We start from the raw sequence: 137719 nt of genomic DNA, 5'->3' as shown, positions 1-137719 counted from the left end.
TGACGTATGATGTGAAGCATCCTTTCATATGCTTACTTGCAATGTATATCTTCTTTGGTAAGGATAAGGTCTTTGGTCCTTTTTTCTTTGTTTGGGTTTCTTTCATATTGTTGTGTTTTAAGACTTCTTTGTATTTTTGAGATAATTGTCCTTTACCAGATGTGTCTATTGCAAATATTTCTCCCAGTCGTGCCTTGTCATTACCTTGTCATTGCCTTCTGCAGAGCAGACATTTTACATTTTAATGAAGCCTAGCCTATCAATTCTTTCTTTCATGGATTGTGCCTTTGGTGTTGTATCTAGAAAGTCATTGCCATACCCAAGGACATCTAAGTTTTCTCCTTTGTTAACTTTTAGTTTTTTGGTCTGTCTTTTAAATTTATGTCTCTGATCCATTTTTAGTACATTTTTGTGAAGGGTGTAGGATCTGTGTCTAGATTTTTTTTTTTTTGCATGTGGATGTCCAATTGTTCCAACATCATTTGTTGAAGACATTCTCTTTGCTCTATTGTATTGCTTTTGCTCCTTTATTAGACATCAGTTAAATATATTTATGGGGTCTATTTCTGGGCTCTCTATTCTGCTCCATTGATCTATTTGTCATTTTTTTTTTCACCAATACCACACAGACTTGATTATTGTAGCCTTATTGTAAGTCTTGAAGTTGGGTATGTCGGTTCTCCAATTTGCTTTTCTCCTTTCATACTATGTTGGTTATTCTAGGACTTTTGCCTCCTCATATAGACATCAGAGTAAGTTTGTCAGGACTCTCCGAATAATTTATTGAGATTGTGTTGAATCTGTAGATCTTGAAAATGTTAAGTCTTCCTATCCATGAACATGGAATTTTTCTTCATTTATTTAGTTCTTTAATTTCAGTCATCATAGTTTTGTGTTTATCCTTATATAGATATTGTACAGGTTTTGTTAGGTTTAAACATAAGTATTTCATTTTGGGGGCTACTAATGTAAATGGTATTGTGTTTTTAATTTCAAGTTCCACTTAATTATTATTGGAAAGCAATTGATTTTTGTATATTTACCTTGTTATAATCACTTATTAATTTCAGGAGTCTTATCACTTCTTTCAGATTTTCTCCATAGACAATCATGTCATCTGTGAACATAGACAATTTTATGTCTCTCTTCCCTTTTATTTCCTTTTTTTGTTCGTTTTATTGTATTAGCAAGGATTTCCAGAATGAGGTTGAAAAGAAGTGGTAAGGAGGGAACATTCTTGTCTTGTAGCTGATATTACTGGGAAAGCTTTGTTTCTCACCGTTAAGTATGTTGTTAGCTGTAGTTTCTTTGTAGACAGTCTTTATCAGGTTGAGAAAAAGTTCCCTATATTTCTAGTTTACTGAGAGGTTTTTTTTTATCATGAATGGAAGTTGGATTTTGTCAAATACTTTTTACATTTAATGATACCGTCATATGTGATTTTTCTTTTTTAGTCTGTTGATGGTTTACATTAGTCTGATTTTTGAATGCTGAACCAACCTTACATACCTGGGAAAAATCTCATTTGGTTGTGGTGTATAATTCTGTTTATACATTGTGGTTTTGTTGGCTAATTTTTTCTGAGAAATCTTACATCTAGATTCATGAGAGAAATTGGTCTGTAGTCTTTTTTTTTGTCCTTATAATGCCTTTGGTTTTGGTATTAACATGATGCCAGCTAGCCTCCTGCTGTTGAATGAGTTAGGAAGTATTCCCTCTGCTTCTATGCTGTAAAAAGATGGTAGAGAGTTGGTATATTTCATCCTTAGCTGTTTGGCAGAATTCACCAGCAAACTTATCTGGGCTAGTGTTTTCTGTTCTGGAAGGTTTAGGTTATTGATTCAATTTGTTAACGTATAGGCCTGTTCATCACCTGTTTCCTCTTATGTGAGTTTTTTTCATATTGTGCCTTTCAAGGAATTGGTTCATTTCACTAGTTTATTAAATTTTGACTTACAGTTGTTCATAGTAATCTTTTATTATCCTTTAAATTTCCATCGGCTCTATAGTGATGTCTCCTCTTTCAATTCTGATATCAGTAATTTGTGTTTGCTTTCTTTTTTTGCTTGATTACTCTGGCTAGAAGTTTATCAATTTTATTAATCTTTTCAAAGAACTAGCTTAAGTTGTGTTAATTTTCTCTCTTGATTTCCCACTTCCAATTTTATTGATTTCTGTTCTAATTCTTACCGTTTATTTTCTTCTACCCATTTTGGATTTAATTTGTTCTTCTTTTTCTAATTCTCTAAGGAGAGAAGTTAGATTGTTAATTTTAGATCTTTCTTTTCTAATACATTATTCAGTGCTATTAATTTCCCTCCAAGCACTGCTTTTTGCTGCATATCACAAATTTGATAAGTTGTGTTTTCAGTTTCTTTAGTTTAAAATATTTTTAAATTTCTCTTGATATTTCTTCTTTGACCCATGTGTTATTGAGAAATGTACTGTTTAATCTCCATGTTTTTTTGGATTTTTCTGTTACTTTTCTGCTACTGATTTCTGATTTAATTCTGTTGTATTCTAATAGCATGTGTTGAATAGTTTTTATTATTTAAAATTTGTTAAGATCTTTTCTATGGCCCAGTTGTGTTCTATCTTGGTGAATGCTCCATGTGAGTTTGAGAAGAATGTGAAAAAAATACTTAAGTATCATAATAAAAGACGTATTTTGGGTCAGATGTGTGAATAGATGAGTGCTTATTATTGTGGAAAGTGATATGAAGATATAAACCTTAAAAAATGAGTAAGAGTTATCCAAATGAGTAGGAAGAGTGTAAAAAGAACAAGTATACACAGTAATATCATTCTCATTCTAGAATTGAAAGACAGCATGATATGTTTAGGTCGAAAAACTACTAATAATGAAAATAGTTTTTATTCATTGCAAACCTGTGTGTCAGGTATTGTTTTAAATATTTTGCATTCATTATCTCTATTACATTATATCTATTACAAAACTTTGAGGTAGATACTGTTCAGATAAAAAAACACCCGAGGCTTTGAGTGACCAAATGATTTGCCCAAGAATGCAAAACTAACACATGCTTAATCCAGGATTTAATCTTAAATTGTTCCAAACCCAGAATTCACACTTTAAATATTTAATCCATGAATTCTACATTGAAAAATTTGGAAACTGACACATGAAAAGCATTCAACAGGTATCTGAGTATTGCCTCAAGTTAGATACCACTTGGGGTAGACCTGGCTGTCAATAGGAGCCTTATTTTATGACTACAGAGAAACATGAACCCATAAAAATGGGAAGTTGAGTGTTTGGTTAATGACAAATTAAAATGAATGTTTACAGGTGTAAAGAATCATTAGTAATAAATTCTTGATATTGTTCTTTTTACACATGCTTAGTAAATGGTTTTCCAGGATGCAACCAGAATGTAGAAAAAAATTTTACCTCAGGCAAATTTAAATAAAATAATTCTGGCCCCTCTCTTTGTAATTCTTTATCAATTCTCTTTGCTTTTATATGCATTAACTCAAAGTTGGATGATAACTGTGAATTTTATGTCACTTTCTGTCCCCATCTCTTATTCAGATTTTAGAATTAAATTTTTGTTTTCTTTTCTATTCCTGAAATGTCAGTTTGGCAAGGATTATTCTTACTCTTATCTTATGGCTGGACCTGGATCTTTACAATTGAAGAGATTTAATATAAAAGTAATGTAATGTAACTTAATGCAAAAGTCATAACAGGTTCTAAAATATTAATTTATGTCATTTGTTCCTTAGCTTATTCAAGAATATTTAAACAATTTACGAATTGAAGAAAGTATAATAAGGAATTAATACTAGCTTATAAATTACCTTAACTAATACAACTGATTAATATAAACTAATCATCTCCACAAGAGAAGTACTAGTGTGGTGTTCATTTTTCATAGAGCATCTTTCTGCATTGGTTGGGAAGTTGTTTAGCTAATTAATAAAATCCTGGCCACTTTGAAAGGCTATTTATTATTATGGGTTTTACTTTTCTCCAACATTTTATCATGTTTCTCAAGTAGCCAAATTGCCTTGGTGACTGATCAGCTTGTAAACTTAAAATTTAAAGAACCTAGACTGATACTGTCTTGTCACCAACTTTTCAACACAATTGAATGTCTCTCCTTCACTATTTTAGACTCAGCCTCCCATTCACCATGTGATATATCATAAATCTGCCAAAGCCACCATGTTTCTACCATTTGAGACCCATAGCCCGTGTCGTAAGAACTGACTACATCTGGTCATAGCACTACTTTGTGTTCCTTCTCTTCTGCTACGTCTCTTCTTTTTCCTTTCTACTTCGAGTCCTATTCTTTCATTTCTTGAAATATTGCAATGCAGCCTTCAGTGTGATACTGATACTTTGCTTATTTTGTTTCCTTTAATCTTTGCAAAACCTTGTAAAATTAATGATACTACCATCCATTGTACAGTTAAGAGATCTAAAGCTTTTCTCACAGCTACAGTGGAGCCTCAGGTCCTTACTATAAACCCTGATCTATTTAATGGCATGCTCATTCTTTAAACTGCTATGCTATGCTGTCTTCACGGTTTCTGTAGATTATTTTATGCCCACACATCCCCTAAAATACTGTCCATTTCTTCATGTTTTAATCATCATTGGGGTTGGTCTCTTGTCATTTTAAACTGGTCTCTCCAGCATGATACCACTCTGTTTGGACCGAACACTCATCTTACATCTTCATAGAGTATACACTTAGATTGGACAGTTTTCATTGCTTCTTTTGTGACCTCAAGGTTTTGCTAGTAGCCAGACCACACCATTGTGCAACTGATACGTATTCCTCCATGGACTCCTTCTAAGCCACCCACTCGGACATCCTGTATTGCCTACCTTTCCTGTCTTTTTTTTTTTCTTCTTGATCAAAGGCCAAATATAGAGCATGCTGTCCATTCCAGCTGGCATTGTAACTTAGTACCATTAGAATGATCAAAGAGTAAAGGAAAGATTGTGGCCATATTCACAGACCAAGTGTCTTCATAGGTTTCTTTAGCTTTCTGCAACGCCCAGTAGACGTAGAGTTTGATGGCACAGACCCTTGTATACGTGAAGTGCAGCTGTCTTCCTATGTGACCTCACTGCTTTTGACCATATTATCTCTTCAGCCTTTTATTTAACCTCAGTGCCTTCCATTCTAGGAGGCATGATGAAGTATAAAGAATAGATATGCTGGGATCTGAAAAGACTGGGTTTGTGTTCCACTTAGCACAGATGTTTATGTCGATGTGAACTTGAAATGTTACCTCCTTTTATGTCATTTTCCTCTTGTATTAAAAGAGGCAGTGAAAGTCATCTCACAATGTTACCTGGAAGGTCAGATTAGATATCTGCGTGGAAAGTTATGGAATGGAGCTTGACACGTCCTAGACCCTGGTATTTACTTCTTTTCTCTCCTTTCTTTCTCTCACCTTCCAAGTCTAAACACAAATGTCTTACTCCCAATTCAAAACTCTTCATCAGAGAATTCAGGATGTTCTCCCAAACCTCCACTATTGCCATAAATGCACCAGTCCTAGTCTTTGAAGCATACTTACATATACCTTCTACATCAAGCGAATCCATTGATTTATCTGAGTTTACTCAACCAGCTTGTAACTATGCCTAAAGAGTGAGTGTCTTTTATTTCTGTCTCCTCAGAGTCTAGCATTTTGTTCAGTAGATCACTAGGCACTCACTCTTAGATGGTTATTGATTGACACACCAGCACCGTGTGCCTCAACGTATCCCTTAATCATATTTGAGGTCCTCACTTACTCAGGCCCCTTTCATGATTAATGATAACTGTAACAGCAGCAACAACAACAACAATAATAATGATAATAATAATCATCATCGCACCTGAATTGGTAAACTGATTTTCAGTGTGTGGAGCTACTTTTCAGTCTGTTATTCCAGTAAATCTTATTTTGTAATTAACAGGCACAAACTTTTATATCAGATATTTCGCTTTTTACAATTATTATTGACTCTGCCGTGTTTGCTTTTTGTTAAGGGTGTTGACAAACCACTTAAATTCTCTGGGTGGTAAGGTTCACAAGCTGTCAAGTAGGGGGCTGGTAATACAATCTAGATTTTCTAAGGTTGAACTCAGTTCTGTTTCTAATAGTTGTTGCACCTTTTGAACTTCCAACCCTCTGGGGGTTCAAATTTGAACACTTTGGGACATAAATTTGCATCTTCCTTGTTAGAGAGCCTAGATTCCCTCAGTGGCTACCCCTACTAAGAATAGCATGTAATTACCACCAGTGGCTTCACTGTATTACATATGTTGATTATTTTTAATTGACTGATAAACCATTACTATATTCCTTTACTCTGATGCATTAACTTTAATTCAACAGTTTTGAGGTACTATTTCTTTACTTGCCTTTCTATGGCTACTGAACTTCATTGCCCAGCACATTCTGAGACTACAACCTGGATCATTTTATGGATTCTGTTGCTGCTATCCTAAGAGATATATACTGTTGTTCTTAGTCCATTCATCTTCCCTGGGGGCTAATTCATTATGAAGTCTTCATTTATACAGGAATAAATAAATTTAATAAATTACGAGTTTCTTAGTAATTTGAATATCTAAAAAATCAAGACCCCCCAAAGACAAAGAATCTCACCTTCCTTGACTAATTTTATCTGCATTTTAATTTTCAACATAAGTACATTAGTATAACTCTATTCTATATGAGAAAACTAAGATTCAACATAATCAAAAGAGACTTTTTTCATTGAAAAGATCGTGTTAAGGACCTGCATTTTCTAACTCATAACTGAATATTTCTATTTTTAGCTAGAAGCCATATGATACATACAAACACACCAGAAGCATCTATTACCTGGTAGAATGAAGGTCACATAACACAGAAAATGAAGGAGATAATAAAAGATCTTCATTCTGTAGAAAGAAGCTGCTGAAAGATTTGGTAACAACTAGAAAACTTTCCAAAAAGCCAAGAGACATTTCCTATTTATATAGTTTTCTAATGGAAGAAAGACTCTATCCGGAAATTGTTTCAATTTTGTGTACTTATCTCTGCTCCATTGACTAGGGTTGTGGGCAGGATTACCCAAATTGAAAACGCTTGAAATTAATTGATCTTTAGGGAGGAATCTCTATTTAGAAGATAGTTGTAAACATGACATCCATGTATCAATGGTGATTAAACATCAACACAAAGGAACATGGATGGAGTGAGCTTAGGAGAGATGTTTTCCATTTTAGATGTCAGACAACTGAACGTTACTATGTCAGTGAAAATTCTGATTACTTTTCAAAATATATTCCAATCACTCATCTGGTATACAGATTGATCAATGTGTTCATGTATCCAAAATTCTGTCTCATATCCAGTTTTATCTTAGCTTCCCCAAATTATTCATTTACCAAAGTCCAGATATTACGTCTCTGATTTTTATTACATTTTTTTCAGATATGACATGAATATTTATGGAGCTATTCTTTTTCCTAGGAAAGCCCAACTAGTGTCCACTTATTTTCAAATTTTTTTTATCATAGTAATATATGCACACAGTAAATACTGCGAAAAGAACTTGCAATGAATATAAATAATTTCCTACCTCAATTTCCCTAGTTTCATGTCTTCTGGTTACTATTAACATAAGCATTTGTCCTTGCTTGGCAACCACAGAGTGTATCTTTTGGTTTCCACTAAAAAAAAAAAAAATGAGTATTTAGGCCACTTACAGTTTCTCCTGTGTTGTTGTTTTCCACAGATATATGAAAGTTATATTAATTTTTAAAAACCTCTGTAGATTATCTTTAGACATTTAAATACTTTATCTTTTCCTCATCACTTTTAGTTCCAACATTAACCCTTGTTTTTTTGAAATAAAGATACTAGCCCCTTTACCAATCACACCTTCATTCCTTCTACATCTCATTCACTGCTGTTGCACATTTCTTTTATATGGTCCAGAATAATACTGGAACTCTGTGTATAGCCAGACTCGAGACACTTATATTACAAAGTTTGTAATATAAGCATTATGAATGATATTGCTGTTTTAAAATCTGTACAATATGACAACACTTGTGCTAATCAAAAACAAATGTTCTTGGTTTCAGAGTCAGGTAGATTGTTACTATTATTTTACTATTATTATTTTATTATTATTTCCTTCTTTTCTTTCTCCTTTTTTTCATTTTTTAAATTGAAGTATAGTTGACAAGCAATGTTCATTTCAGGTATACAACATAGTGGTTTGACATTTATATACACTATGAATAAGTCTCGTAACCACCTGTCACTACACAGAGTTATGGTAATATTGTTGACAATATTCACTCTGCTGTACATACACCCCCGTGACTTACTCATCCGATGACTAGAAGTTTGTACTTCTTAATCCCTTTCGTTCTGCCACCCATCCCTCTGGCAAGCACCAGTTTGTTCTCTGCATCTATGAGTCTGTTTCTGCTTTATTTCTTTTTGTTCATTTGTTTTGCTTTTTAGGTTTCTCATATAAGTAAAATCACGTGTATTTGTCTTTCTCTGTCTGACTTCACTTCAGATAATACCCTCTAGATCCATTCATGCTTTTGCAAATGAAAAGATTTGGTTCTCTTTATGGCTGAGTAATGTTCCATTTTACATATACATACACACACACACGCGCACATATTTCATGGACACTTAGATTTCTTCCATTGTTTGACTATTTGTACATAGTACTGCGATGAACAAGGGGTGCATATGTCTCTTTGAATTACTGTTTTAGTTTTCTTTGAATAGATACTGAGGTGTGAGATTGCTGGAGTGCATAATAATTCTGTTTTTAATTTTTTGAGGAAACTCCACACATATTACTATAGTGGCTACACCAGATTACCTTCCCAACAGCAGTACCCAAGGGCTTTCTTTTTCTCCACAACCTCACCAACATGTGTGATTTGTTGTCTTTTTGAAAATAGTCATTCTGACAGGTGTGAGGTGATATCCTATTGTGCCTTTAGTTTGCATTCCCTGATAATTAATGATACTAAGCATCTCTTCATGACTGCTGACCGTCTCTATGTGTTCTTTGGAGAAATATCTCTGCAGGTTCTCTATCCATTTCTTATTCAGATTACTTGTTTTTAGGATATTAACTCGTATGGGTTCTTTGCATATTGTGAATATTAAACCCTTATCAGATACATCATTTGCAATAACTTTTCTCAGTCAGCAGGTTGATCATAGAGGAAATGCATTCAGTTCAGTCTTTGACCATAATAATGATGTTACTTCTAGGTGTTTCATAAATCCCTTTTTTCATGTTGAAAAGGTTTCTTCATTTTCTGGTTGCCAAATTTTTTATCATGAATGGGCACTATACTGATCTTAAAGATCTGTTTGCATCAATTGAAGTCATCATGCATTTGCTTTTTTCTTTTATAATATGAGGAATTATGCTGATTGATTTCTGAATGTGAAGCTAAATTTGCATTTTATATGATAATACTTTATTCATAATTTCTGCATCTATGTTCATAAGAAATACTAGTCTGTAGTTTCCTTGCAGTTTCTTTTTTGAGTTTTGGTATGGGACGGCGCTGGCCTCCCAATGTGGGAAATCTTCCTTTGTACAGAAGTATTTGTGTATAGTGGGTAAGATTTCATTGTTAAGTATTTCGAAGATTTCAGCAATGAAGCCATCTGTCCCTGGCATTTTTCTATGTAGGAAGATTTGTGAATATGTATTATTTATAAGGTAGATATAGAATTATTCAAGTTGTAAAAATTTGAGTGAATTTTGGTAGTCTACATCCTTTGATGATTTTCTTTTCATGAGAATTATCAAAATATGGGTATAATTTATTTATTATATTTATTATTATTATCCTACCATTCTTTTAATATCTGCCATCTTGTATTTATTTTCTATTTCTTCTCTCTTTGTTCACTTTTCTGTCCCTCTTATCCCTGTATTTTTTATGATTACACTTTATCTGCTTCATTGGCTACATATATATTTTTGTCCTTTCCTTAGGGTTTATAATATAGGTCTTTAACAATCATGTGTAATGTAAGAGCCTTACAATTCTCTACTTCTGTTTTCCTTTCCCTTGACTTAGGTTATCACGGTCATTCATTCCTTTCTACAGTGCTATAAACTGCACAGTATGTTATTACTTTTGCTTTAAGCAATAAATTATCTTTTATAGAGAATACAAATTGAGGGAAATGATATTTACATTTACCTACACAGTTACAAATTCCAATTCAATTTATTCCTGTCTGCAAGTCCAATTTTTTATCTTGTATACTTTTCTTTTCTGCTGGAAGGATTTTGTATATTTGTCAAAGAAAGATCTGCTGGAAATGCATTATTTCAGGGTTTGCTTGCTTGAAGATGTCTTTATTTCACTTTCACTTTTGATACTTTTTTTTATTGAGTAGAGTTGTAGATAGACTTTTTTTTTTCAGTATTTGAAATTGTGATATATTGTCTTCTGGCTTGTATAGTTTCTGACAGAAAGTTTGCCTTTATTCTTTTTTATTCCATAATACGATTATTGAGATTTAATTCATGTACCAATTTATCCACTTAATTTGTACAGTGGTGTTTGGCACATTCACGGAGTTGTGTAACCATCACCACAGTCAATTTTTGTGTCCAAGGCCCAAGTCCGTTTTTGCTGAAACTGTGGAAAGGAAGCAAAACCATGATTGATGGTTGGTACCTGAAAGATCAAATGAAAATAACTAGGCAACTGTACAGGGCAAATAAATAGGCCAGAGAGAAATGGAAGTATTAAGGATGAAGGATGTTTGCCATGCAGATGGAGGAGAACTTCAGCTAGTCTAATGAAGAGGCCACCACTCTTCTTTATTTCTCTTGTACAAGCTAGCATTGAACTCACCAGCCGCCATGATGTAGTTGCATTATCCAGAAGGGTAGAGGATATGTGGAAATAGATGTATAGAAAGTAGAAAGTCCTTTATTAGTAGTAATATTGTTACAAGGTAGTGTTATTTAGTGGAATTGTCGTTTACACCTGTAGTGTTATGTAGTATGTTATAATTTACAGTTGCATTAGGTAGTACAGTAGAATTGTTATTTACACTTGCATGAGTTAACATGGTCGAAGTGGTTGAAGTGCTTCTCATTGGCTTTATGTATTCCCGAACGACGCAGCAGGGCTCCACGCCACAGTAATTAAATACATATTCCCAGATGTTGCATGAGGCCTTGCAAGTACCACGGACAAGGTAACATTGTCCTCTTCTTTCTTCAATTTCTCTTGTTTTTTCTCTTGTCTTCCTCTGTAAAACTAGGAAAAAGTGGCTGTGAGCATGAATCCAGGTTTAATCCCTTTATGTAGGTAGATGGATAAATAGGTAGGCAGGTAGATAAGTAAATAAAGTTTAAAGTAGAGAGTTAGGGGTGGGAGGCGAATAGTTCAAGTGGTAGAGCACATGTTTAGCACGCACAGGGTCCTGGGTTCAATCCCCAGTGTCCTACATTCAATCCCCAGTACTGCCTCCAAAAATGAATGAATAAATACATACATACATAAATAAACCTAATTACCCCCTCCCCACCAAAGAAGTGTGAATACATTTCAAAACAGTAGCTGCCTGAATAAAACTGAATTTCTGAAAAAAAAAATTCAAGTATAAAGTTAAACCACTTTGTGTCTGAAATCATGACCAGGCTATTGTATTAAAGACTTAAGATTTTATTCCCTATAAATAGGTACAATATAAGTACTTATTTATCCAATGGTATTTCTTTTGCCACTACCTCTTTTTGTCATTGTCCTAAGTAGAATATTCTTAAATATCTGACCTGTGCATGCTTCCTCAAGAGCAAAGAGAAAAGGATATGGAAAAAATAATCTACATATTTTGTATGTATTTCTACAGAAATCATACATATTTTGTAATTCTAAATAGCCATCCACTCCAGCATCCCTCTCCCTTAGCACAAATTATCAGGCCAGTTGTAGAAAGCTTAATTTTGACACCAGCTATAGCATCAGTTCATTAAATTACATTTAAAAAAAGAAGGCAGTAGGAAGCATGTAAGGGGCCATAACCTTATCAAACAAAATAACAGGTTTAATTCTACCATGATGGTAATTTTTTCCTATTATACTATCAATTATCAGTTCCTTCCATGCAGAATACTTAGTGACTTGCATTATGAGTTCATATGGAGTCAACAATAATTTTTGTTTTATTTCCCAGAGTAAAGCATTTTTATATAAAAAAAATTCCCTCCTTTTCCATATTAGCAAATATTACCTGATGGACCACAAGACACAGTGAAGAAAAAGGTAAGGAAAATACAAAATATCTTCATTGCCGACGGAGTTCCTTGAGTGAAATCGAGGCAGAGCTCAAAATGACAGAGTTGTGCTATTCTTTAACAAAAGGAAAATGAGCTCTTGTTTTTATAGCCTTCTCAGGGCAATTACTATGCTGATGAATGCTGCTGCCTTTCAAGATTGAGCAGATATCCGTGTAAGTGTTGTGAAACAGCCACGAGCAGGGTAGAGGACTTCGTTCTGTTAGGACCTTGAGCCAAGTGTGATGTGCTTGTCAGTTATACAGGCAAATAATGGGGTTCAAGTCCTCTTCATTCTTGAATTGAAGGCACAGATTCGGCATCATCAACATTTTCAGCCACGTGCCTCTTCGAGTATCTGTTGTGTGCCAGGCAGGGTTCTAGGCACTTCATAGGGATTAATTAGCTGAATCCTTGCAACAGTTTTTATGACATAGAAACTTCTTACTTTCCAGCTGAGGAAACAGTGGCACAGAGGGATTATGTAATCGCCTCAAACCACAGGTGCAGGGATTGGTAGAGTGGAGATGGACTCATAAGTAATGTGATGCTGGAAGGAGTCCACACTTTGAAACTCCACCTTCACTGTCATAACTCAACAGCAACTGTTCGTCCTGTGAAGCTATTCTCTGTACATGTGGCCTGAGCTCGATACTCTTTCTGGAATTCAATTTTTCTACAAACAGAAAATCTTTCTAGAACACAGTTTTAGTACTGTCACATTAAAAGTGATCAGTGATACTTTAAGGATAATCTGTGTAATTCTTTGTACACCATGTAATGACTCAGTCATAGGATGACATTCATGCGCAGGGGAAAACAATGTATTAAACATTGAAAGGGCACTTAGTTTAGATAAAGAAAACTAACCCTAAGATCTGGCTCTTCTGTTTACTAGCTTTATATTTGGGATAAATGTTCACCTGCTGAGCCTCAAGATTCTCTATTTGAAGGCAGGATTGGTAGGACCAGTACTTAAACATTTACAGTAAACATTACATAGATAACATATGTGAAAATATTATCTATTATATTTAAATATAAACCATGTGGCTGGATGTGAAAGCCAAAAGGATGTATGCTTACAACTGAATGATTTATGGTCTAACTTCCTTGGTCACTGAGGAAAAATAAGTTACCGGCATATTCTATAATCTGAATTTTAAAAGCAGTAATCTAGCCTTCTTGTTATTCTGTGCTCCATTCCTTACCTGAAAGTTGCCTGTGTATTTATAGCCAAATCATGAAAAATCTATTTTCTCAATATCGTCTTTCTAAAATACCAAAAAGAACCCTTTAAACAGCTGGAAATTTGACAAGACCTGCTGTATGTTAGCAGAGCAAAATGGTAAGTACGAAAAACACAAGAGAAGATGAAAAGGCCAGGCAGCATGGTGATGGCATGGACGAGAAGAGGACCTAGGGCCAAATGGAGCGTTTTTGCTTCAGTGCAGCTGTATCCATTTCGGCTGTACAAAATAAGCCAGTCCTCTCAAATGGGAGCATCAGCTAAACTCATCAGTTGCATGGCCTTTTCTCTCTTTGCTTTAATATGAGGTTAGGACCAGTGACGTCTGAATCACACAGAAGAAAGATAAGGATTTGAGTGGCTCTCACCTCAGTTCTCCCAACAAAGTGACATAAGTAGAACCAAACTGGATACTCGGGAGAGAAGTGAATTTCTTGATTTATTGCTTAAAATGGGTACCTTACGGCTTCATTTGGGAGAGATCCAGATTCTAAATTCCTATTTAAAACTTTTGTTTAGAGGGAAAGGCAGGAAGAAAGGGTGGAAAAGGGGACAAGAATGAGATTGCAAGTAGTGATTAAGGAAAAAAAAAGAAGATAGAGAGGAATTTTTTTAAAGAGTGGGGGTCTGACCTGAAGTGTATGAACCAAATATTAAGATGAGTAAGCCTCCCTGTTTCTACTTATTTGAGTCAGGATTTTGGAGTTTTAGATGAAGAAGACTTTTAACTTTCTTCTTATGAAGTTAGATGATCATAGGATTTATCTAAGTTATTCATTTCCAACAGTTACATCTGCCAGTGTATAGGAAGATGTCTACACTCACACTTTCCAATTTGTCCTTAAGCTCAGGGCTACAGTTATGGGGTGTCAATGAAGGGTGGGTGATAGGAAAGAGGAAGGAAAGGTAAAGGAGAGAAGTGTTGAAATCCATAGATTAATGAATAGTGAGAGAAATATAAAAGAAAGCCATAGTTAAGTTCACAGGACCCATTACTGTATTACCTTTTTATACAATGCTAGAGAAATTTTCATCTGAAACTCTCTCCAGTAACCATTGTTTAGTAAATGTTTAAGCAGTACTTAGTTAATGAAAAATATATGTTGTTACGGATGTCTCCTCCTAGTATCTTTGTTGGCTTGACCATCACTTAAGTTGGTGGTTCAAAGAAGGATGGAATTCTGTAACTATCAAAATGCATTGATTACTTTTTGGTATTATGGACTGGTGAGCTCTCTTAAGCTAAGGAAGTTAATGTGGTGATCAAAGCATTGCATTTTAATTTTGAAAACAGGGTATTATTGATTGTGGCACAAGGTTTTATTTGCCTCCTCTCCTTATGTCTAAGTGGATTTTTAGTTATAGATTATAAATTCACAGTCGTCATTAATCATTCATGCGTATTTTGCATATGATCCATTTCTGTGTGTCAGTGCGAATTTTACTCAGATGAGGATTCATTTTCTCACTGAACATGTGTTGCTTTACCCCTCACCCAACTGCAGTCTTCCCATTTCTTCAGAAGGATTTTGGCTGTGTGTGTGTGTGTGTGTGTGTGTGAAAGAGAGAGAGAGGGGGAGAGATGTGATATTTAGGCCTCGTTAACAGGCAATCTTGGTCGTAGTCCCCTGGTTCTTTTACCCAGAATCGCAGTTAATTGTTTTCTCATTCGGTCTCTGCAACTCAGGTGCCATCTTATCAGAGAAGAATTGGAAGGCTTTTTAGGTAACTCTTCTAGTAGTAAGCCTTGCTTCGTAGAAACTAATTTTTGGTGTTCTTTAGTTGTCTTTGTCTGCAATTAGTTTGATTCATGATTGGCTTTTGTCTGTCTGAAATTATTTATTCATTCGGTTTGGTATTATTATTATTACCACTGTTATTATGATTCACTGCCCCGTCTCATTACAATGCAGATTCCATGAGGGAGGGATTTTGACAGTTTTGCAGAGGAGCCTAGGACAGAATCGGTATTTAACGCAGACTTGCCGAAAGGGGATTGGGATAAAGTTACAGTAGCGGTTGTGGGATCTGTCATTTATCCACCCAGAACATTTTAGGAAGTGGCACTTCTGAGAAAGTGAATGTCAGATTCATAATTCAGTTTCTCATCGTAAGAGAACAGAGACCAATTTATAAAGAGTTGTGATCCATTTCTCTCCCTTTTCTTGGTTGTGGAAGATGATTGGGGGAGCCAATGCTCTGTCTTCCTAAGCTCAACCAAGTAATTATGATTCATCAGCCTAAATATGGCTTGTGCAGAGGAGAGTGATGAGGATGTGTCCTGCAAAAGTACATGGATTGTCCGATCGATGTTCTTTACAACTCCACTTTCTATTATTTTTTTATTTTTAGCAAAAGGCTTGGTTCTTACTAGATGCCCTGTAAGTAATAGTGAGTATTTATTGGGTATTTACTAAATATCAATTACTACCTGAACATGTTACCTGCATTATCTCAATTAAACATGGCAAACAAGCTTCTGAAGTCAATGCTACCATCATCGTTGGGCAGTGTTTTACCGTCACCATTTCTTACTGAGGTAAATGAGGATTCGCAGATCCTTTAGTAACTTGTGCAAAGTCACTGTACTAGTAATTACCGTTGCTGACGTTACACCCCAAAGCAGTCTGGTTCTTGAACCCATGTTCTCATCCACTACACCTGAGTCAGTGAACTTGTGAATGTACAAATTTCTGAAAGGCAATAATGAGTTCCTCTAATTGCTTCCTGTTGTTAACAGAGCACTAAAAGCTGTTTAAGCTTTGGTAAGTGGTGAACGACTGACCGGCTCTAAAAGCAAAAGGCAAATTCATGCTCAGAAACAGCAGAAGGATTAGCTGAATCAGTGGTTCTCTGAACGTCATAATTTCTGGAATCGATTGGGATGATTAAAAAAAAAATTCTCCTGGGAGCCACCTGTGAATTGTCTCACTCTGTGATTCAGGGGTAGGGTTCAGAAAATTGCAGTTTTAAATAAATGCCCACTAAATCTTTCCGTTGCTTATCCAGGTCTGATGCCACTGGTTTAGTCACCCTCTGTGTGTTTGTCAGGCATGAATTCATCTTTATCATTTCTTCCATTTGTACGATCAGATTCCTCACTTCTCTTGCTCTGATTCAGGGATGCCTGAAATGCAGGATGAAGCACAGTTGTCTCCCCAGGAGGCCCAGGAGAGCAGCAGCACCCGGGCAGTTATGTCCGAGCCCTGTACTAAGGCAGTGGGTGGAGCAGTGTGGACAGACTGAACTGACCATGGGTGCCACTCTACTTCCTTCTGGCTGTGTTGCCCTTGGGCAAAGCACGTTTCCCTCCCGAGTCTCACCTTTCCTGGGAGTGGTGGGAACACAGTCAGTCACCTTGCATAGATGATGTGGAGATTAAATGGTGCAAGATGAGTACTTAATGACCTAAACTCATGTTTTTTCCCTTTAGTTTCCTATCCCCTGCATTTTCCTGTGCTCAGGATTCATACGCTGGTGTTCTGCTGGGAATTTCATCCACCTGTGGAGGAAAAAATATTTTACAAATACATATATTTGTGTGTGAGTATATATATATATATATAGGTAGACACACATAGTGTACTGAGAAATGGAAAGAAAACATAGTGGGAAGAAAACAACTGAAAGAATTAAATAAAATCTGCAAATATTTCTAGTTCCCATCATCCTTACTGAAGTAAGTCCCTCAGTGATGTCACAAGGGAAGCCCACTTCTCCCCCCCACTTCTCCATCAGGCAGAGAGCTTACTGCAGAGTCCCTATTTTGTTAAAAGTTACTAAAACTCGTAATACATTTGAGAAAAATTGCTTCTCATGTGAGATAACACAAGTAAGAATGTATTTTAGAAACTGAAACCAGACTAAAGAGTGCAGAGAGCTGTCAAGTGCACGCTTCTGTCACTTTGAAAGTTTCCCTCGGAGTCTCAGGACTGAAGAGACAAGGTTTATGACGTGTTTCCAAAGTCCATTTGATACAGTTCCCAACTGCTGAGCATTCATACCCTGAACAGATCGCCTCCACCAGGGCCCCCCTGACCAGGTGACTGATTTCAGGATGCAGAATGGACCTGTTCTTTGACATTAGAAAACCCTGGAGTTGACCCTTAGGCTTGCTCTTACTGAGTGACCCTTGTGAGGTTCGATTTCCTTATTGATAAAACTGTGATTTTAATATCAGACTTACTGAGTTGTGCTGTAGCGCAGATGAGATCATGTGTGACTCTGACAAAGAAATCACTCATTCCTCACTTTAAAAATTACTGAGCTCCCCCTGGGGGTTGGTACAACTCAAGACTCTAGGAGTGAGCAGTAGGCAAGGTGTGCACGGTCACCGCCACGCTTGGAGCTCACTTCTCAGGTATGAATTGCTCTTTGTAAAATTCCACCGAGTGTTAGGAAGGGGAGCGCCTCTCAAGAGAAGTATTGTGTTACGTGATCCCGAAGATGACTTGCACCATCCTGAGAGGGGGTGGCCCACAAAGGGTGGCTCGTGCTGCATAAGCCAAAGTTAAATATTCCTGAGAGTGTAATGTATGTGCGGAGCAAATAGCAGATGAGAGGCTGATACTTGGCAAGCAGTGGACAAATGGTGGGAGCGGGGGTGGTCAGGGAGCGGCAGCGTCTCCATCTCTCCTGGGCTTCTCAGGCCATGGGGAAGTGGTGGATTTTCTTATATGTTTGTTGGAAGGCGTTTTAAGAGTTTATGAATTCACGCTGGCATATGGTGGGAAAACCTTTGGAAGGGAGTACTAGCAGAGTCAGGGAGGGAGGTGTTCTTGGAGAACACTGCAGTGGTTGATAAGGGAGAAGATGGTAGCTTAGACAAGGTGTCTCTCTGAGCTGCCAGTCCATTGTTCCCCTGGGTCTTGACTCTCCCCATGGTTTCATTCAGTTCTTCTCTCCTTGAACCTGCTTAAACTCCTACCACTCAGGTCCACCACAAGTAAGGAGAGCGTGTCCCTCAGTCTGACCTATTGTTAGATCATTGATATGTATCTGCCTCGCCTACCCCACTTCCAGTCAGCCCTGAGTTAGATTTTGTACTTCGTTAAGGAACAATCCAATAATACGACCTACTGACCCATGTGGGAGTTCATGGCAGGGTCTTTCCCTGTTATCTCACAATACATGTGTACTTTAGGGGACATTCACATCCCCCAACAGGGTCTAACACACAGACAAAACCAGAAACTCCCACAGGGGACATTTCAGGTTAATTTAGAGATTAAAATAAGCACTTTAGAAGGGAAAGGGCGAGAAGAAAAGAAATGAAGAGGGAGGGGAGAAGGAAGATAAGAGATTGATTTGTAGATGGATGTGGCTCTGATGCGTTGCTAAGACAGTTGAACTCTAAGTTGTATGTGAATCCCTGGGTGCTGGTTAAAATGCAGATTCTGGTTCAACAAGACAGAGATGCTCCATTGCTCACTAGCTCTCCTGTGATGTAAATGCTCTTGGTCTGTAGAGCACACTTTGAGTATCAACGCCCGGAGCACATCCGTTAAAGAGGCACTCACCCCGTCAGAGTTAATGTTCTTAGTCGCAAGTTTAACCATGTCTTACTGAATTAATCCTGAACTATTTATCAGCACCCCTTGGCTAGCTCTGTATTTACTTGACTCATACATAGTAATCTGGGCAGAACTTTGAGAATGTCCTTCTCTAGTTTTCAAGAAAAAATTCCAATAAATGCATGACTTTTATTGAAGGAACATGTGCCAGAAAGAAGGAAAACATTACAAATAACAAATTCCTATGGCTGGTGAAGTTTCTTAAAGCAAGAAACAATGGTGATGTTATATACATGAAACTCACTACAGTTGGAGATGAGAGACATCTGTATTTATGGTTGACTTGTGTGGCTCATAGTTTAGTTCTACGTCTTAGAAGATCATTGAGTCTGTGGCTCAGTAAGCAGGACTATAGTTGAAAAACGTCACCAATTTACCTCCAGAAAGAAAACATGCATGCTGTCATCCAAGACTTAGTAGTTTTCAAGGATGTTAAGTTTGTTAATGATGCCTGGGCAGTCTACTGGGTAATGGCTTTAAATTTTTGATCTCCAAATCTCCAGTTTTCATTTAGAAAACTTTATTACCCTTGTTTTTAAACTAACTCCCCAGCTCCCATGGTTTTCTGTGGAAACATAATAAAACCATGTGGGCAAAAGTTCTTGAACAATTTGTCCCTGAGCTACGGACATTCTACTTTGAAACTTGCAGCCTCCAGGTCTCTTGTGTTCCCTGCAGGGTCCTGCTGTGGCTTCTGTGTTCTGCTTGATGGTTAATATGTTCTCCTTTGAAGTGGCTGGTCTGTCTTCACCACCTTCTGAGTTTACTTACAGCTCTGCGGTTTGTTCATGGCTCTGATTCTCATTGCTGTTTTAATGATACTGCTCTTCTCATCTTCCTATGGGGGGGGGTGAGGGTGAATTCCCCCCCAAGCTTCTATTGCTGCTCCAGCTGAAGTCTGCTCTCCTCTTTTCTGACCGATTTAGTGACTCACTTTTTCAGGGTCCCCAGATGAGATACCAGTACACTCATTTTTTAATGATTTTTTTCTCTTTTTTCTTTTTGGGGGGTAGGTAATTGGGTTTATTTATTTATATTTGGAGGAAGTACTGGGGATTGAACCCAGGACCTTGTGCATGCTAAGCATGCACTCTACCGCTTGAGCTGTACCCTCCCCCACAATATACTCGTTTTTTACTTCTTACTTTTTATTGAAGTGTGGTCAATTTACAATGTTAGTTTCAGATGTACAGCAAAATGAGTCAGTTATACATATACATACGTACATATTTATTTTTCAGCTTCTTTTCTGTTATGGCTCATTACAAGAAATTGAATATAGCTCCCTGTGTTATACAGTAGGTCCTTCATGATGTCTGTTTTACATATAGTGATTTAGTAATTATATAGAAATTAATACATTCTTAATTTCCTATATGTCCCTCATGTGACGGCAGTGTTTCATGTCATTCTCATAAACAGTGTTCATTCCAGTTACCTGCCTAGCGTAGAATTAAGACTATGACTCTCACAGCCCAGGTATAAAACCTCAAGACTCGCTGGGTTTGTTGTAGCTTCGCTACCCCCACCCCACGCTGGGCTGCCTCCCTGCTTGCTTTTATCACTCTGGCTTTTGATTTCTTCTTTGGTCTAGTATGTAAAGCTACCTCATTCTAGTGAATATAAGTAGGTAATTAATAAGTTAAAATTGCACGTATCTAAAAGCGCTGACTGTTTGTAGCAATAAAGGTTCTGAATTACATCTCTCTGTCACATTATCAGAACCAGAAATCTCTGAGCTTGGCTTTTTGTATGTGTTCTTGTTTTTCTCTCTCTCTCTCTCTCTCTTTTTTTTTTTTTTTTTTTTTTGACTCTAACCTGTCAGAGAGTCGGGGAGTGAGGAGGGTTATTTGGTTGAATCACCATGGTCAGGAGTCAAACTTTTAATGTTCCTGTAGTAAGAAAGAAAGATTTGTAAGAAAATGTTGACCCCTAATTAAATCCTGAGATGAGAATTATGGGAAAAATCCCCCCCAAGGGGGAGTATAACATGGCATGGCACCAGAGAACTTGTTATAAACGAACCACATAAATAAATTTGTGTTTATCTCAAATAGGAAGTCTTCCTCAGCCTCATCTTACACACGAGGGAAAGAGATCAAATGCTAATGTGCCTTTCTGTTTTGAGAAACCTTTCCTGCTTTTGTGTTACTTTCCATCATTTCTTAAGAATCCTTCCACTTACCCCGTAATTTGCTTGTGAGCAGAGAGAAGTAGAATGTATGTGGCCCAAATGAGATTATAAGCACAATGCGAGTTTGTTCCATTGCTTCACTGATACGTTCATCCATCTGAAATACAAACAAGTGAGCAAAGAATAGACAGACTAGAGACAGTAAATTGTTTTTATTGATGTAAACAGTAGCATTTAAGATTTAAAAGTACGTGTTTCCATTAAACATTGCGGGCATTTTCCTGTTACCTACTCTTGGGCCAGTCAGATGCATCTCTCTTCCGCGCCGGGATGCCCAGCGGTGCTTCTGATTTCCAGGATTTATATGCAGCACCTGTTTCTCCATCTAATGCAGTATCCGTAGTCATACTCAACATCGTCACAGAATGTTTTGCATGTGCCTTTCACTGCTTGGCATCTCTCAAATCTGTACTTTGGTTCAAGCTCACTTCTGGCTGCAATCAAGAAAGACATCTGAAGTCATCAGCCTGACTTTTCCTATGGGGGGCGGGTGGCTTTGTACCAAAGGGAAATAAACCTGGTCTAGTCATGAGACCATGGGTGGGGGAGGTGGAGCACATGTCAGGATGTCTTACAGCACAAACTGTCAGCTGTTTCAGAAAGAGACCCAGATACAAACATTTCACTTGCACGAAATGTGTCACGTCCTCAGCTTGCAGCTCACATCAGTGTTAAGCTTCCACTGGCTCCTAGGGGCTCTGCTCCCCTGTCTTTTTTTTCTTACTTTATTAAGATCAGATTGACTTTCCCAAGCTTTCATTAAGATGGTGTTTATAGGTCTTTAAAAACTTGTAATTTTCATTTTCTCAATTTTTTAAACCTACTCATTGCCGCTTCACAGTATCATTAGTTCAGTACTTCTCCCTTCCACGTTACACTGTTAATTGAATTTTTTTAATATACATATATTATATAATATACATAATATATATAATAGAGCAAACGTTCCTTTCAGCACTCTGCATAACATACTGTAGCACTTAATTATATATATATGTTCTTAAACATTTGTTATGGTAGCTTATTCTTGTAGCCAAAATATAAACCCTTATGTGACAGTTATGATTTCTTCTGATTCTTTGTTACCTCCTACCCAATACAGCTGGATATTGTAACACAGTAGGCACGAAAATACTTACTGATAGAGTAATTTATTAAAAACTAAACCACTTTAGATATGCACATGGAAACACAGTTTGGTTGTACGTTAAATGTTTAGTAGAGAGTGGAGCCCCATGGGGATACTGAGCAATGTAGGTAGACATTTTCGGTTTTCACAACTGGTGGAAAGGGTGCTATTAGCACCTGGTGGGTAAAGGCTAGGAATGGGGAAGAAGCATCTTGCTTGCTAAAGATACAGTGCACAGGAGAGCTGTTACAACAGAGAACTGCCTGGACTGAAGTATCAGTAATGCTGAGGTTGAGAAACTGTTTCCATGAATATTGTCAACATACTTTTGAAGGCATTTACACTGCAAGGCAACACGCTGGACCATCAAAGTCTATTTTAAGTTTTTCAAATGTGAAAGATCATGCATGCAAGGCTCCAATATATGCCTAGGAAGTAATTGTTTCTTAATGGGAACTCGTATGCTACTATTAAGATAAAACTAAAACTGAAACCATCCCTTGTGATGGAAATATATCCAGAAGCTTTATCTTAATAGGGAAAATTTATTTCCTCATACATTTTGCTGGGGTCTCATCTGCATTTGGAACATGGGATGAGACACCAGAATAAAAATGTCAAGGATGTAGCAGGGGCCTGGAAATCCTTGTATCTTTCTGAGTCCGAGTCTGGCCTACAGGTATCCACTCAATAAATCCCCTTTTCCTTCAGTTAAATGACCAAAAGATGACTTCATTTTATTTTGGGAGGAAGAGAATTTCCTAATTGTTTGATTACTATGTTGTGGTATTGATGATACTTTTTTTAAAAAGAATTCTGAATGAATGCAAATGAGGAAACTGTATTCCTGAACTCATAAAAGAAGCAGAGTTTGCATTTTTGAGTAGAAAATGCATGATCCAGAAGTGCTGATGAGAGCATTGTTGGGGGAAACTACAGTGGCCTTCAGAGGAGGCAGGTGGAGAGGAGCTGAAGGGGGGAGAGACCCCGCCTTCTCCCTCTGCCGTGTGTGTGACCCCCGAGCCATGGTCATCTCTCAGGACCGAGGAGCTGAGTTCTGCTGCCAGTCCTAGTTGCTGGCTTCCTAGGTCAAAATAATAAAGGCAGTCTCTTCTCTATGAAATTATTTCCTTCCCTTTTCACTCCCTCTTCAATTTCCTGACACACATTTTTCTCCACCACATACGAAATGCGGAGAGAAACTGGAGCTGATTGTGTGTTTCCTCTGTTCCTCCGTTCTGACACCGTGTCCTTCTCTCACTCCAGCCCGGTGCTTTCACGAGAAGGATCTGTGCTCTAGTCTCACGGGACCAGTGGGTTTATATTTTTTTTCCTATGGGATAATCTGTACACAGTGTTTAATAAGAAAGTAACAGCACGTTGCTCCTGGAGGCTTGATCTGATCTCAGAAGTCAAATCAGTCAGTACCTGTGACCTGGGTTTCTTATGTCAGCGAGCACAGGGCCCATAGAAATGGGAACTGTTCTTGAAGAACTTGCGTAAAATAAAAATATGCTTCCTTCCGGTACCGAGACGTCCAGAGAAAATGCAAGGTAAAGGCACCAGATGCGTGTATGACATAGAACCACCTCTGAATGGTTCACTGCTACATTTTATTCCATTCTTTGTATGTGACAGTGATACACAGGCCTGGAAGGCTGTGCTGAAAGCACGTGAAGGAATACTGAGTAACACTGGTCCCTCTTCTCGGAGCATGTGTCTCTCTTGTCTTCTGCCACCGTTACTTCTGCAAGCAGCAGTGAGTTGAAGGTCTCATGCAGTAAGCAATCCTAATTTCACTTTCACGGCACTGAAGTTTACATCGACCATTGCCCTTTCTGCACTCTCTCCTCAAATCCAAGCTACCATAGTGAGGATATCTCCTTCTGGCTGTAAGAAGGAAAGAATGGCTGAAATTAGCACTCTAGCTATGACATGCCCTTATTTTAAAAGGAGAGAAGCAAGAGATCGTGGAGTAGGGCAAGAGAAAAAGTCCCCTTCTAATTTATGATGGGGAAATCTTCCTGAGCAAAGTGTAAGTGAATGTACTGTCCTTTGATGCAAAGTAAATCCTGGAAATTAGAAAGTGTCTGGGACCTAAGTGAAGTATGCCAGCTTCCTTCCTTACAAGTGACTGGAGAGCAACTGGGAGATCATTTCCAAAGTCAACACTAAAAGAAGTCCACGTAATTCACCTCCTGCTCTCACAAACATTACTTAGATTGAATGTTGTGCTTAGTGAGTTCTCCTTCAAGAGATTTCTACTGCAGCTTGATTTTACTTTTCTTTAATGTCAGGAGAGGCACTGTTAGGCAATTCGTCTGAATTCTTCCAATTCCCCTGTATATTTTGAGATTTATTTTCCCCAAGAAATGAACTAACTTAGTTGTGTATCTGATGACAGCATTGATTTTTTTTAAAAGGGAATGACTACAAGATCGGGCCATTTTGGACCATTGCATGATTTCTAAAATTACCAGTGCTCCCAGCTCCATGTTTTGCCTTGTAGTTTGGAGACTGCCTCTCACTAAAGCTGATCATTTAGGGTAGTTGGAGATCCCTGGGGAACTGGGAGATGTTGGACTGATAGACTGTAAGATCCATTCTAAGCCAAATCTCTTTTAATTGCATATTTCACTTGATGCGTTGACCTATGTACTTTGAGAAGCCCTTTTTGTTTTGGGGGTCTTTTTAAATATACAAATCACTTTTGATAAGTACTTACCTTAAGATGCTGTGAGATTAAAGAGAACTGGTGTGGGAGAACTCTGAATTTTGCCAATGGCTGACCACAGGGCAGACTCAAATATTTTTTATATATTCATGGTATGAAAGCAAATGAATCCTACCACTAGTTTCTACTATTCATTAAGGTTTGGTATCAAATAGTTCCTCTATAGGCCAGGCCTTTCTGCCTGGATATTGTGTCTACATTTCCAGTTGGTGGTGAGTGATGGTACTTAGTCATGGGTCTCTAGACTCAGAATGACATCTTCCATATTGTTGGTACAAACAGCTAATATGAAACTTAGTTCTTCTGTTAAAATTAGCTGTCTTCTCACTATAACTCAAGCAATGCTGAATATGATACAAGATACAGCCAAAAATATGCATGGTTACTCTGAGCAGTTTAAATGTAAACTTCTAAATATCATTATTTACTCTGCAGTTTCTGGGGAAATTACTATTATCAAGCCTATGTATGATTCGCCAGTGATAGAAACCTGAATTATACTCATTTCAGACAAGAGTTCTGTCACATGTGACACTACACTGTTGTCCAATATTCCACCCTAAACTGACCTCACCCCCTTTCTATCCCTTCTTTGTCTAATTTCATTTTTCTGAAAATATTATTGTCTTCTTTCTCCTCATTCTGACCTCTAAATAGGAGTCTTCCCCTCGTGTCCTTGGACCACTGACACTCATCTTTGCAAGCACCCATCCACTCATTCAACTCTTTGGTGCACTTCTTGTCACACTCCATGACCGTCCCCAGGGCAGGCTTCCTCACCCCAGGCACTGTTGACCTTTTGGGTTGGACTGTTCTTTTGTGGGATGTTATCCTATTCAGTGAAGAGTGTTTAGCAACATCCCAGGGCTCTACCCATTAGATGCCAGTAGTGCCCGTTGTGACAACCTAAAAGGTCTCCAGACATCACATCATATCTCCTTGCCCTCACTGAAAACCTCTGTGCTGTGATGAGCCAAACATGTATTGCCTCTGCCCACAGATCCATTGTTCAGATACTGTCTTCTCTCTGAAGTCTCTGTTGATCACTTTCAAGAAAATAATGTCTCCGTTGCTCTCACAAAGCACTTGATAATATCATTCACATTATGCCTATAACATTTTCACATGTTCGGGGATTTCTTTAAACCCATATGTAAAACTCTACTTAATATATAACCTAAAAATGGGCACAATAGCTCCTCAAGTATCTTTAAAAAATTATTTTAAAAAATAATTTCCTTTTATTTTCACTTACTTGCTATTTTATGCCTTAGACTGTCTTTAACTTTCTTGGAAACCTGGGGTGGGGGAAGTCATGACTACCTTCTGAACGCAGAACTATACTCTCCTATCCACAGTCCATGTCAGGCTTAAAGAAAAGTGATTATTGGCAATAATGCAGTTTTCAGTTTGGCAGATAGAGTAAGACAGTAGATGAGAGTGAAACAAGACTTCATTTCTAGACATTCGGTGCCTTTATGTAACTTGAGAAAATGAGGAGGGAAAACGAAGTGACTTCAGTGGAAATTTGCCTGCGTAGAAAATGTAAGGACCTTTAATCTAGACATCTTTTCATCTGTAACAGTCTGAGTGGAAAAGGATGAGTTTTTGTACCTCAATTTTGAGTCAGAACTTCCACCATCTGAAGGTGAAATATAAAAAAACAACTGAGGGACTCTAAGAGTTGTATATAAGACATTTAATTTTATCCAGTTTAGTTCAACCACCATATGTTGGTGAGCTATAAGATGAAAGACAGCATTCTTACCACTGTATTATTGTCTAAGTGTCTCTATTCCATAGACACCTCTTCTGATTTTGTGAAGAAAATCTATATCTTGACATATTTCTTTTACTTTTTTTTTTAATCACTAATGGTAGCAGTTCTCTAAAAGTTTGGTACACATGTGGTTAACAAGAACAATGGCCTCACTTTGAAAAGATAAGAGAAAATATACAAAAAGTTAATCACATCAGTGTTTTAATCTATGCCACTGTATCCTCCAAGAGATTTATAATTTCTAAGTCTCAGAACACATAATTATAAATTCATTCATAAATGCATAAATAGCATTAGTCATTACCAGGGGCACTGTTATAAGGGAAAAAAATAAGCTAACACAACATAAAAACACTTGGCATAGTGATCTAGTCATGTTGGCTATTGTTGAAATTAAAAAAAAAAAAGAAATTTAAAAAGACTTATCACATGTTATAAGCTGTATGAATCTGTGTAGAATTTCCTTTCGGCCCTTCCTAGAGCTGGAAAAAATCCAGAGACCCTTTTGTGACAATTTTTGAATGGAGGGAGAGGAAGTTACTTTCTTAGTTAAATTAACAATGAACTGTATTACTTTGTTACTTCATTGATGTTTGGCCCCTATATAGAAGAATTTATTCCACTTGCAACTTTTAAGTGATAATTTCTCAGTTTATTATGTGAAAAGTGTTAGATTGTCATGATGGACTTTATAATATTCACAGTGAAATAATAAGTTAATTCATTCTCCTGGGTACTATTGTGATTTCCATTTATCCTAAAGATGTCGGCCAGGTTCTACAAAAGAACATTTTTCTGAAAGTTAGTGAATTGAGCATAATTTCAGGGCCGTTATTATAAACTGGGAAGACTGAACTCACTCTTCTACCGTAAGCTTTTTAAGAAGAAGGGAGGAGATTCAATGGTCTCTCCATCTCCAAACCTTACTCTTTCATTTCTGTACAATTCATACTTACATATTAGTTCAGAAGAAGGGAATCTGGTTACACACCTGGTGTGAAGAGATAATCCTCAAAGGGGAAGAAAATCTCATGAAAAATATCACCCATGTACGAGTACCCTAAACATTCACGTGATCTGCAGCACTCAGAGACAGGAGGGTAGCAACCAGAAATATTTAAAGAAAGGCCAACAAGGGACATGGTTTGCCTGTAGTACCAAGGACAGAATATTAGGAAAGTCTTCCTAGACTGGAAGTAGTATCCTGGCGGAGGTTAAAAAGAAGAAAAAGAAAAATAGAGCTCTATTCTAAACTGAACTGTCTACCATGTACCCATTGGTGATGCTAACGAATATTTTTTTCCAGCAAGCATCGATTCTGACTAACTGTTTCAGGATGAGGATGATGAAGCAAGATGAGATCTTGCAGGTCTTTTACACTTTCCATTTTGAAATCATCTTAGAGTTACAGAAGAGTTGCAAAGATCATAGGGGCCAGCTTCCCCTTATGGTAACGTCGCACTTAACCACGGTACATTTATCAAGACTAAAAAATTAATATCACTATAGTACTGTTAACTAAACTACAGACTTTATTCACATTTCACCAGTTTTCCCACTATTGGTTTTTTTTTTTCTGTTCCAGGGTTCACTCTAGAGTACCACATTGCATTTAGCATAAAAACCATTTAATCTCTATGTTAATACAATACTTTTAACAAGGAAAAATGGACGCCTCCTCAAATTCATTAACAGAAGTATACCCATAAACATTTTCATGTTACCTTGTAAAATTGTGACCCAAAAGAGCAGAATAAAGAAAAAGAGATGGATCTTCATGGTAGAGAGTTTCCTTAGGGGGCAAAAAAAAGAGCCAACAGATCTTCTTTTTCAAGTCAGCTATTTTCAAATAAGGAAACAGAGAACCCTTTTATTTATAGATTCTCCTGGGAAGTAGTTTTAACTACTGAGGCTTATCAATGGCAAGAACATTTGTATGCTTGGTTGAATAGCGCTATGTTCAAAGAACAGGGTCACAAAAATTATTATTATATTTTTTTCCATAAAAGTAAAACCTGCTTGTGTCACCTTAAATAGACTCTCATAAAAACACAATCTTTAAGGGACTTTAAAGGGATATGTGTCTGGATTGCTAAAACATCAGGGTGAAAATGTTGCAATAATACAAATCCTCTATTACATGTTACATATAGTACTAAATATTCTGATGCTCCTAGTGTTAAGTTATTGAATATTGGAACCATAGGATTTTAGAAAGCTAGAAGTTTCCATTGATATTTCGTCTGCTTACAAAGAACTAGGGGGTGGGAGTTTGAATGATTTATTTCAGTTCACATAATGTGTAATTATTTAAATGAACATGATCATTCTGGAGTCACTAATGAGTATGGGGAATTACACAATAGGTTTTTAAGTATGACTTATGAATTTCTTATACCATCTGATTTCACAGTTCTAGGACCAATGTTTTTAATTCTGTTTATGGAACCAGAAGTGATTTCTGATCCAATTTGCATGCTGTCCAAGACTATTATTTCAGGTGGAGGGAGAGCTGCAGGTTTTACACAGTACCCAGAACAGTTAATTGACTCTCTCCTACCACAAAGTCAGGAGAGTTTCTAGGATAATCATTGTTAAACTTCAGCTACAGCACAATCCCCTAGAGGGCTTGCTAAGAGCAGATTGCAAGACCCCACCTCAGCACTTCTGATTTAGTAGGTCTAGAATGGAGCCTGACAAATACATTTCTAACAAGGTCCTGGTATGCTAACACTGCTGAAAGTCTCCACATATTACTCTAGAAAACCGGATTCAAAACTCGGAAGAATGAATCACAGAGTCATAAAATCTGTGCCATCAATTAGTAAAGAACGTGGAGCTTCTTGAAGATTCTCATCAAATCCTTTCATGATATAGGCGAGGAAAGTGAGATCAAGAGAGATTAATCTACTTGCCTAACAATGATTATCCTTAACGCCTTATTTTTTTCTCAAAAGACTGGCTATGCTCTTGAATTATTTTTACTGTAAGAATTCTATCAATAAGCAGAGGAAAAGTGTAACTAAGATGAAAAAGTTATAAGGACTCCGTAATACTTCAAAACTCTTGTAACCATTTTCACTAGCTCAGGGATAACACATACCTTCCGTCTCTTAAAACCTCTCTCTCCATTCTTGACTCTTCTCGAAGAATGCTTGCTTTACATCACCAATCATTTACAACGTGCTTTTCACACATAGAATTGTCCCCAGAACCTCATTGAACACAGTAGTTCCATCAGGGACTTCTCTCCTATCTGCTGCTATTCCCAAGTTCAAAGCTCTCCTCTGTATTCTAACTCTTTCTTCCAAGCAGACACAATGTTCATGAATGATTCAGGCTGAAATATATTTTATTTAATTCTTTATTTATTAGAGACATATATGAACGGAAATACTAGGCTGTGGATGAAGTAATCTAAGTAATGAAGTAATGAGAAGGCGCTTCGTGCTGGTCTTCTTTCTGCGAATGGGACTCTTCAATACGTCCTAGGGTCACACTCTCTCATGCAGCAAATAGTCGTCGGTCTTTTACAGTCTATCATCCTAAATTCTTTTTCACTGCATGTAGTTTTGCATTGACCGCCAAGCATTGTACATGCGAGACTCCGATTAAGGGGGACATAGTGCCTTTTACTTTTGTCTGAAAGAAAGTGAGACGATGGGATTAATAATCCCAGTGAGAAATGCCTAGATTTAAAAGACAAACACAGAGGCACAGACCACAGAGGGGAGACGAAGGAAAGGGAGCATCTCATTTTTTCCTTGGAATCTTTCCTCTCTGACTGTATCAGAGAGCTAATCAATAAAATGAGCAAAACATCCAGTTCCTAAGGTACGTGTCCCACCTCCACACCTTTCAGGTGATTAGGCAATGAGTCCACGAGAGATACCTGGAGAGCTTGTGATGTATTACTACCTCCTCTGTCTGTCTTGCTCATCCTCTAGAGCCACTGAATATGAGTGGTCCAAGCTCCATCTTCTTCATACGTTATTCATGCTTGTTTCTGTTATATGGTGACTGCTTTCCTCTTCCATAAGATTTCATTGTTCATTGTAACCTGACTTCAGCAGTTCTAAAATACTGAAAAATACTGCTTTATTCTTATTAAGTATCTCAATTCCTCTTGGATCTGCACCCCACCCTCAACTCCAAGAGAAGTTCCAGTTAAAAACGGACGCTTTGGGAGATGAATATAATGTATAGAAATGAACAGAGGGATGAGTATAATAAACGCTTCAGCGATGCTCTTAATTTTTCAGTGCTACTTTCCTTTTTTTTCTCTTTCACGCTAAGGTTTCTGAAGCTATAGAAACTTAAAAATTTTTTTGCCCAGTCTCATTTTGCACTATTATTTATCTGATTTTGTAACTTCAAAAATCACGGGGAATGAGTAAGGATATGGGTATCAGAAGGTTTTCATTCATTTCCTGTGTCCCGAAAGAACAAAACAACAAATAAACGGTGCAGATCAATGCAAAGCTAGGTCTGGGTTCAACGCAATAAAGATCTTCTTAACATTTAAAACTTTTGTAAAGATCATGAAAGATATGAAAGATACTGTCTTAGGAAATACGTATCTACCACCCTGGGCAAATATAATCAGGTCCTATTGGACATATTTAGAAGGTGGGACAGAATGAGTGAACCACTGCCACAGATGTCTGTAAACATGCTTTCATTCTCAAAGACCTTTTAACTCCGTAATTAATCAAACCCTTGTCCATCTTTTTTTGGTAAAATATTTTGTAGAGACTTAAACATACATGTCATTTTAAATAAAGTAGGAATATTATTAATCTATTTTGCAAGTATTTTAAGTAAAGAAGATTTTGAGGCTACACTACACTGAATATCCTTTTATCATCCTCTGGATTTGGAGAGTGATGTGAATTTTGGCATTAAGTGATATCATATGGTATTTTTCTTTCTCTTTCTGGCTTACTTCACTTAGAATGACATTCTCTGGGTCCATCCATGTTGCTGCAAATGGCATTATTGTATTATTTTTATGGCTGAGTAGTATTCCATTGTATAAATATACCACAGCTTCTTATCCAGTCATCTGTTGATGGACATTTAGGTTGTTTCCATGTCTTGGCTTTTGTAAATAGTGCTGCTATGAACATTGGGGTGCATGTGTCTTTTTGAATTAAGGTTCCCTCTGGATATATGCCCAGGAGTGGGATTGCTGGATCATATGGTAAGTCTATTTTTAGTTTTTTGCGGAATCTACATACTGTTTTCCATAACGGCTGCACCAAACTATATTCCCACCAACAGTGTGGAGGGTTTCCTTATCTCCACACCCTCTCCAGCATTTATCATTTGTGGACTTTTTAATGATGGCCACTCTGACTGGTGTGAGGTGATACCTCACTGTAGTTTTAATTTGCATTTCTCTAATAATTAGCGATATTGAGCATTTTTTTCATGTGACTATTGTCCATTTGTATGTCTTTATTGGAGAATTGCTTGTTTGGGTCTTCTGCTCATTTTTGACTGGGTTTTTCTTTTTTATTAAGTTGTATGAGCTGTTTATATAATCTGGAGATTAAGCCTTGGTCAGTCTCACCTTTTGCAAATATTTTCTCCCATACCTTAGGTTGTCTTTTTGTTTTGCTTATAGTTTCTTTTGCTGTGCAAAAGCTTATAAGTTTAATTAGTTCCCCTTTATTTATTTTTGCTTTTATTTCTATTGCTCAGGTAGATTGCCCTAGGAGAACAATGCTAAGATTTATGTTGGATAATATTTTGCCTGTGTTTTCTTCTAAGAGGTTTGTAGTGTCTTGTCCTTAAGTGTTTAAGCCACTTTGAGTTTATTTTTGTGTGTGATGTGAGGGAGTATTCTAACTTCACTGATTTACATGCAGCTGTCCAGTTTTCCCCACACCATTTGCTGAAGAGACTCTTTACTCCATTGTATGTTCTTGCCTCCTTTGTCAAAGATTCATTTACTGAAAGTTTATGGGTTTATTTCTGGGCTCTCTCTTCTATTCCATTGATCCATATGTCTGTTTTTGTACCAATACCATGCTGTTTTGATTACTGTAGCTCTGTAGTGTTGTCTGGTCTGGGAGGGTTATTCCTCCAGCTTCACTGTTTTTCTTCAGTAATGCTTTGACAATTCTGGGTCTTTTGTGATTCCATATAAATTTTAGGATTATTTGTTTTAATTCTATGAAAAGTGCCCTGGGTAATTTGACAGGGATCACATTAAATATGTAGATTGCTTTGGGTAGTATGGCCATTTTAACAGTATTAATTCTTCCAATCCAAGAACATGAGATATCTTTCCATTTATTTAAGTCATCTTTAATTTCTTTAGTCAATATTTTGTAGTTCTCCACATATGTCTTTCACTTCCTTGGTCAGATTTACTCATAAGTATTTTATTTTATTTTTTGGATGCAATTTTAAAAGGGATTCTTTACTTTCCTTTTCTGATATTTCATTGTTAGTGTAAAGAAATGCCTAGAAAGTAAAAGACAAGAAGAGCTATGTAAATGGGGACTGGGCTGGAGACCATACTTAGAACATTTCCTTCATTTCATTTGACAGACAGTAATTAAAATGGGCAAGATATAATGCCATTTGTTTTATATTTACCTCTGTTGTCTTTCTCTGTGCCATACTGTATGTTTTCAAATCTTGTGGAAGAATCACGTGTCTCTGAGTATAGTTTCTCTAACTTCCGTCGACATTTGATTTTTGATAATGACATAGAATTGCCAACAGGCTGGTCAGAGCCCTCTATAAAAGAAAAAAATTATTTCAGAAGTTAAAGACAAAAATGTCTTCCAAAATGAAGACACTGACCTACTTACCTTTACTTCATGGTCCTATATACTAGAAAAGGTTTTAGAAAATGATAAACAAATAGTGCACATTTCTTTGAAATTGGGTTGAATAAGTAAATGATTGGGCCATTCCTAAGATTACCTCACCTGGCTATCATAAAGAGTAATAAATTAATGTGGGTAAAAGGCAGAACAGATGCTAGGTATTGAAAATCATTATTACTAGGAAGAAAAGGCAGCAGTGTTTACTGAAATTTATATAATTCTGCATAATATCTTGGAAAATTTCTAGAAGTAGAGGGATTTTAGTAAGCATATTCCAATGAATTTTTATGAAGTTGATGAAGGAAAAATTAATCTTACTGAAATTAACTGCAATCCTTGAGTACATGGGTTACATTATCAATTAAAGTCTGTTTACTTGTCTGCTTTTGGTAAGAAATTGTAAGCTAAGAAGTTATTTATGTGTGAGTGTCAGAACAGAGTAGCAGTGAGAGAATAGGATTTATTTTTTATTTAGATTTATTTTTGGGTGATCTCCAATTTCAGGAATGACAGATATCTTGGTGATTCAGGGAAAGCAGCAAGATAAAGATTTCAACTGGAAATGAGTAGATGTGCACTAGTCTCATTTATGAATATAATAAAACTTGTAGCATGCCATTTAACCTCACTTAACTTCTGCTATCAATACTATAAATGTGGGATGAATGATTTCCAAACATAAATTCATTCCACTTCAATTTCTTTCAGATATGTTAGTACATTAAATTTAGCAGAATTTGAGTCTTAAATAAGCATACTTTTCAGAGATCGAGGCAATCATGATAGCACTATTTTCTTCCAACAACAGACAAACTTAGTGAATTCCAGCCCTTACTAGAGTATGTCCTTAAAAAATTACTCAAATATTTTCTTATCTAGGGACTGTAAATAAATATAGTGTGGTCCTGCTAATATAATATAATGATTCTAGAATGTGAATGATAGTCACTTAAAAAAATCCTGACACTCTGCTCATTTGGTGCTTACCCCTCTGGCAATAATATTCATGTTACCTGGTGGAACGAAGACACCAAAGAACAAAATAGAGAAAAAGAGAAGGATCTTCATTGCAGATGATCTCTTAGGAGAAAACAGTCCACAGATCTTCTGTCTTAACTTGTGTTGTTGAAATAAGGAAGAAAAGATTCCTTGATTACTGAGGCTTATTAAGAGTAAGAACATTTCTATGCTTGGTTGAATAGTACCATGTTCAAAGATATTGTTACTAGTAAAAGCTAATGCCTTGTCATACAAAAATGCCATCTAAGGGTTCCTCCCGAGGTCAGTTTCTTAAAAAAAAAAACAAAAACTTTTAACAGTTATAGGATTATGGGATAAATTGCTAAGTGACCAAGTTTGAAAGTCATACTGCAGTAATTGCATGATATTCCAGAAGTATGTGTTTTATATAATCACATGTACTGTTTTAATGTCTACAATGTGAAAAATGCGTCTCAATGTAATGGCAAATTCAAAACAAAATTTTAGACTGAAATTACCAATGAGAATATTTAGTTTCTTACACATAAAAGTATTGAGTTCCAGAGCGGTCAGGTGCTTTCATGATCCATATATTATTTAAAATATATACAAACAGTAATAATGACAGTATAATAACATGCTCAGAAATTACCTTATCTAGCTTATTTGTGCCTTGAAGGAAAGAAAAGCCATTCTCCTCAAGTAGGATTCATAAATTTCAATGTATATACATCCCAGGTTAAAAAGTCAGATTGCATTTCTCCCTCTCTCTCTCTCTCTCTGTCTCTCTCTCTGTCTCTCTCTTCTGTGTAGCTTAGAGTTATCTCTGAATTCATCCACAAGTTTTCCATGGTCTGTTATAGTAGATATTGGAGAAAAGCAGCTGAAATTGTTCCCTAGATCTCATAAGCAAACATTAGGAGCATCTCTTTCTACACCCAAAGAGGACACTAAGAATCAGTGTATGAAAGGGTCCTGGTCAGCATTAGTCATCCTTGTTCTATAGCAACAGAGGTTTTTGCTATTAAATCGAGTATAGATATTGAGAATCTTGGCCAAGCTTCCAGAACAAAGTAATAATGAGATATATCGCAGAATTGTTTCCTTCTAAAACTGATGTCTTCACTCCATGGAATATGAATTAAAAATGAAGAACTTCTTTTGAAAGCTAAGAACTTCTTAGAAAGCCCAAGATTGAGAATTTCGCCAACATCTGATATAGAATAAGATCATTTAAACTTAAATCTGTGTAAGTTTAATTCAGCAGAAATTAATCACACACCTACCACGTGCCTGTTATTACTCTAGTTCCTGTGGTATAACTGTGAAGAAGGTAGGGTGCTTGAGTGTTAGGGATGAGGGTAAATACTAGCTGAGTCACTGAAAAGGAAATTCAAATCCTATTAAAATAGTTGATTGGGTACCTTGTCTGTTATCAGAACTCCCGTGAATAAACAGAAGAAAAGAGCAGAAAAGAAAGGTCTCTCATTGATTTTCTATTCTATTCCTTTCCAAAGATATGACACAATATGTAACATTCTTACCTTCCTCCAAGGACCGAAGCCAATTAGAATTTTATTTTGGGTAATTTTTTTAGTAAATCTGGAGGGGAAAAAAAGAAACCCCAGCAAATTAAAAACATAACTGCTGATTCACTTAGGATAGTTTGTAACCCAGATCTAATCCCATGGAGATCATGGAAACCACTCCTTGTTTTGAACAGGGAAGCATCATTTAAGCCTTTCACTCTGGCTGTCCAACACGTTAAACACATTGTGTAGAATCTGTAGAATTAAACTATCCTTTTCAACATTTGTTGTTTGGATATGAGACTATATATCACTGAATTTTTTGTTTGTTTGTTTTACAAATGTAAAGAATGTTAAATCCTAGACAACAGGATACTTTAGGAATGTTTGGATTCATTGGCAACATTCTATGATCAGCTCATAGTTATTCCAGATATTTTAAGAAACAGATGAAAAGACCTTGTTACTTCCGTGAGAAACTCAAGTTATTTTAGAAAATATATGCAAAGAAATATACGTCAATGCAATAGGGAAAATGCCGTAACAGTTACAGGAAAATAGTTCTTACATGTCTTCCGAGTGTATTTTCTCTCCTGGAGCACAAAGGTCAACTTTGAAGATTGCATTTCACAGTGTTTCTGGACCAGGGATTTTATGGATCTAATAAGAAAAGCCTAAATGGTGGGAATTAAGGCAAAAACTAGGACCCTGAGCACATTAAGAAAGTTATTTCATTGTTCTTCATTTTCTCTTCGCTTCCTATTTCTCCTTATTAAATTATAGAGAAGCAAATTATTACTACAATTAGTGGCTTGGGGTCCACAATATTTAGATTTATCAAAAACCATGCCACCTTGGATATAAAAATGCCACAAAATATGTTTGCTCTCTACTAGTCAAGAAACAAAGAGAACAGCTTCCCTTTGGACCCTGAGGATGTCCTCTTCAGGAGCTAAGTCTCCCTCAGGTGAGTTGCCCTTAGTCCTAAACTGCTTTGTCATTTTTAATCACCATAAAAATGAATTTTCAATTTTTCCAAATATTTTATGGGAAAGAAGAGAATAGCAAATCCAAACTGAGAAATCAACTCTGAAATGGTAGCTATAAGGAGAGACATGGAAGATCTCAAATTTCAACAAACTGTGTCTTGTCGAACTCTGGGGCCCAACCTACTCCATTACCTCTATCCAAAATCGAGATGCCATCCAAGAAAAAGTATTTCCCGCCACTGCACGTGGATTTAAAATTGGCAGCAGAAATAAAAAGAGTAAACTGTCCTTATCAACCTTTCCTTTCACAGCCTTTGCCTTGCAGCTGTCAGCTGTGGCTCTTTTTTCGTCCCCCACAATTCCAAGAGTCTGGTATCCACTTCTGATTTTGAGTTTACATTTCAGTAAACTTGTTCAACTTGCTCAAAAGCTTGTTAAAAAATGATGGCAAGGATCGAAGAAGCCGTGTTTACAGACAACAAAGTAAAGATCAGAACCTATTGAGTCTATTATTTTTTCAATCTTTTTGTCTTATAGAATGAAAACTGAGTTCACTTCATCCTTATAAGGTAGCAACTTGTACATCATAATTGCTCTTTTCTTAAAAGGTTCATAATACGGCTAGTTTAATCTTGTTTTGTTACATACTAAACCACACTCTGGTAATGTTATTGCTTGTTTTTATCTTTTTCTGGAGTGTGAAAACTTCAAATACCCAATCTCTGCTTCCCCGTGTTTCTCAGAGCATCAAGAATTTGCAAAATAATGACTCTCAACAAACCAGTGTAAAACAGACGAATGAAAGAATATGAAAGGAAATGGTAGAGATGTGAGCCATTATAGACCGTGATCTTACCTGGAGCTCACGCGCCTCCTGAGTGTGAGAGTATGTGTGAGTGAGTGAGAGAGTGTGTGAGTGTGTGTGTGTGTGTGTGTGAGAGAGAGAGAGAAAGTGCACTCATTGAAAATCACAGATTTTTTTTGAAATGGAATGGTGTATATATAACCTTGATTTCTAAAAGTCAGGCTTTAGGATGAGAAGGAAAACTAGATCTTGAAATCTTCCCATCCCTGCAGTGGTCTGGAAACAGTTTTGAAATAATCTTGGCTCCTATAGAAAACTCATTTTGAAAACTAGGGGAAGGTATAGCTCAAGTGGTAGAGCACATGCTTAGCATGTATGAGGTCCTGAGTTCAATCCCCAGTACCTCCTCCAAGGATAAATAAATAAACCTAATTACCTCCCCAATCAAAACAGAAAAAGAAGGAAAGAAAACTACTAGATGACAGGCCCTTTGGGGGACCATCCAAATCCCTTCCACACATCCCCTCTACACTTCCCCTTAAAAGTCTGTTTTTACCAAAGACATTTATGAATTAGGAAAGGATTTCATAGTGAACAATTTCACAAATGAGCACCATCAGACTGCAGAGAGGACACAATGGAATAAAGATCTTTTCTATGCTGGTGACTCGGCAGATGGTTCAGAGACTACAAACACTCCTTATCTGAGGACATTATTTAGACCCCCCAAGAGACAAAAAGACATATCGTATCAGATTTACTTTTGGCGCAGCGAACAGAGAGACACTTGATCAGAACAACAGTGTTTCCCTCATCTTGGCTAAACTGTAGATCGGTTACTTCCTGACCTCCCCCTTTCTAAAGCATTTACTTGAGAAAACTTGCAATTACAAATTCTTTCTCTTTGAGAAGTAAATATTCTCCCAGTCTCTTCCCAATTTGACAACCCAAGAATGCCTTTCTCAAAGACCTTCTCAGGCAACAGATGATAGAGCCAAGGTCTGCTAGCCTCTTAGGTTGACGGCAGAAAAATAGTAGAAAAATAAATATGGCCCAGATTTTGAGACTGGGACAGAAAAGAGTGTTTTCAAGGAAATAGAAAATAAAGACTACAATATGTGTGTTCAGTGATAGCAGGAACAGGTTTCAGATGATAAGAAGATACTCATGACTTCTGTATAATTTCAGAGAACTTGCAAACGGAGGAGAAAAAACTCTTTTTTTGGTTAAATGCTTGAACAGATACAGTGTCATTTGGAGAAAAGAAAGGGAGATTTTGCAATAGTAAGATAAGTCAGGGGAAGAGTAACCACACAACCAGACGGGAAATAAATTCAAAGTGAGGGAAACTGCTTAGAATCGCTGTAGCAGATAGAGGTATAATTTAGGGGACCTTAAAGTAATAATGCTTTTCTGTGATCTCCAAACTGGAAACTATGTTCATGCCACTGTAAGGTGAAATCTCGAAGTCTGAACCCCCAGGAACACTCTGTAAACATAGATAACAAAATTAACTAAGGAGGGAAAGTTCTTACTGAACAACCTGTAACACTTCAACTCAAAACCACATGGCTATTTCAGAATGAACTGTTCACTGAAATGCCACATTCCCTTTGATCCAGATCGACACTCTGCTGATATTCTAAGTAGTGACAGTCATCAGATTAGTGATAAAATTTTATTACATAGTGGGAATAGTGACAGTTCTGTCTTTGTGTGAGATAAAGGGAGACAAAAAGGAAAATCAAAGCAATCAAGTCACAAAAATGTGGAGGAAGATAAAAAATTTGACTTGGCTTGAAACTCTTGGTCATTAAACATTTCCTGACTTACAAAATTCATTAATATTTATGCTAAGTGTGAAAAGAAATTGGCTGCAGAACAGAGCAGTGTTGGAACATTTCTGTGTGCAGTTCGTATTGATCTGAGAATCCTCTGTGTTCCTTCAATCACTGATGCAACTCCTCTTAGCTCATGGTCACAAAAGCACGTGCAGTGGAGCCGTCCACCTGTGTGACGCCCCAGAGTGTTCAGAGAAGAAGAGCTGTAACGTGGCCACAGTCTTTTCTCCTTCCATTAATTATGTCACTTGCGGTTCAAGAAATGACTTTTCCATACTTATGAAAGGCAGGTGCTTGTCCAAACCTTATATTTTTTCACTTAATATAGAGTGCTTTCAGGGGGTAATGAAAAGCCTCAGTGAAAATTTTATTTCCTTTTCAGTTATAGCACAAATTAACATTCACATTCTTATTGAAAAACGGGGTCCCCAGAACACAAAAATATTAAAGTATATTAGTCCTTTATACATCTCAATATTCTCCACAAAAGTGGGAGAATTAGCTAGAAAGAATCTCATACCTCTTCCAGGCTCAAAAAATTCCTAAAAGAAAAGGAAAAAGCGTTTACTGTGCTTCACCATGCTGAGTATTACACCGGACACCTCCCATGTGGTCTGCATCTCGTGACTTTGTGAGGCGGTTACTGCTATTTTCATGTAAAGAGAAGGGAAACAGATGCAGAGAAGGCACATCCTTTAAGTTATGCCAAATGCTGTAACAGAGGAACCCAGACATGGAGAATGCCTCAAACGTGATACAAGTTTCATTCTTTCCCATTTAATGGCAAAATGAGTAACACGGGTCTGTAGGGTTCTCTCTTCAAAGCATTGATCAAGGATCCGGGTCCTGCTCCATCTTATGATTCTGTCACTTTCAACACGTGGGTTTCAAGGTGACTGAGGAAAGGGAAGAGAAATAGATTCTGGTACGGGGTTATTTTGTGAACCAGTTCTCAAACTGGTCCAGAACTCAGTCAGGTGAGCACTCTTAACTCTCAGGTGGACTGGAAAATGTGACTTGTGATCTCAGAAGGAAGAGAAAATGGGTCTGGGAACAGCTAACCAGTCTCAAGCACAGTTAACTTTTCTGGTCACCAAATATCCATTCAAGTGTTTCTCCCACACGTTGAGCAACCTCCTTCCCTCCCCAAAGGAGAAAACTCAAAATCTCATTCCAACAAACCATCTGTCTAAGAACCCAGGATCCTCTAGTGGTGCAGTCTTTCCTCTCAGGTCTAGCTTGATATAACATATTAAAATATAGTTTATTTTTCAGGAGTTAGATATAAGAATAATCACAACAATATCACTTGTAGTCACATATCATTGGAAATGCATTTCATGGGGGAGGATGAATAAATTGTGATATATTCAAAATGGCTAACAAATGAAGAGAATGAACTCCAGTGACGTCCAAAAACATACATGAATTATAGAAACCTAATATATATGACTTGTATACAATTCCAACACATTTGTGTTACAATATGTTGTATAAAATATGCTAATACTGTATTAGCAGGTGGTAAAATAACTCTCCGGAAAAACATCCTGTTATATTGAACACCTTCTTTGAAAAGTTTACGTTGGGCAGAAATGAATTTTCTAAGCACAAATGTAAATGGAAGCATCTGCACAAGAAAGCAGAAATCATTTGTTGCCCTGGGAACTGAGGTGTGGAAAGCCAGGATACAGGTAGGAGGATGCACACGCCCCAGCATGAACCCGCCCCAGGACTCCGAAATCTCTCATTTATGGCACCTAAGCAGTATTTAAATTGAAATGGAGATTTTGGAGTAACCAAAGAAGGAAGTCAGATTTCACCCTCAATTAAAGGCAGAGGTGCAGACCAAGGAGAGCAAAGGCAGGGAGGGGCAGGAGATGCCAACTGTAGAAAGCCTCATACGTCAGGAGAGGGGCTCCGGACTCTCCCCGACACGGAGGGCGAGTTCAGACTGAATTTAATCAGGCCCTGGTAGGAAAAGTGGATTCCAGTGAGTGTGTGGAGTGTCCGGATTGCCTGGCTCTTACACTCACAGTAGATCCGAAGCCATGAAGTAACTGCACACAAGAACATTCGAGGGTGACAGTCCCCATATTTTACAACATGTATGGAACAGGCAGTGATCAGCAGACAGGACGTCGGCTGTGATGTTGGAGAGGGTCCTGGAGGCTCCCTCATATGCCGGACATTGCCCCTTATATGACTGACCCCCGGGGAAGTCTGGATGCCCCAGGAGAAGGGTGAGAGTAGCCCAGGTGGCAGTGAGGGCACTTGGAGAACCAGAACTGTGGCTATTTACCAAGAAGTCAAAAAAGCATTTCAGTATTTGAGCTATGATCACTATGATTGTATCCACGTCTGCCTGTGGGCTATAAGCACTAGGCGCTTTGACACTGCAGGAAGTTACAGATGAGAGGCTGAAAATAAAGAAATTAAGGAAATAACTTTCATTCTCTTTCCTTAAGAATAAATCATATTCTCCTTCCTTGCAATCAGTTTACCATTATAACACCTGGGAGTGAGTACAGTGTCTTCCACCTAAGGGAGGAGAAAAAGATAATATACAGAAGTGTCCCATCAAGGAAGCAGGAAAATAGGCAGGCCAGTTCCCTCTAGCCCTGGAGAAATGTGGAAAGAAATTGAACAAAAGAAGGAAAGTGAGAGGAGAAATGCCTGTAGCACAGACTTCTCTTCAGAGCTTCTAACACGGAAGCAAGATAAACCGATGAGATGATCAGCAGCGTCGAAGTTTTACCCCCACTGAAACACTTAAGGAGGAGATTCCACTAAGGCTATTCTTGTACCAACCTGGAGGTAACCATAATCAGAGCAAAAAAAAAAAAAAAAAGCCACATACACTAGTTAGGAGGAGGAGGAACTTGACATGGCTTTCCCCAAGCATCTCAGCTTCCATGCCCATCTCAGCTGTGCTGAGACTCAGACTTTTCCGTTTGCCCTTGGGAGTGCGGGGAGGGACACACGCTAGCTAGCTGAGAGTCTTGACTGATATGGCCAGAAACGTGGTTTCTAGGAGCAAACTGATTTTGAAATCAAGAACTTGCCAGAGCAAACTGATTTTGAAATCAAGGACTTGCCAGAGCCTGACTGAATGGAAGTGGCCATTATTTCTCAGAGGGTCTGCAATGCCAGTGAGACCTCAGATGGGTCCAGGTAAGTGGGAAGAACTGCTGGACCCCAATTGAGCTGAGAAGGAATAAACCACAAGTTGAACAGTAGTAAAATTAAGATGCAAAATCCAGGACAGCACATGGGCGAGGTGGGCAGAGGACATTGCTCTGGAGACCAGAGGGATGGGAGGATAGGACTGTGAATCTCAAGACCATCCCTTCCCTAACACACAAGGTCATCCATACACTGGGATGCGATCTTGGAGTTGAGCAGGGGAGATGAGTGTTACTCTGAAAGACTGCTCATTTATGTAGAGGGACATCCTAAATTATTGTCTGGGGTCAAGTGACCCAAATGGATTGATAGCGAATGGGGTTCCCTGTCGTCCAGGAGGAATGACAGTCATGAGATTTATGATGTGAAATATAAGGAGAGTATTATTTCTGTACATCTCAGTGTAATGTGAGTGGATGTGTGACTTCATAAGAAATAACAAGCAAATCATCGAACTCTCAAAGCTCAGCAGTTTGGAAACTTTCTGAAAAGTGGTTTATAACCACATGCAGCCCCAAAAGTCTGTTAAGTTTCCACTTGTTAGACTTCACTATGATTATTTTACTAAAAACATATGTAACAAATTAAAAGATAAATATGCAAAGTCTACCATATTCCAATAAATAAAATTAAAAAAAATAAGTCAACTATATTTCAATGAATTTTTTAAAATGAAATAAAATATGCTTCCCTGTCTAATAATATAGGCATTGTATAATTTATTGGATATTTTTATATCCAAATTGATTAAAATATATAATAGTTTATTTTTGAAGTGAAAAGTCCAAGCTAAAGAAAACATCTTCTTCAACTCAGGTTTTTGTAAAACCATTTCATATCATACTTATTGTTGGATGGGAATCCGTGATGCTTAAATCACTTATTTTTATTTCATATTCAATATTATTGTTTTTGAGTGTTTTAACCTAAGTTTTTTTTTACTATTTTCAATATTTGCCATCAGATTTTGCCTTCAACAGTCATCTCTCTCTTTCTTGTATCTTTAATACCACTTTCTCCTTTCAGCATACCCTATTTTCTTCAAAGTAAGAAAAAGAGAAAATAATTTACTTAGTGACTATTCTATGTAAGGTTCTGTTCAAAGTAAAGAAGTATTATTAAAAAAAAGGGGGGGGGAGGTAGAGCTTTGAGATTCAGATCATAAAAACCTAGGCCAAACTGTAAGTTACCTAAACTGCTGATGTTAACAAAGATTTGTCAGTATATTTTATAACAATTCAGAGAAACACTTCATCAATATTCAAGAAAAAGTGTGAGATTCTGAAACCAGAAGGACTGAATTTCATCAGTGGTTGCATGAAACGATTTCTTATTTCCCATACTTAAGAAACTGGAAAGGAAGTCTTCTCCAAATGTCTGCCTCATCATTTACAAATGAACATTGTAAGTGGTGAGACCGGAGCGTACATTTTACACAAAGTATAGGATGGTCTTATGAAGCGATTAGGAGTGAGGGAGCACGAGTTTTGGACTAATTGTCCACTCAAACCCGGATGGACTAAGCAAAGCCCTCTTTCAATTGTTTTGACTCAAAGAAATCCACTCAATGACAAGTAAATTGTTTTCCCTTTTTCATAGGGGTATTGTGTTAATAACGGCGTATGAACCGAAAACAATCTGCTGAAGACAGTTTTAAATACCTAGAGACATGTAATTGTGACCTGAAATGAGAGCAAAGCCGTGTTTGCCCTTCATTTGGCAGAAAGGTCAAGTATCTCAGAGCATTTCATTTAAAAAAAAACAAAGTGCACAAAACACAACCCTGTTTCTCCAGTTGAAATGGCTCTGGATTCTTCCATCAACTTCAGGAATTAGTTTCCAAGTGTTGCCGGCTTTCACTCAGCCTGCAGCCTGCGTGGAGCAGACCACCTGCTGGGAAGTAAGAGTGTAGCGACCCACAGTTATTACAGCAGTAGCCATAAGTTTATTGCTTATTGGTACTAAACTTAAATCTTAGTAATTTTGAATTACTGAGTTAGCTTAGATTTATGGAGATGCACAGTCATTTAGAGTGGCATTCATTCCAGAAGGGTATATTATCTAAACCAATTTTCTTACAGTGATACAATTGCAATACTATCGTTAGGATTGTGTCAGCATTTCCATTACAAAGTCCTATTTCCAGGCTTTTATAATTTGACCATAAATATTCTCTCCTTGTTGAAACTTGGCAAACAAGGTCTGAGGCATAGAACTCAGTTTTTTTTGTTTTCCTTAAATGAAATTAAAAAAAAAAAAACCATACACACGTTTGATTTCTTCAGCCATTTTAGGCATTGAGTTTGCAAACAACAACAAAAATACACCAACTAAATCTAGACAGACGGAAAGAATTGGAGGAAAGAAAAATTACCCAAAACACCGCAGTGGTGGAAATGGTCAATTTATGTCAGCTACACAGTAAGTTTCTGTGAGGGCAAGATGACCGATGATTTGGAAGAGGTGTGCAGATGCAAGTGAACATTTCGCCAGTGCTAACAGCCCCCCAGTGACTGGGGCAGATCACTTCACCTCAAGTACCAGATCCCTCATCCACAAGGCAGAGAGAATTACACCTCCCATATAAAGGTGTGAGAATCCAGGAGAAACAAAGATCGTGAAATTCTAAACGTGTCCTCTATAAGCATGCAATATTATTTCTTTGGCTGACAGTAGTTTCTTCGAAGCTTATAAATCTTGTTTTTTATACTTTTTTACACTATTTAGACTTATTACACATGCATAGCTCTCCCCAGATATATTGCAAACTCCTGGTAGACTACCTCTGCTTTAATCTCCAATGTGACACAGAAAAATTATTTGTTGAATTCACGATGAATTAGATTGATTTTACACTGAAAGTGGTTGCTGACTTGACTTTGCATAGAGTCAGTCAGCATTTCTGGTTGGAATTAATCCACCCTAAAAATCTGATGGTTGCCCTCTAGTGATCAATGGAGAATGTGCACATGGTGGACCGTGGAAAGACTATGAGACAGATCCATGGGAATTTACTTGTATGTGTGTGTGTGTGTGTGTGTGTGTGTGTGTGTGTGTGTTTTAATTGAAACTTAGTTGACTTACAGAGTTTGTAAACAAATCATAGGTCCTTAAATCCAAGTTATTCAGTATAAAAGAGGGAGGGTGTTTCTCAGTGTTGTATTCAGTCAAGAACACAGGCTCTGATGATAGACTGCTCAGTTCAGTCTTGGCTCTGCCACCTGCTGGCTTTATACATTAGCAAGGTTCCTAGTAACTCTGAGACCCCATTTCCCATCTGTGAAACTGGGGATAAATGTGCCAAGGTAGTAGCATTTGATTGTTTTGATTTAAAGTTACTTGAGAAACCGTCTGCACAGAAACACTCTGATCCGCCTTTGTTCCCTTGGAATCAGGAAGACAGCTCCTATGGGAAGGCGTCCTCCCTACTTGAGGACGGGAGAGGGCATCTGTTATCACAAGAGACAGGGAATGTGAGGGAGGCCTGGAAAGCTGTATCAACAATCTTTGTTACCTCTTCTTCACTCATTTGCTACCCCAAGCAAAAACCCCTTTGATTGCAAACACAGTCATTGTCTCCAACTCCAGTGGTGCAAACTGTTTCTGGGCATAAGCAGCGGATTTTAAAAAAATAAAAACACTGTTTTAGTACAGTCATTGTAAAGATGAAGAAACAGAACTTAAGTTACTGTAATTCCATCATTCTGTGAGACCGTTTGACGTTTTAATTTAAGAGTGAGAATCGTGCAACAGTGCAAACTCTAAGGCGTTTTGTATGTATATAAATCTGCATGATTAAATTGCATTTAAAAGGTGAAGTATTTCCCTGAATTACTTGATCCAAGTATGCAGGAGTGCTGCCAGAGAAAAGAAGGTTTCTCGAGCAGAAGGAACAGCAGAGGTGAATTTACAGAGCCAAGAGGCTGTGGTACGTTGATGAGAAGGCTGCAAGGATTCCCGTGTGAATCAGGGATCGCAAGGGAGTGGAGACGGAAGAGTTGGGCCCTTGCAGAGTCAGGCAGAAGCCTGAGAGCGATGTTTTGAAATTTGAACTTGAACTCATGGGCCATTGGGAGCCACTGAAGAGTTCCAAGAGGGGGATTCGCATGATGGTTTGCACTTCCAGAGAGAGTTAGGACTACGTGGTAAGAATGGGTAATGAGGATGCTGTCGAGCGGAAGATAACCAGTTACGTGACCGCTGCCATTTCAATGAGAGAAATGGTGCTCTGAATTAAGGCAGTGGGTCTAAGATTAGACAAGAACACAGGTGGGGAGAGAGGCATTCTGATGCTGCTAGGATTTTGGCTTGGCTAGCTGACTGGGTGGCGTGCCCATCACGGAGCTGGAGATTCAGGAGAAAGGATCCTTTTAGCCATAGGTTGCATGATTTTCCACTGGGACACAGAAGTGGAGGTGTCTTGGAGGCACCTGGATATTCTACACAGAGGCTGCAGACAGACGTAGAAATACAGATAGATTTGAGAATCTGAGGATAGAGAGGTCTGGTTAGTAAGAGCCCTTGGGGCATGTGCTCTCACTAGATGTTCTGTGAGGTGACCTGGTCCCTCGTGCTGCACCTGCTATCTCTACACGCACACCCTCTGTCACCATCCTTTACTAAATCTGTGTCCTTACTGGGTTCAATCATCTGGAACCTAGTCCTTACCATACATTAGGGGAAGGACATATTTTGAGAGTTCTTAAAATGTTTGTCCACATTTAAAAAAAATTCCTAACTGCCTCATAGACAGTTATTTTCCCAATCAGAAAGTCTTTCTTTGGATTTAGATTGTTGGTTTCCCCAAGAATCCTATTTAAAATAAGATTTCCTTGACATGTTATTAATCAATATAACAATTAACAGTTAATAATCAAATGGCGCTCACTATGTACTAGACACTGCCGTAAACAACTTGCATACTTTAATTTGTTCAGTCCCTTCGAAGCCTGTGAGGTAGATAACTATTTTTATTACCCATTTTACAGATGAGAAACTGAGGAAAGGCAAGTTAGGAAACTTGGTCCAGGTCCCACAGCTGGTGGTGGGATTTGAACCCAGACAGCCTAGCTCTGGAGGCTGTGCTCTTTACCTCTAATCTATGTTACTGTTAATGTGTCTCGTGGGAGAAACTGTTGTTGAAGAATGACTTTAGTCAGGTCAGAATGCCTGATAAGTGCAGTGCCTTATAGAATAAAGTTTCTCTAGAGTGAGATCCCGGGCGGGTGAACTTTAGTAGGGAGAAGTAAAGATGCTGTCCTCTTTAGTGCTGGCTCAGGCACCGTGCTCGTCCCCCTGCACGTCGAGCGGTAGAGGTGGACGTGGTGTCTAGTGGAAGAGATACAAACAGAGGCAAGATGGTCACAGAAGAAAGAGGAATCCATCAAAGACGTCTCCAAATACTTTGCACTGACAGCACCTGTCTGCCCCCAGTCTTTCCACACAATCACATTTACCCAGTGTTTCTGCAGGAAAGTTACCTGCAGGATGAGGTACCAAATTTTGGATCAGTTTGATGGAAGGTGAGAGAGTCTTTGGGGACAAAGAATCTGTAGAGCATTTCAAACATGTGATAACACTTTCCCCTGCCTGCCTCCATTTGTTTTCATTTCGCTCATTTTATCTTGGTTCTGTTGTAACAGATGCCGATAGAGTTTTTGACACTGAGGATGCCAGATCTATCATTAATGTGTTGCCAAACTGGGGAAGATTTACTAACAATATGTTTTGCCTGCATCAGTTCGCTTCTTTTAATAGAGAGACTCATTTGAATAACATCTGAATCAGGGAGTTAATAATAGTAGCCTAGAAGTGAAAGCCAGATTGGATTAATGAGCAACTGACCCGAATCTTCACCCTGAATGAAAATTGAATGGCATTAGAATAATTTTGGAGGCACACAATGTTCTGTCAATTCTAACCCCCCTTTCCACCCTTTCCCTGCTTCTCCTCCTGCCACCGTATTTTAGCACAGTGCTCACCTTTGCCCTTTCTGGCTTTACCTGGGAGTGAAGAAAGGACATATTGGATTGACATTAAAATCATTTTATAGCATCAGCAAAAAATATTATTCTGGAATTGGTAACAAATTTTAATTCTTCAAAAATGATGTGTCAAGCCGTTCATGCTGATATATACATAAAATGGCTAAAGACTGGTAAGGGGTATTAAGAAAACAGTTTTCTTCTTTTAAAATTCAAATATCTAAGAATGTTACAATGTTGTATTCAGTTTATGTGTTTGTGAGAGAGAGGAGGTGGAGGGAGATTGAAAGAGAGAAGGAAGGAGAGAGAATTATTGGTGGCCAGGCTTTTAGACCCATCTATTTGTAATATGAGTACCACTTTGCTCTAAGAAATTACTGTCTCATGTGAGTAATGTAACATGAGTGGGTGCCTATCTAAATGCGATGAAATATACAAAAGGTAGAGGGGTCAAGGAAAGATATGCATGTGTGAGGTATTTGAATGAGCTATTTTATTTTACAGTTAATTTATTAGAAGTGAATATCTAGGTTTTGTTGTTGGCGGTGGTGGTGGTGATAATCTTTCCGAAGTATTAGGATTTATCCTAAGTGTACTTTGTGATAAATACACCCATATAACTATTTTGATCTGATCAAAAATAGATCAAAAATAGAAAATTGCCAGCATCCCAGTCATTACCTGTTCCTCCCCTAAAAAAGTAACTGCTAGTTGACTTCAGTTTCCATGGCTTCTCTTTGTCGTTTTGTATTTTATTTCAGAAAAATCAGACAGTTTACAATTTTGGAGTCCAGTGTCTTTCATCCTGTTTGTGAGATTCAACCATGTTGGTGTGTAGAGTAATAGTCATTCATTCCCCTTCTCATGTGAATAACTAGACCACCATTTATTTATCCATTTTATTGATGAAAAAAGTTGTTTCCAGTGTATAGCTATTATAAATAGTGCTGCTATGGAAAGTGTGTGTGTGTCATTTTTAGTCAACATGTGAATTTTGTTAGGTACATAAAAAAAAATTCCCATAAACTTAAGAAAACACTGAAGCTTCAGTAATCAAAAGAGTATGGTACCGTCACAGAAACAGACATATGGATCAATGGAACAGGTAGAAAGACCAGAAATAAACCCATGTACTTAAGGTCAATTAAACTAAGACAATGAGGGAAGGATATACAAGAAAAGACAGTCTCTTCAATATGTGGTGCTGGGAAAACTGGACAGCTACATGTAAAAGAGTGGAATTAGAACATTCTCTAACACCATATACAAAAACAAACTCAAGTGGATTGAAGACTGAAATGTAAGACTAGATACTATAAAATTCCTAGAAGAAGACATAGGCAAAATACTTTCTGACATAAATTACAGCGATTTTTTTTTGGAAACGTCTCCTACAGTAATGGAAATAAAAACAGAAATGAACTAATGGGACTTAATTAAACTTAAAAGCTTTTGCACAGTGAAGGAAACCACAAACAAAATGAAAAGACAACCTATCAACTGGGAGAAAATATTTTCACCTGACGGGACTAACACGAGATTAATTTCCCAAATATATAGATACCTCATATAGCTCAATATCAAAACAAAAACAAAAACAAAAACAAAAACAAAAAAACCCGATCAAAAAATGGGAAGAAGATCTAAATAGACATCTCTCCAAAGAAGACATACAGATGGCCAACAGGCACATGAAAGTACGTTCAGTGTTGCTAATTATTAGAGAAATGCAAATCAGAACTACCATGAGGTATCATCTCACACCAATCAGAATGGCCATCATCAAAAAGACTAAATGCTGAAGAGGATACAGAGAAAAGGGAACCTTCCTACACTGTTGGCGGGAATGTAAATTGGTGCAGCCACTATGGAGAAAAATATGGAGGTTTCTTAAAAAACTGAAAATAGAGTTACTATATGATCCAGCGATCCCTCTCCTGGGCATATATCCAGAAGAATCAAAAACTCTAATTCGGAAAGATACATGCATCCTAAAGTTCATAGCGGCACTATTTACAATAGCCAAGGCATGGAAGCAACTGAAATGTCCATCAACAAATGATTGAATAAAGAAGATGTTGTATATTTATACAGTGGAATACTACTCAGCCATAAAAATGAAATAATGCCATTTGCAGCCACATGGATGGACCTAGAGATTATCATACTAAGCTAAGTAAGTCAGGCAAAGACAAATATATGGTATCACTTATATGTGGAATCTAAAAAAATGATACAAATGAACTTATTTACAAAAGAGAAATAGACTTACAGACTTAGAAAACAAATTTATGGTTACCAAAGGTGAAAGGTGGGGGAGGGATAAATTAGAAGTTTGAGGTTAACATATACACACTACTTTATGTAAAACAGATAAACAATAAGGACCTACTGTATAGGGAACTGTGCAGGGAACTATACTCAATATCTTGTAATAACCTGTAACAGAGAAGAATCTGGAAAAGAATATGAATCACTTTGCTGAACCCCTGAAACTAACACAGCATTGTAAATCTATACTTGAATTAAAAAAAAAATGCCAATTGTTCCTAGACCTCTGTTGGCTGGGAAATGCGAGGCGCTGCTCATAAACACACACTTTGTGCCGAACTGTCTCACATTTTTGTTTGTCACGAATGTCTCTGTGTTAAAAATCTCGAAGTCTTCCTGGAAGCACTTTGGCTTTCTGCATTAAGCTGCACTGTTTTCCAAATTCCTGTACTTTCCTTGAATAGTGGCAAAAAACAGTTTTTACTTAGTATAAAGTGGTCATTCAGTGAAATTTCTGACATGTCAAAATCAACAAGTCAATATGTTCAAGGGCAGTTGGAGGAAAATTAAGAGACAAAACAACAAATAGTCACTTTCTTGACTTGCTCTACTTAGAAATCAAAACAATACGTCACTCTAAGGTAGTCTCTCTAAAAGACTTTGTAATCTTCAGAAATCTACCCTTCTTGCCTTGATCTCTTTCCATTAAGCTTTACCTGACCTAAATGAGCTATTCTTTCTTCAAGGTTTTCTTAAAGATGTAAGAAAGCTACCCTGTAAAATCATTAGAACAAAAGTCCAACCTATAGAATTTAAATTAAAACCCTTGATTAGAGACAAGGTAAGGGCTATGATTAAGGTGCTAAGCTTCAGGAATATAGGGCAAAAAATGCTGCAGTGTTCAGGATTTTGGGACATACTTATCCTTTATTACAGATCTGCACCAAGTAGCTCAATTAATCATTAGCCTGTTGATGGAGAAAATACTCAAAAGCAACAGACTACAAAAGAGAAAATTTAAATAGCACAGCTATGAATTTTATTAAATAAAATACTGGAAGTACACTATATAAGGCAATTTCAGAAGTCTCTCTTGAAGAGAAGATTGAATACAGTTTCAAATTATAAATTAAATTAAGATGAAACATAGACTTCAGGAAACATTCAGATAGGATTCTGCGGTAGACTCAACTGCTGATATGAGGAGAACCTTATCCTTTGTTCTTGTAAATAAATTCAAGCCCATTTAACCAGAAAAAGCAATTAAAATGTGAAATTGTCAGAAAATATTCAATCTGTGGTTAGAAATTTCTAAATAATCTAAGAAAGTAAATAGGCTGGAAAGGAATACAACTTACGCTCTTTAAATAAAACAATCAAAAAAGCCAATGATCTCTATAAATTAGGGGTCTGGAGGTAAGAAAATGTATCGATATTACAAGTAAAAGGGCCATTAAAAGAACAAATACCCTACATTAGCAGAATTAAGAAGGATAAATATTGAAAATCTATCCAGTGATTCACCTCCAAGGGAGCTATCAGCACTCCAGTAGTCCCTCCTCTACTCTCCCTACAAGAGTTGTTTATAACTGTAGATGGACAATAACATAGCTTTCTTATTTTTATGAATATTGCTGCATATACATCTAATCCCACTACTATAGAATACGAGACACTTCAGAGGAAAAAAAATGTAATTGTCTGAAAAGCAAAAAAAAAAAAAAAAGAAAGAAAAGAATAGAAAAAAATGACTTTTAAGATTGAAAAATAACGGCAAAAGGAATTTAATATTAAAGTAGAAATGACTGGTTAGGCCAGACTATGGAAGAAAAATAATAAAAGACAAATACGAGGATATACAGTAAGCCATAAAAGCCTTGAGGGGAAATAAACTTTACCGTAGTTTCATCAAACCGCTCAAGAACTAAAAATACCTGCGTACCAACCTTTGACCCACATTTTGAGGTCATTATCAGAAGAAAATGTTGTATTCTTGGTGGTACAACTCCTACCAGTGTAATAGGATTCAGTCCTAGGTGAGAGGTACTGCATCTGTGACATGTGGTCAGATCGTGGCGGGTCTGGACACCAGGATGCCTACACCGTGTCCCGTTCAGCAAATTACCAAAGAAATACAATGATGGCAGCATCCCCATGGGCAAAGACCCCGCAGCATAGATTAACTGCAGTACAAGGTGTAAGGGTTTATACTGAGGCTTCCTATAATGTATATATATATTTTTTACCAATAGGCATGTGTTAGGCTCTGCTCTACCTGCATTAATTCAACACCATGGCGCACGTGGAAGAACAGCTATCAGTTAAAGCCCGTCTCCTAGTTCAGCAGCTGATGCTTAGCTACCCAACTTGGCAACGGCAACGTAAGCTAAAACAGCGGGTGGGTCCCCGGTTTTAAATACTTCTTAGTAACATTTGAAGGGTAGTCTTTTAATTCAGGACTTTCATGCGTTTGTTGAATTTTCAGTTGCAAGTGATGATAAAATCTGTATTTAGCAATGTTTTCTATGCAAGGCATGTGATATTAAGCATTAATGTGTATAAAAACACTCTTAAAAATATGTTTGAGCCTGTACATAGAGTTACCAACAATTACAGTGAGGTACTGGGTTGTGTACCAGTCCTTTGGAGTTCCATGTTTCTTGGGTTTTCAATAACACCCTTATGAGAAAAGGCTGGATGTTAACCTCTGACATCTCTGTGATACAGATTCATGCTTTGCACCAGCTCTTTGGTTCTTGTGAGATCTGCACACATCAGATGGAGATACTGGAATTATGGTATTCGATGCTTTCCATTCAAATTTGACAGTGCCTATAAATATACACAGTAAAATACCCGTATGTTATCTTTTGACTATTTTTAAAATGTAGCAACAGGTGGACCTTAATCTTCCTAGATTTAAAAGGAAAATTTATCTTTATTAAAATGCTTATTTTACAGATATGGTAGCAGAGGGTTTTGGACCATCCCTACATTTATATGTGAAACAAACAAAAAAACAAGGCAAAAACCTCCCTAAATGAGCAATATTTATAAGAAGCTCTTATTATTCAGGATGTTTGGTTGCTTGTTTGTAGTTCATTCATGCATCCATCATGCATTTATTTATTTATCAAAACTTAGTCACGAATATAGCCATATTTTCAGTGTAAGAGAAGTGATGGTAAATGTGGGTCCTGTCATGCAAGAACCCTTTACTCTCGTCACGAAATTTCCTGAAATAATTGGAATTCAGAATGGTTGATCTCTGTCCCATTAGGTGTCACTGTTTCACAGCTTTATGCCTAATCCAGACCCCAAAGTTTCTTCGTCATGTAAAAACAAAGTAAATAATAAAAGACATGATTCTTGCCCTAAAATTGCTTAAAATATCTTTAATTTTGGGATGAAAGGGCTCTGAGTGAAGCCTTATTGAAAAGTAAAAATTAAGGCATTACTACAACTGTGTGTTAAAAGCACCAGGGAAAAATGCCCCACCTTAGGGCATTTCTTCCATTTTGATGTGATCATTCATTCAGCAAATGCATTAAGTTCAAACTGTGGTCTAAAGGATGTGCTATGCCGAGGGGGCACAGAAATATATGAAAATCGGCTTTTTTTCTTTCTGTACGGCAGGTTACGTAGATAAGCTATCAGATAATCATTCTGTAATCTTATAAACATCTTTATGATCAAATGTTTGAAATTTTAGAAGGAAAAAAATGAATTCTATCTGAGCTATTTGGTACGATGTAATATAGGAGATTTTGAAGGACAAACAGCATGGCCAGGACTGGGGAGGAATGACCAAGGTGTTTTCCGTGAGTGCAGAATTTAAGGTAATGCCAAGTAATTCAGTAATCAAGATAAATACTGCTTTAACAAAATATTTTAAAAAATCAAGTTGGCAAACTATGGTTTGTAGACTGACTACCTGTTTTTGTTAATAAAGTTTTATTGGGTTCTCAACAAGTAAGAATGAGAGGTGGGGTTATTGGAGGAAGAGAAAATAGCATAAGGAAACACTAGGAGATTTGGGGACGGCACCTGAGACGTTTAAGAGTGGTAACTAGCCTTGTGAGGTTAAGAGTGTCTGCACAGAAGTGGTTGTTTTTTTGGTTTGTTTGTTTTAATGTGAAATTCTGGATAAGTAGAGTCATTTCACCTTCTTTTAAAGTTTCCATCCTGCAGGAAGCAATGAATTAGATTAATTGACCTTGAACTATTTGTGATTTATTTGAAGATACGATGGACTTTAAATAATATTTGCTGAATTGAATAGTTTCCCTACTAATTGAAGAAACCTAGAAGGAACGGGAGGAGATAGGGGAGGAGTGGAGGTTTTGGAAAGGGGCACAGAAAAGGGGTGGTAGGTGCTTAGAAGACACACTTCGCTTACGATGAAAATTTGCTGGCCTGCCGTGCATGAAACAAACATAGTATGTGTAAATAGGGGAAAGATTTGTATAAACCGTATATGTAAAGAGCACTAAGCACTAATATGTAATAAGACTAAAGGTAGATGGAACATACTACCTGTTTTTATTACCAACATGATGAGCACAGTCGAGCTAATTAACACATCCATCACCTCACTATAACTACTTCCCTCCCATGGTAAGAACACAAGACAAACTCCCTTAGCAAATTTCAAGTCTACAATACAGTATTAGTAACTACCATCACCATGCTGTACTTTACATCCCCAGAACTTATAAGAATCATTTTATAACTGAAAGTCGGTACCCTTTGATCAGCATCTCCCCTTCCCTCAGCCCCCAGCCCCTGGCAACTGCCATTCTCCTCTCTGGTTCTATGGGGTCATAAACAGGAAAAAAAAAAAAAGTATTGTAGGACCTCATGTATATGTGGAATCCAAAAAGTATGTATCTATTTTGAAGGGAAAAAATACCTATGATACTACAGGTGGATTGCTGTGGGAGAAGAGAATGTCGAAAACAGTAAGTAAGTCGAAGCGCATACAGAACATAAAGAAAAACAGACACAGTAATGCTTGAAGGAATGAAGGTTATCCAAGTAGGATGCGTGGTTCTGCCCCATATGAAGATGAAGGGCACAATGATAGGTTTTTAAATTTTATGTAAATGACATCATATATATGTATATACTTGAACTGCTTGGGCATCTCGATATAATTACATCTTATCTGATTTTTAGATTATTATTAGTTCTTTCATAAAGCTCACCAATATACTCAAAGGTCAACAATGAATTAATTTGCAACGTGGAAAATTTCTGTACTCGGGGAGAAACCTTTAAAAAAAAAGTAGGGGCACCACAACCTCAAAGTCTGGCCGTGTCACCACTTAATAACTTCGTACTGAAGAACTCTTCCGAGGGTGTAAACTTTCCTTCTAACAACCTGGGGCCCAGACTCGGTATTGAAATTAGAGCAGGGCGTGCATCTCACGTTACCTAGTGTGTGGCCGTTCGTCTGTGGCTGATACGGCTCTTGTTAAAACCAGAATAATGCTTCCAACAGACTTCAAAAAATGTCAAAGACACTGAGGAATACTGTTACCACCAAGCCCCATTCTGTGCTTCTCCACTCGCAGGAATTTACAATGAAAAAATAAGTTGTCACCAAGTATAGCATCAAAAACATAAACTTCAGCCGTATCTAGATAGCCTCCCCTTTTTCCAGGTTCAGCATTCTTCTTAGGCATAGCCTTGACTGAGCAACCACTCAGTGTGAACCACCAACATGAGAAGGCTAAACAACAAAGTGAAAGGCGCCTACGGCAATAAGCAGATTGTACTTCTTTTTAAAATAGCATCCATCTCTCTGGTGTCTGTTTGTGATGGCTGTTTTAAGAGAAGACCTCAAAAAAATCCAGCAACCTAACTATATACCATTCAGTACACAGGCACGTTGCCCATGACCTTGGCAGGGCCTTCCTTACTGAGAGCGTGGAAGATTGCTTAGAAACTTGGCCCCCCGGGTCCCTGGGACCGAGCGGTCACCGCGGTGGTGTCTCACTGTACTGTTCGCCTGTTTGTTTCCCCTTTCATGTAGATGGAAGCTATTTACCTTGGCTCTTCATTTTTAGAGCCTGAGTCTCCATATACACACGTATTTTTGAAACCGTGATTATGACACTGTTCCTTTAGCAGTTTATATTTTCCATATTCAATTATATTTATTACCTTCTGCCATGACAGCCTTATGATATAAGGGAGTTATCCACTCTGATGACTGCAGACAGACACGTCCAAATTGAGAGGAAAAATAAATAAATATTGTACATCATTAGCAGGAAGTGAAAAACTTTCAGGTTCTAAACACGGTTCTGGCCAAATCATATTCAGCCAGCAATGACTTGTCTGTAGGCTGCTGCTCACCCTGTCTCTCGTTGTCTCTGGACTTCATCCATCTCCCCCTCAATGACGTTCCTCTCTTAAGACTTACAAATGGTGTCACTGTTTACTTCTTTATTTTAGTTTGTTCCTTCTTCAGTCAGCTTCCCAAAAGTGTCTGTGCTGGTCTTTCGTACCCCACCTTTTTGCTGCTTCTTTCCAACTCTCCCCTCAGCTTGGACCAAATCAAACTGATGGAGGCTATTCGTGGGCAGAGTTTCTTATTTTAGGAATCTCTTCTTGACCTACTGTGTTCCCTTATGAATTCTGTATCCAGGTATTAATAGAACTCCTGTCACTTTCTTGGGTTTATCATGCAGTCTCGTGTCAGCCTGAGTATCTGTCAGAGAATGTGAAAAGCCGTGAGCCTGCTGAGACCTGCATTTAAAACGTTACGTAATGCAGATGGCACCTGAGTCAGGCTCTAACCTGGACAAAATGTCCACTTCAGGAGAAGTCCCGGGGACTAGAGGCATCACAGTTCATATTATTTATTCTTGACGAATCATTCATTCATTCTTTCATCCATCTGTTCATTTTTAACTTACTTGGATTGGTTATTGTTTCTCTAGGTCTTTTCATCTCTCTCTTTTATCAACTAGAGACTCAGAGTGAATGCTCTGTGAACTATTTCTCCCGAGCTACAGGAAAGACATTTAGTAGTAAGGCTCTTTGTCCCAAGGGTGAACAAAATTAAATTTATGCTGCACTTTTATCCATGGGAGGTTGAAGTGAGGGGAATAAAAGCAAAGAGTCTGCTGAATCTGGGTTCAGAGAATCTGACACCAATTAAGGTAATAACTCATTTACCCAGGGGTCATTTTCATGTAAACGCAAGTAAACTGAATCGAACAAGGGCCTAGAAGAAAGCAAATACAAGTAAACACAGAACTGCACTTGTGTGAAAGGGACGCCACGAGCTGTCCGCGTAAAATCAAACTTCATTTGGAGGATTCTTTCAAAGACTCTTAAAAGTTTTTTTGTTCCATAAAATATATAATTACTACAAGGCTGGATTATGTCCCACATTAAAAAAACACTTTAGAGGGTGGGTATAGCTCAGGGATAGAGTGCACGCTTAGCATGTACGAGGTTCCTGGGCTCAATCCCTGATACATCCATTTTTTTAAAAAAATGTAAAAATGTAATTTAGAAGTGTGGGAAAGATTCGGCCTCTGGAGAGAGCCCCCTGACCTCACACCAGCTCTGGTAAAGACAAAGAACAGATAGTCTACAGAACAGCGCCAAGAATTCAAACTCATGTAGAGGTTTTGCCCCTTTTCAGTTGAGATAAGCGACCAAACTATCACTGCAAGCTCTCAGGATATCCTTGTATTTGAATTTATCTATTAGCTTTTGTTGCATTAAAAAAACACCCCAAAACATAGTTGCTTAAAATAACCACCTAATCGCTTACTTAGCTCACAGTTCTACCTGGCGGTTCTTCTGGTCTGGCCAGACGTGCCTGATCTTGACTGGGTCAGTTCACGCATCTGTAGGTACCTGGTGAGCTTCAGGCCTCGCTCACACGTGTGCTGGACGGTGGGCCATCGCCTGGGGCAGCAGGGGTGAGCCGGCCACAGGGCTTTCACCATCCAGTTGGCTAACATGGACTTACTCACATGGTGGCAGTTTTCCCAAGAGCAGCAAGAAAGGAAGGTGCAAAGCCTCTTGAGGTCTGAGTTTAGAACCGGCGCGATCTCACTATTCCCAGTGTCTGTTGGTTAAAACAAGTCTTAGGGTTCCCCTAGATTCAGAGAGTGACGAAACAGATTCCACCTCTTTTGGGAAGAGCTGTAAAGGATTGTGGAGGCCATATTTTTTTCCAGTCTACCACATAGAGGATAGTAAAATCATAGATGTTCAAAATGGTATTCTAGAGCCAAAAAGAAAAAAAAATCTATTTGTGAAGCTATTTACCAATATTTTAAAGATTTATAATATACAATTTTGTGGCTTAAAGAGTAGCTTGGTGAGTGTAGCAATTCTTACTAAAGTGATGAAGTATTTACTAACTGCAAAATGGTCTTATTATCTAAAAATGCCACTCATGCCGCACAGTTCCTTCCACGGCAATACTAAATCAATGAATACTAAATCATCTGTGCGTGTCCAGCATATGCAGTGTTCTGGGCTTGATGTCAAGTCTAAAATGGTAAATACAACCGTTCCAGGTGTCCATCCCCATGGACCACACAGTCTGGTGGGTGAGACAGATGATCAAAGAAATAAACCACATATCTACCATCAGTGAAGACTGGTAGCATGAAAACAGTGTTATTTTGGTGTAGAAAATGAAGGGAAGGGGGTGATACCTGCTTTATGTGACGCATCCCAGATGCCATGTCCAAAGAAATCACAGGGTAGCCGAGAATTAGGAAAGAATTAAGAATATTGTATTAACTCTACTTTAAAATGGGGTGTTCATTTGAATATTAGAGTTATAGGTGATCACTGAAATGATCTAGTCAACTTCTTTACTTTCTAGATGAAAAACACTTGGAATCTAGACTGGAGAAATAATTTGCTCAAATGTCCTCAGTAGTTGGGGGTGATATGGGACCAGGTCTAAGTCAGGATGTGCCTTTTCACCACTGTGCCCTCTTTCCTTTATTTGCAAACACAGTTTTGCAAGCCCTTTGTTACCCACTGGTGAGTTGAATAAATCCCAGCACAACGGTAAAGAACATTGATTTCAGGGACTTTGTAGCTGGTGTTCCTCTTGGAGCAAGGGCAGGCTGATGGAGGAGTTGCAGGAAAGCACAGTATTTAAAAAAGACTTTTGTCTAGAAGACATTCTGACCTGGTTAAATACAGCTCTGCCACTTAGTACCGTATGTTCTCAGGCCTGTTTGTGCCTTGGTTTCTTCATCTGAGAAATGGGGATGAAACCACTGATGCTTAATTCATAGGATTGGTGTGAGGATTGAATGAGTTAAAAGCTGCAAAGCATTTAGAACAGTGCATGATACTTAGTACACTTCCAATAAGTGTCATTGATTATTTGTCTAATGTTTATTCATGAGGCCAAAGATTGGACCCCAGCCACATTTTCCTAAGTCTAACTGGGAGAAAAGAAATGAATGAACTAATGCAGGGACTAGACTGGAGAAAGTTCTGACATCTCAAATAACAGCATGGAAGCAAACTGCCAAATATTTTCTCTTCGATTTTCAGAGACAGTGAGTGTAATTAACAATAACAAAATAATAATACCAAATATATTTTTGTTTCATAACTTCCTAGTAGAAATTTCAGGAGTCAGAGGCACAACTAAGGGTGATGAAGATGTTTCCTAATCCCACTTCTGGGTATATATCTGGAGGGAACGCTGAGTTGAAAAGACACCTGCACCCCGATGTTCACAGCAGCACTATTTACAAGAGCCAAGACATGGAAACAGCCTAAATGTCCATCAACAGATGACTGGATAAAGAAGATGTATATTTATATAATGGAATACTACTCTGCCATAAAAAGGAATAAAATAATGCCATTTGCAGCAACAGGGATGGAACTGGAGATCATCATTCTAAGTGAAGTAAGCCAGAAAGAGAAAGAAAAATACCATATGAGATCACTCATATATGGTATCTGAAAAAAAAAAGGACACTATAAACTCATTTACAAAACAGAAACAGACTCACAGACTTAATAAACAACCTTACGGTTACTGGGGAAAGCAGATGGGAGGGGATAAATTTGGAAGTTTGAGATTTACAAATGTTAGCCACTATATATAAAAATAGATTTTTTAAAAGTTTCTTTTATATAGCACAGGGAACTATGTTCAATATCTTGTAATAACCTTTAATGGAAAAAAAAAAGAAAATGAATATATGTATGTATATGCATGACTGGGACACTGTGCTGTACACCAGAGAAAGACACATTAAAAATGGAGATAAAGTTGAATCATTTCATTAAACTCTTGACTTGCTAATAGTTGACTGGACCAATTCCTTTATAAAATCAGGTGCCAGTAGAGATTTTGGAAGATTAAAAAAACAAAAAGAGATTTCCTGTATTTTCCTTTCCCCAGCATCCACCCTGTCTACTCCCCTGACTCCTGCAGGACACTCAGCAAAGGGAGAATGATTATATAGATAACTGCCAGCAGCCCATTGTTCCCAAGCTCTGCAAGAACTGACGTGAGTGATTGATGCCTGTCACTATTCATATCCGGATCACCAGGAGGATGTTTTGGCAGCCAGATGGAGTGTGGGTGGAGGTCAGCATCCCCTTTGCACCGCACACACACTCAAAAGCTGCAAATGCCCTTCCTGGATGTGAATGTTTGGGAGCTGTCACAAGTACACGCTCAGATGTTCGAATATTTTAGATTTATGTTAATATGTCACAGGGTTAGCGTGAGAAGTCAGCAAGTGTCATTCATTCGTGACTCTGGTTAACGACTTCTATCACCCCGCCACACGTCTTGGCACGTTCCATGCTGTTCTGGAAGCAAGGGGCTTATGTTACCACCTGATTTGAACACTCCAAATTATCATCAGATCCCTCTTCAAGAGTCCCCCGACATTCCTTAATTTCTGAGTCGTGCAGTCCACGTCTGGTTAATCATAACATGTATCTTCAGGAGCCTCCAGTCAATTTTGATTACCATCTGCTGCACATTGGAAAGTCACTCCTGTCATGGAGTGGCCAGGCCGACATGTGTTAAACCCAAGGCTTCGTGTCAAAGTGGAGAAGCTCGTTCTGAGAAACTTAAATTGAGAGGCATTCTTTTAAAGGGACATTGCCCTTGGCGACATAGATGCAGCATTTTAATTAGTTACTCTCTTTATTCTTTTTATTAGTTTTTATCCCTTTCTCAGCACTCTCGGATCGACCGAGTTTTCTTTATAAAATTTCTAGAGACAAAGGGAAGACCCGCAGAAGCAGAATAAATGGTGCTCTGTTACCCCTGGGAAGATGCTCAGACAGAGCCACGCGGAGAGCTTGAAAGGGACGGAATCTCCAAGTTCAAAGAAGGCACCGGGCCTTTCTGGACTTACCTATCTCTTCCTACAAAGAGAAATTAAAAAGTCCAGTCATTTAGTTAGTAGTTATTGCACGGGGTGGGTGGAGGAGATCCGTTTTCCATCCAAATTAGTCTCCTCTTAAACACCTCTCTGAATGGTTAGCATGTCCACAGTAAAACGATGAATGGTTATCAGTCATTTGTGCCCTTGGTCCCGGTCTGTCATCTCTGTCCTTATCACCCTCTTCAGCATCAGCCTGGCAAACAGAAAGCACTCACACTCAGCTCTTGGGCTCACTGCCCCAGTCTGTTCAGGTTGCTCTAAAATACCGCAGACTAGGGGGCTTCTAACCCACTCACAGAAATTTATTTCTCGCAGATTTGGAGGCCAGAAGTCCAAGATCCGGGTGCCTGCATGGCCAGGTGAGGGCTCTTCTTAGGACCACCATCTCCTTGTCGTGACCTCGCATGGCAGAAGAGGCCAGGGAGCTCTGCGGGGTCTCTGCCATCAGACCTCTAATCCCACTTACGAGGGCTCCATCCTCATGACCTAAGCACCTCCCGCAGGCCCCACGTCCTCACAGCATCCTACGGAGCACTAGGATTTCAACATTCAGCCACAGCAATCATCCTCTAAGTTTCCTTTAGACCCTGCCGTCTATGGGGCATTGTTATAAGTCGGCGGGATCATATAGAAGGGTATACAATAATGCCTGTCCTTAACGAAGCCCTAATCCTAATGTAAAGGGGAGAACCAGTTCAAACTAATCAGTACTACCAACAACCAAAGCTGCCTAATGAACGTTCAAACAGAAAATATCTTCACGGAGCAAGGAACCTCCTCTTGCAACTCACTGTAATGGACTTTGAAGATGTTCTTTTGGGGTCTTTCATTCTCTTCCTAGTTCACGTGGACTGATGTAACATCTCTGACGTGCCAGACGCTGTGCAGAGTTCCAGCCCTTCCCACCTCTGACCGATACTTTCCCGGCTGTAGAGTCACTGAGAGCCTTGAGGACGCTGCAGTCCTCTAATGAAGGGAAAATTAAGAAAATGCACACTCTGTAATGAAGAGGCAGCTCTGGGGGATATTTATGTGGTGAATGGCGTGGAGAAGTGGCCTATGAAGGCTGTAAGGGACTCTCATTTTCTGTGAAGTCCAAACAGTTGACCTCAAATTATAATGTCCTCCGTTTCAGCAGACATTCTGCTTCTGTAAGACTAGAATCTAGTGGGGGCAGGGATAGAAGGCAATGCGTTTTTACAAACCTCTTCCGTTGATGGGATTTCCCGTTGGCTTTCTGGATGTCCCTGCAGAGGCAGCTCCTCCAAGTCTTCAAAGCAGGAGTTGTGTGTTTAAGGGATAAACTGACAATTTAGAACCTCCACTTTTATTGCAAAAACAACAATGTTGACTTTCTGCTGCAACTCTCATTTGAAGCGAGATAGAGAAACATTGTTGGTTTGTGCCCATTTCGGTGGCCTTCTGCCAGCCGATAAAACTGTGACACGAACTTTTTATTTTGTCTTCCCCACCAGGAATGGAAAGTTGAGGTCCAACTCACTGAGAGATGGGGGTTAATTCAGTTGAACATAAGAGGAAAATTTAACTTAATTTACTTGATACTAAGAGGAAGGATTCAATAATGGTGTCCTATATTTTAAATATTTTAAATTCTCCTGTCTCTTGGGGGAGGAGAGAACTCAACACCTAGAATCTTCACAGTGTATTTAAATGTGTGTGTAGCTATTTGCAAAATAGTAGAACAAAATTTATGTTATCACCATTCATGGTTAAAGAGATCAAATAAAGAAGCCAAATCAAATATTTTTTGGAGTAAGGAAGGATGCATGTTAAAAATGAGTAAACATCTAAATGTCAGTCAAGTACACATTTTAAGAGCAAAAGGGAAGCAGGACTTATGCAGAAATGTGATGCTTTGGTGGGGAGGGGAGGGTATAGCTTGGTGACAGAGCACATGCCTAGCATGCACAAGGTCCTGGGTTCAATCCCCAGTCCCTCCATTAAAGTAGATCAGTAAATAAGCCTAATTACCTTCCCCCACTAAAAAAGAGAAATGTGATGTACAAATTGCTGGGCAATTTTAAAATAAGCCCTAGGAAGTGAGGCTTGGTTTCAAAAGTGTTATGTTTTGAATTTAGTATAATTAGTCTCATTTTGTTATTTGTATGACACGTTTTCCCAAAGGATATCAAGATACTTAACAGAAGCTAGAGTGATGGCCACACAACACGATGATTGGTATTACACGGATCATCTGTTCAAGTGTTCTACACTAGCTCATCTCTCTCCAGCTTCAGTCTTTTTTTTTTCCTGCTCCCAAATGATGCCAATTATCTAAAATCCTGAATACTAATGTATTAGCCTTCACTTGTCACCTTGTTAACTCAGTTCCTCCACTCTCTTTGCAAACCCTACAGTTATCTTACAGTCAGCAGTATTTTTAATTATAAAATAACTATAGGCTGTAAAAGTATCGATCAGTGCCCGTTACTAGAGTGAAATCTAAAGCCAATTTTGACTTCTCAAGATCGTTTAAATGCACTTTTGTTTTCTGTCCTCTTTTTGGCCTCCGAGGTGGGGGGGGTAGATATGTTTCTCCTCTCTGCCTTGCACTAATATTAGATTATTTTATGGAATCGGATGGTTTTTCTATGGGGTTTGGGTCACAGGTCAGGATCCTACCTTGCGCAGAACTCTGCTGGCCTCATTTCTGCCATTTCCTCCACAGTTTGGCTTTGCCAGTAGAAAACAATGTTCTGTGTTCATAAAATAGCTTCTTTTCAAAGTCTGTTATATAAAAAAAGGTGTTTAATTCTCCCTACAGAACTATTGGTGTCTCACGTAGACATATTAAAACTATGACAAGTTTTGAAAATAAGAGGTTTTCTGTTCAGTACATTGTATAGTAACTGAAAAGTGGCCGAGAAAGAAAACTCGTTGACAAAAGACAGTGTGAATATTGGAGTTACTCACCTGTGTCTGCCGCTGGCCTGTGGAGACATCAGCTCCTTGATCTCCTGGAATAAAAGCCTGTCTAACCTACACAAAGTGGGCTCTTCCGGCGTTTCAGCATTTATGGTCTATACCAAGAACCAATGTTTTCCTTGAGCTGCTGGGTGGTCTCGCTGAGTCCCGGTCACGGGTCCATCTATGTCCACAGTGTCGTGTGTTTCAAAAGCACCTGCTAGTCCTGTGCTCAGGTGTTCAGCTCCATTGCCTCCATAGGCTCACTTATATTTCACAGACGGGTGTCTTGGCTTGGATTTGGAAGAGCATATGTCACAACGTGACTCCAAACTCATTGTCTATAAAGAATAAGATTCCTAGGCAGAAAAACTGAATACCTCATTGTCTTGGAAAGTCATGAGCAAACTGAAAACATGCTTATCTCCATCTTCACTTTGGCTACCGTGTCTTTTGGACCCTCGTGGACACACCCTGAGAGAGGCTGGACTTCTGTTAGACCCTGCAGGAGCTCTGGCTGCCAGACTAGGTCCACTCAAGACACCAGGGTGCGTGGTGAGCATGTTAGCATCGGCTGTGTGTCGGTACCATCCTCTGGTGGGAGTCTGAGGAAGGGTCCACTGGGAGGAATTCTCATTATGCAGATGAAGAAATACACATTTTGAGAGGACGTGATGGAGTTGAGATTTTAATCCAGATTTATGGGGCTCTAAAATAAGGGCCATTACTCCTTAATACACTCGTATTAGTTTCCTAGGGGCTGCTGTGACAAAGGACTAAACACCGTGTATCTTAAAACAACAGCAACAAAATACTGTCTTACAGGTCTTACAATTCTGGAAGCTAAACGTCTGAAATCAAGGTATTGGCTGGGTCATGCTTTCTCTGAAAACCTGTAGGGGAGCATCCTTCTTTGCCTCTTCTAGCTTTCGGTTTTTGTCAGCAGTCCTTACACTTCCTCAGCTTACAGACACATCACTCCTCTCTCTGCTTCCGTTGCTGCACGGCTGTCTTTCCCTTGTATCTCTTCTTACAAGGACGCCAGTCATATTAGATTAAGTGTTCCCTTTACCCCAAGCCGACCTCATCTTAATTAATCTGCAATAACACTATGTCCAAGTAGCTCACAGCTGTGAGGCACTAGGGGTTAGGACTTTGGTGTATCTTTTTGGAGGACACAGTGCAACCTGTAAGTCCTCCCTCATACTAATGCAACATCTTCAAAACTAGTCTGAGTCTGCTAAAAGCCCTCCTTGGCCCCAGGGAGTTTGAGTTTGAGAGAGAGAAACAGATTGAAAGAGGTATGTCACTCAACTTTGGCTCCTGACTGTATCTGGAGAATCTGCAGTATTTCCTAAGTACTGAAAAGATGCCTGTCTGATGCTAAACAAAATGTTTCCTTGCTCGTTTTTTAAGCGCTCTGTCATATTATTCCTGGGTTGTTTCCAAAGTGTTATCATGATCTCCAAGTAGTAAGTAATCAGGATTGGTATTTCTTTGAATCCTCTATGCAACTTAACCTCAAACAAAATAGATGCCCTGTGCATCCTTGTGGATTTGAATTGAGGTGCGTTATGTAGAATTGTCAGAGGAACAAGGTGAAGCAGCAGAGCACTATCCAGGGATGCCCCTTCCCCCACTGCAGATGTGTCCCTTGGCTGTTCAGCACTTTGTACAGAGTCTGGCTGAGCTGTGTTCAAGAGGATGTGATGCTACACTTCCCACACTGAGCAGAGAAGGATGCTGGATATATAGTCCCATGAGATTAAGACCATCCACATGGCCCAGCCTGGAGGAATCTTTAGTCATGATTTACTAAGAAAAGAGATTAAGATAATTCTGTGCTAGTTCTTCAGAGAACCAATAAGAGATTTTACATATAGATTTTATTATTATTTATTATCGTATATAGATTTATTATAAGGAAATATTTCACATGATCACAGAGGCTAGAATGTGCCACAATCTGCTATCTGCAAATTGGAGATCCAGGAGAGGTGATGGTGTGGCTCCAGTCCAAGTTTAAAGCGTGAGCACCAGGAAAGGCAATGGTAAACACTCATACCCAAGTGCAGAAGACCTGAGTCCCAGCTCAGAAACATATAGGCAGAAAGAGAATCAATTCTCCCCTCCTCCTTTTTGTTCTATTCATGCCCTCAACAGATGAGGTGTGACCCACCCAGAATGGGGAGGGCAATATGCTTTACTCGGTCTCCTGATTCCTCTACTGTTAATCTCACCCTGAACCCTCACAGACACACCCAGAAATAATGTTTAAACAAATATCTGGCCTAGTCAAATTGACACATAAAATTAACCATCAGAGATACTGTTCTTGAAGTTTTGGGAGAATCATTCCAAATGCTTATCAGTTATTTGGGAGGCAGACTTCCTCTTCCTTTTGCTGCACCCTGTCCCTGATCTTCCAGGCTAAGTGCAGGAAGTGATCAATGGTAGAGGGGTGAAGGCAGAGCACCCTGTGTTATCAACACAGGAAGCAATTCTGATGGTAAAGAAGCAAGTTTTCCCCTAAATGGTCAATACTTACCCACCTGTGTCTTTTTTCTCTCTCTGTCCTCTAAGTCTCCAAACTCAATCTAGAATTTTATTTCAGAAGTAAATGAGAATTGCAGACAACATGTCATAGTTGAGAAAAGCAGGAAGCTAAGAATTGACAGGCTTATGTTAGAATCCCAGATTTGTTCTCTCGTTACCCAGGAGCTCTAGGGGCATAGCCTCTGCAAGCTATCCCCTCACTGGTAATATCAGGAAATTAATACATTCCTAAAGGGTTTTCTTGAGGAATTTTGAGGAAAATATGCTCAGCGTCACACAGCGAGTATGCAGCACAGCTGAAATCTGAAATCAGGGTTTGTTGAATTACTGAGCTCCTGGTCTAAACCAGGGGTCAACAATCTACAGCCTATAAACAAAATCCAGTCCACGGTCTGCTTTTATCAGTAGTTTTATTGGGACATTTTAAAATTGTAAGATGTACCTACTTATACTGCTTTGGCAGGCAGAGTGGTACCGTTATGATATAGACAAAAACTTACAATATTTACTCTTTGTTTCATTGCATAACAAGTTTGTCATCTCCTGGCCCAAGACATCACATTATACTGGTTGGAGATACTTCTGATAATGTTTGGATTTGAAAGCTATGAAAAATAATATGTTGATGTTGTATCAGTCTGAGTTCAGCAGCTGTAACGAATGTCCCACGCTGGTGTGGGATGTTGACGGTGGGGAGGCTGTGCCTGGGTGGGGCACAGGGTGTATGAGAACTCCCTGTACTTTCTGCTGAATTTTGTTATGAACCTAAAACTGCTGTAAAAAATAAAGTTTATTTATATATATGTATATATGAATTTATATTATTAACTTATAAATCTCTGGCAACAAAAAATTTAAACTAAAAAGCATATTAAGAAGTCTGCTCTTTTCAGCAAGTGAGGCAGTACCTGGCCCGTTCGCTGTCTACAGAGTCACTAGAAATCATACTTGGCAGCAATTCAGGTAAATAGGACTTCTAGACACAGTCTATGTTCCCAGGAGATTGCTATTCTAATAATAAATTATTTTAATGTGTCCTTACTGGTGTAAGCGTATACTGTATTTGTGTGTTATGATGTAGTATCTAATAATAGTACAACTAATAATAGTTATGTCATTAGTAGTAAGTTGTCACTCCTAGTTTGACAGGGCTTGTTCCGTCAGGGACAGATGGACACTAAATTCAGCTAACCAAGTGCTCTTTTCTACACCATGTCTAAGAAATGTAGCATCTAAGAAATGTACCCAGGATGATTGGGTATTTCTAATACAGCCAGATATGACTGATCTGCCTTCTAGTAATCAGAGCGTTGTGTCTCACCAAAAATATTTTTAAAAATCCACCTGTGGATTTTAAACCAGATGTTCCTTTGAAAAAAAAAACAAAACACTATCTTTTATACTGCTCACATGAATATTTCCCAATAGATTATCTGAATTAGGAAATTCAAGCTATCCCTGTATCCCAGCTTTGACAAAAATCATGTGTTTAAAAAAATCAACTCCTTGCTGAGTTCCTGCAAAAAATACTGTTTAACCTGTTAGATTGATTTCCTGAAATTAAAGCTAAAAATAATTTAAAAATTTTAAATTTAAAGTTAAGAAATTAGTTCATGGACACCTATAAATTTGCAACTGATTTTCATGTAAGTTAAAAAGTCTGCATGATTTAATGGATTTTCCACATTGTAACCTGAGCAATAGTGTTTTGTACCTCGTGAATAATTCACAAGTTTGATTCCTAAGGCACACACAACACACACACATGATACATATGTATATATTATGTATGTATCATATATATGTATATATGCACACACAGGTATGGCTAATTATTCTGGTAGCAAAGGTCAAAAGGACAGGGTGGCCATAAATTAATAGTAGGTTAAAGGATTTGAATGGAACCTGGATCCAAATTACTATGTCACTTTACCTTGCTGAAATCTTACTGCTAAAATTTTGCACTGCTAGGCAGTAAACTAGGGAAGGAAAAAAAAAAAGAAATTGAGAAAGTGTTAATTTTTAAGCAAGTTTGACAAAGATTGAGTTTCATATGACAAATATTGTCAGCAAGACAGGATTCTGTCAGTGGAAGAAGTTTAAACATTAACAATTTCTGTCAGGCTGTTGACACAATCATGGCAGACATTTCCCAAGATGCCCAGATGACTGCTGGCATTTGTCAACAATCCTGTCACAGTGACAGCAATAAGACCATGTCTGGAAATGTGACAGTTTTGGCTTTGTGCTCCCCTGAGCAATAGCCCAAGTGTTCAGAGAAAGTGTGGGAAAACCCGTATTTCTGCATTGTCATTCGAACACAGAAAACACAGGAGGAAAATGAGCTGTCACTCCAATTCCCATGATGCCTTGCTGCTTAGCATAACTCTGCTGTGCGGCCCTAGGTCCACTGGTCCATACTCTGACAGATAATTAAGAAAGAAGCAGCTTTTTCTAGACGGCTCTTCCTCATGATTTGCATTTTAGCCAGAGGCGACCAGTTATAAAAAAAACATGATGGAAAGATGGTAAGAAGCCAATTAGATGGATGGATGGCTGACTGACAGCTCTCTGGTATTACGACTCCAGATTTCAGACTACATAGCCTGGCAGTTTTCTACAAGAACCAACTTTTTTGCAGGTTGGTAAAGCTGTTAAATGGGGGCTATATATAGCGCTATATAATTTTTGCAACGTTGTACATTTTCCTTAAATAAGCATGTATTCTTTTCAATCAGGGTTTGCATTAAACAAGTTTTCACAATTTAATCACAACTTGTGTCACTAAATTTAGCAATATTAAAATTCCAGACAACTTGTAGGCGCATTAGCTGTGCCAGCGGAGAAGTGATTAAAAAGCTGAGAACCACGTTGCGCCAGCAGAGATAAAGTGAACTAATAATGAGAATGCCTGTGCAGATGTGCCTTTGGAACTTTGCAGGGTACATTGTTTGGTTTTAAGCAACTAAAAGCATAAAATCTAAACTTCCTCTCTGTCTTTAGATGCCACACACATATATTTGCTTATCATCCTTGGACAAGATCGAATATATGCTCGCATGCCTGCTACTTCAGCTAATTTTGATTAAAAAAAAAATAAACTGCAAGACTCAAGTTTCCAGTTTGGCCGTGATATTCTATAGCTTCTGGCCAATAGGAGTTAACTCTTCATCTCGGTGTCCAATTTGGAACCTTAACTGATGTTTCCGTGTGCAGCATGCTGTGTATGTGTGTACGCTGTCTATATACACACAGAGACACACACTCGCACATTTTTAGAAGCAAACCATTTAGAAGCTATTAGAGTGACATGTCTCCATCTGTAGTTTGCAACGAGAGCATTTTCTTTCAAATTGTAATGATATCTCAGATTTGCTTTGGATGTTGAACTATTCAGGGAAGGCAGTTATTTCACTATAAACTGAGGTTTTAGTAAGGAACGTTAACTCAAGCCGAAACTGCAAAGTGTATTTTCGTACTGTGGGTAAAGGGTCTTCAAACTGAGAGTGCATATTAAATCAGTCTTGGGTCTGAATGCTTTCAGTTGCTTAAAACCAAGCAATGTAGGTTGCAAAGTTCCATGTTGATCAGTGAATGTGCATTTGATATCAAAAGCCACAGTACACATAAAGCATGATTGAGAATGTCTTATTATACGGATTAGCTCTCCCCTTTTCTTTGCTTTTTCACCTGCGTTGGTATTTGTCTTTTTGCTTTGGCTTTCTATCAAGTTGTAGGAATAAAATCACCTTATTACACCTATAACCACCATAAAAAATGTTTCACCTGTACAGATTTGGAAAACTGAAACAGAATTTCAAGGGAGTAATGACAGTTCCATAAACGACCTCCCAAAATAGAGAGGAATAAACACCTGCTGATTTTCATTAGAAACATTAAAGCTTTTCCTAACAGACATAGCACTGTACCACCAGAAATAAAAATCTTCTAAAAGAGTTTTTATGATTTTTTTAAGGAACAATGTTCCCTCTCAGTAACTGAAGCCCTTATATAATCAAAATATACCTTCATTATTCAACAGTTTAGTTTCCTCCTAATTTGCTATTTTAAAAGGGAGAAATGTTGTGTCCTGATCAAGTAATTCTTCAAAAGTGAAAAGCTTTGAAATATTTACTTATTTGGATGGATATCCATGCCCAGCGTCTGGTTGGGTCTTTATTTCCCATGTCCTCTGCTTGCACCATCCACTCTTACTTTTTGCTGGAATTTATTTCACTTTTGGATTCTCTTACTTTACGGTATAATATCAATGCATCGTACTTTCTCAAGCTCTGGGGGAAGTTATGTGTCTTTTAAAAAATAATGAGAATTGAAATTTGAATCATACCTGGAGATCATCATACTAAGTCAGAAAGAGAAATAAAAATATCATATGATATCACTTGTATGTGGACTTTTTAAAAATGAGACAAATGAACTTATTCACAAAACAGAGACAGATTCACAGACATAGAAGACAAACTGATGATTACCAAGGGGAAAGGTGGGGAGGTGGAGGGATAAATTAGGATTTGGGGATTAGCAGATACACACTACTATATGTAAAATGAATAAACAAGGTCCTACTGTATAGCACAAGGAACTATATTCAATGTCTTGTAATAGCCTATAATGAAAAAGAATATGAAAAGGAATATCCATGTAAATATATGTATAACTGAATCACTATGCTGTACACTGGGAATTAGCACAACATTGTAAACTGACTATACTTCAATTTAAATAGATGGGGAAAAAAGAAATTTGAGTCATAGTAGAGAATAGGCAGATTTTGAAATAACAGCTACCCTTACTATGTAAAACTTCTTTTTTTCCTCCTAAACTTCATAAAGAGAAAATTTCTGTTTCAGGGAAAATCTGAAGAGTGATATTTATTAAACCAAAGTGAGTTCTGCAAATACTAGTTTTAAAGGAGACCGATTGTGGCACTGTAGGGTGCAGAGGTACATTTCTAAATAAAAAAAAAAATGGAGTGTGTTATCATCAAAACAAAGGGACACTTCTTCACAAGACTTGTAGAGTTGCACGTGGAAAATATACTGAAACTGGAACTCAGTGGAACTTCTCTCTGCTTACATGTTCATATTAAATTCATCTGCAATTTAAGTGGCTGGAATTTGAACATAAACACCGAGGAGAAGACTACAGACTATTGTCTTAAAAATTGTTTTCCTTCAGTGTATGTTTTTCTAATAGAATATTTAGTTATAGAAGTTCTCCATCAGATTTCAAGGAGAATATTCTGATAGCAAATAACTGTTGTAAGTCTGCCTCTCAGGTACGTGCAAATCATGACTTGAGATGCATTTTGAAAATAACCAATTTTCTATTTAGTGCATTTTACGCTAACAGGAAAGTAAAGGAAAGAAAAACTTAGGTAAAAACCACTTAAGATGTGCTTGTGAAAGTTATTTTCTGTCTGTTTTTTTCCTTCCAGGTGATTTACAGAAATACAGCTTCATTGATCTCTTTAGAATAAATCTTTATAATCCTATACAAAATTGGATCTTTTATTGTTCAATAGACAATTTCTATTAGTGCAGTAACATCTTTCAAATGTCATTAAGGAACAGTGTGCTTTATGTTGCATTGCTCCTCAGGACCTCACATACTTTTCTAATTCCCTGAACACCCAGTGACCCTGCGAAACATCACAGGGTCACAACACAGGGTGAAGTATTGGCCTCCTTTACTTACCTGATTTGGAATACTTTCCAGAAGCCTAGAATTACTTAAACTCCGTTCATCTTCCCTTATTTGGGCTGGTATGTATCTATATCTAGATATACATCTATATATCTCTATCTCAAGTGCGTGCGCGCGCGAGAGCACTGATGGGGCAGAGATATGAGAGAAAAAGAAACCAGCAACAATTCTTTGTTACACCTTGCTCATAAATTGTTCAGAATCCCATTAAAATGAATGGCTTGAATAATGTAAGAAAGTCCACCAACACTAAGACATATAGCAAAAAACCAGAACCTTCCTGAAGAAGAGAGGGGAGTGTAGATCCCGACAGTAAAACACGTCTTCCCCTCTCTCCCTGCATCTGATAGTCTTTCTCTTCAGTGTCTTGCGAGTGTCTGTTTGTGTAACAGCCAGCTCAGCAAGCTCTTTAAAGGCAGGGGCTGCGTCTCCCTTGGCTTTTTATTCCTGCACCAGCTGTACCGGCTTGCAGTAGAACCGGTGATTGAACTGAACGCCGACGACGTGTGCCTGGCTGGGCAGCCTTTGGTTCTTTTACTTATTGCAGGTTTGCCATTCCATTGGCTGCTTCCTTGTGTCCCAGTTGTGACTGAGTCAGGCAGTCTGACTATTCCTCAAGCATAACTGAGCCAAGTTTTTATGTGTGCCTTGGCGATGAGAAGACAGGACGAAAGATGCTGTGTAGAGTCGTGTGTGTCCTCGTCAACATTGTCATCATCATAAGCATAATTATCATAATCCATCATGTGCCCCAGACTGACCATTGACTGATTTTCTGTTCTGTAGAGAACCGTGTGTCCCGCCTTCCACAACAAAACTAACCTGTGTCTGTGGGTGAAGATGCTGGAATATTGGCAATTTCTTATCATTGCACCCAATTCCACCTATTCAGTCATTCAAAACCTCTTGAAAGGTTAATATTCTCATCCTCATTTTGCACATATGACATCCAAGAAGTTAACTCTCCCTAGATGTAAAAGCAAAACAAAACAAAAAAACTCTCCCTAGATGTAATAATCTGGGTGTGTGGCAAAATAAAATTTGAACTGAGATCTATCGAGTGTCAAAACCTCACCACAGTGCCTGACTTTCCAATAAATAAATAAATGTTAGCAGAACAATAGGTTCTAATTGTTAATGCAAGATTTCTGGAGAAAAACTTACAAATAAAAGATGAGTCATTTTGCGTACCTGAGTGAATGGACACCGATATTATTTACTTTAACGGTGTTAATCCTCATGACATCAGTGCACAACAGGATGTTCCTTATCATCTGTAAAGGCTCAAGTTAGCAGAGAGGGAAAAAAAAAATGGACGCGAATAAGCCAAATTCAGGGAGACAGAAGGGGAAGTGTTAGGGAATACAATATAATGTTTGTCCTCTTGGATTTCAAAGTCTATTGGAAAAAGACACAAATAACTCGATTACTATAGTTGACACACAGAGGGTGGTGTTCTGAGGGAGTGGTTCAGGGACTGCCCTGAGATAGTAAGAGAAGTCATCTGTGTTAAGCCTTGTCAAGTGATTACACAGCTACACTGACTGAGCTAGGAAAGAAAGCACTGAACGTAAGAGGAGCAGCAGGAGTCGGAGTATGTAGGAATGAGGATGCCAAATTATCACGTGTAGCTAGATCATAAAGTGAATCCTGCAAGGGTGAGACTGTACAGGGGCTCACGGAGGGATGAGCGTGTGCGGAAATAACCTCGGAAAATCAGGCAGGGACAAAGTAAAGGAGACACTTCCTTGCCAGGCGGAGAAGCTTCCACTTTCTTCTGCAGATAACGGGAAGTCGTCTATGAGCCTCACTCTGATGTGACTGAATTTGTGAATTAGGATGATAACTCCAACAGCGAAACAGATCAGGCTTGAAAAGTGTAAAGTTTGGCGACACAGAGACCAGTATGGGAACTGTTTCAGTGACAGAAATGATGAGTAACTGAGCTAAGACGGTGACAGTGAATTATAGTGATGAAGGTTTAGTTGCAGCCAGCCCTGGTTGGTAGCGTAGCAAAAACACCTCACTTTTTTTTTTTTTCCAATCTCCTCTAGTTTTCTAACAATGCTCATGGCTTTACTTTTATTGGATTCTGGCTCTAAATCTGCTGATGATTGCCCAATGTGATTGTTAAGCGGAGTTCTCTGTCACCAGGGAAGAGTCAGAGCCTAAGAAGAAAATGTTTCAGGATTTTTTTTTCCCTTCTCCTTGAGGGAAAAAAATTTTTGTTTTATCTTCATGTTAATTTTTCTATTTTTACTTTTTCAGCAGAAGGTCATACATACGCTATTTCAGAATTCACAGCTAGCCCCTCGCTCCTCGGATTGTGGGTGTCCTTGCCAGACTGCAGAGACGCAGGAGAGCTGACCTGAGAAGCCAGGCGATTACTCGTGCACCCGCACACACCGTCAGCCCTGGGAGCCCTTCATCCACGCAGGGTGTGAGCCAGTTAGCACCACCGACGTTAGGGCACACGGGCTGTTCCGTGGAAGAGGAGGAATTAAAACGTGATTGGTATTCAAATCGGGGTATAGCAGAAAGAGCACATTCCAGGAAAGAAGAGGAGGGGGAGAAGAGAAATACATAAAGATTCACCTCCCGAATCACTCGCTGTATTGTGTCTTTTCCCTGAAATGCCAAAAACCTTATAATAAAGCTTTGACGGGAGAGAAGGGTTTGGGAGATTTCTACCCCGTCTCTCTTGCTCTTGTAGACATGCTGAAATAGAAACTCTTAAAAAGCTGGGAATGTCTCCTAAGGATGCCTGGATGTATAGATTAAATCCTCCTACAGAAAATGGCACTAAAACGAAAAATCTATGTATGGACCAAACTTTAAATTCTAAATGGCAGCTAATGGGCCGGTGATTACAAAGAAAATAGATGACGAACCAGAACGTCAGCTGTAAACACTAGAACTTAGAGTGCAATTTTGGTGCTCATTAGGGACGTCATGATGGTGTAATTTACCTAGATTTAAAAATTTTTTCTTAATATTTGAAAACATCTATTGAATAATCATTTATGTGACGACTGATTTGAAAAAGCTGTGGTCATAAACACATGCTTACTTTGACTGCTTGAAGAGATTGCTGCTCATGTGAAAAACTAGTGATTTGAATTCATGTGTGTCTTAGTTACCTGACTTGTTTACTTTGTTTCTCTTTGTGCCTATGAGTTCATATTTCTTGGTTTTCCTCCATGTTCTTGAGTGTTTCCTACCTTGTTTGTTTGTTTTTTTTAAGCGTTTTTTTGTTGTTGTCTTTTCCTACCTGTGTTTTTATTCTGTATTTTTTTATCATATAATTTGACTTTTTTACCCCATCACAATCTAGTTGGTTTCCGGACCATTTTTCTCAATACTGAGATTTCAACTGTCACTAGCACATGGCCTCAAAGTTGGACAGGCTACTATCAGCAGTCACTAGGAAAGATAACATTCCACGGAAATACGTATTAACCTTGGAGAACTCTTTTCTCAGTACCTGGCAGTCCCTCCCCAGATGCATGCTTTAGCTCCTTTTCGCTCCCAGAGTCTTAGGTCAGAGCAGGCAAACTCCGCCGGGCTTCTGGGCAGAACCCCTAAATCACCTTCTTCAGAGCAGCACGGGGGCCGTTGCTTGGGCTCGGCACCTGCAGTCTGTCTCTCTGCCCTTGTCATAAGAGACAGGTTTTGCAGAGGTTGTGGGGATCATTAGCTCCCCGTAAATACTGTGACTTCAGGAAACTGGAAGCTGGGAGTTCTAGCAGCATCACATATCCTTCTCTTCTCTTCTGTCCTGTGTCCCTCTTTTGTTTCCCCTCCCTTTTTGTCATCTACCTTCAAATTTGAATCTTAAAGATAGAGAAATTAAGAAATACTTGCATTGATGGAAGTCTGTCAAAATATTTTTATTCTTGCCCCCCCTTTTTTTTACTAAGAGGCATAATACAATTTTATACCTTTAAATCAAAATAAAATGATTAGATATGCTTAATTTTTCAACATCTCAACAGCATGGGCTACAAAATGCGTGTCGGATAGTTCATTCACTTTCTGCAGTGCTTTAATTTGAAAGTGCAAGCTTTTGCCTCATATATATGATGTCTCAGAGTATTGGTTCGTTCAGCATTTTTAGTGTTGTCTGAAATTACTTTCAGGTGACTGCAATGTTAATGGCTGCATTAACCAAAGAGACCTTGAACTTATTTTCAGCAATCCCTGCACAGAGTTATTTCTGTTCAGGATGGCTGAAATATCTTTTTTTTTTTTTAAAACAAATCTCTTCATTTTCCATATAATAAGTATATTACAATTGCAGTGTTTGTCAAACCTGGATAAAGTCAATAAAATATTTACACATTTAAAAAAATAACTAATTCTCACAGATGTCCAATTGCAACATTCTGTTAATTAAATATGTGTAAACGTCAGACTAAAATGAACACTTTATGGTCAAGACCTTATGGTACAACTCTAAACGCGAAGCAAATTTATACGTTAAATGCAAATGAATTTTAAAATAAAAGAAATAGAAGATAATTTATTTCACAGGATTAAAAGTCATTTTCCTGTAAGTAAACTGTTGCCAGCTACCTGAATGTGATACTGCTAAAGTTACTTTTAAGGACTTTATCAGAAAAGTTTGATCTGTGCCCTCCTGGAGTCTGATGAACACAGCTGACTGGTATAAAATTAAAAAAAAAATTTTCTCCCTTTTTTTAATTGAAATATAGTTGATTTACAATGTTGTATTAGTTTCTGGTGTACAACACAGAGATTCAATTATACATGTGTATGTATATACACACACACACACCTATATATTCTTTTTCATTACAGATTACTAACAGATGTTGAATATACTTCCCTGTGCTCTACAGTAGGACATTGTTGTTTATCTTTTCTACACATAGTAGTTTGTATCTTCCAATCCCAGTCTCTCAGTTTAGCCCTCCCCTTCTTCTCCCTCAGGAGCCATCAGTTTGTTTTCTATGTCTGTGTCTCTTTCTGTTTTATAAATAAGCTCATTTGTGTCTTTTTTTTTCAGATTCCACATATAAGTGATGTCATTTGATATATGTCTTTCTCTTTCTGACTTACTTCACTTAGTATGATCATCTGTAGGTCCATCCATTTTGCTACCAGTGACATTATTTCATTCCTTTTCATGGCTGAGTAATATTCCATGGTGTTTGTGTATGTGTGTGTATACATACACACACACACACCATAAGGTGGCATTTCTTATGGCTTCTCTTCAACTAGGTGTTCAGAGTTGATTATTTGTCTCTGCGTTGCTTTTTGTCAACTCCTTAGAAGTTCACCCATAAGACCTTTCTGACAGCTGCTAAGAACTCTCTCACTACCTACTTATGATTCCTCTGTTGTTTCCGGGGCATTCACTCGACTTAGCCTCTTTCTTTTGGGGCTTCAACGCCACCTCAGGCAGGCTTCTCGGGCTGGATCTTTCTTCAAGTGACCCTACACCTGCACCTGAGGCTTACGCCTCAGCAGAGTTTCCACTTGGGTCCCTGCAAACATGGACCTTGGACCAGCCCTGGGTAGGAGAACACTGCTGGCCACTTGAGCCCTCTTTAGTCACCAACTGGAAAGCCACTCCACTGACCTCCTTTCATCTGTAGGATTTTCAGATTTAATCTTAAAAAAAAAAGGAAGAAAGAAATGCCACCTGAGTCAGCTGAGTAAGCTCTTCACCACCACTTAATCTTTACTCTCTTCCTAACTTCAATCCTGGAGGAATCAGAAGGCCTCAGTGGGGCCAACCGCTTCCAGGGAGGAGCCAGTTGGCAAAGACAGACACACAAAGCAAAGGATGAAGGCAGGCAACTCATCTACCCTCAAACTGGACGAAAGGAATTTAATGTTTTAGCTTTGAGTTAGGACTGGACTGTTTGGTTACTGGAATGAAACTATTCTTGGAAAGAAAAATTAACAGAGACCTTGTTTTCTACAAATGAGCAAATAACCTATGGATTCTGCAGAAATTTTTTGTAGGACATCTTTGGTCATGTTCTCTAAGATGGGATTCTTGCCTAAGTGATTTTCTCAGGAGAAACAGACTGGGGGAAGCAGGACAGGGAAGAACAAAGTTCAACAAGAGCGTGGTCTCAGCTGGGGAGGAATTTCAGTCCTGCAGGGAAGCTCTGGAGCACAGACTGGCTCACAGGGTTAATTGCGCCTTCACTCATTAGCTGTGCTGCTGGGGCAACGGGCCGTTGAGGGCATCCAGGCGAGGCACTGATACAACCCACTACGGAGGGACAGGGATGGGGCAGAACTCATCGGAGGGATGTGAATAAGGGGAAAGCTAAAGCTGTATCCTAACTCCATCTACCAGTCCCATTTTTGTAATAACCGTTTCAGTTACAGTAACTCACCCTTCTTAATTAAGCTAATGGAGCTAATGTTTTAGGTGTCTATCCTTTGAAGCCAAAGACCATTGCCTGCAACAAAACTGGGGAGTTGCATGACAGCCTTTCTATCGCCAGCAGCTAGGGAAGGACAGAGATAATGTTCTATGGATAATATCTGTGGATTAGGTGACTAGATGAATACAGCGTTTCACTGATTAGAATCACTTCCTATTGTCAGTGTTAACGCTTCAGTAGTCCTGATAATGAACTTGATATCTCATCAAATGGGGCTCACTCAGAACTGAATATTAGGATGCAGGTAGGTAGAGCAGGAACATGGCAGGTTTAAATAAGATTTGAAAAGAGATATAAGTAAAGGTGGATCAATCTAGGATTTGTTTATTTTCCTTTATGGATTTCAGAGAGCAATAAAAAAATCTGTAAACAATGAAAGGAGCTAAATATTTCAGAGTGTACGATGCCATATATTTTCGCCTGGGAGGTAGGGCATATTTTTTTTCCTTCCCCAATTTCAAGTTCCTGTAAACCTTGAATTAGAGCATTTGACGATCCATCTCTGTCTTGTAAAATTCCCTCGGAAGGTCCTACCCTGGCTGACATTTCAAAACAGGTCGCATTTGCTATCCTCCCTCGTTTCCAAGTGTTTTATCCACTAAGGGACTCTGCTTGGACACTGGCCACCCCTGGTAGAAACTGTCATGGTGTCTGGTGCCCAAGCGGCAGCCCAGTTGTTTCATTTCATCATGAGGCCACTCACAACTCCCAAGCCACAGGCGCGACCGGAGCTCAGAATGAGTGCCCTCGTGTCTCTTCCTGGTCGCCGGTACTCTTGCAGGTGCCACGCCGAAACAAATCTCCAAAGACAACACTACGGCACCACAAACAAGCAAAGGAGCGACACAGAGGCCAGGGAACGCTCTGAACGTGGGAGGCCAGCGAATGATACTCTGGGGGCAGGAAGGCTCCTGCTACAATTCTTTTTGACACTTTGAGACGAACAGTGGTGACGGTACCAGAGCTTAGTCAGACGGTGTGGGTTTGAGATAAAAGCCAGCCTGATAAGAATATTTGGGCTCTGGCCCAGATCACAGCGAGTGCTCAGAGTGGCCAAGGAGGATCACACATAAATCCTAATTGGATGACCTGTGTGAACAAGGAGTTCTAAGAGCTCGGAAAAATAAGGAAGAAAAAGACCAAGGAGGCATTGAGATAGAAGATAAAATCGATACAGAATTGCCTAGGAAATCAATAAGAGGAATAAAGGACGTGCAGGGGATGTGAAATCTGGGTTCTGTCTCCTGCGCAAGTGAGAAACCTGGCAGTGTGTTTTGAACAAGCTGCAATGCTGTAATTAAAGCTCGAGGGAGAATGGCGAGAAGGAATCTTAATAATCAAGTGAAAAGATGCCACGGCAAACAGTGACTCCTTGTCAGAAAAACAGTTTCACAGGCAGATCTTAAGTTAAATAGGAACTCACATACAGAGCCGGAAGATGGGTGGATGATTGTGTCTGGGTATTTGTGGAGATAGAGACTGGGGCATGATTTTAGACTCAGAAATCAATAAAGTGTCATCCTTCAACAGGACAAAGTAACTTGCTCATACAGTTAACCACAAGCTTGATGATCACAGCATTGTCTCGGGCTGCACTTCAAGGAAGAGATTATCGCCTCTCAGACACCCAGTGGATCGGCAAAGGGACAGAACCCCTAAGAGTCAGTCTCTCATAGTTGGATGTATTTATAAAAAATGAAAGATAGGTGTCTTACCCTCTCACACACCAGATATGAACAAAGCAATTAGAAGAAAAAGAAAAAGCCTAGAAAATTATACATGCACACACACACATAATTTCTTGGTAATATGGAAGGGATATATAAATATATATATACTTATATCTCAAAATAGTGTTACTGAGAATCAGGTTTGATCACGTGAGCAGCATTTTGGGAAACCATCTGCTTAAAAAATGCTACAGTCTTTTTATTGTTCCTTCCTTATTTAAGCAGAGGTGAAATACTTAGAAGTCCAGGGGGAAACATATGTATCATAATCGACGTGAAAGTCCCTTTTCCTTGAATTGTCTCCCAGGGATCCATTCACAGAGACTACATCAGCCATGATTTCACTCTGGGATTCGCCCAGTATGTACTCGTAATTATAACCAAGTTGGTCTGAATATTGGACTGTGAAGAATGAAGTGTTTCCTCATTGGTAAAAAGAAATCTATCAGGACTTGTAGATTCAAATGATGTTTGTCTCCTTCAAAGGGCTTACGTAGGCAATTTATAATGGCCAGTTACTTCTGCATATCCCCAAATGGCCAATAATTTCCAAAGGGGATACTTTAAGTGTGATAACAAGCCAGAGTTATTGAAAACAAAATTTTAAGTGTTGGCGATTCTAGAAAATGGTAGCAGGAGTGTAAACTTTTTAAACTCAACAGATCACCATATCGAAACAGATAAACTAATCAACAAAGTCAAAAATACAAGGTGCCCTTTACAAGAAAACAAAGGTGACAGGGTAAGTTCAGGAACTCCAAATTACAAGTGCCCGGAGAGAGACCACCGACAGCCACAAGACCTGTAATCTACCGATACCTGTGCTGGAAGCAAGCAGAGGGGAGCGGCAGGTGTCTGACTGCTCAGCCAGGGGAATGTCAAAACAGACAACAGAATAGTGTGTGAAACTGGAAGAGCTCTTGCCTTCTCCAGGAGGGAGTGAGTGCATGGAGCCCATGGTAGGAAGATCCAGTTGGAGCAGAGAGGCCCCCGTGGGCTCTAGAAACAAAGCATCCAAACAGGCTCCTCCCGCATGGGAGAGCAACTGATGCTGAGTGTCATCAAAATTGCCTCAGTTAACAGAGATCAAGAAAAGAGGAGGTCCAGAGGAGAGGGAGGGAGAGAAGCAGAACCAGAAAATCTCAAAAAACCAAAAAATTTATCTGTATTTTTGAGCATTATACTATGACAACAGAAAAGAGAACTCTGTGAGGTTTGGAAAGCTTTCCTGAAACCCCTCTTCTTCTAATTTCAAAAAAATATGTGACCCACCAAAAAGTATTGAGATCAAATTTCATAGTTGTTTCAAGATATAAAAAAATAATGATAAACAGCAGGATAGCAGTTCTATAAACAAGAAGAGTGCATAATGCATGTCCATAATCACGTAGCAGGACAAAATGAGTCAGAGTTCGAAACATTCAGTAATGAGTGGTCTGAACTTAGAAAACTAGAAATAAAAGAAAATCATTAATAAAGACTCAACTAGAAGGATCAGAAGAATGACTAAACATAACATATCATGCCTTAAGGGAATAAAAGATAGCCAGGAAGAAAAAATTTAAGTCATAAAGAAATGAATAGAGAGACAACATTTTTCTTTTCCTTACTTCATCCTCCCTTGTAAATGGGCAGAGGTTTAGAAGGATAAAGATGATCCTTAATTTTGGAATGAACTATGTTAATGGGTTTATCTCTTATTGACATCCTATGGGCGGGTATGTTCATGCTCAGGCCAGTATTGGGCTGAGTTTTGCAATTAAAAAAATTGATTCTTTGATTAGAGAGAATGCCATCTTTGAGTCGAAAGAGGCTGTCGCCAGAGGTCAGGAGTTTCTGTGTTAAAGAGAAGGAGGCAAAGTTGCTTTATACAAACATGTCAGAATTTGATTGAAAGACTTTGTGTAGTAAGTACCTAGTGAAGTCACTCTTCTTAGAGGTTTTTCATCCCCAGTGTTACTCAGTTCTCACAAAAGCCCCGGGAGGTAAACACCATCGTGCGCATTTTTTTAGATGAGGAAACGAGCTCAAGGATATTACGCTCCTGCTACAAGTTAGTAGCAAAGTGCATATTTGAGCCCAGGCCATTCTGGCTCCGAAGTTCATGTGCGATTCCATGCTTCTGTACCTGATTAGCCAGCCATTTAAACTGGCTGGCCTCAGTTTCCTTCTCTGGACAAATATATTTGACTAGAAGATCTTGCAAACCCCAAAGTCTTTGATTCTGTGAGACCAAGTCAGGCAAACTTTATGATCTCCCTTGTTAACTCCTTCCCATGTTCTATAATTTAGGAAATGCATCTCGATCTCCTTGTGCCTCATCTCAATTTGGCAATAATTAAAACCCATCTCCTCTCAATCTGCCCTTTGCAGGGGTGTAAGACAGCCAGTTTGTCACAATCTTGCACAGTAGTTTATGTTGTGATGACAGAAGTGAAAGCAGGTAGGGAGGGAGGAGGGAAGTTCTTGAAGGGAAGGTCTAGTAAGAAATCTGGACATGTTTCAGCTTTGTCTCATCTGAAATATTTAAATGTGAGTCTCAACCTCAGCGAGGAATAGAAGAAAAGAATAATGTTTTGTTTTTCTCATCTCCCAGGTATATAAGGAGTGTGAATATCTACGCGACATCTAGAGAGATCTAAGTAATATATACGTAATAAACATCCGGATGAGTACATTTAAAAGGCACGTGGAAAGAGATGGGGGCTTCCTTCCCTGGCTTCTCTGTGTAAAATCAGAAAATGGTTTTGCCAATCTGGCACTAAGGACCTGGACCAGAGAGTCACCCGGGGATGAGGGTGGAGAGGGGCTTCCCCCACCCAGGGCGCTCTAATTATCTGGGGTGTCTTGGTGGGTCCCAGCGGGCTCTCAGGCTGCAGCCTCCGCTCTGCTGTCGTCCTATCGCATCCATTCCTGATGCCGTCTCCTCTGCCCGGTGGTGGGCTTTGCAGTCGCGCTTGCTGCAGTTTCTTTGTTAGAGATGCGCCCTCTTGACGTATCCAGATGAAGAAGTTGCTGCAGGACCAGAAGCCTGGTGACAGACCCCGCGCTCGCCTTCCCCGTAGTCGGTCCCGAAATCTTACCTGCATGTCATCGGGCTAATCAGAGGTCCATGGTGAGATCTGTCAGAGATTTCTGTCGTAAAAAAGAAATTCAGACCCGGCTGACAAGAGAATTGGAAGGCTTTCCCCTGTCTTGTGGCGCCTGCCGGCGCTGCCTGTTATTCTGTGAGTACAAGCCCGAGGCTGCGGTGAAGCAGGGACCTCGGGGTGGCCTCCTAAGGACATGGCTCAGGTGAGAGGAGCCCCCCTCCCCTCCCTCAACAACAGAAAACAGAGAGGAACGACCACCAACAACAAACAGCAGAGAGAGGTAAAAATGGCACAGCTGCACATCAGTCTACACTGGCTCTTGAGAGACTATAATGACACTCAGGGATGACACACTTAGTGACACAGAGAGTGCCGAACGGGGTAACTACGTCTTTCCAAAAGACTGGAGAGTCATATACGTAACCAAGCCAATAAAATCTCCAAGCAGAAAGTGCCTTTTTTTTTTTTCACTTACGGAATTTACAGAACTAGGGAAATTAAAAGATTTACATCTATACTTCTTTGCTCTGGAAAAGCAACTCAGTTCCTTGGAAGCTCTTGATTGTTTTCCTCTTAATAAAATACACAGTGCGTCGGCCTTGCAGCAGACCTTACTGGAGATGGGAGTAGAGACATTTGTCAAATTCTTTGCCAGTTCAGTCCGTGATATCAAGAAAATCATCTCTGGAAGTTGCACAAGAGGAAGTAAAACTCAGTGATTTGGGCATAGATTGCAGACCTGAAGTGTCCGAGTTCAAATCCCAGTTCTGCCACTCATAAGTTTTCTTCACCTAAGATAAGCTACTTAGCTTCTTATTGCCTCATCTATAAGATTGGAGTGGTGGTCATAATCTACGGACATCACTATTGAGGGGATTAGAAGCATCATTACAAAGTGTCTGGTGTATAAGACGTATTCCATAAATATCATTATTATCATTGTTGTTCTTATTTTAATCTTATCAGCTGGGATAGGCTCTATTAAACTAGGTAGCAGTCATCCCCAATATCTTAAGCATTAACATAAGGAAAGTTTATTTTTCACTCATACTGAACTTCCATTGGCAGAGAAACTTTACCTATCAGTTATTCATGGACCCTGACTACTGATGGAACAGCCACCATCTTGGAAGTTGATGGTTGATGTACCAGAGCGAAGAGAACTTCGAAGGATCTTGTGTCAATGTCACATACCCCAGCCCAGAAGAAATGCACATCATCTTTCTCATAACTCATTGATGGGAAACAAGGTACTTGGTTTCATTAAACAACAAAGGTAGTAGGAAATGCAACGCTTTGGTGTGCCTAGAAGGAGAAAACCTGTAACTGGTGAACAATATTAATACCTACCATTACTTTATTATAGCCTGGTAGTACTTATTAAAAGAAAAAAGAAAGACAGTACTGAATAAATACACAAATGCAAGTCTTTGGTTTTTCATTTACCTTCCTAGATCAGATTGACTCCTGCGCACCGTTTTCAGCCTCTTAGTTCTCACTCCCCCACACACACACAGCTTTTTGCAGTAAATGAAATGCACCTAAATGACCACTCACATCTACATGACACAAAAACATGATTATATGGTGCTTCGGCCTTTCTGGCCTTGCTCTGTGCTTTACAAAGACCCTTTTATGCTCACCATAATCCTTTGCACAGGTATTATTATTACCCTCATTTCCTGGATGAGAAAAATGGGGGCACAGAATGGTAGATAACTTGCCCAAAGTCACACAGCTGGGAAGTAACAGGCCAGAATTTGAATGGAAGGAATATAGTTCCAGAGTCCATCCTTTTAACCTTAAGTTATGCTTCTACATTGGATGCGATCTTTACAGGAAGGTATACCTTTATTTGGAAGGTCCTTTCACCTTTTAATGCCTGGCTAACTCTCATCATTTACAACTTGGCTCTGACTTTATCTACTTAGCAAAGCTGTCCTTGACCCCTCTCTTACCCTTATCCTTGACCCCTTCTCTTATCCTTAGATTAGGTGTCAATCCTCTGTGCCTCAGGCAGCCAGAGATGGCCCTGTTATTTGTTGGCCTCCTCCACTAGCCTTGACATCTTGTACACTGGGGTAGTATTTATTCTCTCTTACATCTCGGTACATATGTGGGCATACCATCTATGCGTGGCATACAGTAGGCGTTAAGTAAAATATTTGTTGAGTGAATCACTGTAATAAATAGTCGAACATGTCTGTGTAGAGACTAGAGCTGTCATCCATCCACCAGTAGGTAATGATCTTGGGAGTTTAGTTAAAGATATTTTAGGTGTTTTTTGAATGAGTGTAGCTCAGAACTTATGCCCTGCCACACACACAAAGGCTGAAGGAAGAATTCTGTTGACACGTAGGTGCTGTTTAGAGAAGAATGAGCTCTATTTTTAAACTATTCTACAAAGTGTCGAATTTTCTCTGTCTCTTTCCCTAAAAGGACAGCTACCCTTGGAATCTAAACAATGTTTTCTTTAGTTTTTACGGGAGGAAGGAATAGCAACAAAACAAAAACAGATGTTTGTGACTATATTACAATTAGAGGAAAGGCTTTAGGGGACCAGCCTTTCCACCCTCCCCCCACCCCAGATACTTAAGTGATTCAAATCTCAAGAACCTTAAAGGAATTCTGATCCCAAGCCTGCACTAAGAAATATCCTTTGTGTGGACTCTGATGACAGAAGTCACATCGATGGTTTTAGACAACGTGACATTAAGTCAATAGCTTGTTTTGAAAACCATGCTGATGTCAACGACTTCTTTATAGTAAGTTGGGGACACAGTGCGAGTTGCTATAAAAGAGCCTGTTCTCCACGTGGTTGCTCCTTCAATGTCCCTTTCAGAAGCTGCCTCCCTTTAGCCTCCTACTGAGAGCGAGAAAGTCACAGTGACCTGTAGTCCCAGGCTGGACGCTTCTTTCTGTTTCATTATGCATGTGCCTCTGGAAAGAACGCAGGTTTCAGAGCCAAAGCTGCCAACACCTGAGTTAGCATCCTGGCTGGTCGGCCCCCAGAAACCCACTTCTTTCCTCTTCCTCTTCTGCCCCTCTTCCTCCTCTTCCTCGTTCTTCAGCAAATCTATTAAGCCTCATTTCTTTTCCCCCCCGGTAAAATGAGAATCATAACAGGTAGCTCGTGGGCTGTTAACAGAATAAGAAACAGTAAAAGTCTCTGAAGTGCCTGGAACAGGGCGGCACGTATCCAAACGCAGACAGTAACTGTTGTAATTATCATCCACTGTGCGTCCTCTGAGATCAGAAAGGCCGGGGAGCCAATATATTATGGATATTACGGTACGCTGGTTCTGTTCCCTCTTGGGTGAATGTGGGCTGGAATATTATTCGTATAGAAACCAGCAAAATGGATCTGAGAGAAAGCTGACATGTAAATGCACTGAGCAGGCTGTGAGGCATTACCCCAAAGCTTCGCTCATCTGTAAGAAAAGACCAGGGAAAACCAAACTTCCCCGCGATGACATTAGGAGAACACTTTTCCTACCCTAGGCTCGTCTCAAGTGTTTTACTTGGGAGCACCTTTTCTTCTTCACTGGATTTAAAATATTTATACCCTGCCTCAGCGTGATAGGCACTTTGTGAAATGACTGGCAATGTGTAAAAGAGTGACGGATAGAAAAGATGAATGTAAGGCGGGAACGAGGTCATCTGATTGTCATTTTCACCATTTAAATTCCGTAGTCCAATTTTTGGACAGAACCATTAGCCCTATCTACATTTGCCCCCTTTTTTTTCTCCGTCCTATTTCCGTATTCCTCTTTACCATATTTGAGCTTGAAAAAAATTGCAGCAGCAACTCTGGATGTGATGACAGTATTTGTACAGGTTAGGTAAGTTAGGAAATCCTACCATCTCATAGCCTGGATAGAAGCCACTAGCCTCCTGAGTCCGCGCCTGTCCTCTCCTTTCTCCTCCTTGTGTGGTGGGTAAGTGTCCTCTCTAGACCTCAGCCCACTGCCTGTATGTTGGGTCTTATGCCCCTGAACTTCTTCAGGATTCATTTACAGTCCAGTTTCCCCAATCAGCTGTACACTTCTGTTGACTTAAAACATGCTTCAGTCACTCCTATATTAGAAGGAAGGAATGGAGGGAGGGAGGGAGGAAGGAAAGAAGGAAGGAGGGAAGCCATAAAACTGGATGAAATACCAACCAATTAGAACAGACAGAATGGGGGAAGGGCACAGCTCAAGCAGTAGAGCACATGCTTAGCATACACAAGGTCCTGGGTTCAATCCCCAGTACCTCCTCTAAAAATTAATAAACAGGTAAAACTAATTACCTCCTCCTCCAAAAAATCAGCAAAAAAAAAAAAAAGAGTGATAGAATAAAGAGGGCCAATGAGTCAGCCAAATGTAATTCAGTGCTTAAAAGGTGGGAAAATGAAGAGGAACTGAGGTGAGAGGAGTGTCCCGTCAAAAATCAGGAGACTGAGGCGCCCTGGAGGCCCACGGAAGAGTGTTTCAGGGATGAGGGTGATCATTTGTGTCAGGTAACACTGAAGGGGCCCAATAAGATAAGCCTGAAGACTGACCATCAGATTTAACTACACAGAGGTCACTGGTGCCGTGGCACAGAAGAGCAATGCCCGTGGAATCTGGGGGAACAAAATCTGGCTGGAGGGAGTTGAAGAGAGAAATGAGAGATAAATTTTTTGCAAATATTTTGCTGTAAAGGGGAGAAAAGAAACGGGGGTGGTAATCAAGTGAAGACAGGAGATGAAAAGAGTCATGAGTTTGCTTAAGAAAGGAGAAGTTACTGTAATTACAAAGTAAGAAGCAAACTTGCAATGCAGGAAAAGGAGAAGAAATGACCTGTATCACTGAGCTGGCCACAACAGAGTAGGTGGGGCTGTACCACTGAACATCTGGGGATCAGTCCAGAGCAGTCACATTTCTTTGGAGACCTGAACAAACGTCAAACATAGCACAAGAACCTAGATCTCTCTTCCTTCCGTTAGGAGTAGAGAAAAACACTGCCCCCTGGAGGTTCGGAAGGCATAGACACCACTGAGAGTTGGAAGAAAGAGCTCTAAATTGAAGTACTTACCCGAATGGGGCTGGGGTAGACTAAAATAATCATTCTGTGTTTAAGTTTGTGTGGTTTTTAAGGTTAAAATCTTTCTTACCGTTCTCCTTTCTCTCCTAAGCCCACAGCCTTTCTATTAGCACAGTAAGAATCCAAAATGGAATGAAAGAACTCTGAATGTGTGTGCTCTTCCACCTGGTGAGGTGCAACATTTAACCCTCTACACTGTGTTTAATCTGCCCCATGCCCTTTGGAGGCAGCTCTTGGAAGCCTTAGTTTTAGACACGGGGTGGTTAAATGACCTTATCCGCTGTGTAAAGCTAATAAGTATTTAAATCCTGGTCTGCCTCAGTCTACATCCCGTGCTTGAACGCTGTGCTAACCAAGAACCCCAAGCTGAAGACAGCGAAACGTCGGTCTCTTCTAAATAGAGAAAAACAACTATTGATGGACCAAGATTCTTTAGGAGTGAAACAGTTAAAGAGTGATGTTGCTCACACAACCTAAAAGCCACCGTATTGAAAGGGGGTGCTCGCGAGCGGAAGAATTTTCTGTAATTCACCATTGTGGGCACAGTCTCGTGTCTCTGCTGATCTTTCCAGTATGCTCTTCCCACCCCAGACTCTGTACAGGCCTGGTCCCTGATGGCTAAATCACGACTCCCTTGCCTGCTCTGCTGAGGAATTTTTGGTTGGACTCTGGTTCCTTTATGCTCAGACAGGTTTAAGCCTACTCTCTTCAATACTGTTAGATTACATTGTGATGGAGCCTACTCTGTGTTAGGCATGGTGGTAAGTTATTTTAATGAACACATTAACTGAAGCCTTTACAACCATCTGGCCAGGGGGACATCGTTGTTCTCAAATTATAGATGAAAAAACTGGGGCCAAGGGAAGTTGATAACCTGCCCCCAAAATGGAAGAGTAAGGATTCGCACCTTTAGTTCTGACGCTGAAGTTTTACCCACACTAGCCTGACTCTTTCCATAATTTTTTTTAAGTTTATGTACCACTGAGGTTTGCTCTTAATGATTCCAAACCAGTTCATGCCCACTTGACTTAAGTTAGATGCAACCCCCCTGGGGAGACTCCGTGTGAATCTGAGTCACATCCTGAGGCCGCACCTGGCTGTTCTGTCTTCTGTGGGATTAATGCTGTGGAAAGGGAACAGAACAGCCCCTCAAAAACTTCAGGGCAAGGGCTTATCTGTGTGTGTGGCGTGGAGGGGCAGGGGATACAGTTCTTCAAGTGAGAAGGTGGTGATTTAATGGAGTGACATCACAGCTTCCAGGTGAAGCGGTCTGGCTGCAGAAGCAGCCCGTGAGCCTGCGTTCCAGCTCTGACACCTCCTAGCTCACGGGGTCTCAGTTCGCTCATTGCTAAGACACGGATTATATTGATACGTGGTTCATGAAAGTGTGTGAGGGGTGAATAAGTTAATACACGCAAGGTGTTTAAAACAGTACCTGGTACACACATAGGGCTTATTATTATTAATTATTATTATTACTGTTTTCACTCTCTTGGTTGCCAGACTTTGCTGGGCCCTACCATCCATCTCCCAGGAATTCTGATAGATGTCAGAACTATTAATGATGTCCTTCTTTACGCCTGTTGGGGCCAGAGTGGGCTTTCCGGTCAGAAGGGTCTCAGTGGAATCAAACTCTACACCTGGTGCCATTTCTCTGAGCAACAGTCGCAGATCAGCGTTGTCATTGAGAAGAAAAAGAAATCGATTTTCTAACAGCGTCCCACGTGTCCCACTTTCACGAACGATCTTTCTTCAGCTCTTTTAGGGGCTGCGTGCATCCTGTGCTGTTGCTCTGTCAGGTTTTTACATGCAGGCTTAACCGCTTGACTCTTCCGGGACCCCAGTGCATCAGTCTCTTCATCCTGGCCTCCCATTTCTTCTGATGGCTCCCCAGTTTGTCTACCTGGTTTTCAAAATGAGATGTCTCTGTGCAAGCTGGATTCCCAAATGGGATTTCTCCATCATTAGAGGGGGAGCCAGCATCTCCTGGCTCCACGGTCTGATGCCACTGTATCTGCATCTCCAAATAACACTGGCCTTTTCAGACTCTGTATCCCATGTGGAGCTGCTCGCAGTGTCATCTTACAAACTGTCCACCTGCCTGCTACGAAGTTCCTTGACAGTATCACTTTCTGCCTTTCATTCCTCTTCTCGGCTGTCTCCGTGCCAAATGTGCAAGTTTGCTATTTCTCCAGACGGAATCTCATGGTGTCATGTTCAGCTCCTACTTAAAATGACATCTGATGGAGAAAGCAATACGTTGCTTTCAACAGTTTACGAGGTTACCTCCTTGCATCGGGGTGAGCTTTCCAGAGCTTCGAAGAAATAGATTTTAAATATATCTTTTTCCTTTTTTCCCTCCATGTGGAAAAAAAAAAAAGTGGCGCCATGTTTTATAAAATGACCTGACTTTTTTAAATGCATGTAGCAAATCTTATCCAATTACAGAAGTAGGAGGCTCATGCCGTTTACTCACCAGTTTGTTTTACCAGGTACACAGTTTGATAAGCATCCGCAGAATGACTGGTTTGTATTTTGTACGAGAGGAAGAACTTGCCTTGGATAACTATGGACATCTTGTTATATCTCATTCCCAAATCTGTCAACCATTTAATGACAGCCAGGGCACAAAACAATATTTTACTTGTTCATAAGCAACAAGGCTCACGAGTGGAAATAGCTATTTTCCTAAGTGTTTATATGGTGAGGGACAAACTATAGTATATAGGTCATGTTCTTGGGAAATCATCATAAAATGGTGTGCTGTGTGAATTTTCAGTATACCTCATCAGTAAGATTCTCCAGGCATGGTTGTTATACTGCCAAAATACTTACGGAAAAAAAAAAAACTCAGTGAAAGTCAAACCCTGAAAGATTTCCCTTTCTTAATATAATCTAAATGTTTCAAGAGAATCCTTTTACTGTGCATCAAATTTAATTCCCAAGTTCTGAAAGCCAATATCCAGTCAATTGATGTTTTTAAGGATTTTAGGACACAATAATTTAAAAATTAGTGCTTTGGTGAAAAAAATTTATATAACTATATATGTATTAAAAAACTATATAACTATATATAATGATATATATATATAAACTATATATATATATAACTGAATCACTTTGCTGTACACCTAGAACTAACACAATATTGTAAATCAACTATTTCAATAAAAAATTAAATAACATTAGTGTTTTGGCCAAGCTGCAACAAATGCGCTGTTCTTTCTTTCGTTTCACTGAACCCAAAAAACATCAGACTGGAAACTTACTATGGGACAAAATTTGTTGTCCTAAAGTGTGACTCATCCAATGAGCCCACGAGTGTCCCGCTCCAGGCAGACCAGAGGTGTGGAATGGGCTCAGGCCCTTGTAGCCGACACGCACGCCTTTACTTCCTCACCTCCCTGACCTCTTAACTGCGGGCTCAGGTCTTGGCCCTTTTCTCTATCCTGACTTACTGCCTTGGTGATTCTTGCTGTCTCGGAACGTTAGGTATTTTCTGTATGTTCTAAAATGTACCTAAATATTGCTGAACGTCCCCTGTACTGTGACCCCTGTGTACAGCTAGCACGCAACATCTCCACTTAGGGGGAGGTTGCCAAGATGGCGGAGTAGAAGGCCGTGGTGCTCACCCTCTTCCACGGATACAACAATAACTCTTAGCTGCATATGGAACAAATCTCACAGAATACCTTCTGAACTTTGGCAGAGTATCTCTTACCATCAGAAATACAAGGAAATCCTCACAAAACCGAATAAGCAACAAGTTTCTACTGTAGAGCACAGAGAATTATATTCATTATCTTACAGTAACCTGTAATGAAAAAGAATATGAAAAGGAATATATGTATGTACAGGTATGACTGAAACATGATGCTGTACACCAGAAATTGACACACTGGAAACTGACTATACTTCAATTAAAAAAAAAACTTCATTAGATTGATAAAGTAATATGCCCAAACTTAGACTTACTATGCCCCAAATGAACTCTAGATCCTTTTCCTTAACATGCTTCGCCAAGTCTCCCTCATCCCAGTTAACAGGAGGGAAAACCATTCTCCCGGTTGCTCAGACCAAATGCCTGGAATCATTTCTCTCACGCCTACGTTATCTGATCCATCGGGACATCCTCCTGCCTCTGTATTCTCAGTGTATCTAGCATCCCACCTCTTACTACCACCTCCACTTCTGTGATCCTGCTGCACGACCCCATCATCTCCCGCCAGGAACAGTGCAGGAACTGGTCCCCTGCTTCTTCTGTTGCCTCAATTCCATCTATTCTCAAATCAGCAGCCAGCAGCCAGCATATCTGTTTCATCGGGTTTCTCCTCTGCCTCAAACCGTCCAATGCTCTACAAGATTCTGACATCATATTATGTCTCATCTAGGGCGTCTGTTTCCGCTAACATCCAGAGGGCTCAAACTCATCTTCTCCAGGTGTTCACTCAAATTCTTTAAAATTGTAACCCCCATCACACTCCCTACCCCTTTCATTATTTCTTTTTCTTCATAGAGTTTATCACTATACAAAATACCTATTTTAGTTACTAAAATTTTATCATCTCTCTTACTCCAAAAAGTTTAGCTCTGTTCGTGCAGTATTTCTGACTGTTGCATTCATTTTTATATCCGTGGTAGTTCCAACAATGTCTGGTACACAGAAGGCACTCAAAACTATGTATTGAAAGAATGAAAGCCACAAATGCTGCAACCTCCTCTTGTCTTACAATCATATAAAAGTCACACCATAAAAGGATGGTTATGGGAATCGTCACTGTGTCACATTCATATTGTAAAAATACTTACTTAAAAGTGAAGGCAGGAAAAGTAAACCTAACTGAAAAAAAAATGCTCCATGTTGTATCTTCCATCATTCCAGTTTTTTGGAACCTGGACAGCCATTAATTTCATCCCTGGCACTTAACGCAGGGCACTGTGCTTAGAGGCTCAACTCCTGTCATCTGCACGTCTACTTCTAGACCATTTGGGATGGTTTTCCAGCTGCAAGTATTGGAAAACCCAGTGAATGATGATTTCAATAGTTTTGTTTTTCTTTCACATGATAAGAAGTCTGGGGTAAGTGGTGGCTGGATTTGATTCACTAAGTCCAAGATACAAGGGCCAGCATTTGGAAAGGTATCTTGGTCTTTGTGTAACAGATATCAGATGACTACGCGAAGCTCTGGGACCAAGTGCATGTTCAAGGGAAGAAGAGAAAGGAAAACAAAGGATGGAGCCAGTAATTCAGTCCCTTAAAAAAAAGAAACCAAAGCTTTCCAAAGAGCACTCCTGACACCGAGCCTGTTTCTACACACCTTTCATCGGCCCCTGGAGGGGTGGGGAAGAGAGAATGAGGTTGCTGATATACTGGGGTAATAAACAGAATCTTCCACAAAAGTCCTCATGAATATGCTCTGTGTACCTCGGTGTCTCCGGTCATAAACTAGGCATAAAACCAATAGCAGATTATGTCAGAGGAAGCTGCGGTTGTGCAGTGTTGGAGGGCAAGATGAAATGACATCCCATTCATTGTCTAGAAAACTTGGGGGATGGAATCTCTGATAAGCGAAATGGAAGGTTACCCGCAGCGAAGCAGGGAGTCGGGGTGCAAGCAAACATCTGCTGAGCCCGGACTGTGAGCAAAGGAAAGGGAGAGGAGCCCAGAGTTTCCTCTCCGGGAAGCTGATGATCGAAGAAGGAGGAGACGGCCAAAGACTAGCAGACTAGTAATTTCCTGCTCGTGGACCCGGAAAGACACAGCACTGGCTCCGCGTATAAGGAACGGGGAATTGAGGTCCTTTAGCAAAAACGCCAGACATGTTTAGGAACCAAAATCCGAAGACGTTTGAATGCAACTTTAGATTCCTTCCAAAGTGAAGTAGCTGCACTTTGGTCATCTCTAGTAACTCTACTGACAAACTTTACGTGTTTGCAGAAGTGCTTCTTTGTGGCTAGTTCAGTATGTTTTCTAAAGTTGACTTTAGAAATATCAAAAAAGTATAGGACAGCTCTGTGGGTGTATTTAAATCAAATAGCACAATCTAGTTTGACCCTCTTACGCTAAACTCTTGACAATTTGGATAAAGGCTGGACTAAGGATTATATTTTTGCTATTTTGATGTATTAATAATAAAAAAAATTTTGGTAACTTTAACCCACTCAAGGAAGCAATCTTTAATCCTCTTAAATGCCTGGACCAATATGTGAATAATTACCCATCATTCCTGAATATTTATTAAAGGCTCTTCTGTGAAAATGCATTTTGATAACCGTACACAAGTCTGTTTTAAAAATGAAATACAAAATTACAACTCATGTTTCACTAATTCACAGAGATAGCATCCCCTTAAATTCCAATTTATAATGATACAGTTTTTCTGTAATAGATTAATTTGACCAGAATCTTATCTTTAATAAATAATGATAACAGAGAGGCAGTTTTGTGCTTCTATTTTGGAATAAGTAATCCTGTTGTTCTTTGTTAGACTAAGTGGGAAATTAATTTTTTCTATACTGAAATGATTAGAAGAATTAGAATTATATACTTCTGACTTTTAAACAAAAAATTTTAACGTATTCAGGTTAACTCACATTTAAATTGTCAAATTTTATCGTAAGTATAATAGAGGTTTAGGGTTCAGAGCCAATAAATTCAGTTTATTTTAGAGTCCTTGATCAAACATTAGGTGGCACTGTTGTCACAACGAAAAACTGTGGCATTCATCCACTTTTCTCCACCATCTAGAAGAATCTTTTAAAATTCTAAAAATTAAAGACCTCACTGTGGATTATTTTCACTTTTCCAGTGTGATTAAAATATATCCATAATAAACATAAAAAAGATTAAAATTCATTGGCAGCATCTGCTATTCACCAAAAGGTGTGAACCACGATAATTTTAAAGGGAGTATTCTCAGAATTCTAGAAGATATTTGCATAAAGATGAAATAGCTATTATAAACAAATATTATATTTTCTTTGTTCAAAAGTCCCTATGGCTTTAATGTAGAAATACTGTATCAAAATAGTTTTTAAAGTTCCTTTCTGGAAAATATAGCCTGAAGTTTCTAAGATGCCTAAACATCACAGGTCTTTTTTTTTTTTTTTCTTCCAAGGTAGAGAAGAAAACTTCCAGAAAATCTTATTTAATATGCAGTGAAAATAAAAAAGAGTCAAGAATTGGGTCTGAAAAACATCCGTTCGTAGGTCTGTGTCGTGTTGAGTGTACACAGGGAAATGGAGACAGAAGGAAAGGGGTAAAACAAACTGTCACTGTAAGGAAAAGTGCTTAATTCTAAAAGGAATTCAAAAATTTCAGGTAAAGTTACAAGCAAGAGAAACAGAAAGAACACAGCTCTTCCGGGGCCAGCAAGACACCGCGGCAGGTTTACAAAGTATCACAGCAAAGGCGACCTTCTCCCTGCTTACTCCCGGTTCAGATTATGTGGGTGAGTTTACCCAACTCTGGGGACACTCACGGCTGCAGGAGATCATAGTTTTTAACTCTTTGAGGGAGGCTGCAGCTTAGTTCCCGGGGTAAGAACACAAGGTCCTGAGCAAATGTGTCTGCATGTAAATCCCGGCACCCAGGCAACTTACTAAAACCTCAAAACCTATCTTTTCCTGTCTATAAATTGAGGGCAATGATATTCTTCTGAGTTGATCTGAGACTTAAATTAGAAAATCCACGCAATGCATAAGGCTTGCCTCACGGTGAGGTCCCAGCTGGAGGAGTGGTGCTGGGGGTGGCTTATCTCCAGGTGATTAACACAGTCAGCAAGCTGCAGAGGTGGCCCCACCTCCCTGCAGACAGCAGCAGGTGGACACACAATGGGGGGGGGGGTGGAGGAGAGGGGGCGCTGCCTTGTGCCGCTGAGAGAGGCCCTTTGGTAGAGTCAGGGGTTCAAGAACTTTGGGTCTACACTCTGATGACCACACCCATCAACTGCAGGGCTTTAGGAAAACTGCATAATCTCTAAACCTCCATTAATCCACCTGCAAAGTAGAAATAAAATTAGTAAGCCTCACCTCACAGGGGTGTTGGCGAGGACATCCATCTAGACTTCCTGCTGTAATCCACGCAGTAAGAAGAGCTCAGTAAATGTTAGTTATGATGACCACTACCACCATCACCATGGATGACCCACTGGTGATTTCCCAGTCTGTGAAAGCTTTTCTACTCCTTCCATTTCCTTCTGCCTGGGAAAGCCTTTAAAGGCTCCAAACAACATACTTCTATACTGACCTCTCCACTGATCCCGGGAGAAAACCACTTATCAATATCAAAGGAACTGAGAGAAAAAATGTAACAATCCCAGCAAAACCATAAAAACCAGAGATTTTCAATGTAGGTATATTGTGAATTGCAAATCCGAGTCATAACATGTCACTGTAATTGGCTGACCTCACTAGACAAACAGCAAATGCTTATTTTGACCACACTGAAATCTCCTATTTAAAAAAGAAAACATTTATGCCAAAGAGAATCTAGCCTGCCTTTATTAAAGGCATGCATCCATACGATCTTAAACGTTTCTGATTATAAATTTCCCTTCCCCTCATCCTACCATAAACTGCATGATGATAGACTTGGTTTCTTATTCTCAGCATTGATTTGAGCATCTTCACATCTTAGGCACCAAGTAAGGATGAAGGGATGAGTGAGTAGGAGACAGACAGAAAGCGACTATCTGTCAATCAGATCACGATGGGCCATTTTTAAAAATTTCTTTCCAGCATTTGTGGTGGAGACCACTTCTCTCCAAGTCTTACCTGACATCACTGTGACTCATGAACCTTCAACTGCCGACGTCCCGAGACAGTAAATGGGCCCAGGAGAAGCCAGCCATGTTCAGATCTACATGTGGGCTTCATCATGCCCCAGAAGTCCCCAGGGGTCTTACTGTATGGGACTTCAGGACTTGCTCAATAATACCAAGTTGTCCCCAGTGAATTAAGAGAGGCAGCAGGTAAACCTTGTATTTTATATCTTAACATCCGCTGTTCTGATCTGCATATTTAAACTGAATGTTGGATCCTGTCTTTCAGGCTAGCAGGGGTTTGTTTTCAAACATTTTTCAATTTAAATACATAATAGCTATTATAAAAGGTTTAAGACTTCCCCCTCCATAGGCAGGTCTGCAGTACTTTGTGCAGTGGGAAATTTAGGAACCAGAAATAGCTGCCTTGAGTGTGGCCCCCACCCCAAGCTTCAGGCACTACGCTGGCCTCCTGACAGTTATGCAAGGCTTAATAAACTCCGAAAGCCAGTTGCGACTGCAAAAGAGGAGACTGAGGCTCAGAGAAGTTAAGTAACGTCTTCATGGTCAGACGGCTAAGTCATCTGGGAGCTGGAATTTAAATCAAGATATTTCTGACTTTGAAATCTGTACTTTGTTCAACGTTTCATTACCCACAGCAAGTATTTGCTGAAAATCATGATTTCTCCTCTCTCTCTCTCTCTCTCTCTGTGTGTGTGTGTGTGTGTGTGTGTGTGTGTGTATTTGGCATACCAGCTCTGGATGACCTGGGTAATTTAGTAAATAAAGGGCAACTTATGGGAGAGAGAAGGTATTTAGCTGCCCTACTTAAGTGAGACAGTAACTCACATCCACAAAGCTTGTAAGTTTGGGTTCACTCTACTAAGCAGCACAGATTCACTTAAAATACATTCATTAAGCATCTGTGTGCCAAGCGCCCTGTGAAGGGCTCGCAGGAAATAAAGCAAGCGAGGCAGGCTCTGGAGAGGTGAAGTTGCCGGCGATGAGGAACCACGCGCTTGCTGGTAACCTTGTGGAAACGAGGCTCACAGGCACGTTCTCCTCTGTAAGAATGGGCACGTGGGTCTTGGGACTTCGCATCAATAAGAATGGAAAGTAACTAAACTGAGTGAAATAAAATCTTGAACAATGTGATGGAAATAAAATAATGCCACCGGAGGAAAAAATTAATCAAAGTGAATGAGGTAGGTTACATTATTTTGACTCCAGCTCCCACAGCATGCGTCCAAGCTGCCTGGATGTTCCCTCCTCAGTATTCTCTGTTCTGTTCCTTCTTTGAGCAGCTTCATCGGTCAGGAAAGTAAGTGGTTGTTGTATCAATATATTTCGTATATTAAGGCCATCTGCCAGCTCAATTACTCGAATACGTTCTCACAGTATGGGATTTCTCGGAGGAGTAATTCTATTGTAACGCTGCCGAAATTATATAAATGTCCTATGTGACTGAGGGGAAAGAAATATTCAGAATGACAATCGTTTATAACATAAAGAGATCCAAAGTGCACTGTTGTTTTATTGTTGTGGGTTTTTTTTTCCCTTAGACTTTTGAAACTGATTTTGATCTTGACATCTTCAAACTAAATATTGAGCTTTTGTTTCATTTAATTTTGATGAGATAATAAAGTCACACTGTTCAAATTTCAAAAGCCCAACAATGCACAGAGCATTTAAAGGCAGTACTACTGAATGAGGTTAATAGTGGTAGAACTCAGGAATCAATCTTCTGTTTTTGACTGTATGGTCAGTGTCACGTGTGACCTTACCCTCCATAAACTTCAGTTTTCTCATCACGAACAGGACAAGGATGAATCCGGGGACCAGTGGTTGGGGTGCTACCACCAGGGGAAGCTTTATTCTGAATTACCAACCTGTCCGATACTCTTCTACAGACAAAAAAAAAATTTTAATTTTAAAAGTAAATCATTAAAAACTACAAGTGCAATTGACAATAATTCTGTGACTTAATAGAAAATAAAGTGTGAGAAATTATAATTTTATAATGTGAAAGGGGACACTTGGTGGAAATTCTCATGGAAAAGAATGACATAGAGAATGATCACTCCTTATGAAGGGCAGAAAATGTGTCCAACATGCAGCAGAGGGATTTAATTTAAACACAGATAATTATGATTTTGTGTCTAAAACCTCACTAAATATTACTGTCAGAGGCTATGAAATTATTTTATCTCCAAGACTGTAACTGTTTTTGAAACAAATAAATACTGGATCAACTCAGGCCTGTTTCCAAAAGCATATTCCAATTTTTGTTCATGTTCAAGAAAATAAAGTCTCCATGTTTAAATGTATTCAAGTGGTCTTATGCTTTTTTTTTTCAAATTGAGTTTTAGCTAAAGAACAAGAAAAAGAGTTTCATTAAGAATCTGGGTTCATCAGTTCTGCACTGCTCAGTCCACATGTTGGCTTGGAATTCAGAGTACGCCTCGGGTTTTAGGAAGACGTTTCAGGGCAGGGAAGCAAGGATGAGCGCGGGTGACCTGCGCTGCCCTCTCCCGTGGCTGAGGACCGATCAGTTCATATTCATTACACTGCTGGTGTGTTCAAAGCACTTGGTCTGACTATTGCTTTTTCCTCCTAGGGTGATGTTCTCTCTGGGCAGAGGTGAAAAAAATTCCATCGGAGTTGAGACCCCGAATTCTCCTCCTGCTTCAGTTTATGCCAGGCAGCAGAGGACATCTTGCACAAAGTCCAACTGAGCAAATTCTCTTTGTTCCATGGACGAAAAAGGTGCTGGGGAGAAAGGTCACAGTTCTTCTCTTTCTTACCTTATTAAAGTGCCCAAAGTGAATTTATTCAGTTAATAGGTGTTTTCCAAGGGCCACCTCTGTGGCTTCAGAGGCTGATGGGAAAAGGTCCAAACGGCATCGCTATAATCTGACGCCACAGTTGCAGAAACAGGGTCTCCTTCTGCGCCATGCGTTCTTAGATGCTGCCTTCCCTGCCTTTGCTTTAAAGGCAGGTCTGTGTTTTATCAGAGAATACAGTGCTCGGCTGGTTTTCTAAGATGATTTCAGCAAAGCCTCCCTGGAAGTACTTCAGTAAGTTAACGGACTTGAATATTTCTTTACTAACTGGATAAAATATATACATATAAGGAGCTGCTATTGTTTTATTAATAGGTAGAAATCTAAAAATTATTAAAAAAAAAAAGGCTGCCACTTGTGGGTTTGGATTTAAGTGCAGGGGACCCACACTGTGCACAAGGACCTGGACGTGGAAAGAACATCCTATGACACCCAGAGAAGATTCGTTCTGCCGAGAGTTAGTCTTGAATGAGCTGAAGGCTCCAAGAGTCCCCGAATTCTACACCAAGCCCTGTGCCCTTGATATCATCATTATAGGATTCCTAATGGGTTAGTCCAAGAAAAGCTTGCCAACTTCGCTTAAGTAACCCCAGAGAAATTTAGGAACCAGAGAAAATAATACTGTGTGTAAAGTACTGGGGGCTTTATGAGTGGGAGGGGCCAGAGGGCAGCTGCTCTGGGAGCTCTGACCACTCCAAGCCCCCTACGACTGCTCCAAAGATTCAGGCAGATATTCATCCAACTTGAAACCTACCAGGAGGACAGTAGTGTTAATCAACTAAGTAAATAGTTGGAGAATATGGAAAACAAATCCTTTCTTTCCATTATTAGAATTCTGTTGCTACCTTGGGCCCTAAGATTAAAGAAGAGTGAAGCAGAAAAGACAAAACTTTTGGTGACAGATGCAAAATCACCTTCGTTGGCACTGGTGCAGGATATATATGATGGTACTTAGATATAGATGGTGCTACTTGGATGTATATGACAGCTCAGAAAGTCTGTGTACATGAGTAGGTGTTTGGTAGGTATGGGTTTAGACATCCACATAGATTTCAAGGGGGTGTGTGTGCTCACATACGTTGGAGCTATGAAATGGGGGGGAAGCACCCCAGTATGAAGCCTTTGTCTCTAGATGGTCCATTTTTTTCTGAACTTGCCTAGAACCTGACGACATCGAAGTTTCCCCAACACCAATGAAGACGTGACAGTCCTTCCTGAAACGGACTCTTGAGTAAGTTTTGAAGACAAGGAACAAAGCAGAGGCCATTTGATAAGAAGTTAAATAAAACGGAAGAAGTATGCAGTGGCAGAAATGGCTCGAGGTAGAAACTTACAGAGAAGGGCATTGCGAAAGTCAGGAGAAGGGAGGTGACAGCTGAGAGTGGGGGGGTCTTGTCCCCTTTGGGCTGCTCGCCCTTAACTGGACTTCCACTAAGGCGGCCCGACCTCACCTGTGGCAGAAGCCAGGCTCGGTGTTGATCAGTGAGGGTGACTGGCGATGCCTTGATAAACCCCACACTACCACTGGGGGTCCCCCCTCCGAGGAGAAACTAATACTTAATTTGAACATACTAAAGGAACCATAGGCCAAATGCAGGACTCTGAGGGAAATACACAGCATCTTCACATTTCAGGAGGCCTTTTACAACAGACGTTTCCAAGATCTTGGTGGAAGACTGAGTTTTTTTCTCCCCCTAGGCCGGCTGTGCTGCAAATTTTCTCAGTCTATTGGAATTTGCTGCTCTTTTCACCTAAAATCACTGTAAATGTTGTGACATGTCTAAAACTGTGCCTGCCTCTCCCCTGTTTCATCTTGCCCGAGTCTATTTTTCTTTATAATTTGACCATGCACTTTCAAAGAATGCATTACTGTCTTCCTTGCTTGGCCTGTTATTTTTCATATGGGAAATGGCTTTTTCTTTGAGCTGAGTGAGACGCTACAGAAGGAGCTTCACTGATCTGTAGATCAAATTCATTTTTTTAAAAGTTCTTACTTTTTATTAAAGTGTAGTCAATTTAGAATGTTAGTTTCGTGTGTAGAGCAAACTGATTCATAATACATACATATACATATATTTATGTTTTTTTACCAGATTTTTCCCATTATAGCTCATTACAAGAAATTGAATATATTTCCCTGTGCTGTACAGTAGGTCCTTGTTGTTTATATATAGCAATGTGTACCTGTTAATCCCAAACTTCTTTTACACGTGGGCTGAGCACTGGGAAAACATAACTAGCTAAATAAGTAAATTGCTAGAATCAAATAAATGTGGGTTAAGGAAACTTAAGGGCAAAGTAGAATTGTAATTTAAATTGTAATGCTAAATTGACGATATAATTTTGTTGAAACTGGCTCAGTTTTGAGAGTGGAAAGGGGCAGTAGTTATAATTATTTGGGGACAATAACTTAAATTGAGATTCTTTTTCCCCCAGACTGGGAGATATGCTCACCCTGTTGAAAGTCTTTATCTTTCTCTGCACTTAGCTGTATAACCTGAGTGGATTAGTTAACCCTGATGGGAGGAGGAATGTGAACTCTGATGCTGGACTGAGATGTTGGCTGTACCCCTTACCAGCCATGAGTGTGAAGCCCCCAGGGAGAGCTAGGTGCACAGTCAGCAACACAGACTAGAGCAAACAGAATGAATAAGGACGCCTTCACTGTTTCTGGTCCTCACCACCATCACGCTGAATAAAGAGTTATGGAAAATGTGCCTGGAATTACATTCCTGGAGACAACAGGCCACTGATTTTTCTCCTAAAATTGAAATTTAAAAAACAGCTAATGATATTGATGAGCTGGTGAATTTCAAGTTATTCTCCTCAACATTAAACTTACCCTCCCTCCCATGTCCGTCCTTTCTAACTTCACCCAACTCCCAGAGAAAATCAGCAAGGATATCCACATGCAACTGGAAGACATGCTAATATAATTCCCTTTGAATCTCATGATAAGAATATACTATTTATAAATGTGTAAAACTTAGCATAGTATTGAAAACCAGGAAAATGTCCTATCACCTTGTCTTAAGATTACTCTCATTTCTAAAGAGCCACAGTGACTTTTTCATTTGTTTTTGCGGAATCACCTCAGTCTTTTAAGTTGTGTGTTGGGAGAAAAAAAAAAAGTTTGAGAGTTCTTCCTCCACCCAAAATGGAGTTGTCCAACAGGGACATTCGAAGAAAGAACATATAAATGACTTTTATTCTTAGATCCAGTTTTTCCAGTTAAGACGTTACTATCCATTTCCTGAATTCTCTCCACTTTCATTAATGTGACAGGAAGTCTCAGCCATGTTTATTTAGATCAGAAAAGAAAGTTCTTCTTGGGTTATACGCAGACACAGCTTAAAGCAGTTTTTCAATCAAAAGGAAATGTTGCCTTTAAGTTTGAGTGCTTTGTAATGTTCTGTAAGAAGCCATAATGCACTTCCTTGGATGAAAAGAAGCAAATGGAGACACTGTGTGTGTGTGTGTGTGTGTGTGTGTGTGTGTGTGTGTGTAGAAATGTGGGTGTGTCCCAAAGAAGCTTCTTTCTCATCAGCAAGAACCAAGGAACTGATACAGGTTACCTATGCAAAAATTTCCCCATCATGCAAAACTGCTGGGAGTATAGTCAAAAAAGGGATGCCATTTTCAAACAGCCCATGTGAGAAAGCTATATAGAAAAATGAGGAAACAAAAATATCAAAGATGACTAGATAAGGGAAAAAAACCACTTTCTAATATTCTCTTTTTCTCCTAAACAGCCACCTGTAGATAGACCTACTTTCAAGGGCTCATTGCTTTATTAAAAGTCCCAGATTTCTGACACAAAATTCAGTGGCTAATGTAGAATATTATTAAACTTTGGAGGGAAAACCCAACTGAGCTTTGCAGAGGGTTGGCTAAATGAGCCATTCTCCAACATTAGTTGAGTTCATACCTTAATAAAATATCTTAAGAATTATCCAGCAAGCCATTTCTAAAGACAGCTATAGAAATATTTAATTATAGGACATTAAAGCAATAAATTCTTGATTATGTATAAATGCAAAGGACAATATAAAATATAAGAAACAGTAACTCAGTATAGTTTCTATGAAATTGAAATGAATCATGCATATTTATTCAAGGAGTCTTCATAAGCAAATACTACAGTGAATTGATCGGCTGTGGAATACTCTGAGATTCTCAAGTCAGGTCCACAAAGTCTGACTGTATTGTGTGGTATAAGTGTTAGGAGATTTTTATATAGTCCAGGATGCTTCCATTCAAATATAAGAAGGAAAACTCCCAAGTCTAAGTCACAAATGGGTTACACAGGCTGCCCATGGGGTCAGCCCAGTGCTGCTATTTTCTACCTGTAAAATCTTGGTAAAGTTTTCAAACTTCTTGGGGCCTTAGGTTTTCTCTATATAAGTTTTTTTTACCCCCAATTTCTTCTAAAGATTAAATGGAAGTTATTAATAGAATTACTGACATAGAAAAGCACTTCGAGATCGTCTAGGCCAGCTCTTCATTTTACACAGGATGGCGCTGAGGTCCAGAGATTTAAGTGATCGCACCAAGGTCAAACAGCGTTATCAACGGAGTCTGTGTTTCCTTCATCACCACACATGACGTTTTCTCCTCCAGCACTCTGCCTTCTAATACTTCAGCAATTACAACTCTTGGTTCAGTTTCTGAAACATCTATGTTAAAATCTACCCAATACTTGATTTGTCTATGTGTTTCTTTCCAAAACATTTCCACAATATGGGCTGTTATTCAACAGAGGATCTTAAATACCAGTACGACTTCAGCTAAACTCAATTGTATCCCTTGGTTATTTCTACCTGATAAAATCTCTCTGAAATAATACCAGTGGTTTCAGTTTTCCTAAACTATCACTAGTGCTCCTCTGAACTGGAGACTTTAGGAAGTACAGTCATAGAATGTCTTCACACAAACATTTGTTTAAATACAAGTACATTTCAAGTCATTGTAACATGAGTTATGTTTCTAATTTTTAACATATTGGGCTTGAAAATTCAATAGTATGATAAATTTCGGGGAAATATAAAAGGCATGTGGCTGTTTCAGATTATCCACTCTCTTCAATGATGTTTTTCAAATTAGCTACTATTCAAAACCATTAGGAGGAAAAGATTATATAAACACATTTAGATAAAATTATAAATTTCTGTCAGCTTAATCTATTATCCTTCCCAAAGATAACTAAATTTGACTAGGCAAAAGGAGCCCTTTAACAAAAAGTAGAGAACTATAATTACATTCCTTTAAAAAAAATTAAATGGAAGAACAGAGGTAAGATGCATAATAGAAATGAAATGGGACAGAGACAGAGCACCTTAGGAAGTGGTGGCAAAGGTCAGGGCCTCAAACTCAAGGGTAAAACCCTGGACAGGAAACACAGAAACACCGTGGGTATGAAATATCGCACATTTGATGTTCACTGCATACTTTCATAGCCCTCAATGATAGCCTTCCCATATTTATTTTTAAAATGAGTTTTAAAGGTTATATCAAAGCTGTGAAACAACTCTGGCATGTTTTCTCAGCTAGAATCCTTTAAGAATCTTTATTAAATTAAAAAAAAAAGCCAACAGTAACAAATACATAGAGTTAATAATATTTACATTTAAGGGATGAAAAATTCCTAAAAGTAAGAAAAAGGAAGATGTTACGTTTCCAATGTCCTATAATAAATATGAATAATTTTAAAAATATACAATGAATTGTAAATTATTATGTGTAATGCAGTTGCTTAGCCAGTCTCTGATTCTTTATGTGGATTCCAGGGCAAAACCCATTCCATTGATTTCCTTTCCAGTATTGTACAGGGAAAAACCCAAGGATTCTGGAGTTGGGTACCCAAAGATACCTGCTGACACATTAGCTATATGACTACAGATGAGGAACATTTACTCCAGGCAATATTTTATTCCTGTGTAAAAGATTAGCTGCAGTGATTCATACTCAACTTCATCATTATTGTGTGAGTTGAAGGAGTACTGTGAATAGTAGCCTTATGTTCTATCATACACTCTGTATATCGCTCTGTATACATCACCTAGAGCTTAGAAGTCATTTTTTATTGTATAGAGGATGTGGCTTTAATAGTTTCTGAAAAAACAGGTCTGACACACACTTAGATCATCACTGGTCACATCTTCCTCCCGTTGTCAGCGAGCCGTAAGTCCAACATAGACTCAGAGTGAACAGCATCTAATAAACTCAGCATTTTCCGAGGGGGACACAGCGAGGACTTTCAGGAATCACGTTTGGAAATTTAGTACTTCTCCAGAAATTTGATGAAAAACGAACACATTTAAATTTCCCACTTGTCATGCTGGCTCGGCTCTCATAAAATCTGCTGTTTTCTGGCTTCTTCCCCGATCCCCGATCTGACTCCCAGACCTGTTCAGTCTCATACCTTTCTCATGAGTGCCTCCTTCTTATAAAAAGAACATGAGGTAAACGGTAGTTACAGTCCACTTGGAGACTTCAAGCGTGAGTGTCCAGTCTCATGTTCCCCAAATGCAGCCGGGGGGAGCCGCGCGCACAGCACGGCTAATGCTGCATTACCAAGCCAGGTGTGGCTGACAGCAGCCTTCTCTTTGACAGTTCAAATGGCACATCTCTGAGAGAGTGTTTAATTCAGCACTGCGAGTGGACAGAGCTATCCAGACCTCTTCACTGCCCTTATTACGGGTTTCAATTTTGTTGCTGATATATTTCCCCCCTTTTTAATAGGTGAGGCAGCTGACAACTGAATTAGTACACTCTCCTTAGTATGCCAGTGGCTCATGACAATAGCCTAAGGGGGAAGATATAGATAACTGAGAAGTTTTCTCAGTGTTGTGATATATTTTTTCGTATGGTTAATAAGGCAATTGAAATGACATTCTGTCACAGTGGTAATAATACAGTGAGCTTGTGATTTCCCCTGTGCTACCACTAGGAGGAGATGCATTTTGTTTAATACTTTTTAAAAAAGAAGAAGAAGAAGAAATATGCTTCAGGATGTGACAGCCTGCACACGAGCATCCGTACGGTAATTAGCCATAAGCGGGACCTAATGCTAACGGGAGGGAGCCCTGTGGCCAGCTGGGCTTGCTCTGCTGATGAAAAGGTTAAACAGAATGAATAAAGAAAACTTTAAAACCTGAAGAAAATAGCTCTTTATCAAACAGCATTAGAAGGTAGAACAGCTAAACAGATGTGACTTACTCTTCTTAAAAAATTCTCCTGCTTCAGTAAGTGGCATTTTGTAGGCTGGACCATTTTAAGATCTTCCTTTGCCCTGCATCCTTTTACTATTAGAGGCTCACATCAAATATGAAAACTTGCTCACCTCCCACATTATATAAGTGTGTATGTGTGTGTCTAATGGTATGAAGTCTTAGTTTACTGCTTAGTATGATATTACACTTTGCAGACATCTAACTAAACATACAGTGATGATAACTTTGCTATTTCCACTTGTCTTTTGGAACACATGCTCTTTTCCTATGTCCTTTATACTTTCCTGAGCTCTGAAAACTTTGTGGGTCTTTTTATATCTCCTAGAGAAAACAGCATCTTTTAGAGGGGGACTTTTCAGGATGAGTCTGGCCAAATGTCAGAAGATGAGAATTCTCAACTGCGGTGAGAAAAAAGGATTCCAGTTGGTCTCATTAGAGCGCATACTCAGACAGTGAAAGCTGTTACCAAGTCCTAGTATCTAATACATGTTATTTAGTATTATGCTTCTGTATACGGGTGAGTAACACTGTGTCACATATTGTCAGTTAGCTGTATCGGTGAAAAATATTTATTGGGGAAGAGTGAACATGGGCGAAGTATTTAGGAAAGCAATAACCCAAACAAGCTTTTGTGAGCAGTTACCTACATGAAGAAGGGCTGGGGAAGGTTTGTTATCCACATGTGTTCGACTGCAGGCGTCTCAACCTACTCACCTGGACCAAGTACTCTGTCTGTGTGGCCTCTTTTAGAGCTGGGAAAACAGGTATTTGTCACCTGCTGCTGACACATCACGGCTGCTTCACCTTTGAAGTTTAACATCTGTAAGATGGATGTTCTTCTTCTTCAAAAGGATAGATTTTTCTCATTTTGGTCAGAACCTCAAAATTCAGGAAACAGATGTATAGTTCAAAAGTGTGTGCATCTTTTTAAGCAACTTCTCGATGCTCAGCTTATCTTTAAAATGCAGATGTCGTTATCCTCACTCCAAAGGGAACAAACTGGACGCCATGAAATAGGGTGCTTTCAGTTGGGTAACAGGGTTAATACTTGGGAGAGTTGTACCTGCATACACTGACCTTCCAACCCCACGTCATTCTCCATGGGCGCATGTCCCTTAGTGGGTAAAGAAAGGACGGTCCTTGTTTAAACAATATGACCCCTTTTGTTTCCACTTCTTATTATTTAATTTTATTGATTTGTCTCTCAGATACAGCAGGGGGTGAACTTCCTTCCTCGTTGAAGTGAGCAAGGTGGAGATTCTTTCTGATTTCTGTGAGCTGTGTATCAATGTGATGGAGAACAGGCCAACACTGGGTTAAATCACTAGTTGACAGAAGCTTTGAGGGCTGTTTGGACGATGAAATTCAAGCAGTTCTTCATGGATGTCACCATTTTGTGGGGACCTCAAGTGAAAATTACTATAAGATGATGGGGAAGACATGACGAAATTGTAAACCAACAAATCATTTGCCGATTATGTAACCTCAAATGCTGATTACTTTTCAAAAGAAATAACTGGCACGTGCCCTGCTTCCTTGGAATTCCCATGAGTAACGTACAGACTTGCCAGGTGAGAGGCCAAGAACCCTTACACTGGCTGAGGAAGGGCATCTAGGAAAGGCAGTAATGCTTTGGAAAAGAAGGGTCCTCACTAAATTCGAGGAGCGAAGCAAGAGCAGGTGCCATCGGGAAGGGTCAGTGACTTACAAGTTCCGTCCCAGTTGTCATCAGGTTGGGAAGGAAAGCCTGCACTGATGTTTGAAGGCTCTGGGTTTGACTGTTTGAATATCAAAGGTTGTTTTGTTTAGTTCTCCAGTCTAACCAACCAAGAAACAGCACTGACTCAAAGTCACTCATTCCTTTGGCTACGTGGTGCGGGCAAGAGGGGATAAGGCGGGGGTCACAGGCATGATTACTGAGGAACCCTTAGTTCCTGCTTTTCGGTACATGGATGCTCACCTGTTCTCTCACACGCTATCCCTGAGCTCTAGCCACCCTCCCAACCTCGGCCTTACCTGTAACACACCAGTGCCAACTGCAGGAGCAGAAAAGCTGCTGTCAACAGACATTGCATTATACCCACCGCTCCCCCATCCGAACACTCAACCACTATTCTTTTTACCACCTTGTGAGATTCAGAGCAGTGTCTCTTACCTCCACTACACCTAAGCGTGGGACGAGTCTGATATTAACGTCATGGATCTAACTGAAAGGAATACAATATGAAAGGAGAAGACATGGTCTCAGGAAACCAAAAGCTAGAGAAAAGTTTGCTCTGGACCCGAGTACTCAGCGAGGGGCTGACCTCCTCCCGTCTCCAGAGCGCAGGTACAAAGAAGCATTCTCTGAGAGCTGGCCACTTTCTGTTTGCTTGAGAAACTGGAAACTGAATGCCACAGAACTATGTAATGGTCTTAAGATCCCGCAGACCTGATTTCTGGAAATTGCCCATCCATTTTCTCCTTCTGAGAAGGATGCCTCAGGAAGTGATTTTCGCTCTTCAATTTTTCTTGGGACAAAGAGAATTAGCTTGCTGTTAAGAATGAAATCATTAAGTGTTCCACTCTCCTCTTTACAGTACATAATGTGAGGATGGAGCAAATTCCTGCCCTCAAGGATCTTACCATCTCTCTCAAAACACAGGGCATTAGCATTTTAATAGTGTGATAATTCTGCCATGCTGCTGTAAAGCTTTATTTAAATGGGCACAACAGCTACATTTTATTCTAATGAAGACTCATTGACAATATGGATTAGCATTTGCCAGTGGGAAGTGGCTATTAACCCTGATAGATGCGAATACACCCACAGACAGTGGCCAAGTCTCCAGACGGAGTACATTTTCTGAGGCATAGCATGGGGGTGGAGGGAGGGAGTGAGGAGAGACCATGCCCTATTTACCACGGTGGGAATGTTTGAAAATAAAAGAGAGCAGCGAGGTGGCTCCAGACCCCAGGCACAGCTGAGAGAGCAAACTTGTGTGAGCAGCCACAGCCGCTTCTAAAAACTCTCTTTCATTATCAGAAAAAAAGAAGAGATCTGTTCTTTAATGTCCAACTTACTGAGACTTAGTTACTAGCTGGTATTTTTTTTTAAAAAAATCCAGGTGTGTAGCATAAAAGCATTACCCCCTATGTTTTTTTTTTTTATAAAAATAATAATGCTAGTACTACTCATATGACCACTACTTACAGGGCTGTTAAAAACTCTTCTATATGAGAGTCCATTTAATTTTCACAATAACTGTAAAGTTTAAAGTACTAAGATTGTCCAAATTTAACTTATGTGTCCAAAACTCTTGCTGAGCTTTGCCAGACTCAACATTTCTGCTCTCTGCACTTTCCTATGAGGATAACGCCAGTCCCAGCATCACGAGAATAGACAGTCTATCTTATACAGAAACAGAGCCACACGTGTACACACAGACACAAGGACCTCACACATAAAAATGCCAATAAATTATATACAGCTGTCACTGCTAACACCTCCCTAAAAGCATGTTTATTACACATAAACATTTTAAAAAAGCAAGATTACCAAAACGGTGCAGATCTATCAAGACAGGAGTAATAGGAGATGCCCTTTGCAGAGAAGCTGACTTGAGACTTCATACGTCCATGGTTTATCCCAGATTTAGAAGCCCTGACAGCGCTCGAGCACAGCTCATCCGTTTTGGAATACTGTGTTGCTGGCCGACCCTTCCATCCCCCTTGACACTACCTCCGGTTTCAGTGATGGAGTTCTTTTTGTTTGTTGTTTCTCTGCTTGTCTTTCTGTTTTTTTTGGTTGCTTTGATGTCTCTAATCCTGCTGATCCACGCAGGTGACCAAACTTTCATCCGTAATCTGTAGCATTCAAATTAAAGGAAGGGTTTATAGATTCTAGGATTTTCTGAGCACCTCCGATAAATCCTTCCTAGGCCCCTCGTGAACAGATAAAACCAGGAGCAGAGGATGAAGTTAAATTGATCCCAATCAATGTACCACAAAGCATCAAACTGCTTTCACTGCCAGTCAACAAACAAATAAAGATCTGTTCCTCCCTGTTTTTAAGATAAAGCTTGTTTTTTTAAAATTATTATTATATTTTACTTTTTTTTTTTCCTAGTGCTGCTTGATCACAAGTTGGGTTTTTTTTTCTAGCAGGTATAGATTCACGGGATAATTCATTCTCCGTTATATGACAGACGGTTTTCAGATTTCCACAGAATTCAATTTCTTGTTGCTCCCTTCAACTGAACACTTCTGAAATGCTTACACTCTGCGTTACATTAAGGGAAAAAAATAATCTCTTTTTCAGAGCAACATTCTATATCTCTTTAAAGAAAGCGGATAAAATGGAAATAAGTACACTTTCTCCCAGTCACATTAAACAGAAAGGCTAAGCTCCCACTGACAGGAAAGATGTATTTGCAAGTGATTAGTTATATTTCTAGCATCATGCTTGTCTGTGTTCTTCCTTTGATGTTTAAACAAAGCTCCTGAACACGCTGGGTTGTAGGCTCTGATGTTGATTTATAGGTAGAACTGAATTCCAAACACTAAGCCAGTAGGTAGGCTTTCATAAAAGGCGCAGACGTTCCCCCTGCTGGTTAGCGTGTGACTAAGCGATGCTGTGCGCGGGGCCCCAGTCTGTCAAGACAGGTGTACCGCGGGGAGTCCTTCAGGCGCAGCGACCCGCGCTGTCCCAGAGGGCCACATGGGATCGCTGGGTTTTAAGTCCGTGGAAGAAAAATAAACTGTGTTTCTTTTTACAAAACAACAACAACAACTCTTTCTGTTCAATAGGGATGTTGGCACACCCTCATTTGGAAGTGACCGGTACCCACCCACCTGGGAGGGCGAAGCAGGAGGCAGGGAGGCCGTCAGCTGGCGGATGAGCTGGGGGCCGGCAGAGCCAGTCCAGAGGCAAGCACGTCAGGGGGAAGGAGGCTCGGCCGCGCGCCACCGCCGGCATCTCTCCGTGCGCGCAGGCTGGGGATCTGGGCAGCGGCACCGGCGCCGCAGGGAAGCTATCTGGTGGGGCCACAAAAGGAGGAAAAATGAAGGTAATTGAGGTATGTGGTGAAATTAACAGGGGCATCCCCATCTGGCCGAGCCCAGGAGGCGTGAGTCACTGTGGTCATAAAACGAGGGCGTGTGAAACACCTCAGCCGCCGACCTCGTGGTCTCAACACGCGTGAAACGCAGGCGGCCACACCATCGTCTCCAGGGAGAAAGGGCGGCGTGCTCTGCAGTACTGCCGGAAACGCTTCATGTTCACCTGGATATCTTGCAATGCGTTTTCCAGATAATGGATTGCAATTTCCACTTGCCATCCAGTCTGTCTGGGGGCGTTTTAGGGGCCAGTCCAGAAATGTACTGAAAGTAAGCTCTTTCAGGACAGGAAACTGACCTTAAAAACAAACAGCCTAACACTAGCGGGTAATGCTTTTGTAAAAGGAATAAATACGCACTTTGTATAAAATATATAAAAGATAGGAAATTTACCAACAACAAAGATAGTACAAGCTAAAGTTAACCCTTTCACATTCCCTTCTAAATATTTTATGTCATTTACACAGGAATATACCAACATACAGATATGTATGTATATGCATGCATACCCATGTATGTATAAATATGTATTTACAAACACAAAGTGTATGTTCTGTTTTGTAAATTTTTTTTCTCGTTTACCTCTCATTGTGAATACATTTCATGTAAAAAAGTAATTTACAACGTTAGTGGTGATAAGCCCTTGATAGTTGAAAGTTTAGATTTTTCTCCAAACTTTATTATTGTAAAAATGTGCTCAAGATCTTAAATGAAGGAGAAATAAACATTTGCTTTTGGAATTAGTGAAGGCATGTGTTTCAGGTGGGCTGCCCCAAAATATACCTCTATGGCACACTGATTAGTTTGAATTATTACTTAAGAAATGGCCGATGCAAACAGGATGCTTTGACCCTCGTCTGTGTCGCCCTGAAAGTAGGAAATGAGTCTCCCGTGTGAAAGCAGCTCTCCCTGCTTCTGGAGGCAGAGAGACAGAAAACCGGGGGCTGAGAAGTCTGTAAAACGAACCTCGTCACTGCTGTAATTTCCTGCCTGAAGCCCAACCTCCGTATAGATTCTTCGCTAACTGAGCACCTAAAACCCCAGCTTCTTTGTCCTGCCAATTCCCAATCTGTTGTTTCCTTGTTTAAAAAAGTATAAAAGCTGCCTGCTTTGGTTACTTCTTGGGCTCCATGTCTCTGAGACGTCAATGCGCAGGGATTAAATGTGTTATTATTCTCCTGCTGATCTGTCTTGTGTCAATTTTATTATTAGCCCAGCAACAAGAACTCACGAGGGGTAGGGGAGGAAAGTTTCTCCTCCCCACACGTGAAAACGGGCATCTTTTTTAGTACATACTTCTTTTCCCAGTGTCAGTGATCCCTTCAGACATATTTCATGTATTTTTTTCTTAGCTGATGCTCTACTAGGAATTAAGACCAAGTTAAGCAAGTCGAAACTTCAGAAGGCAGGGGGTCTGGAAACCCTTGGGCATGAGCTGACTCTGCAGTCCACAGGCAGAATTCCTTCTTCCTCTGTTCCATTCTTAAAGCTTTTCAACTGATTGCATCAGGCCCACTCAGAGTATCGAGCATAACCGATCTTCTTTACATAAAGTCAACTGATTGTAAATGTTAATCATATTACAAAACACTTTCACTGCAAGGCCTAGATTAGCATCTGACTGAATACCTGGATACTACAGCCTACTCGAGTTCATATATAAAAATGCCAGAATTTCTTTCCAAGACTTTTTAACAGAAAGAGAAATGTAAACACAATAACTCATTAAACATTAGTAAAACTTATATATTTAAGTCACACAAATAATACCATTCATCTACATATACTTTGTAATTCCAAAGTTAATAACTGATTTTGCACTTCTATCAGATGTACTTTTAAAAATTTTTTTTTAGCATTCTCAGAAACACCTTTTTATTAATTTCATTTATCACCAGGTGCTCTGTATAAGCTAGTGTGTGACTCCCTCCCTCTTCTGGTCTGAGGCATTACAAGGCAAGCTTCTTTCTTTCTTTTTCACTTTTTGAAAAATTGAAGTCTAGTCAGTCTACAGTGTTGTGTTAGTTTCTGGTGTACAGCACAGTGGTTCAGCTATACATATATAAACACACACATATGTATATTCCTTTTCATATTTAGACAAGCTTCCTTCACCAAGAACACTCCAAAGTCAACACTGGTAGAGACAGAGAAGGAGGCTAAGCAGCAATTTTTGTATTTCTTAATTAAAGATCCTACCTAATTAAGTGGCGACTGCCTGTTTGTTCTCAACAATTCAGATGAGTGAAAATACGGAATGAGGACAAGACTGGCTGCCCAAAATAATAAAATGTATCTGGGGACAAAGAAAATGTTACATTTACTCTCTTTTTTTGAGCATATATACTTATGTTATTATTTTTTTATCAAATAATTCAGTCTAATATTACTGACCTGTGTGCCACAAACCTTTTTTTTTTTTTTAAATAGAGAGAAAGCTTTGTTTTAGGAACCTATGACAATTTTATGTGTGGTTCTACTTATCATAAATGCCATCTTGGAGATGCTCCACCCCAGGAATATAATTATCCAAAAATGTTCAGCCTAATGAAATGACATTGACTTTTTAATTTTAATAAACTTACACTGTAATCTTCACATACTTCACTTGAATTCATAAGAAAGCTTACCCATCGGTCTATTATTATACCAAAAGCTTTCCATTTATTCCTAAATCCAAAATCAATCTTACTTCATGTTAACTTTAAAGTCCTAAATTCTGAACTAGCGTCTTCTGACTTCACTCGGGCTACCAGGGCAGTATTTCCCCCTGTCAGTCCTGAAATATGAAATGAGAAATCTGCTTTTATTAATCTAGTTAGAGGAATGAACTTCAGACTTCTAAAACGCAGCAAAGAAATTGAGTCAGGCAGGGAAAAAAAAATAATGAGAAACTTAGGATGCCTTAGTGAGCAGGCAGAGTCATTTTATGTAGAGGTTTCCCTCAAGCAACTAAATCGAGCCCAAACAAGCCTATTTCTCTGAAACTTGCTTTACCCGCCATTCCGTCGCAAAATACATTGTAATAATATCATAAAACAGCTTGAGACGAAGAAGGATTCTGATTGACTGTTCAACATTCCAAAAGGGTAGATTAATATCTGTGAATCTCACAGCTGAAGCATTTTAATGCAAACTTGCAGTTTGTGGGAATTGAATCTGTCCACCAAAATCATTTATTTATACATAGAAAATAGGGGGGGATAGACATTTCATAATAGCAATGAGTCCAGGGGATGCTGTGATCATAAGCTAATCACATCCCATGGGCATGACAGCACTCAGCTGTGTCCCCTGTCTTGTATTGCTCCAGAGGAATGATTATCTCATGATAATAACCCTTATCGTGGCTTAGTGGGTAATAAAAAAAAATACCTTGCTTCTCAAGTTCTTGGGTATTTATTTATCAGCTAACTTTTTTCCCTCTTGAGTTTTGGTCATATGTTACTTCCTGCTTAGGAAACAAAAAGAGATTCTGTGTTCTGATATTTTCTGTTGGCAAAGTGCAAACAAAAAAATTGTGTGACAGTACTGATCTGCCTGTGAAAGAGGAGCATGGTAGGCAAGCTCTGAGCCCCCAGGACCAGTGTGCAGAAGATCCATGCCTGCACTGACATTTTATAAGATGTCTAGACTGGCTAATCCACTTTGGAGGGACCAATGTATTTTGGAGCATGGAAGCAGTAAGAGAAACGATGCTTATACAGGACTCCGGTTTTGTGCTGTAATGCACAACTATCCGATACGTACATTTAATTGGAGCACACATATCTTGCAACGTAAAGTGTGGTTATCCCACTTAGACAAAAGCCTCCTACCAATGACCCTCACACTGTCGACAGTCAAGCACCAAACTGCCAGGTACGTCAACAGAGATTCAAGGTTATGTCAGTCACAGCTGCAGGGGCGCCAGCGCATTCTGTCAGTCTTTGCAGCTCAGAATGCAAAGGCAATGGGAATGCCGAGGCAGAGTCATGGAGAAACAGAAAATCAAAAGGGAATCAGAGCAAAGACAACAGAGAAGAAGTGAAGTGGAGAGAGAGATCTTCCAGCACATTCTGCTTATTTGTTGCTTACCTGATAACCCCCAGTTCCCTAATCTTCACATTTGGTAATAAAAATACTTATCTATGCTTTTTACAATTTCAAAAAAAAAAGTATCCTTCACACAAGGCTTTCTGTGAAAAGCACACTATAAGAGGCACTTCTTTTCATACACAAAGATGGATACATAGCAATATGCAATAGGCAATATTTAAAAAAATTAAAGGTGGATCCAGTGAAATAATATTTGCCCTGTTAAACATAGTAGAATAAAATCTAAACAGTTCAACTGAGAAAATTAATTGTAGAGTATGTATGTAGAAACATAAACCTAAGTATGTGCGAAAATGCAGTTAAGTGTTGGAGCATGGAATTTTCATTCTGTAGAAGATAGAAAACCCGACTGACCATGTTACACACCTCACATAGGAAAACAGAGATTGTGGCCTGTGATGGGCTAAAAGCGCAAGGCTGTTTTTACGCTCTGCTTGACTATCAACAGGATGAGTGGACCCGAGCTTGTCATTTTATTTTCCCGTTCATCAGTTTCAGGTTTTTTTTAAAATAACCATTTAGAAAAGTTCTTGTGCCCTGTTCAACTCTGACTTTCTAAGAATTTATAATTAATATATGAATCACACTTCAGAATATCTCACAGTGCACTACAGACAACAGTGGAAACCCAAAACACGAACATAAACCTAAGGACAGGAGCAGAAAGAACAAAGGATGTGAACACGGAGAACACCTTTGGTTACAATAAGTAGGTTGCAGATCTACTAAGTTGGTCAGTTCAGTTAAATAACGGGTCCTTCTGTGAAGAAAGGTAAAATGCCGTATTAAAATTGCTCACCACACTTGAAAAAATTTTCTACATTGTTATTTAAGTGAAGTATCAGCATATTCATATTGTAACATAAATGTCCTGCAAATATTTTTACATAATACAAAAATAAATGAGCTGCTTTCAATGTAAGATGGCAAGATGGTGATTTGTACCATCATGTTTATTCTCTCTACTGTCTAAACGCCCCATAAAATACATTAGAAGGAAAAGAATATTAAATGAAAGAAAAAATAATTCTGTTTATTTGGTCAGTCTAAAATGTGTTAGGTCAGTGAAGTCAGAAGGGACACTGGATGAAATCTGTAAGATTGGGAAGTATTTACATTGTGACTAAAAGAAGGAGGTGACCTAGTTTAGCTGGAGTTTTAGCAAGTGTAGCAAATCTACCTGAATCTCAACTGTATCAGCACCTTCCTGATCATTCCATTATGCAAATAGTCCTCCGGTGGGTAATTTTTATAAGTCATTGGAGGTAAGTAATGTGCAAGAGCACATTGATTAATTAGGGGTGAATGACACACAGCCTAACTAGCTTCACCCTGGAATAGATCAGAGGAAGGCTTTTAGCAGGGTTGGAAGTGGAAGAGGGATACACTCAGAGGGGATAACATTTTTTTAATTTTGCTTAAAAAGGGATTCTGAGGAGATGGTAGTGTAGCAATCTCTCCAAATCCTCACAGAAAACTGACAACACAATTAAATAGCAAAGGCCAAAACACAAAACAATATTTAAAACAAAATTAAGATGCTTAGGAAAAACCACCATCAGCCACATAATACGGCATCTTTAGACTGTGAAGAAGGCAGTAATGATGAGGGCAGTGACTGATGGGCCTGAGAAGAAGAGAACCACCAGAGAGTCAACAGGTATTGACTAGAAAGTGTTCTGGCCAATTAGAGACCAGCAGCTGGAACTAGGGCGGGATCTGCCCTTTCCTACAGGCAATGAGTGCAAAGTGTCCTTCACGAGATGGGCGAAAGGGATTGGAGAGGTCTGGCCCCCACGAACTCTCAAAAGTCACTAATGAGGGCTCTCTTCTAGAACAGAGCCCCACCATAAGGAGGAACTTCTGGAAGTGGAATCAAAATTGAGCATGTAAGAAGGAAAGGGAAGGTCAAGATTAACACAGTGGAGGGAAACAAAGTCAGGAAATAAACAACAGAAGACGGAGTTCTGTGAAGTGGGAAGTTTTCCTAAACAATGCCTCATTAAAAAAAAAACAAAACCCAAAACTAATTTCATATCAGAATGAGAGACAGAAACTGATTAAGATCAAGTTCCATGTAAATTTATTTTCAAATAAAATTGGAGGAAGAAGCAGAAAAACACTCCCTTAGACAATGAAAGTAAACCAGAAAGACCTGCTTACAAAAGAGAGCCAAGATTATTTTAAAACAAGGCAAAAGAGATTAATAAAATGATTATGAACATTAAAGAGCAACATAAATTGAAATTAGAAAATTGTTTAAATGAAAAGATAGAACTAAGGTAAGAAAAAGAAACTTCCAACCAAGAATTCTCTACCCAGCAAGGTTATCACTCAGAACTGAAAGAGACATTAAGACACATAAAAGCTGAAGGAGTTCATCACCACTAAACCAGCCTTACAAGGAACGTCAAAGGGACTTCTGTAAACTGAAAAGAAATGACACTAATTTCTAACAACAACAAAAAAAATCAAAGTAAAAAAAATCTCACTGAAAAAGGTAAATAGATAGTAAAGGTAAAGGATCAATCACTTATAAACCAAGTGTGAAGGTTAAAATTCAAAAGTAGTAAAATAACTAAAACTACAATAATTAGTTAAGAGATGCATGCAATTAAAAAAAGATGTTAAAGGTGAGGTCGAAAATATAAAATGTGAGGGGGGAGAAAAAATATAAAGTTCTGAAATGCAAAATTTGCAGTGTATTCAGACTTAAGTTGCTGTCAACTTAAAACAGACCATCATACACATAGGATGACATACATGGACCTCATAGTACCCACAAAGCAAGGGACAAGGGAGATGAGAAAGGAACCTAAATATGGACATGAAAGAAAGCCACCAAACCACAAGGGAAGAGAAAGAGAAGAAAGGAACAGAGAAGAGCTACAAAAACAGCCAGAAAACAATGAACACAATGGCAATGAGTATCAATAATTACTTCAAATGTAATGGACTAAATTCTCCCATCAAAAAACATAGCAGCTGAATGGGTAAAACAAGCAAACAAACAAAAAAACAAACAAAATACCCCCCCCATCTATATGCTGCCTACAAAATCCTCCCCTTAGAAGTAGGGAATCACACAGATTGAAATAAAGGGATATAGAAAGGTATTCCATGCAAATGGAAACAGAAAGAAGGCTGGCATCTTTATACTCATCTCAAACAAAATAGTCTTTAAAACAAAGGCTGTAATAAATGACAAAGAAAGGCATTATGCGATGATACGAGGTCAATCTAGCAAGAATATGTAACACTTACAAGGATATATGCACCCAACGTAGGAGCACCAACATATATAAAGGAAAAATTAATGGACCTAAAGGGAGAAATTGACAGCAATACAATAATAATAGGGGACTTTAACATCCCATTTACATCAAAAGATAGACCATCCAGACGGAAAATTTGTTATGGAAAAATCAGCCTTTAATGACACTTTAGAACAGACAAACTTTTACGTTCATACATACACAGTACATTCCATCCAAAGGAGCAGAGTACATATTCTTCTTAAGTGCACATGGAATATGCTCCAGAATAGATCACATGTCAGGCTACACAATAAGTCTCAATAAATTCAAGAAGACTGAAAACACACCAAGCATCTTTTCCCAACCACTATGGTATAAAACTAGAAATCAGTTACAAGAAGAAAACTGAAAAAAAAAAAACCAAAATAATGTGGAGCCTAAACAACATGCTACTGAGTAACCAGTGAGTCACTGAAGAAATCAAAGAGGAAATAAAAAATATCTAGAGAAACATGAAAACAGAAATACAATGCACTGAAATCTAAATGATGCAGTGAAAGCAATTCTAAGAGGGAAATTCATAACACTACAAGAAACAAGAAAAAAATCTCAAACAATCTAACTTTATACCTAAAGGATCTAAAAAAGGAAAATAAACACAGCTCAAAGTCAGTAGAAGGAAGGAAACAATAAAGTTCAGAGTGGAAATAAAGATAGAAGACAACTGAAAAGATCAATGAAACTAAGAGCTGGTTCTTTGAATACATAAAAAAATAAAATGACAAACCTTTAGCTAGACTCACCAAGAAAAAAGCGAGGGCTCAAATAAACAAAATTAGAAATGGAAGAAAAGTTACAATTGATATCACAGAAATACGAAGAATCATAGTAGAGTACTATGAACTATTATAATGCAACAAATTGGACAACCTGGAAGCAATGGATAAATTCCTAGAAACATACAATCCTCCAAGACTGAATCATGAAGAAACAGAAAATCAGAACAGACTGGTTACTAGTAAGGAGTTTGAATCAATAATCAAAAATCTCCCAACAAACAAAAACTATAGTAATCAAAACAGTATGCTATTGGCATAAAAACAGACATACAGATCAACGGAACAGAATAGAGTCCAGAAAAAAAACCCACACATACATGGACAATTTATGACAAAAGAGCCAATAACATACAATGAAGAAAGCATAGGCTCTGCAATAAATGGTTCTGGGAAAACTGGACAGCCCCATGTAAATGATTGAAACTAGACCACTATCTTACATCGTATATGAAAGTTAACTCAAAGTGGATTAAAGACTTGAAGCTAAGACCTGAATCCACAGAACTCATGGGTGAAAACACAGGCAGTGAAGTCTCTGACGTTGCTGTTAGCAATATATTTGTGGATCAGACTCCAAAAGCAAGAGAAGTAAAAGCAAAAATAAACAAATGGGACTACATCAAACTAGAAGGCTTCTGCTCAGTGAAGAAAACCATCATCAAAACAATAATGCGTGTTAGCACAGAATAAGCTAATCTATTGTAATTGATACAACTATTACTCAAGGGGAAAAGGAAGGCGGAAAAAAAGAGAAAGAATGGATCAGAACTGCTTCAGCTTCTTTTTTGTCTTTTATGCATTATTTATGTTCTTAAGATATGACTTGAAAATGTACTCCAGGAATATGAGAGACTAAACCAAGAAAGAGGATGACATGACATCTGAAAAAAATGAGACTCTATCCCAGAAAATAAAGTCAGGAAGTCTCAGAATGAGCAAGACAACAGAAGGCAAAAGAAAGGTAGACTCTGGGAAAAGAGGATATTATAAAAGGATAATATTACTGAGACAGCAGAAGAAGTATCACAAAGGGAAAAAAGGACGGTTAAAAAATGAGGCCCCTCTCCCACAAAATAAACCCTCAAAGTTGCTTAAGTCAGAATTCAAAAATTATACGAGTCCTCCAAACCCTTAAAGGGAATTCAGGCAATTTCAGAAGACAAGAACATACGAAATCTATCAATAGGTAGAATGTGTAGAGAGTTCGAAGATATTAGTAATAAGATAAAAATATAAATTTTACAAAAGCTAACACATAGTAATCAGAATCTTCCATGCACTGTAGTAAACTACTTAACGAGTATTTACTCATTTTCTCATAACCCCAAATCTATGAAGTATGTTTTACCTTCAATCCAATTTTAAACATGAGGAGACAGACACCTTTACTTGTTCAAAGTCGCATAACTAGGAAGTGGCGAAGTCATCGTCTGAACCCTGAAAACCTAGATAAATTTCAAACACTCTTCACTGTGGGGTTAGAAAGACAACTAGACACTCCAACTAGTAAAGGGATGACTCCTTTACAAAACACACTAAAGTGTGGCATGCTTTTGGGCAACTGTGGAGTTACTTTTAAAGAGGAAAAATCTATTTTGAGTGAAATAGAAGTGGTGAAGTTAGAAACATAGAAAAGAACCATGTACTCAGTGCATACCACCTACTTTCCTCTGTAATGTACACTTCATATATGGATTATAATTTAAATTCTGATTTTTATTGTTCAATTATAAAATTACCCCATAGATAAAGCACAGAATTCGAAATTTCAATTATGCAACAGAGCTTAAGTGCTAGCAGCCTGCAGACCTTCAGCTATGTGAACGTTTGCGCGATGAAAGTAGTATCGTGAGTCTATGAGCAACATGCATTATTCAATTAATGTTGCTGGGAAAATCGGTTGTCTGTATGGAGTAATAATCAATCCAAATAAAACTGGATTCACCAGAGACAAATTTCCAACAGACCAAACACTCAAGAATAAACAAGCAAAACTCCATGATACTTAGAAGAAAATGGAGAAGGATATTATGATCCCATGTTAGGAAATTATTTCTTAGCCAAGGCACCAAAGCACAAACAATGAAAAGTGCTTAATTTGACCAAGTGTTATAATCAGAAACATGCGTGCACTTAAAGACACTCTAGACAAAGTGAAAAAATAAATCGAAAGAAGAAAGAGACTATGCATGAAGCCCATATTATCAAAGAATTGGTACACAGAGTTTATAAACAATTCTAGCAAATCAGTGAATCCACAGAATATTGGACAAAGGAAATAAACTACATAGATCTGCCTACAATCCTGGGCACTTTCATGAAATTACACAGTCACGTGACAAATATTACTTGGACGATATTCATTTGTAGACAGTATAAGTTTGTAACATAGAAAGAAGAAAGACTCTAGATCATACATAATTCCTAGTTCAATGATTACAGTGTTGCCACCTTCCATCAACAAAGTGCACTCAGATGCAAGGTAATGAAAGCAATGTCATTATAAGGATGACCTTAAATCCTCCTGAACATAAACGGGAAGGATCATTCCCAAACTTTCTTATTTTTGACAGTCTTTAGTAACAAACTTGTTACGTACACTTACGTAAGAAAAAGAAATGTGGGTTTGTAGTGTCTGTGGCTCCTTAACTGCATGGAAAGGCTAAAAGTTTACACTTCAACCCTAAACATCAGTTATCTGTCCTTGGGTCTCTGGTGACACCCCTGGCAGCGCCGAGCTGTGCGAGCATCTTCTTGCCGCACAGCATGGTGCTTATGTGCCCAGGGTCATGAGTTATGCTACCAGCACTGACACTTATTAGATTCGTGATCTGGGGCAAACGGCTTACCTTCTCTGTACCTCTATTTCCTCATCTCCAAACTAGAAATGGCAATAGCACCTATATATCATGGACAGATTCCCTGGGAAACAGAGAAAGAGTTTACCATGGAGGAGATTTATTAAGGAGTGCCCTTGGAATCAACACCTATAAAAGAGTGACGAGGGAACAAAAACAGACAGAGAAAGGAGTCACGCGATACAGACCCAAGGGCAAATGTGGACAACCTCACGGGAGCTCTGGAGCTAGGACGGTCCTTTAGGAGTGCCCAGAGTGGGGCTAAGATGACCAGGACTTTTTACACAGGCCTGAATCAACCACTAGATGTAAACTACCTTGGAAGGGGCACATCCTTGGGTGAGGCAGCATCTACAGCTGAAGACGCCTGTCTACTGCTCTCCTTCAACCTGGGCAACCAGTCCTTCCTTGCAAGGAGATCCGCGTAGCACACTACAGTATCTACCACGCTATGTCAGAAGATTGTTGTGGGTTAGTGAAAGAGAGAGACAATATAAAAATTTTTGGCAGACAGGGCAATGTAATGGATTGGCTATTATTATTATTATTATTATTATTATTATTATTATTATTATTATTATTATTATTATTATTATTATACCAATAAGCAGCCTTATATAAACTGGAATGTTCATATGGAAGGAAAAGCTGAGACCAGACAAACGTTGGCAGGAAGACAGTGGTTACAGTGAAGATTTATTACTGTAACAACCTTAGATAGCATTCCACTTCTTCTTAGGGGCAGATACACTCCCATTCCAGCTATGCAGACCCAGAGGGGCTGTGAACCATCACATGTGACTTCCCTGAGGCCAATAATGAAACTGCCTTTAACCCCCCAGCCTGGCAGGAAGAGAGCATGTGCCACAAGCTGAACCATTCAGGTCTGCTTGGGAATTTTCCACTGCAGAAATAAAGAAGATCCCCTTCCCTCTGGTAGTTAAAAAGCTGGTAGCTTATCAACTCCATAATCTCACGGTAGTTAACCTCATAGTCTGGGTCCTTGAAAGACATAACCACAACCATTCAATCTGGATAAGAAATTGTCTAAAGGGAAGACATAACTCAGGATGGGGAAGAGCGACCCATTCCGGCTACCACCATTTGAAAGACTAGGAAGCTCTGGGGTTCTGAGCTGAATCTGACTCGATCTATTCTTCGTGAAGACCAGGGTCAATATCTTCCACAAAAGATACTGCTCCCAGGACCAGAAACCACACGGGCAAAGCACCTGAGACGTAAGCCTTCCCAGAGCCAAGATATGAATCCACAAACTCTCTAATACTATCTTCCTTCCTGCCCCCCTCCCCCGCCTCCCCCCAGCCAGGCACCCTGCTCGGCCAGCTTGCAGGTGCAGCTGCAGTTTGAGGTATTACCACTAGAGGTCTCTCCCTGCTCGTGGGCCTCTGTCCCTGCAGTCAGGGCTTGGCCTCACTCCCGCTGCTGCGCTTTCTACCGCAGCCTGCAGTCTCTACGTCTAATGGTAATTATGCTAAGATTAGAAAATATCCAGGATTTAGAATCTTGAAACCTCAAACCTGTGACCTGCTTCCTAGAGCCATGCCACATTCCATGAGAGACAGTCAAATAGTACACCTGACCAAAAAAAAAAAACAAAAAAAAAACAAAACCCCCAAAAAACTGTATTGATACAGAGCTTTCCCCTCCCACCCTCTCCCCCAACCGGACAAGAGCTAGCGAGCCTGGCTGGACTCTCTGGGTCACAAAGGCCACTTTCACGTCGGGTCCATGTAGCCAGAGCAATAACAGCACGCTGAGTGAACAGCTTAGTGCCTTCGGTCTTGGATATTACAACTCCCCCTCGAGGTGTGCCTTGAACAACCCGCGGAGCTCCATACACTGAGCCCCGCTCCGCAGCCCCTGCCCCCTCCGCCAGATCTCTGCCTTATACGCCTTACATTCTGACAGGGGTAAGACAAACCCAAGGACAGGAAGGAGGAAAGAGATCTTACCTAAGACCTAGACTAGAGCATTAGGCCTAATCCATCCACTGCAAGTCTGTTTGATAAGGGTCGTCATTTGCCACTAGAAAGAGGGACATCCATCAAATCCAAAGAAATGTCAAGGGATGTAAAAAAAAAAAAAAAAAAGAAGAAGAAGAAGAAGAAGAAAGAGAGAGGATTCCTGAGTTAGAGAAGCCAAGTAGCTTCCATGCAGAGCTAACATTAACTCCTTACCCTTTAAACTCCCTTGAACTTAATCTATCCTTCTCAGAGTTGAAAGCAGGCTAGCAGTGGGGGATGGAGGAGAGGCTGTAAGCAGGGCTGGGCTGGAAAGCAGCCTGGAATTTCACTGAGAAACCAACAGTCTCACCTAGAAACCAACAATCTCATCCAGAAGCCAACAATCTCACCTGAATACCTCCTTTGTTTTATGCTTGTTTATGGCTTGCCCAAAGATGGAATATGGAGCCTGGTTAATTAGAAAATATTTAAATTTAACTTAAACTTAGCCTTCTCTCTTAAAACTTCTACTGCTATTACCACTTTTCCTAGCAAGTGAATTGAGACTTGTCGAGCATGGCCAGATTGGTGACACTGAAGTATGAATATGTTTAACTCGGCGAAGCATCAGAAAACCTGGTAAGCAAAATCTGCATTAAAATAACCCCCCGAAAAAGCAGCACAGATTACTGGCCTTGCTAAGGATGCATCTCACTGCATGCGCTATTTAAATGTCAAGGCTCAAATGCTCCAAATGTGATTCAATTTATAGTGACTTTAAATTTACACAACTCTTCAGCACCACATGACTTGCACTCAGTGGGGGGGGGGGGGGGGGGGGACCTGCCCTTAATTAAGAAGCAGAAAAACTAGAAATATTCTGAAGTCCCTGCTTTCACGTCTGTGCATACTGCTCAAATGATCATCAATTTTATCAACGAAAGGGAGTCCAAATGCATGACACTGAAATTTTCTGTTCAGGTTAATTTTTAGTGCTCATCAACAAAATACACTCATTCTTTTTGGAAGCGGTCTGTAGCTGTAGAAAGAGGAACATTCGCCAGCGGGGACAATGAACTTCCTGACAAAAAGAGCCTTTAAACCCTGAAGTGGTTACTGGGACCCTCTAGTCTCTTTCCCAGAAGCTTTAAAAAAAAAAGTTAAATTGACTCTCATCCACAAAAATGCTGTAAGTGTGGCTCTTTGAAGGTACACCACATAAACCCCCAGTATTTTCTGGACGATTATTCTGACACCTGTTTTGCATGCACCATACATGTGAGTTGGAGGAAGACGCGTGTGCACGTGGATGTCTTCTCCTTTCCCTGTAAGGTCAGCGACGTGTCTCGCCACGCTTTTCAACGTGCAATCATCGTGCGATTGATCAACGTGTTCTGTTGAGAGCAGAGCATCCTAGTCACAAAGCGGTACTCCCCGCGAGGGATGGACCATCACCCCTGTGGCCTAGGAGCCAGCCAGACAATGCACCTCTTGGATGCCCCATCCTCATTGTCATTCTGCCCGAGCTCTGCCTGGTCCCCCGCCTCTGCAAAGGTCAGCGCGAGGTCTGCACTCCACCGCTAATGGGTGCGTGCAGCCGGCTCACCGCTCCTGCTGGGGCGGAGGAAATGGGACCCTTTACATCTCTCTCTTTCCCCAGCTCTCTCCTTCCTCCCTCCTTTCCTCTCTCCTGTGCTAGCGCTTTCTCTGCCTTGCAAATGACTCTGAGGAGCTAGGCTGGTGGATGATTTATATTAAGGGGGAAAAAAAAGCACTCAATTTCTTTTCTTTCCTTTTTTTTTTTTTTTTTTGAACTGGGCTCCCTGAGAGCACTCAGGGCTGCCTCGTCCTGCTCAACGCCTACCTGCTCAACTGTAGGGAAACAAGCTTCTGAAGGCTTTAATGGGATTTCGCCCGAGGCTGTTTTATTAAGATGTCGGCTTTTTCTGCTGCCTCTGCAGCTGACACCATTCACTGTCAGCTGTCCCCTCCCCTTCCCGCCCCCACTGCCACCCCCCCCAACAATGCACCAAATTATCCGCTTCATTTAGTGCTCATGGCTCAGGGTGGGCAAATTGGGAGAAGAAGCCCTACTGGGCCAGATGAACCCGGCAGGGAGGTGAAAAGCCACTGTGCTACTTAACTGGGGGTTTAAAGGGAGGAGGGGAGGAAAAAAAAAAAGCGCCAAACCAATGCCACTGGGGCACCCGTCCATTCTATCAGAAAGAGTCACATTCAGTATCAGCATGCCCATTTTGGAAGCACATTTACGTGACTCATTTACATGAAACTTTCATTTGGGAAAGTCTATACAAAGCTTTGTAAAATTACCTACAATTTACAATGTTTGGTGGATACACATCACGAGGCAGTTTGGAAATTATGCCATTCAATGAACTACATATTTTTTACAAAAGAAAATTGGCATAGAATTATATATTTTAATGAATGCTCTGAATTATATATATATATATATATATATATAGTGCTACCTTCTTAAGAGGGAGAGTTGACTACAAATGGAAATTAACATCAGTAGTGGCGGCGGTGATAAAGATAGTGGCTTTGTGCATCTCTGCACATATGTGCACGTGTGCATGTGGGGAAGTATGTGTGTTTGAGGTATATTTTCAGGCTGGGGAGAGTGTTTATCACAAAGCAGCCCATTCTTGATTACCTGCTCTTTTTACGGCCAGAAGAAATTAAATGCAGCTCAGCGGTAGTAATGGCCGGGCTGTCATGTCAATGGTGACATCTAATTCACAGTGAAAAATTAATGTTTGTGTAGAACAGACCTATTAAGCGCTCAGGATATTTTAGGAGTAATTGATGAGTGTTAAGACAAGGCAAACTTGCCATGCCCCCTTGTATGGGGGGGAAACCTAACAGCATAATAGGAAGAGGCAGTTAACTCAAGATAATGTTCAGTATCCGACGCTGAGAAAACCATTGCGTTCCATTTCCTTTGACTGACTTGCCCAATAACCTGGTGTAACAGGAATGCTTTCCCTTAGAAGATATTCACTTATTCAGCATTATTGAGTCCTCAACATTACTGCATCTTCTGTGGGCTATTCCCTGTGTTGGGCTCAAGGTGAAAAATGGAAAGCAAAATTTGCCATAATGTCTGCTTTCATGGAACTTCAAAATTAGTGGAGGAGACAGACAATGGTGAAGCCATCATAACTCTATCTGCTGGGAGGAAGTGGTACGACTTAATGAGAGCCTTTATCAGGAGGATTTGAGGCATTTTTGGAGACTCAGAATTAGGCTTCCCCGGGGAAGTGATGGTGGATCTGAGATCTAAAGGATTAAGAGACGTTAACTAGGTGAAGCCGTGTGTGCACGGAGGAGGGTGGCGATGGCAGAATAGACGTGTATAGAGGTCCTTTGGCAGGAGGAAGGTGATGCTTTTAAGGAAAAAAATGACATATGGCAAAAGCACAAATACCAAGGACGCAGGTATTTCAAAGTGCTCCTGGAGGGGTCAAGTTCAGAGTTCAAAGAGCCTAGGAGGCCTGGATCCCAAGAGCTCTGAAAAGTGTTACACCATTGGGAAGTTTTAAACTCTGGGCTTCTGGGAGGGAGGGGGTAGCATCACCCTGTCAATCACTAGTAAGAGGCCACTTTCTCAATAGGGAGACTGTATTGAAAGGGTACAAGAGGAGAATCACAAAGGTATCTAAGGGACCCTTGCAGAGGTCCTGGGAGAGGTAAGGGTACTTTGAACTTGGGTGATGGCCAGGAAGGTGGATGGGGAAGGGGACAGTGCTTAGAGGCGTGCGGTAGATAAACTGGCAGGTGCTACTAGTAGTGAGAGGGAGACCACGATGCCAAAGGTGATTTCTAGGTTTCCAACTTGCAAAATGAGTGAGTGGTGGCCCCACTGATTAAGACACAGGAACTGGAAGAAAGCCAGTTCTGGAGGAAGCAGTCCTTGAATTTGGTTCTGAACCTGCTTTCTGAAGTGTCCTTGAAATTGTTAGTTGCCGAGTGTCAAGTACGGAGGTGCTGAATAACCACTGATACAGTCCAGGGCTCAGAGAAGGGTCTCCCCTGGAGGTAAGTGTGGATTACCTGTGCGTTGGTGTAGGGGCTGTCAAGGAGGACTGGTAACACTGATGGAAAGGAACAGAGGAAGAGCTAGGAACACCAGTATTTACTGGGTGGCTGAAAGAGGTGGAAATGCAGAGGAAAATATGAAGTAGCTGGAGAGGAGGAGAAACCCTCAGCAATGAGTGATGCCATAAATAAATAAAGGAAATAATGTTTTTGTAAACAAAGTGCCCAGCGGTGTCGCCGAGACTTCAAGTGCAAAGGAACCTGACAAGCCTCTGTTGACTTGTGCAGCATGGAGCCCACTGTTTGTGGTCACTGCTGGATCGCTGGGGGCCACAGGAGGCAAACTGGAGTGGTTCCAAAAGCCTAGCCTGGGAACAGTGACCGCTCTGTCTGTCTGCTCGGGGTTGTCCCAGCGTGTGCCTGTTATCCCAGCAGACATTAATATCACCTCTGTCACTCTGCTTAGTGTCTATGCTTAGACGACAAAATTTACAAGCAAAGAAATCTTGAGTCTGAAGAATTTCACACTTTTTTACACTTTTCCCTCCTTGAATTGCCCATCTCTAACCCACAACCAATCTCTCTCAATTCTGCCTTAAGAATCTAAAACGTGATGAGTCTCTTTCACCTGTGTTCTCAATGCCCAAGTCCAAACCATAGTCACCTCCTGCGTGTACTTTAATAGCCCTTCCTGTTCCCATTCCAATCTACTCTTCATATGAAAGTCACAGTTAATATATTTAATCGTAAGTCAGGTCATGTCACTCTCTTGCAAAAAAAAAAAAAAAGAATGAGAAAGAATGAATGACAACCTTCAAAAGCTCTCCACTGATCTGAAAATAAAAACCAAATTCCTTCATCTTGCCTATAAAGTTTGCCACGATACTGACTCGGTGCCTCAGTCAAACTTCATATTATCTTATACACCTAGTCTCTCTCCCTCAACTACAGCGACGCTGAACTCATAGAAGACATTCAGAGTGGTGCGAGCCTTCCTGATACAGATGTTACACGTGCAGTTTCTTCGCCTAGAAAGATTTAGTTCACTCCCTACTTAATGAGTTTGGTTCTAGACCTGCTGTCTGAGGTGTCCTTGAAATTTATTCGTTGTGTGGGTCCAAGTCTGAAAGCCAAGTCCTTAGCTTTGTCCTATCCGTCCACAATCTAGACTAATTCTTATTATTCCAGTCTTTTCTTTCATAGCGATGTTTACAGTTGTGATTAGAACGTTCTGTGTTTCCTTATTTTACATCGATCTTGTCAGTAGATTCTAATCTCAAAGAAGACAGAAATAATGCCTGGAGGTTGTTCAGCACTACATTTCCTGGTCATAGCACAGTACTTATCATGTCACCTGAGTTCACAAAATATGCCTGTTATGGCCTGTGTGCCAGACATGTGCTGATTCACAGTGTGATGGCCCAGGTGAGGACCTCCTGGCTTGACAACTATTCTAGGCTTGAAGCCTCACAAGTAACACTGTTTTGGTACAAGTCATTCTTTGGTTAACAAACAAAGCGACACCCTTTGATATTTGCCACTTGTAGAATATGACGATAAATTCTGTCATTAGAAAGACCGTAAAAGATACTGCAGTGTATTTTGGATTATTCAAGTAAAATCAAACAATATTCAGTTATCGGACAATTCTCCCTTTCATAGGGAATAGAAGCCAACTGTTTGTAAAGAAAAAAACATACATGGTTTAGAGTCAGATAGACTTAGTTTAAAACTTAGTTTTATGAATTAAAGGCTTCATGGCCCTGATCACTTATTTGTACTTGCTGAGCCTTCGTTTTCAAGAGCTGTAACCTAGACTGTCCAGAAAACAGAGATCAGGGCAAAGCTGACTTGCTAAAGCTTTACTAGGTGGTGCAATTCAAGGGGGATGAGAGTGAGCAGGAAAGAAAAGCGATTCAGGGAAAAGAACAAAAGCAAGTACAAGACGGTACAATATTGATTTGGCCACATCTTCAGGAAAAAAATATATATATATATAAAAACAGGCAGTTGTTTGGTCATATGAGATATCTTCCAGACAGGCTTCGTGGAAACATTGTCTTGGAATAACCCATCAGAGGAAGGAAAAGAGAGGGATTTATCTTGGGGATCTTTCCCATCTCCTCCTGACTCCTCGGTTGAAATTTACCCAACGGGGCATGAATTCCTCCACCCGTGGGCTGGCTTTCCTCCAGGTGGCCCCTGTATGAGCTCAGAAGTGGTAGGAAGGAACCATGCCCTCTGTGGGTCCAGTTTGGATGGGCACAGAGATAAAAAAGGAGAAGAAATGATGCTGACTCTCCGAAATGACTGGTCTAAGAGTGGCGGCTGTGGGCATTTTATCCAGTCATATTTTCTTTCATTTTTAACAATAATTGATTATGCTGAATGTCAGGTCTATACTGGTGTGGGAGCTAAAAGGATAAAGATTTCGATCCTGCTCTCTAAGAGCGTATAGACACATGTCGGTGCTTTCGTGTGCATCTACTGATGTGCGTGCATTCAGGTCATTAATATCTGCAGGAAGTTGACTGAACGTGAATGTAGACATGAGCTGTTTTATTTGTAGAGGTAGAAGATGTCACTCTTGGAAGTCAGATCTGCCCATGAGTCTTCCTGCTTCGTAGTTTCCAGCATTGCCCATTTCTTTGGGAAATGGAAAGTGTTCCCGATTTGCTTCTTTCAGAAAAGTCACTAGAAGTAACTGCAGAGAACACTGTGTTTCCCACATCTTTAGTGGGACTGTTTCCTTGGTGATTTCAGTTTCCTCTGCACTGATGAGTTGGCACCAAGTTCACGGTCAAGGTGACTCTGAGCCTAAATAACTTTTTTGTTTGTGGTTTTAAGGATCCTGGGAGACGTCTCATATGGGAGGTGGAGTTTCCTGATTCTGTTATAACCCTCAGTTTTGTGATCCTGAAGGTCTAGTGTCGGGGAAATACTCAAAGAATTAAAAAAAGACTCTCTCATCTTACCCACTATTTCTAGTCCACCTTTATGTTTCTCCATCATCCTTGGACTTGAAGGAGAATTTAATACGGATAGCTGCTATCTTTAGAGTTAAGGCTGCCCTCTAGCGTAGCCACCTTGTATTCGTGTATTTCCAGGAATAGTTTGGGAACCTTAGTTGAAACTATGTACCACCAAGAAAAAAATAACTATTAGTCAACCTTTTTATTCTGAAAAGGTTTGAGTGAGTAGAGGGCAGTCAGTCCATCCAAGTACAAATCAAATTCTGCACCAAATTACCACATTTATAGAAAAACTCTGTAGTTATTGTGTCTCACTATTTGTTTGACTTATTTATTTTCTTACTACTTTTTCTCATCACCTAACTGCTTGTCAAAGAAAAGGTAGCAAGTGTTTAAATAAGGGCAAACCTATAATGGAGTAACTTCTTGATTTTTAAAATAATCTATGTGTTATATTTTTAAAAAAATCATTACTGGGCTGAGACTTGAAGACAGAATTATGTGACTTTTTTTCACAAACACTTTCACTAACAAATAAGAAGTAATTTAGATTCTGATAGAATTGTCTATTTTGTGTTCCAATTTTGAGAATTTTTTAAGTTGGAGCCTGTTCTGTTATGGAGTACCTGTGTGTTCCTCCCCAGACATGGTCAAGATAATTTCACGTGTGAAATTGGGGTACAGTTTGATAAGGGAAGCAGGCACCAAGGGCAGAGTTTTCCTGAGATGGGATGGAAGTAAAATACACCTGCGTGATGAAGAAGAAACAGGATGAAAAAGGAAAGAACATGATTAAATTGAGGCACAGAACTGCCAGTATATTTCTTTTTTTTTTATGGGATAAGACTATGAGTTAACAAATTGGAATCCCCTGAGTGCCTGTCATTCCTTGGTTAAGCGCTGATTTTTCATGAAGACCTAGTCAGCTGTTGGCCACTGAGGTCCCACAGAATGCCCCGGAACAGTTCTGCCTTAGGCTTTGAGATTAAAAAAAAAAACAAAAAAACACTTCTTATAGTAGTAACTCATTAAAATGTTCCTCAGTTAACTGAAAGAGTTAAGATCCTTCGTCACCCCTGATACTTAGAGAGTGTGGGTCTAGGAATAATTGGGCCCTCTGAAAATTATCTGTTCAAGTCTGCAGTGAAGGTAGTTTAAGCTATTTCAAAAGAAGAACAAATTTACAGTCTGCGCAGGGGTTCATATGAGATTTAAAATAGCCATAGCTGCATTTGCTGCGACTCCACCACTTTGTAACTGCGGATAAGTTAATAAAGTTAAGCAGTATGGTCATTAGCTTTAACAGCTTCAGTTTCTAAAGGAGTGGGCACTTCTGGAATAGCCCTAAGGTAGGACCATTTTTCCTTTCCCCGTGTCCCTGTCACTGATCATGGCTGCTATGCCAGGAGGAATCCAATTGCAAATATATTACCTCTATATATCTTCCATAGCAGATGTAGTAAAGAGAATGAGAGAGAGACAGAGGGAAAGAAAACTCTAACAGAAACTTTCTATTTCAGGTAATGGTGCAAATTATAATGCAGGCTTAGTCATTAAAGGTCACATTAAAAAATTATGGCAGTCATATAAGATATTACTAAATGCTAGAGATACATGGAGTTTAGGCTCAACTCTTCTTCTATGTATGTTAATCCACTAAACCCATCAAACCATCAGCATCACAGATACTGTCAGTGCATACGTGCAAAGCCCTGTTCCATTACGGTGGTTCTTGACCCTGGAGATCCTGGCGATGGCGAGAGACATTCTGACCAGCACAACAGAGGGCAGGGGGTTACTGATTTCTGTTGGGCAGAGGGCAGAGCTGCTACTAACAAAACATCCTACAAGGCACAGGCAGCCCTGCCCTGGAACAAAACATGATCCAGCTCAAAATGTCAGTAGCCCCTCTGCTGAGAAACTTTATCCTGTACTTAGGTAGCGCAAGGTAGTGTAGATCTTTTTTTTGTCTTTTTTTCCTCTCAAAGAGCTATGATATTCTAGGTGAACAAAGAGAGACAAGTAAACAGAGGATTATGAAAGGCAATACTGCATATGTATATATAGAGAGAGTATCAGTTTAGTGATAGAAATGACGCTTACAGAGGATGGAGCTGTGAAAGAGGAACAGGGAGCCCCACGAAGCTCACCCTGGTGGGCTCTTAATGGAAACACAAGACTTTAACAAGTGAAGAGCAGGGTTTGGGGCCAACAGGACCAAGATGCAGAAGTATCCTTGGGTATGATGGGGATCAAACCCACCAGGTGACTAGAGGGAGACTAAATGGATCCAAGGTGAAATTAGAAAGAAAAACCGGGGCCAAAACATGGAGGCTATTCTATGTCATCCTGAGAAATCTAGATTTCAGCCTGTAAAGTAATGGAAAACCATTTAAAGGTTTAAAACAGCAAAATGGTATAATACTAATCAGCTTTATAGTTCACAATTTTCTTTTTTTTCTATCTATATCATACTATTCTCCTGAATTTGCATCTAATTTACGTTCCTGGAAAACCATTTTTGATACTCTTTATTTGCTTGAGATGATCTACAGCTGTGTAAATGCCAGCTCCTTTCTTTCCCTTCGCATTGAAGCAAGCTATGTAGCTTAACTGTACTCACGTGAAACATTATTCGTATCTACTTGCTTTACTTTTGTCATATTCTACCTTACAATTTTTTTTAATTTGTTTTTGCACTCACACTAAATTCCTGAAGGTAGAGAGTGGGACTTAGCCATCCTGGCTGTTTCAGTGTTTCAGAAGGTCAGTGAAGAATTATTGTTTGATTATCCAGGGGAAAGTACACTTTGGCATTTAGGGAGATATGCAGCAGGAATTATTCAATTATCATTTGACTATATATATATATATATATATATATATATATATATATATACATTTTAATTTTTGAACTACAGTACTCGTGGTGATACTTAATCATCGAGAGTCAAGTAGTATTAATTTAATTTAGAGTTGATAGTAAGGGGGAAAGGAAGAGGAAGAGGGTAGAACTAAAATCATAGGCAAAGATGCCAACAAAGAATTGGAGCAGCTGTGTATAAAAATGCAAAAATGATTTTTCATTTAAAAAAAATCATGTCTTACATGAAAGCCCCGTCAACAGAGTGGAGAGAAACAGAGTTTGTCTAAGAGAAATAGCTTTTCCCTACTTCCCCCCACTATCCACCCAGACTCTCAGATTCTCCCCTCCACCTGTCTGTGGTTGAGCTCTGCAGTGTTGAAAAATCTCTGACTGCCTCCAGGAGGAAAGCACATTTCATTTTGGTCCCACGCATGCCCCTAAAAAGATTATGTTATCGTATTTTGTTCCACATTGTTTCCCTACTTTGGTCACAGAGCCAATCTAAGGTAAAT

The 137719-nt window shown here is 39.4% G+C and overlaps 4 protein-coding genes and 1 long non-coding RNA gene across 7 annotated transcripts in view; 1 reads left to right on the top strand and 4 right to left on the bottom strand.

Moving 5' to 3' along the window:
- Positions 1 to 6916, bottom strand: part of LOC116284706 (beta-defensin 114) — an 8605-nt gene extending 1689 nt beyond the window's left edge. The window contains exon 1 of the mRNA XM_031688362.2: positions 6859 to 6916. Within this exon, the coding sequence (XP_031544222.1) occupies positions 6859 to 6916 (58 nt within the window). The remainder of the gene's footprint in view (positions 1 to 6858) is intronic.
- A 3682-nt stretch (positions 6917 to 10598) lies between these two features.
- On the bottom strand, positions 10599 to 12382 carry DEFB113 (defensin beta 113). The gene is made up of 3 exons (XM_072945811.1): positions 12274 to 12382; positions 11089 to 11297; positions 10599 to 10706 (listed from the first exon to the last, which is right to left on the bottom strand). Exons 1-3 carry the CDS (start codon positions 12329 to 12331, stop codon positions 10599 to 10601), a joined length of 375 nt encoding a protein of 124 aa, XP_072801912.1. The 5' UTR covers positions 12332 to 12382.
- A 9250-nt stretch (positions 12383 to 21632) lies between these two features.
- On the bottom strand, positions 21633 to 28780 carry DEFB110 (defensin beta 110). Of its 2 annotated transcripts, none has more exons than XM_031688363.2 (2): positions 28700 to 28754; positions 21633 to 21766 (listed from the first exon to the last, which is right to left on the bottom strand). In XM_031688363.2, the coding sequence occupies exons 1-2, from the start codon at positions 28752 to 28754 to the stop codon at positions 21633 to 21635; spliced, it is 189 nt and encodes a 62-aa protein (XP_031544223.2). The 2 variants fall into 2 exon arrangements, with proteins under 2 accessions (XP_031544223.2, XP_072800786.1); XM_072944685.1 differs by lacking the exon at positions 21633 to 21766 and adding an exon at positions 24037 to 24351 and having other exon boundaries at positions 28700 to 28780.
- A 1529-nt stretch (positions 28781 to 30309) lies between these two features.
- LOC116284694 (beta-defensin 112-like) lies at positions 30310 to 36649 on the bottom strand. The gene is made up of 4 exons (XM_072944684.1): positions 36346 to 36649; positions 34834 to 34936; positions 33585 to 33728; positions 30310 to 30617 (listed from the first exon to the last, which is right to left on the bottom strand). Exons 2-4 carry the CDS (start codon positions 34886 to 34888, stop codon positions 30454 to 30456), a joined length of 363 nt encoding a protein of 120 aa, XP_072800785.1. The 5' UTR covers positions 34889 to 34936; positions 36346 to 36649; the 3' UTR covers positions 30310 to 30453.
- Positions 36650 to 36768: 119 nt separating this feature from the next.
- LOC140687583 (uncharacterized) lies at positions 36769 to 86616 on the top strand. 2 transcript variants are annotated; one of them, XR_012061974.1, is made up of 4 exons: positions 36769 to 37011; positions 37227 to 37297; positions 53659 to 53804; positions 84795 to 86616. It is a non-coding gene; the product is annotated as an uncharacterized lncRNA (long non-coding RNA). The 2 variants fall into 2 exon arrangements; XR_012061973.1 differs by lacking the exons at positions 53659 to 53804; positions 84795 to 86616 and adding an exon at positions 37631 to 37831.
- Positions 86617 to 137719: the final 51103 nt, after the last annotated feature.

Source organism: Vicugna pacos, chromosome 20 (assembly GCF_048564905.1).
Source record: "Vicugna pacos chromosome 20, VicPac4, whole genome shotgun sequence".
NCBI lineage: Eukaryota > Metazoa > Chordata > Mammalia > Artiodactyla > Camelidae > Vicugna > Vicugna pacos.
This window is presented reverse-complemented; position numbering and strand designations above follow the sequence as displayed.

Coding starts and splice junctions, on each gene's coding strand:
- DEFB113 (XM_072945811.1), bottom strand. CDS start 12,331: ATGAAGATATTTTGTATTTTCCTTACCTTTTTCTTCACTGTGTCTTGT. Junction 11,298..12,273: donor TGTGTCTTGTGGTCCATCAG/GTAATATTTGCT, acceptor ACTTTTTCCTAG/TTTTACAGAGGAAGACAAGA. Junction 10,707..11,088: donor CCATGTTAACTCATGCAAGT/GTAAATAACAAT, acceptor TTGATCTTTCAG/GTACCAACCATCAATCATGG.
- DEFB110 (XM_072944685.1), bottom strand. CDS start 28,754: ATGAAGATCCATCTCTTTTTCTTTATTCTGCTCTTTTGGGTCACAATT. Junction 24,352..28,699: donor TTGGGTCACAATTTTACAAG/GTAACATGAAAA, acceptor TCCTTCTTACAG/CCAGAAGGAGATATCCTCAC.
- LOC116284694 (XM_072944684.1), bottom strand. CDS start 34,888: ATGAAGATCCTTCTCTTTTTCTCTATTTTGTTCTTTGGTGTCTTCGTT. Junction 33,729..34,833: donor TGGTGTCTTCGTTCCACCAG/GTAACATGAATA, acceptor TTTCTTTTATAG/AGGGCTCTGACCAGCCTGTT. Junction 30,618..33,584: donor CACAGAGAAAGACAACAGAG/GTAAATATAAAA, acceptor ACTTTCTTTCAG/ACAAAAGTAAAAGGCACTAT.